Raw genomic sequence first — 144,179 nt, forward strand, 5'->3', positions numbered from 1 at the left:
TTTGGCTATCCTGTTCGGAATCAAGACAAGACATGGGCTCCACACGTTGCTTGTAGCTACTGTAAAAGATGTTTGGAAGGTAAGTAAATTTGATTTACTTAGTAAATTAAATTTAATAGACACATTGATTTTTGTTTCTATATTTTAGGTTGGTATCGAGGTGAGAGAAGGTCTTTGAAATTTGCCATACCAAGAATCTGGCGAGAACCAAAAGACCATATTAAAGACTGCTAATTTTGCATTGTGAATCCGAGTAAAAGACGTAGAGGTAAAAATGCAAAACCTATTGAATATCCTGATCTTGAATCTTCTGCTCCAGTCGCACATGATTTGACACGACCAATACCTGTGCCACCGAAAAAACTATCGCAGAAAAGTGGCTCATCCTTCATATAAAAGTAATTCCGATAAAGAGTTTTTACCGACACCAGACCAACGAAAACATCACTTCATCACTACAGAAGATTGAAATGATTTAGGTAGAGATTTAAATTGACCAAAAAGTAAAGCAGAGGTTTTAGGCTCTCGCTGAAAACAGTGGAATTTGCTTGATGATGTTAATATTACGGATCAGCGGACTAGACATGAAATATTCTCAACATTTTTCACAAAAGAAGATGGACTTTGTTTTTGTAATGACATAAAAGGTATGTTTGAAATTGGAATACCTTGTGTTCCTAACGAATGGCGTTTATTCATCGACAGCTCAACAAAAAGCTTGAAAGCTGTTTTATTACACAACGGAAATAAATTTCCATCTGTTCCAATTGCTCACTCAGTACACCTCAAAGAGAATTATGAAAGTGTCAAAATTTTGCTCGAATTTGTAAAATATCGCGAGTATAACTGGCAGCTGATTGGCGATTTTAAAATGGTGGCATTTTTAATGGGACTTCAAAGTGGATATACAAAGTATCCGTGTTATTTGTGCTTATGGGACAGTAGAGCGGATACTAAGCATTATACTCAACGGTCGTGGCCTGTAAGAACAGAACTTTGTGTCGGGAAAGGAAACGTAAAATTTGAGCCAATTGTTGAAGCGGAAAAAGTGTTAATGGCGCCTCTGCACATTAAGTTAGTGTTGATGAAAGAATTTGTTAAAAAACTGGATCAAACCTCAGAAGCTTTTGAGTACTTGTGAAAATTGTTTCCGAAGTTATCAGAAGCAAAGGTTAAAGCTGGGGTTTTTGTTGGTCCGCAAATCAGACAAATTTTCGCCGATGAAAAATTTCCATCGTACTCAGAAAGCGAGTTGGAACAGATTTAAAGCAGTCGTTTCTGGATTTTTAGGAAATAACAAAGCTAAAAACTACGAAAAGCTCGTTGAAAATATGCTGAAAAAGTTTAAGGCGATGGGCTGCAGGATGTCATTGAAAGTACATATGCTGCACGATCATTTAGATCAATTCAAAAACAACATGGGAGCGTATTCAGAAGAGCAAGGAGAACGTTTTCATCAGGACATTATGAGCTTTGAACAATATAATGAAAACATGATGGGAGACTATATTTGGGGTTTATTGAGGGATAGTACCTATGAACATAAAAGAAAAGGTAAAGGTTTACACTTTTAAATTATTTTCTACTTTTTTGTAATAATAAATTTGTTAATAGTAAAAATTAATAAAAATGATAAAAATGTTTATTGGAATAGTTTCATTCTTAAATAAAAATTAGAATCATAGATTTTGAAAAATATCGTTCAAGCTGTTTCTTAAACAGGAAAGCAAACTTTTTCATGCCAAATATATTTTTTCGTCTAATAACGACCTAAAGAATTGAAATTTAATGCTTTGAAGTCAAAGTCAAATTTTTAACATACTTATTTGTTAAATGCGAATGAGTGAGCCAGTTAATAAAGGTGAGTAAAATTTCAGAACCAGTGCTTCGATAGTTCACAAACATCCATACCTGGCTTAACAATAAGTATATCTTTAATGTCTAGATCAATTTAAAAACCAATTCTGTTGTACAATAAAATGAGCTATATGATTTGTGGAATTTGACACTATTTCGAAGATATTGAAAGATGAATTAAACATGGAAAATACAGGACACCCGTCATACGTATAAGTTAACCAGTTCGGAAGTAGTTACCTTCTCTGCACGGGTTGTCATTGTACATATATATATATTACTAGGGATCAAAATAAGAAACTTTGCCGAAGGAACCATACCTCTAAAACGAATTCTGATGTCCCCCAATTTGGGTCGAACTTTTTAGTTTCTTTTCCATAACTCACTTAAATTAATTTTTTCATTTACATATGTTCTGACTAAATAAATTTCTTAAGAGAAAAAATAGATATTATTATAAATAAATAATAAATATTATTATAAATAAATAAAAATAAAGAAAAAACATAGCCATTTAGCTGATTTTTTCATGTAAAGGCCAAAAATGGTGATATTATATTTTGAAATTGGGGGACATCAGAATTCGTTTTAGAGGTTTGGTCCTTCGGCAAAGTTTCTTATTTTGATCCCTAGACTACGATTTTCACAGAGCAATGAGCGATTTTTAAATCGACCTGCCCTAATATATATATATATATATATATGTACGATATTTATATTTATATATATGTATATATAATTGTCGCATACACCCATTTTGGATGTTTGGCCGAGCTCCTCCTCCTATTTGTGGTGTGCGTCTTGATGTTGTTCCACAAATGGAAGGACCTACAATTTCAAGCCGACTCCGAACGACAGATATTTTTTATGAGGAGCTTTTTCTTGGCAGAAATACACTAGGAGTTTTGCCATTGCCTGATGAGGGGCGTCCGCTGTTAGAAAAAAACGTTTTCTTTATTTTGATCTTCCACCGATATTCGAACCTACGTTCTCTTTGAATTCCGAAAAGTAGTCACGCACCAACCCATTTGGCTACGGCAGCTGTACACATACTCGTGTGTAAAAATGCTTAATATCATTGAATGTTACTTCGTAATTTTGAACTCACGGAAACATGGGCTTATGCAGCACGTGCTACACTTTTACTGAAGGCAAACAGCTGTTCCATTCCAATGTTATTGAAACTCGTATACATTTTTGGATATGCCTGCTCTTTGCACAACCACTCTTCGCTTTGGGTTTCTCTTTCAAGCTGACACAATACTGCAATTGCGCATACGCTACATTTTGGCCTCTCTGAAATCTCCCTTGAGCTTTGGCAGAAGTGCATATGCATGCGTGTGTGTAATTCCTCATACATATTTATGTATACCAGGGTGGTTCTTAGAATAACAAAGTTACGATTTGTTTAGTTTTGTGCAACTAAATCATTTACTAGATGAATAGCTGGAGGTAAATAGTAATAAGTAAAACATTTTTATGAACCAATAAGCGCACAGTTCTATTTGCGGTTATGAAGTATAATATGTAGTTACGGATGAAACCAGTACTTCGAAGTCTTCTGAAAACAATTAACATGTACATATATACTCGTACATATCGCACCCTAAATACAAAAGGGTCACAACTCAAAATTTACTTCTGCTCAAATATGAACGAGACGTTATCAATAAAACGGTCCGCGGATAACATATGGCAAAAATAAATTTTTTGTTTTTTGGTAGGACTGTTATAAGCTTACATGGCAAATTTCAGCGTGATATTTCACATAGTTTGTTTTCTGTGCTACTGTAAACAAGTCAAGCTCGAGTGTGGACAATTTTGAGTTGTGCCCCTTTTGTATTTAGGGTGCGATATATCAATACATATAATACCTATCAATGAAAAACTTTGCTTACCGCTTGATAGAAAAAAATAATCACTTTCGGTGTTTTGTTTTGAAAACTTTTACACAGAAAATCTACAACTTCAAATTGTTTTCCTTTTAGCTCTATAATTGTATACAAATATTTAAAATTCACAATTTTCCGTACCCAATCAAAAAAATTTGAGCCGACTGGCAGCATACAAGACACTAAAACTCCAATGACATTTCCTCCATTCCATTCAATTGAAATTTGTGTCTATTTGTAACAACCGCAGTTGGCGCAAGAACTGAAGCCAAGCGGCCATCGCCGACTTCGACAATTCGTGGCATTTCTATCGGAATACATTGAAATCCAGCCCTTAAATTCCTCTCATGTTACTATTAGTTTTCTTCAAAACTCTTAATTAGAGCTTAATTACTAAAAAATATTCGTGCAGAAATCGAATCTGCTCGGTGCTTGTTTTCGATATGAATAAACATATGCTCCTTTTAGGTGTTACATAAAAAGTTAAATGGTCCTTTTCAAACCGTTCAAGAATTCTGTGGGATTCTGTAGGGTTTTGATTTTTACACATATAAAAATAATGATAGCCCTAATTTACATACATATGTATGTACATATATGAAAGTGACATCAGCTGAAACAAGTTTGTGAAAAATTTGGCAGCAGTTTACATGTGAGAATGAGAAGAGAAAGCGAGAGCTTTAAAAAAAATAGCTTTCTGTTGTGGCTGCTCTTAAAATTATTGTTTCCTTTGCCTCTGTGTGATGCGGCAGCGTATTCTTCTTTGGGGGAATTATGGGACTCTTGAGGTTTGACTAATCAAAATTCCTTACACCTGGGATATACAGCTACTAACAACACGAAGCACCAGCATCAGCTATGTGGCATGAAGGCACCTACATATGTACATATATTTACAACTATAAGTAAAAATAAATGTACATAAGCTCTTAGAAACACACATACCCAGTCAGCAAAGAAAATAAATTTTATCATAACCGTTTTTATTGTGCACGAGTTTGCATAAGAAATAATTGTTTGCATATATACACTTACGCTTTTAGATTCCATTTTTGAACATGACGCTTGACAAAGGTGGTAAAAAAGTAGGCGGCACTAGTACACTATTTTCCTGTGGGGGCATTTCTACGATTCCCCCGAATTTAGTAAGTTTTTATAAATGATTTTAGTGTTGGAGTCTGCTTGCATATTTTGTAAGTTTACAACAATTTTAAAATATTTTGCTTTAGTTCTGGACCTGATCGTTTTTAAGGTCTGAGAAATGATGAAAGAAAATATTTTGTGCTCAATCTTATTAAAAGCAAACGTTAATAAAATAATACTCCTGAAATAACTAACAGACCTATGCAGTTGGGAAAATATAGAATATTTTCAAAAGAATTAAGGTGAGTAGTATTAAAGGGATAGTCCACGGTAGCGGTAGAAAAAGTAACCATATATGATACTTCAATACTTCTAAAAGAGGTTCTTTATGCACATGTCGAAAGCTGATTAAATTATTTTGTTCAAAGTGTAATAAAATAAAATGATATGGCGGGTGACAATGGTCGACGAAGCCTTTTTTACTGAAAGGCACGCAGCCAGACTACCTCCTCTTTCAAACATGGCTATTATACGTTTTATAATATAGTATAAAGTAATAATGGCGGCCGCCGTAGCCGAATGGGTTGGTGCGTGATTACCATTCGGAATTCACAAAGAGGTCGTTGGTTCGAATCTCGGTGGAAGCAAAATTAATAAAAACATTATTCTAATAGCGGTCGCCTCTCGGCAGGCAATGGTAAACCTCTGAGTGTATTTCTGTCATGAAAAAGCTCCTCATAAAAATATCTGCCGTTCGGAGTCGGCTTGAAACTGTAGGTCCCTCCATTTGTGGAACAACATCAAGACGCACACCACAAATAGGAGGAGGAGCTCGGCCAAACACCTAACAGAAGTGTACGCGCCCATTATTTATTTTTTTTTTTTATAAAGTAATAACATATGTTTAAAATGTTTTTTTTAAACTTCTGGCAATTATTTTTTGGTGAGCGATTTTCCCGCAGTGGATCTAGAAGAGTGTTTTGTAGATTACGGTTCGAATTTTGAGCGCCTGGTTATATAATAATTAACTTGAAATAAAATAGAATGCTATCGAAAGTTTTACGAAGATACCAAAAACAAAATATTTCAAAGCTTAAAGACCGATATTTCGCGGTATTAATTGAAATCTGTAATTATAGAACTGTGTTCTCATTTATTTTCTAATGGATTGTTTTTTATTGTAAAGCAGAAAAAATAATTGTTTTGTTTTAAGGGGTTATTTCGTCGATTTATTTTTTTTTTTTTGCTTATTAATTTCTACAACTTCTCAGGAATACTATCCAAAATTTTCAAGTCGATCCGAATAATAAATTCGGATACACAGCCATTGGAATGTGTGCGCTTCAAGCCACTTTTATTGTTAATCAAAACTTTAAACGCGTTTTTCTCGGAACTGTGTTTTCAAAGTCGGTTGTCAAATGTTCTCGAAAACTACTCAACCGATCTTGATGAAATTTTACACAGGTGTTCGAAATACAATTTACTCGTGCTTGAACGAAGGATTTTGTTTTTTTTTTTTTCAATTACAACTATTAAGAAAAGAAAAAATGTCAAGCAAATTTGACTGAAATTTTCATTTTTTTGCAAAAATGTATACCAAAATTCCAATTTTTACTTTTTTTCTTTCTTTTCCGGGCTATAAGGTGACGAATACACAATGGGCGTGTTCACGGACATTGAGGGGGCTTTTGATAATGCCTCCTTCGGCTCAATATGTTCTTCTGCCGAACGACACGGAGTTAATCAAACCATTGTAAAATGGATATATTCCATGCTCTCTGAGAGGCTTTTAACCCTGGTGAGAACAGTGACGAACTAATCACCGTCAAGGCCAAGCAAGGATGTCCCCAAGGGAGTGTTCTTTCTCCGTTGCTGTGGTGCTTGGTCGTAGACTCTCTACTAGCGGAGATGCAGGAACTCGGTTTTCATGGCCAAACATATGCGGACGATGTATGTGCGCTAACATCGGATAAGTCCCTAAGCAGGCTTTGCACGAAAGTGGAGAGGATTCCGGACAAAATCGATGACTAGTGTATGAGACAAGGTCTTTCCGTTAATCCGAACAAAACAACCATAGTCTTGTTTACGAGAAAACGGAAATTGGATGAACTCAGTCTTCCAACACTGAAAGATGTGACACTTGGTATATCCGATGAAGTTGAATATGTAGGAGTAATCTTGGATAAGAAGCTGTTGCTGAAGCTGAATCGCGCATTGAAGATTTTTCAACAATGCCGCAGAGCCTTTGCTAAAACCTGGGGTCTGAAACCTGCTGTGGAAAATGTTTGACATACTCATCAGTCCCAGTCCCGCGCAGGATTTTCTCGCGCGACTGATCTCTCTAAATTTCAGGTAACCTTTCCGGGAAAATTGAGCAACAAAATAGCTCCTTATATGTCGATACCATAAGAATACAACCTGAATTGTTATTCCCCTGCTAGAAATATTTTCTGTTAATCTGAGAACCAGCGTTAACACTAATCATGACACGTGATGCGACGGTCTTTAGAAAGTTCGAGAAAAAGATTTAGCGAAAGATATTTGCATCTTTGTACATTGGGGACGGCAAATATCACAGACCATGGAACAGTGAGACGAGAACAAGTATAAGGTGCATCGCATTAAGATTCAGCGGCTCCGCTGGCTAAGTCATGTTGCACGAGTTGACTCAAATGTACTGAAATTTCGTCGATGCGATTCCCGAGAGTGGTGGCAGAGGAAGGCTTCCACAGCGTATGAGACCTCCCTTCACTTGTCATTAGTAATTGACACCATTTAGCTCATAGAAGAAACGACTGGCGCGCTTTGTGGAACACGTCAAAACTGCTTAGGCGGTTATTTCGCCAATAACAAAGATGTAAAATTAAAAACAAAAATCATATTTTTAATATTGGTGGCTTATAGGGGCTTTGTCGAGGTTCAGATGGAAATAAATCTTTGATAAAAAATAATAATAATATAATTTGGAATATGAAGAACGAGAAAAGGGCAAAAACAGTTTTCAAAACCATTGAACTGGGTTAAAAAGCTGGCGTAGTTCCTCAAATGGAGGCACCTACAGGGACCGACTCCGAACGACAGATATTTTTATGAGGAGGTTTTTCATGGCAGAAATACACTCGGAGGTTCGCCATTGCCTACCGAGAGGCGACCGCTATTAGAAAAAAATGTTTATCCATTTTGGTATTTCACCGAGATTCAAACCTACGTTCTCTCTGAATTTCGAATGGTGGCCGGAGGCCGCCGTAACCGAATGGTTTGGCGTTACTATATATCAGGTCAGTCCATAAGTTCGTGAGTTTTTTAAAGGTAGTTTACAAATTAATAAAAAAGATGTTTAAAGTATTTATTAATCAATAATATATTTTCCTTCATTATTTATGTACAATGTCTTCCCAACGTTTAGGCAAACTTTTAATTCCCTGCTCCCTGCCCACGTCGCAGTTAATTAACTATTCTTGCAACGCTTTTCATTACAACTTGCAAGAATGAAAGAACAAATTTATGAGGGAAAACAATTTGAAGATAAAATTTCATAAATAATGAATTTCATGCGATTAGAGCAGACCGATTTCCGATTTCTTCAAACTACCTAAATCACTTTGTGACTCTGTTTTTTTATTATTGTATATTTTATATTATTGCATTAAATAAAAAAATAACAATTTACAACAAAAACGTATATTTACTTTAATATTTTCCTCTGTGGCCTTTATGAAGTAAATCAAAAATTATCACTCGTCGAGGCAGAGTAAGTTTTAATCTACCGCTACTATCGAAAGAAGAGGATTTTTAGCCACCACTTTTTTGGTCTTTAACAAATAAGACGAAGTGTACTATTTTTAAGAAGTACGATGCCACAAGAGCGGTTGAATGGGACAGCATATCTTTATATCTATAGAGACCCAACCTCCCACCGGGGAAAGAATTGCTGAAAACTAGCTAAGAGTCGAAATTAAACTAGTTTAAATTAAATTTTTTTGCATGCTATTAAATGTCCTTACGCTGGATGCGCGCCAGCTCTATACCGAAAACCATTTCGCAAGAAATAAGGCACGATTGGTGCGTTTTATGCTTGGTAGAAAACCTGTGGATTGTGTTAGTTCCAGTAATAACCATTTTTGTTTTGTTGGCATTTCGGAATAGATGATTTTTTGGAAAACAATGAAGTAACATTGAAATCTACAAAACATATTATGCTCTCCGGTCACGCCGTATACATCTCGTCTCTTAAAACAACAGAATTATAGTATAGCTGGTAAATGACTATAGAATTATTTACGTGTATTAGAAATTAAAATTTCAGAAAGAAATCTGGTCAGAGACATGGTGGTCTACTAAATATCTAACATTTCCTCTTTCAGTGTTGCCAGCAAATACATGAAGTTTGTCTAATGCCAAAGAAAATATTTTAACATTTTAATAAGTTTTCTTTTATAGAATTTTTATTTTCTTATTGCAGATACGTTAAATGATGTCGCAACAGTTATACGATCAGTTTCTCCAGTATTAAAAACTGACAATCATGAAAATAATGAAATTGCTCCGTCAAATTCAATAGATGACGCTGTAGAAGCGGAGGATAATGAAGAAATTGATGAAGGTGGACAATTTATTGATGATGATGATGAAGAAGAAGATGAGGAGGATTTAACAAGTTTGGATAGTTTCTTTTCCGGTAAGTTAACTTGCCTAGAATATCAATCAATATTCAACAATATGTTGCTAAATAGTGTGTACGAGTATTTCAGTCTATTTATATCAAATGTTTCCTAACTTAACTCACGACGCCTTTTAATGAGTTTAAATACTAGTATTAAATTAAAGGATGGTCTTTACAACAACTAAAATATTTTATTGTAGCTTCATTCATCGCAGCTAATAACAAAACCCAAATAATAAGAAATCGTTAATATGAAATAAAATGCATGCATTACAACTGACTAATAAGATTGCAGTGTTTCAAAAGAAATTGCCGTTGTGGAAAATAAAAGTAGAAGAATTTGTGAAAGCACTGACCTTTTCTTGTTTTGAAAGGCTTCCTTAAAAGAAACCTGTTCAAGGTCAGAACTCTGTTACGTACGCATTTTGTTAAATATTTTCTTTTCTTTGAGAAGGGCGTCTCAAAAATATTAATTTTTTTAAAGGACTCACAGCCCAAAAAATAATTATAGCCCCTGATTTATAGAATTAAATAATTTGAAAATTGACGATTTCACGTAATTTTAAAAATGTGTCTCTTCAGTGCATAGTGGCATTCTTGATGTTCAGTATGGTGGACGACTTTTTATTTTAAAGTTGTTGGGATTCGTTTAAAGTAAGATTTTTAGAATACGATTTGAATGAATGCAATAAACTGTAAAATAAGCAAAAAGCATATATATGACATACATATATAGACAATTTTAGATCTTTCATTTTGAATTTTGCAAAATTGACTTCTAGTTCTAACGAGTTCCAAGTTAATCGATGAATTACAGAAAATCGTAATTCAAAGAAAAATGTCTCACTATACCTATACTCAGTGTTTTAATTTTAAAAATTACAGTTTCGCTATTATATTTTTTTAGTAATCAAATGAGAATAAACTGGAAAAAGCTACAAAAACAACACAGGAATAAATTGCACAAGGGTAACGCACAAGCAAAGCGATTCTGTCAAATTCAATGACAGCGGAATAGCAGTACGAGACGGCCGCTACCTTCGTATTCTTTACGTTGTGATTATTTCCTAAATGTAATCAAAAAGATCATAGATGACGGTATTTACATGCATTTGTATGGGAATATGTGGCACATGTGCCACATTTATAATTCATTTTTAAGTATCGCAGGTATATATTTTTAATTTCTTACCTTTTTCATTGGTTTTGGCAGAAGTAAATTTCCGTCTACAACGTTCAACTGGTAACCTAGGTTGCTAGATTTTCCAGATAATGATGGCCTTTTTTTACAATTTTTTCTATGAATTTTGGAATTGAGCTTTCAAACAACTCCGACATTTTCAAATTTGTTAATACGCATTTACAGTATTACCACAAGGAGTTCTCAAAAAGTTCCCAAATCAGAAAAAAATTACCCAATGACATAACAACTTATTTATATTCACTCTGCGGTTAACAAAAGTTTCAAAAGTATCATAATTTAACAGTACATTTCGAAATCATTTACAAAATAAACTTGGAAAAATTTTAATTTTTGTTAAAATAACTTAAAAACAATGTTGAATAATGTTAATTATAGATAAATAAAGTATTTGCATTTGTTGGTTTTTGGCTTTGGTTTATTAAACAATGAAAAAATATCAATGGAAACATTGTGTAGATACAATAAAAACACAAATACATACAAACCGTCGAAGCTTTTCGCCTCCTTGTAGACAAAGAGCACAATCTCTCTTCTCTGTGAGTCGCAGGCAATATTGGTTTGTTTAAAAATAATTCCATAGCCAAACGAGTAGTGAATTGAGAAATAAAGGCTGGATCGTTCATACGATTTTCGATGTTTGCAAGCACCAATGTGTTCGATAAAGTCGTCTTGCATCACTTTTTATGAGTCGATCAACTTCCTTGCGAATGCAAAACGTTGCCAATGCCATGACATCCAACATGTTGCAAAAGAAGGCAAAGGTCCATCGACTGTTGGTCGTTTTGATGCGAAATGTGTGCTCATTCGATCCATGTAATTGACGCCATATTTGTGTGCATTACAATAAATAATGGGAGATGGTTTTTTTGCTTCGCCTTCACAATCTTGGGTATAATGAACGGTGAAAAGAAAATCAAACACTGTAACAAGGTTTTCATGAAAAACAAACAATGACGAAAATATTGGACGAAAATTTTTCTTCTTGCCACGTGCTTTCACGACAAATATGAGTCTCCAAAGCCGAAGAAAGTCGGTTATAATAATAAACACTCATAATTCTTCTACGTGATCTTGTGTTGTGAACGAACTCCACTTCATCGCCCTTATAATGCTTTATTTTGCGGGTAAATTACTTTTTCTTTGGCACTAATGTGTTAAGTGTTCAACGCTTATTTGCTGACTGACTGAGAAATAGAAGAGACGCAGAATATACAGGGCCGTCAAGGTAAATCCGGAATGTTGAACTTAAAAACAAAACTATTGGATATTTAATCAAAAATAATTTTATTTGCACTTAACTTTGTATAATATATACAGCCAGTACACAAAAAAGGACAAAGAAATTACACAAAAACCAGTTTATATGTGTGCAATATAGATGTACCATGAAAAAGTAGAAAAAAACACAGTAGTCTAATGCATCATGTTTCTAAGAATTTGTATACGCCAGACCCAAAGTGCCCAAGCGAAGATGTAACTTTTTCAGTCCTTTTTTTCGTCCTGTTCGAGCTTACTTTTTAAATGATTATATCCATAAATCGATAGAAGATTAAATGCCAGGAAGCTACCTGGAACTAAAGTCTTTAGTATACTAGAAATAAGTAAAATTCACCTTGAGTCGAAAAAGGTCAGACCAGACCCGGGTGCCCAATGGAAGGTTACTGTTATGTACAATATTTGCACCTTTTTTATTCTTATATTTTCGCTCAAGTAGTATTTTTTTTTTTGTTCTAAAATAATGAATGTACGAGCACAGTATGTTAAGAATGATTTTTGACATAGAAAATAAAATCAATTTTTCGACTTCAATAGCAAAAAACAGTACTCTTAATTTGAGTAGTGTGTGTACGTATGCATCTTTGAAGTATGTATATGTATAAGTAAATTAATGTGCACTTTCAAAACTAAGGGTAAGAAATATGTTAAATTTGTGTAGTTACACACAATTAAATAAAACTCAGTGTTTTGGTTTTGAAGCGGCTCAAAGGTCAGTTACTGGAAATGGTGTCCTGTAATTAATGACGCAAAGTCCGACTTCTAAATTATATACTAGAATTAAATTGAAATACTTTCAATTTTGCGATTTACCTCTTTTTATTCATAAATGGAATATAACATAACTTTGTTCCATTAAGGACAAAATTTTTTGAAGGTTTCGTTCTACATATCTATGTTGGAAAATGTCGGAAAATTATTAAATTATTTCGCAACTTTATTACAATAAATTACCCATGGCCCATTGACCAACAATAAATTCTAATATAGCCCAACGAGGTGGACATATATCTGGAAATAAATTCATAGAGCAGCTAACACACGGATCATTTTAACTCTCGATATGTACACTTAAATATGTACATGTGTATGCGTGTGAATGGGGATCTCATATTGGATAAAAACTTGTGGTAGGTCCAGCCGTTGACATCGAAAACTGATGAAAAAATCAATAAACCGAAATAAAAGTTGATCAATAACCTCAAATTAAGCATCAGAGAGCTGTAATATTGCGTATGGATTCGTTCAGGACAATGTAGCTAATGATTTGGATTCGCCAAAGGTCTTGAATTTCATGCAATAAGAGGACCGCTTTGATATTGCCAAATATATGATTTCCAAGGCTAAGTCCGACCGCATCATTACTGGAGACGAGACACGAGTTTATGAGTACGGCACGAAATCCAGACATCAGGCGAGTGAGGGGTGAGCTCCGAATGAACCAAGACGATGCTCACGGTTTTAATGGATTACAATGGTCAGACAGTTAATGAGGACTATAATTTGGGAGTTATAAGACATTTACATGAAGCAATTAACCAAAATATAAATGATTTGTAGGAAAGCAACCCGTGGATTTTGCACCATAATAACGCATCGTCGCACATGGACATGAACGAAACGAATATCATTCAGAAGCCATCGAATTCACCTGATACGGCTCCCTGCGATTGTTTCTGTTTGATCCAGTCAAAAATCTATTACGGTTAACCCCTTCGGCGTTTTAGCAGCCAAAAGGAAGTAATGGAAAAATCGAAGACGACTCTGGTGGCTATACCGACCTAGAGTTCCAGAAATTCTTCGAGAGCTAGATTAAACGCTGGCACAATTGCGCTGCAGTTGATGGGGAGTACTTTGAAGGCGGTAATACTCGTATATCTTTTGAGAAAGAAACTTGTATTTTGAATTTTCTGAATATATTCCAGGAACTTTTGGATCAAGGTGTTATATTTAATAACATATTTTACAAATTATTAAATTTTGCTAATGTTGATTACGTTTATTAATACGGGTTCGAAGTTCTCTACTACATCTTATTATAACAGTGAACAGTAATACCATTGTGGTAGCGCTTGTTTGATAGTAGAAAATGTTTCGCCTTGTTCTCATTCACCTATTCGCTTCTTTATGCCGTTAAAATATGCCGAAACTAACGGTAGATTTTTTAAGACCAATAAGCAATTTATTTTTGCATCTCTATCACCATTTCTAATATTAGAATAAAGATGTCACACCATCTTCTTGAACAGACTAAAATCTCGCTTGGTATCAAAGAGAGGAGTCAATTCCATCGCTCACGATACGGGAATCAGATTTTCTCTGCTGCCACCATTCAAAAGGGATGAAGAATTGTTACTTTCATATTTAAGTATACTCTGGACAACATTCACCACGTCGCAGTTTTTATTATTACAACGTGGAACATTTCTGTATAGGTATTCTCAGACGCAAACAGTGTGCGATAACGCACAAAAGGGCACCATTAATGTTAAAATTAACATATTAAACCATACTTCCCAGATTTCCTCTTTTACAATTAGTATATCGCATTCCTGTATTTTTTTGTCGCATTTTGTCGTACAGCATAAAATCTATTGGACTTTGTAAATATAAAAAAAAGAGTAACAAGTATTATTTGTAGCATCAAAACTTAATACAATACATTACATACAAATTTGAAAAGTGGGGATAAAATAGCGTGTACAGGAAATGTGAGCGTGTTATGAGTCAGACAGCATAATTTGGTTTTCTATCAAATTCAAATTGATGGTGTGGTATCTCAAATACACTTCACATCAATTCACGAAGGTGGCCGATTATGAAAACATCTATTTTGTTCTTGGCGAATTTGGCAATTGTGTGATGCCAGTACACAAAATGAAGAAACCTTTGAGTGCAAATGTATGAGTTGGAGATGTACATATGTGTGCATGACTTCTTCTATAATCTTGGCTTTCCCCTTACTTTCGCTTGTTCTTATTCTTCTTTTCCTTTGTTTATTTTTTTGTACTGGCATCACGACCGTTGAGAAGGCACAATCTTGTACTCTATCATTTTTTACACGTCAATTAACTGTTAAAAATTGAAAAATCGAATAACTCGATAAAATTGAATATCTGATTAAAAAATCGTCTTATACGGTAATTGCTGGTCATTGCTGTTAAATCGGCTGCCGCATTTTACCAGTTTCCGTGGATTAAATTTATTAAAAAATTTAGAATACAAAACCTGGTTAAATACTAACAAATTTATTTTCAACTGCAAAATAAAATTTAATTTTTTATTCACGGCTTTCCCTGCAGGGGTGCGCACATTAATATGTGTTAGATTTGTACATAAGTATGTGTGGGATGTGTGGTATGTGTGTATGAAAACATTTGGGTTAAGAATTTATAAGTTACTGTAGAAGTAAAATGAATTTAGCATATACGTAAAAAAATTACTGTAGAGGGTGGTATATACAACTGACCACGACACTCTAGAGTACACTATACCTGTACCATGGGAGTCGTTCGTTTTGCTTGGCATCCTAACTGCATTTTAAAATCCCTAAACAGTAATTCACACCTACTCGTACAACATCCAGCCGCAAGCAAGCATCATCAATGGTTGATGTCATAACAAAGTTTGAAGCAATGAAATGTAAGTATGTAAATACATATGTATATATATATACAAACAAGCACTTGCATACATACGTATATACTTGCTTTGAATTGGCTTATGTTTGTAAAAACGTTGCTAAATAGTATGCCATAATCATATTAACATTCTTACGAGAAAAAAATGACAGAATATCAGGAGTGAAAAAGTCAATGATTAAGAAAATGAAAGTTATCATTCTTCTGAAGCTTTTTCTTTTGATACAAAATGCTTTAGCAAATCATTATTCAACTAACTTTTTCTGTAGTTACGAGGCTGATTCTTTAAACTGTTGTTTTTTTTATTTCACGCATACATATGTATTTATGTACATACTATTTACTTGTTATCAGCATTAATGCACATCGTTCCTCTATTCTTAAAAGGCTCAATGTGAATCTTTCATTATGCGCAAACAGTGAAGTCTTCTTTTGTCAGTTCTTCTTTTTTAAAAAAAATTTTAATGGTATAAAAATAACCTTTTTTTAACAATTTGAAGGAAAAATTTGTTTGTTTACGTAAGTGGTTCAAAAGATATAGTGAATCAAAATGGCATTACAAAAAAATTCTTGCAATTTTTCTCTGGCGGCTGCCGTAGCCGAATGAGTTGGTGCATGATTACCACTCGGAATTCAGAGAGAACCTAGGTTCAAATCTTGGGGAAGTGCCGAAATTAAGAAAAAGTTTTTTCTAATAGCGGTCGCCCCTCGGCAGGCAACGGCAAACCTTCAAGTGTATTTCTGCCAAGAAAAAGCTCCTCATAAAAATATCTGCCGGTCGGAGTCGGCTTGAAACTGTAGATCCCTCTATTTGCGGAACAGCATCAAGACGCACACCACAAATAGGACGAGGAGCTCGGCCAAACACCCACAAGCGACCCAAATTGGGGGACATCAGAATTCGCTTTAGAGGTATGGTTCCTTCTGCAAAGTTTCTTATTTTGATCCCTAGAATACGATTTTCGCAGAGCAATGAGTGATTTTTAAATCGACCCGCCCTAATCTACATGCTATACTATATTTTGAATTTTATAAAATAGGCTTAATACTTTTATTGTACAAATCGAGGATCAAAGAGCAGTAGTAATAAATAATTTTATTAATAATAAAATGGAAACAAATGCTCACATATTCCGTCAGCTCAATAGTTATTTCCTGAGAGTGAGATAGTGGTTCACGTGGGTTTTTTCTTATCATTCCCGATATTTTCCTGTAATTTCTTTGATTCAACAAACGCTTTTCTCATTTATGAGTACTTCTTAGATTTTAAGCACTAAGAAGATTCAAATGAAATGCATTTACAACCAGCAACTTCGAAACGCTTCTCAGATGACTCTAAAATACTCCAGTTTTCAAAACTATTATTTCGTTTAGTTTTGCGGTACCTTTTCGAATTTTGGGTACTTTATAAAAGGCTTCAGTAATTTAATATCTCGTTTTTTAGTTTTCTCTTAGGAAATAACCCAATATGAGTACTAAAAATAAAAGGTCCATGTTTGACCCTGTAACTATAGCAATTGCATAAAATTCTATAGCGGAAAATTTATTGTACAACCAAGAAATGATTTGCGTGTCAAGTCGCCACAGTCCTTGAAATTTGAGGGAAAATGTCGAAACCTTATAAATAAAAAGTATGTATTATATCTAACCAAAACAAGAATTAAATTTTTGTATATGCTTACTTAAAAATTGCATCTTTTAAAACTTTGAAGATCCGTGGATCCGTAGATAACACATGGGCTGAAAAGTTCCGAGCCTAACATATAGATTGCACTAGTTCTATTGCATTCACCTCTTTTTCAGTTAGTTCTAAACTTGAAAACACAGCTACTAACATTTCATGGTATTCTCTTTATTAATTCCTGAGTTATTGTGCTAAGTGTGACTCTACTTTTGTTATTTTCAAAACAATGGATCAAAAAGAATTTCGTGTTTTTATTTTACACTGCTTCTTGATGGAAAAAAAATACCGTTCAAGCGAAGCAATGGCTTGAAAAGTGTTATGGGGACTCCGCTCTATCAGAAACAAGAATAAAACGACGGGTTGCTGGTTTTAAACGTAGTCGTGGAGACTCCGATGGTGCACAACGCAGTGAACGTCCAAAGGAGACGGTAACACCAGAAAACATGAAACAGCAAAAAAATCCACAAAATCGTTTTGAATGATCGAAAAGTGAAGTTGCGTGATTTAGCTGCCATCGTAAAGTTATCAAAAGAATGCATTGGCTTTATATTGCATGAGCTCTATATTGCAGCTCTGTTCAAAGTGGGTGTCGCGTTTACTCACTTCCAATACAACGCACTGTGTCACAAGTCAATCAAAACAATGACAGAACTACGTGAATTGAACTTCGAATTGCTCCCACATCCACCATATTCGCCAGATTTACCCCCTAATGTATTCATGTATTTACTCATATACATATATTATAGAATCGCTGGATCTTTATTCGCTGCGCTATGGCTATGCCGTCGTAAAACTCATACAGCTCATCGTTCAATCGCCGTTGCCAACGTGCAAAGGTCCAAAAATCTTACGCAGAATCTTTCTCTCGAACACTCCAAGCGTCGCTTCATCGGATGTTGTCATCGTCCAAGCTTCTGCGCCATACCTTAGGACGGGCATGATGAGAGTCTTGTAGAGTGTTAGTTTTGTTCGTCGAGAGTGGACTTTACTGCTCAGTTGCCTACTTAGTCCAAAGTAGCATTTGTTGGCAAGAGAGACTCTTCGTTGGATTTCAAGGCTGACTTTTTTATCGGTGTTAATGCTGGTTCCTGAATAAACGAAGTCTTTTACAACCTCGAAATCTTAGTGTCAACGTGACCAAACCCATTCGCTTTGCCTTTTTATTCAGTTTGGAAAATACAGAAATTCAAATTCAAATTTGAAAAGGTGGAGCCAAGGAGCATCAGGAGATTTGATGGCTTCTAAAACACTCAGGCTAAAAAGCCCATAGCAGTTAAAACTCTAAAAAGGGGGTAGATAGTCAAGGAGGGAAGGAGAAAAGTATCAGAGAAAGAGATAGGAAAGAATAGAGACAGAGATATAGATAGTTAGTCATGTAAGAATTTTCCAGATTCTTTCACAAATCTGTGAATATCCTCCAGTTTTAGAGAAGGAATAGTACTCATTCTCATGACATCGGAGCCCAAAACTCGTAGCCGTACTCTAGCAAAGGTAGGACACTCACAGAGAAAGTGCTCAGTGATATCCGCTTCCTCCAAGCATGACAGGCACATTGGGTCCTCAATGATTCCAATGGTGGATTCCAATGGTGGACCCCATGGGTTGTGTCCTGTAATGATACCGACCATCAACCGAACGTCTTTCTTTCTAAGTTTTAGTAGAAAGTTTGACAGTTTTCTGTTCGGATTTGTAACAAAATACTTTGCAGTTCTGCAGCGTTCTGGACCGGACCATCGCTCTTTATGTAGATTGCCTACATCATCGCTGATCCAATTCATGATTCCTGCGGAACTGATTCCGATTATTGGCTCTGGCCCTTGTGGGGGAACCGCTGATCCACGTTTGGCCAATTCATCGGCAATTTCGTTTCCTTGAACACCGGAGTGTCCTGGAACCCATATAAGTACAAGCCTGTTTTCTCTTGCAACAGAATTAAGCTTCTTCTTACATTTTTGAACAATCTTCGAGGTTTTCTTCGCGTTCTCCAGGGCCTTCAGTGCAGCCTGACTGTCACTGAAAACTCCAATCTGTTTGCCGCTCCATCTCCTCTCGATTATCCATTCGACTACTTTCAGGATGGCTTAAATTTCCTTTTAGAAAACAGTTGCCATTTTCCCCATAGCATAGTGATACTTATTACTATAGTTTAAGTACCATCCGGCTACAGATTTTATTTCAATTTTGGACCCATCGGTAAAGAAAATAACCGTCAAACCTCCCTGGATGCATTCTGGATTGCTCCATTGCTCACGTAATGGAAATCTGACATCAAATTACCTTGCAAATGAAACTTTGGGTATCAGGTCGTCTTTAAATGACAAAAACAGTGAATACTGCTCAGATAACAACTTAAAGATTTCTCTGTGTCACGAAGTTCCGTCTTCTTGCCAGAAACCATATTTATGGAGTGTACACATTGCTTTTGCCTCTTGAACTAACAGCCCGGTTGCTAAGGTCGATGATGTTAATATTATCGGAATACGCCAACAATTGTACACTCTTATAAAAATTTGTGCCTGAGCGATTCAGTTGTGCAGCTCGCACGATCCTTTCCAATATCAGCTTAAAGAAGTCACATGACAGCCTGTCACCCTCTCTGAAACCTCGTTTGTTATCAAACGGCTCGGAGAGGTGAAGAACTTTATATACTAAACGAACGAAATGCACAACAAACTAAATGCTAACTTAATCGTATATGCCCCCGATGATTTATTAATGAAATTTATGTACGTACATTCCTACTACAAAATTGCAGGTTTAAACAGACATTCTAATTCTCCCATTCTTATTTATTAGATCTTCTTTGTGATGCATACTTGATTCTCTACCGTCTCTGTTGTTTCACAGTTTGTTTAATTTTACAACTGCGACGGACATTCCTTTGTTAAATACATTTTTCGATAACAGGAAAAGGAAATAGAAAAGCTACCATAGTTTCTTCACGCATCTTGGACCAGTATGGCTTTTACATTTATATGCATTGCAGCACATATTCATGTGCGCATATGTAAATATATATCAATGTGTATATTTTACATATGTTGGTGTGTAGATGTATTTCAAATAATAAAGCTAAGATAAACTAAAAGAAAAGAGTTTGAGCTCAGCCATCCTTATGCATCTATGTTATGTATGTAACTTATATGAGTGAGTAACACAGCTTCCTTAAATAGCTGGCAATTAATTACATATTTGTCTTACAAGACAAACAGTTAAAACTCGAAATTTAATTTGTTCTAACCAACCATCTCCTTCTTCCATTGTCACAAGGCAGGGCATGCATTAATCCATTACAGCAAAACGGCCAGCGGAACTCTTAAGCTTATATCTCTGCATGCTCGTTAGAAAATTGGCGTAATACCACATTTGACGAAACATATAAATTACTTGCTCTAAATGTCTACAAATATACAAAAGCACATAAATACATACAAATATACTTGTACATTTGCATGTGTGAAAAGTTTTAGCATGGAACACCGGATGGGACCAATAATAAATAACTACTGAAAGGCTAAAATACATATACGTTTGCCCGCTCTCAGATTTTGTAACAATTATTTCGCGTCTTGGGCATTTCTGCTTCCTTTTGAATGTCTTCGTGGCCGTTACCTTTTCGCCCAGCAGCCTCTGCTGTTTAATTTTTTGTCAGAAAAAGCGACCGTAACATTATAAGTACATTGACATGTTTTAGTGTATAACGATATAATTTCGGCTATGTCCCTCCCCCCTTCCATACGCTGTTGTTAAGTCTTAACAAACATCTTAAAGATTTTATCTTTTTCTTGTAAATCACAGAAGTAAGTATAATAAAAAAATAAACAGTAGCGCCGACTCGCGGCTTTCTCAGTCATTTGATTTCTTCATTTTTAGCTGATTACACTTTAAACATGAATGGGTTCACGCTTTTTAAAAACAATAAAGCACTTTATGTGCCTGGAAATGGTTTGCGACAGCAAATGTCAGATTTTACCGTACGTTGCCGCTAGTGCAAGCTTTCAAGATGATCATGGCTAGTAACCTGCTTTCCACACATGAAATCGGTACGTGTATTTCCTAAAAGAGCAGTACTACTTTTACTAAGACCTCCAGCGGTCACAAGTTTTTCATTTTTGACATTCCGCATGTGCTTAAATGCACACATTCAAATGTAATGCTTGTGTGCTTGTAGGTTAAGAGAATTTTAAGGAAGTACTGATCAAATGGTTGTTGTACATAAGGTTTCTGCGTTTTACGAGTACTGTACACTTACAATGGCTAAAATTCTTGCACACATTTAATATATTACTATAGTATAATGGCTTGTATTTAATTCTATCAAATTAGGAGTGGTATAAGTACAGTTATATTGAATAAAATATTCATTCAGACGTTAACAAGTTACAAATCTTCTTTAGCAAATTTGTATGGTTTTAATTTTATCCTTTTATTTTAAGGCCTGCGTGTCGAGATTTTAACTGGCGACGGGGTCTTAAAAAAATTGAAATCAACGCAACGTATTATTTTAATCGAATTTTCATTAGTTATAATAACTTTAATACATGACATCCTATTAAAAAGCAGCCCTTAAAATCACATTACTTGAATGAAAAAATTAAAAAATTCGTGTTGGCGTGAGCTTCAAGGAATGTTCTGTCTAAGCTCATTTTGTTGTCAAAACGGTTCTGTGCTAATACTCGTATGTGAAAAGTAGTTTACGAAAGTTCTTTTAAAATTTTTGTTTTTATTTGGAAAGTTAATTTTGACTTGCTGGGGTTACACTAGAAATATTTAGTTTTTATGAAAAGGGCTGTCAAACAACTTGACTGCTCCCGTGCGACAATTTTCGCCAACGGGCTTAATTACGACTTTTCTGTCTGAAATCCTTCATGACTGTGATTCTATATATTTTTTAATTTAAATTTGGTATAGTTTAATTTCTAACTGAGTTATATAGTGATAACACTCGCTTAGTTAATTTAATTTTTTTTATACTGGTTTGTTTTTTTAGAAATAAAATAGTGAATAAAAACTCTTTGGCGTAATCATTTACATTTTTACAACAAATTATGGCTAATAAATAAAAAACGTTCGATAACGCAGCCGACATTTAATTTAAAAGAGTACTGCTGGAAAATGTTTCCTGTCGAAATATGAACAACTGCAAATATCTTGTAATATTAAAAAACTTAAATGTGATATTTTATTTTATTATTAAAAAACTTAAATGGAATACTTTTCCAATTTCTATCTGTTTCTTATTTATTTTCAACTTATTTTTTGGATTAACTCCACACTTTAATATTTAGATTCCATATTTCAACAAATTCCGACATTCCCATGCGCCGAACATTCATATAGAGATTAAATTGAAAAACTCGGTTCCGACATTCTCATGCGCCGAACATTCCCATGCGCTGAACATTCAATTCATATAGAGAATAAATTGAAAAGCTCGGTTCTACAAACTTTTACGTAGGTTCGAATCCCCGTGCATGAAACACCAAAATGAAAAAAAAACGGGCAATGGCAAACCTCAGAATGTAATTCCATTTCCCGTTAGTAGTCGGCTTCAAACTGTAGGTCCCTCCATTTGAGGAACAATGTAAAGACGCACGCTACAAGTAGGAGGAGGTTCTCGGCCAAACACCTAACAGACGTGTACGCGCCAATTATTTATTTTTTATTTATTTTTACGTTAAGGTTAATATACGTTAAGTTAAAGCTTAATACAAATAATTTGTTCACAACTGTTTCTATAAAAAAAAAAAAAAGCCTGATAGACATAAAATTATTTCTTCTCTAGAAGGTAAAACCAAAATATTATATGGACATTTCCATCAACCCGACTTATGGTATATTCTATCTAAGTAATGGATTTTGTTTATTTACATTAAGGTTCAAAATAATATATTACAAAAAATTGAAAGAAGACAATGTTTAAAGGTAACTTCAGCAGAATACACGGAAACTGATGAAGTTAGATATTTTTACATAGTATTCAAACTGTTAGGTTGTGTTTGGTTGAAATTTCACTTTAATAGATGCGCAAAAGTATGTAAATATATATGTGTATGTGCAATTCTTTTTCACTCAGTAACTGCAATAGAATTGCATTGCCGGCATATTATTCTGAGATTGGCACGAAAACCTAACAACTTTTTTCATTTTTCTTTGTTTAGGCATTTGCTTTTTTGCTGTTGTATATAGTTTTTCCCGTGCTATTACCCAAACCCGTTGAGGCTCATGGACAAGACAGTTGAAAACAAAAAAGGAAAGTTGAGAAAAGCGTGAAAACTCATAAATAATATTCATGTTAGCGCTTTGCTGTGGTCGACGCCGTTGCCTTACGTAGTTACCGGGCGAATTTCCAAAATGCAAAAGCAGTCTCAGGTGTAAGATTTTTGACATCAGCAACCAGGAGTTACCTGAACAATGTCTCCTACACCGAAGAACAAACCAAGTTATTATCAACTCAATGTAACACCGCGCCCACCGCAAACAGTGGCATAACCCTTCTCAGTAGACAAATTGAACAAACTCCAAAAAAGTAACTCAATGATAAATGAAAAAAAATAGCATAAAGTACTGAGCAGCAGACGAAAATTGTAGCATGCTAGAAATATGTGCAAATGCATTAAATGATGTCACACTTTAAATAGATTAGTTTAGATTATTAAATAGACTATTGACTAGTCATTACAAATATTCCAAAATTTAATTTAGTATTTAGCTTTTATTAAAAAATGTCCAAAAGAGATAAAAACAAATTGAAATATTCAGTAAGAAAGTTAAATGAATATTAAGCAGCGTTTTAGCTGTTTTATACAGCCAGCTAGTCATTACGACTGTTAGAACAGTGGAGGTAATACATATCGGCTTTCAGTGAATTTGAAGGAATGTCCTATTAAATTGACTTATGGCGATTCCGTATCACCCTACTTTTTCGTAGTCGATTCTAAGATAAGTGCAATTCGGCGAAAAAAGTATGTGTACGATTATGCCATACTCAACGAAGGCAAAGAAGGCTTATTTTCTCCTTTGAGAAACTCCGTCAGGAAAGTTGGTTGCGCTGAAAAATTGTTAATGTTAGAAATACGAGAGCCAGATATGAGAACATTTTTTGTAATGGCTAATCGGAAAAGTTGTCTTCTTTTAACACAAATTTATAATACTTAAATGCCCTACTGTAGTATTCGACATCGTAATCCGAACATGAGGTGTTGTTAACAACAAGAGAAGAACGTACCCATGTCGAAGATTTTATGGTAGATGTCGCTCACTCATAAGCCGACGCAATGGTAACAACTTTCCGTTAAAAGATAAGTGGAAGAAATTGTTAGTATTTTTCTTGTTTTTAATTGCAGTTTAAAAAATACCTCAGGATGAATCGGGAAAGTGTAAACTATTTAATAAAAAAATATTCAAACAGCTGTTTTACTTGAAAAGAACATGCAAAGGTGGTAGAGTGAGTTCTCTACTAAAATTCAAATTTTAATATTTTTGTGTCATATGCTGCTTTGTTAAATAAAGCACAACAACAATATGTCGCTTTCTGGTATACATAAACTTTTCAACCAAGTCTTAAATTTTATGGTTGATATTATCTGGGGTTTTGTACGGGTATCCACGTCTGCGCTTGAAATTTTTATGAAGCAATAAAGGCATGGTTTTATATGCGCTTATGAAATAATTGTGGATGAAATCAGTGCCTCCAAATTTTATAATGTAGTTTTTAAATTTTCAATTTGATATCGTGCCACACACTTTCAGAATTCTCATTTTATTTTTCCTTCTTATTTGAATATAAATTCCTAAATATAAATTCCTTAAAAACGAACTGTTTTCGTTAGTTATTTTCTGGCAGCTCGATATTTCGTCCATCTGCCGTTTATGTGCCTAGCGATAGGTAGTGCTGCCAAGTGCGACGGCAAGGAAGTAATGAGCGGTGATTGCGTCGATTTTTTTTGTACATCACCAACACAATCTCAGTTTTTTCGTAAACATACCGCAGTCACATCTATGTGACATCAGCAGCACCCGTGTTACGAGGCGTCCTGCTTGAACAAAAAAGTGGATATTCCAAAATCCGCTATGGCAAATTCTACTGCTTCTAGCTAAAACGCGACCAGAGCTGATTTATTGTGAAAAGCCTATTTTTGTAACCCTTACGCTTTTTAAAAATTTTAGCACAATTTAGGTTTGGTATTCCAAAGATTGCATGGAGATACTACGATACCACCAAGGTGGACATTCACAAAGCACATGTTCTGAGCTTTCTATGTCCATTTCGCAAAAGCGGCAGGCGTTGTTCTCAGATAGACCAATATTATTTAGATGATACCTCAGGCGGCAGCGACCTATAAGATATCTTTTTAAAAGACGCAGATATTCCTTGGTTGGGACTTAGAAATAGTTTGGCTTGACGCTGACCGGCACAGTTTAGCCAGTGTCCAGCAAATTTCCTTTCTTCCCATTTCCTAAGGAGTTCATTAATGTGGCTTTTTGTGAGTCCACAGAAAGGCTCAGGACCAGTAAGTTGCATATTTGCTCCTTGTTTTGCAAGGTCATCAGCCATTTCATTTCCCTCATGTCTTTCATGTCCCGGAATCCAGCCTAGTGTTACTATGTTGAGGTTTCCTAACGTGTTGTGAAGGTTTAGGCAATCATTCACCAATTTGGAGGTGATAGTTGTTGATAGAAGGGCTTTTAGAGCCGCTTGGTTATCTGAAAGTAAGTAGATGTGAGTACCTCTCATTTTCCTGCTAAGGCATTCTCTCACACATATTTCAATGGCATGTATTTCTGCCTGGAATATTGTTGGGTAGAGTCCCATCGGAATCGATTGAATTTAGGCCCATTGATACCTGCCTCTGTTCTACCATTTTCCAATTTGGCCCCATCAGTAAACCACAGCTGAGAGCCAGGCTTGAAAGTGATAGAATTAGTTCTCCAGTCTGTGCGTTCATTAATTAGAACTTGGAAGTTCCTGAAGAGTATTGGTTTGAGTGATAGTATATCATCCCTATGAAGAAAGGGACTATGTAGGAAGTCTTTTAAGATCTTTAAATGTCCTTTCATATCCCCACTTTTAAGTTCAGATATACGTTTTAATCTTAAGGCACTCGAGCGAGCTTCCCTTTCAATCAAGATTGGAAGCGGTGGTATGTTCCGTAGCACACCCAATGCATCAGTAGGACATGTTTTTATAGCCCCTGTAATACCAACAAATATCAGGCGATGCAGTTTGTTTAATTCGTTTACTGCTTTTCTTTGCTTGACCTTGGGTCACCATGCTAAGGATGCATAAGTGACTATGGGTTTCACAACTGTGGTGAATGTTCAGAAGGTCATTCTTGGGTTTAGTCCCCATGTCTTACCAAAAAGCCTTGTGCAGGCAAAGAATGCCCCTGCTTTTGAAGTAACTCTCTCAATATGGGAATTCCACGTAAACGTTTTGTCAAGACTGACGCCAAGATAGTTCGCTTCTGTCGAGAGTTGAAGTGTTGTTGCATTAAGGATCGGACATTTGAGATTTATGTTCCTTCTCCTAGTAAACAGTAAAAGTGCTTTTTTGGATGGGTTAATGGAAAGCCCTTTTTCGGTGCACCATTTGTTTATTATTGTAAGGGCTTGCTGCATGCGGTCCGAAATGGTTTTCTCATGCCAGCCTAATACATAAACTACTAGGTCATCAGCATAACCCTGAGTGTGACAACCTAGGTTTTCAGTTTGTGGAGAAGTTCATCTATGACTAGAGTCCACAAAAGAGGAGAGAGTACGCCTCCTTGGGGGCAACCCCTTGTGGCTTTGATAGATTTGATTGTTCCTCCTAGTTCGGTGCTGATCGTCCTAGATTTCAACATGAATATTATCCATCTAGTGATGGGTTCAGGTACCGCCTTTAGATATAGGGCATTATAGATTGCCTCATAGGAAGTGTTATCAAAAGCTCCTGATATGTCAATAAATGCACATAGAGCTATCTGTTTGGACTCAATAGCCTTTTCAATAACTGTTACCAGGCTGTGTATTGCAGTCTCAGTGAATTTTCCCTGTTGATAGGCAAATTGAAGTCGATGCAGTGGGAAATTAGCTAAATTGTTTTCCCTAATATACTGATCAACTATCTTTTCCATTGTTTTAAGGAAAAATGAGCTGAGACTAATTGGTCTGTATAATTTGGGCAATTGTTCGGGTTTTTTCCCAACCTATGGAATAAAATTAACCTCAGCCTATTTTGTTGGTAAATATCCTAGCAGTAAGCTTGCTTTGTATAGTCTGGGAATTAGCTGTAAAAGACAGGGGAATATCCCATCAGGTCCAGGAGATTTGTATGGGCTGAATGTTGATATCGCCCATTGTACCCGCTTTTCATGGAATAGCTTGTTTGCTAGTTATAGTTCTCAGAACTCGCAGATGTAGTAGTTTCTGCCGGCACAGAGATCTCGTCTAGCACAATTGATCCAGGGAAGTGAGTATCCAGCAGAAGTTGACTGGTTTCCTCTGGATTCCTTGTGTAGCTTCCATCTGGCTTTTTCAGGGTACTAATGCCGTTTGAGTGATTTTTTAGTAGGACTTTTTGGATACGAATAGCATTCGGAAGACTACAAATCTTTTCACAATGATTCCACCAAGTAGCCCTTTTAGATTTCCTCAATTCTTTGTTGTAGTTGGTTAGGGCTGTTGAGTAGGAGGACCAATCCCCCGTTACTTTAGCTCTATTCCATAAAGTTCTTGTTTCTTTACGCAGGTCGGAAAGTGTACTATTCCACCAAGGAACATTTCTTTGTGGCTTTTTCACTTTTACTGGACAACTTTCGTGAAACGCAGATGTTATGTTTGAGTGTAGTTCATTCGATTCGAACTCAACCTCTGATACAGGGTGGCTGATGAAAGCCGCTACCAAAAAAAAATTGAATAACTTTTTTTCTTTTTAAGTTATCTGTTCCATTTTTGTTTTAATTTGCAGATTGATCTTTAAAATTTATTAAAATGGATAAATGGGACACGCAAACAAGAATTTGGATAGTCCGCCGCTATCACGCACTGGAGTCCGTAGTTTTGGTACAGAGAGAGTACAGGCGGATGTTTGGCGGCGATCCCCCGAGCAGATGGACCATAATGAGACTGGTGAATAATTTTGCTGAGCAAGGAACAGTCGCAAGAAGGCCTTATCATCGAAACCCACCAGTTCGGACGGAGGAAACGATCGCTGCTGTAGCTGCAGCTATACAAAGCAATCCAAGGGTTTCAACAAGAAGCTTATCTGCTCAACTTGGTGCCAGCCGACAGTCTTTGCAAACAATAATGCACACAGATTTAGACTTATTTCCCTACAAAATTCAAATGGTTAACAAACTGAATGCAGCAGACTTGCCGATTCGCTTGGAATTTTGCCAGAAAATCCTGCAAATGGTGGAAGAAGACCAAAACATGTTAAACTGCCTTTTCATGTCTGATGAGGCCCATTTCGATTTAAACGGCAATGTGAACAAACAAAATTATCCAATATGGAGTACTTCTAACCCACAGATACTCCACGAGACGGAATTGCATCCTCTTCGCGTGACAGTGTGGTGTGCGGTTTCTTCACGCTGTATTGTCGGGCCTTATTTTTTTGAAGAAATTGGTCACACCGTTACGGTTACTGGAGACCGTTATTTGAAAATGCTGAAAGAATTTTTCTATCCAGAACTACGCCGAAAGAGAATTCCTTTCAACTCTGTGTGGTTTCAACAAGATGGGGCAACGTCTCACATAGCCCAGACTGTTATGACAGAGTTGCGACGAAAATTTCCCAATAAACTGATTTCAAGAAACTCCGAATTTCGTTGGCCCCCCAGGTCGCCTGACCTTACTGCACCTGACTTTTTCATGTGCGGTTTATGTAAACAAGAAGTTTATAAAACAAAGTCAACAAATTTGGATGAACTAAAACAATCCATTCGGGCAACAATTGCGGCTATTCCTGTCGCAACTCTCAAAGCAGCAATCTGACACATGCCAATTTGACACTTCGGACAAAGCGAGAGAGTAATGCCAAGGACTTCTCGCCTGATTGCATTAATGAAAGTCGGTTCGTTGCCTCGCTTTAGGATGGATATAAGAAGTAGAAATTGAAGAAGGTACTCACCTCTTGGATTTATGTTTGTGCTCCCCCACGCTGTGTGGTGCGCATTTGCATCACAGCAGAGGATCCACCGGAAATGTTTTTGTTGACGGTATTCCACCAGCGCTATAACCTCCCTTGTTGGAGCAGTAACCTCATCTCCTGGAAGGTAAGCGGAGGCAAGTACTACCTCATGCTCACCTTTGCTCGTTGGCACTTTTACCCAAATCGCCACCAGGTCTTCTGTAATAAACTGTGAAATTGGGATACAGGTTAGTTGATTATTTATTATCAACACCGCTCTGGGGCGGTCTTTGTTAGCGGCATATATCAACTTACCGTTTACGCTCTGGAGTCCCAGAATGACTCCTTTACGTACCGATGGTTCTTGAATGAAAGCTACATCCAAGAGTTCTTGGTTAAATCTCCTCGTAAGCACGTCCGAGGCTGCTTTTGCGTGAGGGAGCAACTGACTTTATCGTTCCTCCGAGCTTTTTTGTTTCACCGAAGGTTCAGAATCCTTTTCGGTAACCTTGGGTGGATCAATCGGGCCTTTAGATTTTGGCCGAAGTTGGGTTTTACCGATCCCGTAGTTCAGCCAATTGTGGAAGGTTTTTATGACCTCTGCGGAGATTGGGTCGATAGCAACAGTAATTTCCACCACAGTACCCTTGCGCACTCTGTTGAGCACCCGCCAGTCATTCGTGTTGAGGCCCTCATTTTGGCCATCAAGGAGTCTAATAATATCGTCAGTTGAGGTGCTGTCCAGTTCTGGAAAGTGACCAACGAAGATTTGTGGGCGCCGTATATCTGCCTCCTGTACAATCTTCAGCTGTGCATCTTTCCACGGCTTCAGCTTAGGAACTGCTTCCTTTAGCCAATTAGCCGTATCATCGCAGCCGCATGAGATTACTAATATATGTATCCTAGGCGAAAGGTGCAGCTATTAAATTTGGGCTTTGCAGCACCAGTCTGCTTTTTCCTTATAGCTTTGGCCTGGTGCTGCTGGAGCGTTGTCGCTTCAGATCAGCTGGTTTTTCAGCAAGCTCTCTTGCCTCGTCAATGCTGTGACCCTTTCTCAGGAAGTACCTTAGACGCTTTCTGGCGGCACCACACAGCCGCATCTTGTTTTCATCCTTTCTTCCTGAGTCACGAGTGGGAGAAGCTAGTAGTTCCTCCTCTTCCTCTGGCGATATTGCAGAAGCTTTGCCATCTGGCTCCAGGTCCATGTCGTCAACTTCCATATCCTTGATTTCGCTGACAGTTGGAGGGCATTGGTTGCCCTTAGCTGCCTGCGATGTTGTTGGTAGTTCGGCACTGTTTACCGAAAGGTCATTATCTACCTGTTTTATATTAGGCACTCCTGCCCTTTTTAATAAATTCATGTTTGACTCTGCTATGTGGTCCTACGAGTAAAGGGGAAGGGTAAGGTCGAGCCACGACAGTGCCCCGGTATCGCGGTAAGGCTAATTACAACCAGAGGGCGCCCGATATCTGGAGGTCACCGTTATAAGACACACTTACGTAGTGCCATTCATCCTATAGCCACGGTTCGAATTACACCTGGGACTATGGGCTTTTTCGAGTTTTGCCTCTCTAGATCCGCTATTTTTAGTTAAAAGCAGGGGCACCTCGTGCAGGAGTGGCATTCTACCACAATGGTCGGTCTTTAGGCTACTGGCACAACTGCCATACGCCTCTGTGTGCATTGCCCCAAGAAGCAATGTACATTTCACCCCCAAGTTGTATAACAACTGTGATAGTATGCGTCGTAATAGACTTTATGTATTGTAAATATAATAAAATCCCTAGATACGTCTTGATAATTTGCCAAAGTTTATATTAGTACTCGTATTAGTATTTAGCAATTCCGATATCTCATAGGTCGACTTCAGTTTTCCAAATCCTCGCGCTTACGTATCTTAGTCCCATTAAAATATAGTTGTTTCGTGACTGAACACTAAACACTTTACCCCTAAAAAACCAACATTTTTCCTCCTCTAGACTTTACCTTGTATTTTATTTTCTCGCAATTAGGTATATTATATGTATTCCATTATATATCATATATGTATAAAATTGGCGCATACACCCTTTTTGGGTGTTTGGCCGAGCTCCTCCTCCTATTTGTGGTGTGCGTCTTGATGTTGTTACACAAATGGAGGGACCTACAATATCAAGCCGACTACGAACGGCAGTCATTTTTATGATGAGCTTTTTCATGGCAGAAATACACTCGGAGGTTTGCCATTGCCTACCGGAGGGCGACCGCTATTAGAAAATTGTTTTTCTTAATTTTAGTGTTTCACCGATATTCGAACCTACGTTCTCTCTGTGAATTCCACCGTACTGTTACAACAATAAACAATAAAGGCAATGCAACTAAATATTAACATTATCATTAAACTGAAATATTAATATAATTCGCCTTTATTTTTGCTATAATGGTCTAAAATTGAAATAATCCAAAATACTGATTGCAAATAACCCAATTAGTTTGCATAGAAAAACTACGCTTTAGGTTGTTATACAGAAAACAAGTATAAACATAAAATTGCAGACTTTGCGAAAACAAACCGTGTATCAATATATCGAGAAACATCCTGCAAATTGAATAAAACAAACGAAATTGAATAAAAATTAACTTTTCTTACAAACTTTTAAAAAATATATGAAAAGCTATCATATGCAGAAGTCGGTACAACTGACAAATAGCGATTGATTTGTTCATGTGCCGTATGTAATACAAGCATGTCGAAACCTACGAGCAGTACTCCGGTTGTTGTGATAGAGTGCGGTTCCTTACATATATGTAACGCACGGTTCCACTTGCGATACATATCTCCCCACAAATTTTGTTTCGTGTGATTTTTTTACTTGCTCAGGTACCCTCTTAGCGTATAAGGGCGTGAAATTGCTTGCGTCTGTTGTGGACAACGACATAAGTGAAAATAAAAACTATACCACTTGATTTGGGCTTTTCACAATTAGAAAAGGAAGCAATGCTGATGAATGTGATGGTGAACGACGAAAAGACAGTCAAGTATCTGCTGTCATCAAACGAACAAAAATTTCACACTTTCTTTATGGAATATTTCGTATAATTAATACTCTACAAGTTGTTCAGTTCGAAATACTTCATTATAGAGTTTTTCAGGCGCCAAAATTCCTGAGATTCTCTTTCTTCTTCTTGATTGGTACGTTAACCGCTTACGCGATTTCGGCCGAGTTTAACAAAGTGCGCCAGTCGTTTCTTTCTCGTGCTAACCGGCGCCAGTTTGAAACACCAAATGAAGCCAAGTCCTTCCCCACCTGATCTTTCCGACGCAGAGGGGCCTTCCTCTTCCTCTGCTACTACCAGCTGGTACCGCATCGAATACTTTCAGAGCCGGAGCGATTATGCCAAAATCCCGCAACCAAAATTTCCTGCTAATTGGCATGAAAAAATGTTCACAACTTTCTACGGGGCGTTGCACTCTAACGTTACCAGCTCGCCTAAATACCGGGTAATAGGTATAGTAACAATACATGATAACAAAATGGTAGTAAAACAAAAACCAGAAGCCCGGTAACGTGCATAATAATCCTGAAAAAGGATGAAATCAGCTTTAAGCAGGATATATACTCGCAGACTTATTTTTACTAAATGCCATATGTGACATATGGTCGCATCGGGTATCATGGGTCTTCACAACTAATTGTAAGTATGCATGTATGAATTTAAACGTTTTAATTTTTATGCTAGTTATTACGACAAGTCTGAATATTTATATTATCATACTTACATACACTTCAACGTAGAAGGTCGTACTAGCAACTATAATAAATTTTGGCGCGTTTTTATTGAAGCCTTTAGGATCGATAACAGAGAATGGAAGACAAAAATTATAAAAAAAACAGTTAGAGTATTTCCAAAAATTAAAAATTAAAAATAAATGCAAATCTTAAAATGAAAAGAGCTCAATGATCCAGGACTTCACGATCACAGCATAATTTTGTTTAAATAACATGTTACAAAAGTTAACTGACTACCAAAAAAGTTATTTGGTACGAAAATATTGGAAATTATACGATCAAATCCTGATATTTTTTGTGGATGGAAAATATTAGTTTGGAAAAAAATGGATGTAGTGATCGATATCTCTAGAAATATCGATCAACTAATTTAAAGTTGTTATTCAACAAACATTGGCTTTATTAGAAACGAAGTTCCCAGGATGCATTACCACACGAAACAAGAAGGTTTAATGTCTGCCGAGATCATCCGATTTGATACTAGTGAGCTCCTTCTCTGGATCTTCGTGAAAAGTATGGTCTTTGCTAATAATCCGGAGACGATTCCAGAACTGCAAAACGAAATTATACGCATTTTAAATTATATAAAGCCTTATTGAATCACCCTGCACTACACACAAGTAAATTCATGGGTACATCATGCACAATTACGATTAAAAGCTTGGTTTGAAGTATAAACATTGTTACTAAAAGTGGCGCACTTGAAGTTACTTGAAAAAACTTTGATGAGACCGGATTTAAATTTAAACTTACACCGGTTTCATTTAGCAAGTAATACATATTTACTTACATATATATTCGTATCTGTATACTGGTTTTAGCAAAAGCAAAGAAATTGCTTTAATTCTGAGCTACATACCTATTCTACTAAGCCAACTTGCTTGTAAATTCTGAGACGTGCTTACAAGAAATGTTAAAAATGAAATACATGCTGGTACAGTATTTTTTTCTTTTGTAACTCCTAGTCGTCGAGTTTTAATTTTATCACTTTTTAGAATGACGACCTTTCGGTCACAGAGTTCGTGAACGCGGCACGCGTTTTACGTTGTGACAAAAAATCCAGTTTTCGCGGCTTTTAACTCTAGAGCTATTCAACATTTGATTACACATGGAAAAAACAAACCATGAACAGATTAACATAACTATTACTTCACCTATATAAAGACATTCCGTTAAAGCTTTTTAATTAAGTAAACAGTATATCTATGTAAAGGATGATCAATTTAGAAGGGATTTTAAATTAAAATTAAACAACGAAAATTTGAATTGATTGGGCAACCTTGTGTATAGAACCATTCATGACAGTGATTTTTTAAACACACAGGTAATCTACGCATCTGCGCTGTCATTCGGCCATCCGTAAACACCAATTTTGAATGACTTGCTGGAGGACTTCGCTCGGTATCTCGTGATTAACTTTAGTAATGTTGGCTTCCATTGTCTCAATCGAAGATGGTTGATCCACAAAGCATTCTGACTTTACATACCCCCACAAATAAAATACCAGAGGTGTGATATCACACGATCTTAGTCGCCAATCCACTGGTTCGAGACGAGAGATAAATTCCGCAGTAAATCCATTTTTTCACGGGCTGCATGGCAATTAGCGCCATCTTGTAAACACCAGGTATTCTGGAGATTACGGGCTTCAATTGAATCGTGTATTATGGCGCGATAGCGTTCGCCATTCACTGTTACATTGGTGCCAGCCTCGTCTTTGAAATAATATGGACCGATGATTCCTCCAGCCCATAGGTCGAACCAAACGGTTGTTTTCAATTGATGTACTTGAATGGCTTCGGATTGCACTTCAGCCGAATACGGTAATTAGCCGGGTCTACGGCAAAACTCCAATTTACAGCCGCAATATTCGTTTTACTTCGGACTGTAAGTGATGTAATCGGTCGAGTATCATCCAATGAATTAAAAATTATTCTGAATTTCGCCGATGGTTTGCCAAATAGTGCATTCGGTAGGACAGTTATGATAACCCTTTATGTATTATATACATATACATACATATATAAGTGTAATATAATTTACTAACAACTTTCAAATAATTCACCTCTCTGAAATCATTTAATTCAGCTTAATCTTTTGAATTTGCGTTTTTTCGTGAATATTTTTTCATTTGGAATTTTCTAGCCGGCCCTATTTGTATGAGGATTTTTAGTAAATGCTGCGTTGAAAGAAAGCAACGAATACCATAATTCAGTCACGATTTTTCCCCTTGTGTCTTGTAAGCGTATCGGTTGGTAAGATGCCGGTTCACCAGGACTTTTGTTGCTAAGGTTTGTATTTTCCACCTCTTTGGAAAAGTGCCTTCGTTAATGTTTTCACCCTATCAGTAGCATGGAGAAGCGTCGTACACTTCTCTTGGATCTTCTACTAGCAATTTCGTCTTACTTTCGACGGAACCAGCTATGAGTTCAAACTGCTCAGTTATGTATTTAAGGATTTCGCTATCAAGCTTCTTGTCCTTCCACTTTGTGCATGAGCTTCACATCTGTAAATATAACACATGGATGTTCACATATTTTATTTCAAAAAAAGATTTTGACACACGAAAGGAAGCTGATTTCATTAGTTATCAAATCATTCTTAAGTGCGACGAAAATAAAAACTTATATAATGAAATACGCTCTTCTAGAAGGAATGATAAACTATTTTGCCCGTCCTGTCCTAGACTTCTATGAGGGCACGCAAAAGAGTTTTGGTCCATGGGATTTTGATGTAGTACCTAGTTTCGCTAGGTAGTCAGCCAGGTCGTTACCGTCATAACCTTCATGCCTAGATGCCCAGTCCAGGAAACCAATGTTCCTTCTTCACAGGAGCCGATTGTTTGAATAAATGCTTGAATTTTATTGGGTACGGAACTCTTTGACCATTGAAGCTCATTAAATATTATTACCATTAGAGAAATAAACTGAGTAAAATGTGAACAGTAAAACTGAACTATATAAAACTACTTTTTTATTTGATTCTACTCAATCGCGAACTTTTGACCCTTTTCAACACAATCATATGCATTTACATACAAGTATGTACGTACATACTTATCTCCTTATTTGCACATGGAAACGTGTATATAAGTATATAATGCCAAGTTATGATATCTTTGTTATGTTCTTTTAATTAAAGTATACCTTAACATACCGTATTTTATTTTCTAGTTTCCTTTATTATTTTGGACGTGCGTTCACGTTATTTGTGCATCTACTTACTTACATTTTTGGTGGTCGTAAAAAATAGATTGCCTTGCATCTGGTTAGCGGTAATACACACGTCCAAAGGTTCATGAATACTCATATTTATTTATCTTGAAACGTGAACGCATAATTCCATAGTGGGGAAACCTACTACTATTTTTACTGCGGAACACGAGTATGCATTTCGGGAAACATAAAAATATTAGCGTTTTTTTTTATTATTGTATAAGTATACAGTAACACAGTACCTGATATTTATAAATATTTAATGAATATATTGTAAGTACGTGCATCTCTGGGCCATAGTAGATATCAAATAATAGATAGTAGAGATACAAATTGAGAAAAAAAACTATCTGTTAAAACGAAATAATTTTTTGAGTAAAGAAATCAAAGTTTTGAATCATGAACCAGCAAATTAAACTTTTCGACTATCATTTTTGAATATGGAAATTTGAAGAAAGTGACAAGTACTTTTTATAAATCAATATTTAATAAATATAATTTCTTGTTTCTCGATTAATATTTGGGATATGTTTAAGGGAGATGTACCTATTATTTACCTCGCCCGTTTTCTTCGGCAAATTGCGTTATGAATGCCTTCTACACGTGTGTGAAATGTTTGGCCTTATTTGGGACGCGGGAGCTTCTTCAGTACAAAGGAGCTTCTACCTCTTGTTGAGCATAGCTTCACACTCAGCCCAAAGCGGTAGCTTATCATAGTCAAGTTGTACCTATTATTTTAATACATATAAAAAAAAAAACTAAATATACTTTTATGGAGACCTAGCACAACTTATGGCTATAGAAAAACTAAACAAAATGCTATAGGAGAAATTTCCAATACACCCCCAAAATCTCATTTTATGGCCATAAAACCGTTTTTCAGTAGGTTGATGTGAAGAATCATTCCTAACTTCGGCAATTTCCATCCGATTTCAAATTTGTTTTTTTAGTTCGAAAGAACAAAAACAAGCCTTTTTGACAGAGTGTTGACAATTTTTCTGAAATGACAACTGACGAGACTGTAGACGGAAGTATTTGGAATTTTTTTATTTTTTCTATATTTTTTCAACTTTGACATCATTTTTACGATATTATACGATATTGAGGATAGTACACTACTGTTATAGTAAATTTAATTTTGCTTCGAATGAGCTATATTGGAATGTAATTGAATTCAAATTAATAGAGTTGTGTGAGTTTTAAGATTTTTTTTTTTTTTTTACTAATTTGGTATGTAGGCATCGAAGCATGAAAATGATAACAAGTGTCATTATAAACACATAATATTTATTGGAGTATTGTGCAGTGCAGCACTGAGCGGTATGGTACGGTGCAGTACACAACGGAACTGGTTCCAAACTTAAAAATGCATTGGAAACGGCCCTTTGGAGTTTAGTATGGTACGGTACATTTGTCATTCTCTTCATCAGTTTTGAATACTTCTCTGTATGAAATTCGATCATCATCATTCATCTGAAGTCGTCATCAACTAAATTCCATTGTTTAAATCGAGAAGCGAGCGTTTCAGATTGTCTTCCCGATAGAAGTAAATCATGAGAAAGATCCTGAAAATCTGAATTTGATACAATGTGTCGTTCTGAAGACTTAGAACCAGGCGGAAAGTACTCTTCATCATCAGGTTTATTGTTATCAGTTTGATCATCATCAGCAATGAGTTGAACTTCCTTCAGTTCCTGCAGTTGAGTCAATCATATCGTCCAAGACTAGGGGGTTCTTAACATTTGCAGCATCAGCATACTTTATGTGCTTTCGAGCTTTATAATGATGACCGTTTACGTCCGTTTTATAAAAATAACAATCATCTGGTTTATGATAAGGCTGATGATGCCACATCATCGGAAAATATTGAGAAATTCGACTTTTCTGGCAACGTTTTGATCTATATCTCTTGAATTTCAATGAAACAAACAATAAAACTTTGATGTTTTAATAAGGTTAAATTATAATGACAAACTTCTTTTGTTAATCAATGTACAGTGTGAACTTTGGTACACTTGGGAGCTTTTCCATATTTCTATTGAAAAAAAAGTGTGCTATAATATGTCAGATATTTTCGTAAGTTCTAACCACTTCTGTTGTATGCAGTACAGTATACTCTTATCACATCAAAACACGTCCTTATTCCCATTTAGCGTAAGTTATACCTACATACCAAATTAGTAAAGAAAAAAAAAATCTTAAAACTCACACAACTCTATTAATTTGAATTCTGACTGTAATTGAATTCAAATTAATATAGCTCATTCGACGCAAAATTAAATTTACTATAACAGTAGTGTACTATCCTCAATATCGTATAATATCGTAAAAATGATGTCAAAGTTGAAAAAATATAGAAAAAATAAAAAAATTCCAAATACTTCCGTCTACAGTCTCGTCAGTTGTCATTTCAGAAAAATTGTCAACACTCTGTCAAAAAGGCTTGTTTTTGTTCTTTCGAACTAAAAAAACAAATTCGAAATCGGATGGAAATTGGCGAAGTTAGGAGTGATTCTTCACATCAACCTACTGAAAAACGGTTTTATGGCCATAAAATGAGATTTTGGGGGTGTATTGGAAATTTCTCCTATACTATTTTTCTTAGTTTTACTATACCTACAAGTTGTTCTAGGTCTCCATAAAAGTATAAAATCACTGTCGCACAGTGTTATATATACTTTAAATATAGTATACATTACATATCTGTACACCTATCGTCATGTCACCATGTTTCGATAATCAACGATTTTCTTCTCACCAAAAGTGCTAAAATGTCTTCAATGGCCGAAAAATCCACAAATAATATCTGTGAGAATCTGTGGTCTAAAAACGAAAACGAAAGGGTGGCTGAATATCCCCCACAAAATCCCAAATCAAAAAAATAGCTCTTGGGCAAAGCAGTGAGAAGCCATGAATATGAGCAAACACAGTTCCACAATTGCAATGAATACAAGAAAGCAAGAAATCAATAATACATTTTTTGTATAAATCTTTTCTTTGTAAGCTACACGTGCTTACAATAAGGTATCTAGTCATTTTATTTGTATGTGACTGGTTATATTTATTTGTCCGAAAAAACTTTTTCGTTTATTTAATATTTTGTTTTGATTTTATTTAACGATTTTACGTCTAATGTCGTACTCTTTATTCGCTAACTCTAACGTACCCTTGTTTCATTTTCTCAAAGTATGATATACGTGTATGTCATTTATGTATATGTACATATATACCTATGTATGAATATTTGTATATGCGCCTATATCTATAGACGTATGTACACATGGATATGCTCACACATATAACAAAGTAACAAAAAAATAGATGCAAAAAATTGTTTTTTTTTTTATTCATTTCGAATTTGCGTATGTATGTAATCTTTGATTTAAAAAAGAACAGAACTTTTTGAAATACATACATAGACGTTTTGCCAGCTGCGACTTCCCTCTGGCAAATCAGGCGGACAGTAGCAAAACAGCGGCACTAATAACAGCGACAACGGACGATGACAGCAATAACAGAAGCAGTAACGGAGGCAGCAATTGAGACACCGGACAGTGGTAGAGGTGAGGACGACGACCGAAGGTAAGTATATATATAATTGGCGCGTACACCCTATTTGGGTGTTTAGGCGAGCTCCTCCTCCTATTTGTGGCGTGCGTCTTGATGTTGTTACACAAATGGAGGGACCTACAATTTCAAGCCGACTCTGAACGGCAGATATTTTTATGAGGAGCTTTTTCATGGCAGAAATACACTCGGAGGTTTGCCATTGCCTGCCGAGGGGCGACCGCTATTAGAAAAACGTTTTTCTTAATTTTGCTGTTTCACCGATATTCGAACCAACGTTCTCTCTGTGAATTCCGAATGGTAATCACGCACCAACCCATTCAGTTACGGCGGCCGCCTAAATTGCGTCATCGCAGTCAAGGAATCACATAGGAGAGATGTATAATTTAAGAGGGAAAAGTGCACAAAAATTCTATCAAAAAGTATTGCGTTTACAGAAAGCTTAAAAACTGAGACCAAAGAGAAGCCTGCTGAATGATGAAATCTGCAGAGATCAGAGAGAGAAACCTAAAACAACGAGCATCATTTATGTATCATATGTTCCGCTACCCGCTATACCTTACTGAGAATATCAAAAGCGGCTGAACTACGAGTATTAATGTACGGGGACGGCCGCCGAAGGTAAGTAGCGGTAGTAGTATTCTGTACTTGTGTCAGTAGTAGTATTCTGTACTTGTGTTTTGTTTTTTGTGAACTGCACTTTTTTTATTATTATCTGCATTTGTTTTGGAACTGAGCCTTTATTGAGCGGTTAACTATAATTTTAGGTGTTTACTTGCTTTGAAACTATTCTGGCTCAAAACTTGTTTGCACCACTGTCATCGCATTTGAAGACAAGAATCGAGTGGCGAACCTGCTGGCTGTCTATGTATTATGATTTCATTTTCATGATGTCAGACGCATTGTTAATGCTATACATAAGGGTTTGCGAATTTTGACTGCAACATCTTATTTATATCCACATTTCAATCACTGAAAACATACATTCCGTCTACCGATCTTTGTTCAACTTTTATTATAGTGCCTATGCCAGAGACTAGCTGTTTTGTGTTTAGTAAAGTTATTCGCAGCATACTTTGTGCCAAGAAATCATAAGGGCCTTTCCTGGAACTTCCATAAATCACCCTTTAATTGAAAGATAATAAGAAACTCCTCTTTAACTATTTAAATATTTATATTTCCCAAAAGACCTTGATGTATTTGTGTTGTGTTGAAAATGCAGAATTGCTAAACCATGAAGAAGCAGAGCAATTTAAATAAATATTATCTCCATGAAAAAATATCGATTGAACTACAATGTCAAAAAATAAGCCTTTATAAGTGTTAACAGTTAAGTTTTAGATTGGGCTCACGTGTTTTAACTGCACTGATGAGGTTGAAGAGGTTAAGAGTCAGCACGAAATCACGGTTAGTCAGCACTTAATAAGATTTTTTTTTTTTGGATTTTTTGCGAAGGCATTCTATTTTCTTCGCCCTTCGTCATCATCTAAATTATTTCTTCATGCGTAAATACACCAATAGCTCGTTGCAGAGCTGTTCTCTCTGTATTCCACCTCTCGCATTTGAAGAAGCTGTGTACTCAGTATCTTCATAAATGCAATTTGGTAGGTTCACCTTTCAAATCGCCACAAATACTTGCGAAATGAGCCAAGCCATTCTTTCTTTCTACCCACTTTTTTAAATCAGGTATTAGTCTCCCTGTATTTCCGTATAGAAGAATCGAGTTCGTCGTGACCATTAAAAGTTTTCGCTTGCTCTGAGCTGGACCTCCATTGTTTGCAATGAGTTTACTTAACATGCCACTTACTTTGGCAGCTCTTGTGGCAGCATGAGTTATGTGCGCCCAGTAAGTTAATCTTGCGTCTAATTCCATTACTAGGTATTTGACCACTCTTTTTGTCGATAAAGTGGAACCGAGTACTTCAATTCTACTTCTAATAGGTGTTTTGGGTAGTTATTTCAACTGCAATGTCGTCTGCGTAGCCAACTAGATCCACATCCTCAGACATCTCTTTTCGAAGAATTTCATCGTAGCTTATATTCCAAAGTTCAGGTCCGAGTATTGATCCTTGGGCCGCGCCTGCTGTTAATTGTTTTATCTGACATCCTTCGCGGGTTTCCTATAAGAATCCGCGATTGCTTAGATAGTTGCAAATAATTTTCAATAGATTATTCGGGATCTTGAATTTTGTCTTTAAGGCTTCAATTACGTCGTCCCATCTTAAACTGTTGAAATCATTTCTAATCTCCAGTGTGGCTAGTAATACTAAACGTTTGGAGTATTGATCATCTGCCTGATCATGTTCTACGCTAAGTATTACGTCTTGGATGGTGCCTAAGGTAGATCTGTTAGCTCTAAAACCGTGCTGCCTGTCAAACCACCATTGTTCTCTACTGCTTCGCTTAGTCTTTACTTTATCAGTTTTTCAAAGAATTTTCCTGCGTTATCTATTACACATAGTGGTCTATAAGCGCAGTGTTGCCAATTTAGCGACTTTGTCGCTGGAATTGACGACTTTTGCTTGAGCTTTGGCGACAAAAAAAAAGTTTTGACAGCAAAAATAATTTTGCGACTTATCTGGCGACTTTTGGAGAGCAAATCAAAACCGTTTTAGATAATAGATATTTTCTGTCAACTTGATTACCCGTGAATGCCCTTTACCTTCCATACTCTAGAGTAACAATTTACTGATTATAGATAAAATAACGCACTGCCTATTGGTGTGTTATCGTCGATAAATTATCGATCTATAATTGAAATTTTAAATTTATAAATTAATATTTTTCCATAAAAATTTAGGATGACAGTCTTTAATGGACACTTAATAAAATAAAAAAAAATCCGTTTCACAAATTCCTTCATTTTCCCCCTAAAAAAAATCACTTATTTCTTCTTAAAGCGTAGCTTTTTTATGCCACTTTTTCTTTACTATGCTTAAATATATTTTATAAATCCATTTCAAGACTTTAATTAATAATAATATAGTAAATTGTTGTATGATTCGCCTGGTTTTATTATAAAAGCGTAATAGTTAATATTATTAATTTTATAAATTTTCAAATTTCCATTTGAATCCAGTACTGGATCAACTTCGTAAATAACTTTTTCAACATTTCTTGAATCACTCATGCTTTCCAATGATATTTTAAAGAGACAAATGTTTTTCGGACACAAATTAACAAAGCGTTAGAAAATTTAGTAGATTTGAGCCCTTGATTTTGAAAGTCGACTAAGTCATATTTTCCTTGTTTCGAGATAATTAGAGTTTTGCGTTTTAAAGGATTAAAAAATATTTTTGCACTATGGAAAATGATTTTTCGACAGTAAAGTAGTGCCAACAAACAAGAATTTATTATGGTTGTGAAATTTATAACCATTTTTAACTGGATATGTGCTTTTGAAAGGTTGCAAATGACTTAGTCGACTTTCAAAATTAACAGAATGACTTTATAAATGACTTATTCCAAGGAAACATTTTTATTAGTAATTAACATTTTATTCAAACTCATTTCATTGTAACAAAGTAAATTATTTGTTAATACATATTTAGGGAAGTAAAGTGTTTGTGAAAAATTGGTGGGATATAGGGTAGTAAATCCATCATATCTTTATGTTTTTTTTTTGTTATTGGTATAATAATAGGACTATGAATAAGTTCCTTGCGGTTTTACAACAGATGGCGTAACTTGATTATTATTCCATCGATCCACATTTCCAAACATTCATTGGAGAGCTACTGTCGTAAGGCACAAACGTCAGTATAAGTTTTTTATTTGAAGCGTAAACAACAATATTTTTACCACACTTGAAAATGTCGAATTTCGTGCCAAATAATGTGTTTTTGCGGGGAATTTTTTAATATGAAGAAAAAAGCAGCCGAAAGTCATCGTATCTTGGTGGAAGTTTATGGTGAGCATGCTCTAGCTGAGCGAACGTGCCAGAAGTGGTTTGCACGCTTTAAAAGTGGTGATTTTGGCTTGGAAGACGAAGAACGCGAGGATGCGCCGCCAAAGTTCATGGATACCGAATTGGAGGAATTGCTCGATCAAGATCCGGCTCAAACGCAAGAAGAGGTTGCAAAAACTTTGGGAGTTGATCAATCAACCATTTCCAAACGTTTAAAAGCCATGGGAATGATCCGAAAGGTAGGCCATTGGGTGCCGTATGAATTGAAGCCAAGAGACGTTGAACGCCGTTTTATGGCATGCGAACAACTGCTTCAACGGCACAAAAGAAAGGGTTTTTTGCATCGAATTGTGACTGGCGATGAAAAGTGGGTCCATTACGACAATCCAAAACGTCGGGCAACGTATGGATACCCTGGCCATGCTTCAACATCGACGTCGGCGCAGAATATTCATGGCCTGAAGGTTATGCTGTGTATCTGGTGGGACCAGCTGGGTGTTGTGTATTATGAGCTACTGAAACCGAATGAAACGATTATGGGGGATGTCTACCGACGACAATTGATGCGTTTGAGCCGAGCACTACGAGAAAAACGGCCGCAATACGCCGATAGACACGACAAAGTTATTTTGCAACATGACAATGCTCGGCCACATGTTGCACAAGTGGTCAAAACATACTTAGAAACGCTCAAATGGGATGTCCTACCCCACCCGCCGTATAGTCCAGACCTTGCGCCATCCGATTACTATCTCTTCCGATCGATGCAACATGGCCTGTCTGACCAGCACTTCCGTAATTACGATGAAGTCAAAAAATGGATCGATTCGTGGATTGCGGCAAAACCGACCGAATTTTTCACAAAGGGAATCCGTGAATTGCCAGAAAGATGGGAAAAAGTAGTAGTAAGCGATGGACAATACTTTGAATATTAAATTTGTAACCATTTTACGTCAATAAAGTTTCAAATTTCGAAAAAAAACCGCACGAACTTAGTCATAGTCCTATTAGATGTGTACAATGGAAGCAAATCAATATTTTTGTATATTTTAGGTCTTCCTATTTTAGGTGAGAGGTCTAATATTTTGAATTCGGAATTGTCATCTAAGGAAGTTTTATAAAACATCTTATATGGAAATTTTTTTAGAAATCTGATCCATTGAATTTTTAGCCAAGACACATCTTCTCCATTGGTGTTTTTCTTTCTATTATTCGTTGAATCTTTTAGTTGTTTTGTCGAAATGAAATTTTTCTGAGCCATTTGTACCACCAAAAATGGGTTTTTTTTTACATACTTCTATTAAATTATAATAATGCTCAGGTATGTATAAATAATTCGATTTTTTAATTTTAGTTTCTATCATACCAAAACCGGGATCATTTGGCAAAAAAGAATGGCCGGATACCATAAATTTATACATTTTTCGGATATCTAAGTCAGCACTTAAATACTTTCGACCTGAAGTGTGATGTGATCTCGTGTAATGGCTCTCACATGCTGGAAAACTCAGAATATGTTCTCGTACCACTTTAATTTTATCTTCATCTGTTTTTCTAGATGAACCAAGCATTTTGCCACGTAAATCCATTCCAGGTGATTTGGCATTTAAGGCACCGTTTAATCTTCCGTAAGATATTTTAAAAGTATCAAAAAAAAAAGTTCTACAAATGGAAACTTCTGAATACCGTAAATTTATATGATACTTATAACTACATTTTCTCATATATCCTTCTTCATTTCTGAGTCGTCTTTGCTTTATTGATAGTTTTCGAATCAAACCGTACAGAAACAAATTCTGTTTTTCAAAACTTGCTAATTTCCAAAAAAAAACAAAATTTGCTTTCCTATCTTCATATCCAATTGCATTTATACATTGTTTGGAACAACGGCAATCTTTATGTTCGAAAAGTTTACCACTCACAAGCTTAGACTTTTTTGTTTCATATTCCTCTCCACTATTTCTCTTCATTTTTCTTATATTTTGTGCATAATTAAGTTGATTTCGGCTCCTCTTTCTTGATTTCATGTTGATTTCTTCCATTTGTAGGGGTTCCGAATTCACTTTAACAGTATCAGTTGATTCATCTGAAGACGATATTGCTCTTATTCGTTTCCATTTCTTGGGAGCATTACTTAAATTTCTTCGCAGTACAATGTCTACAATTAACTATAAATAGTACGTTTTTACATTTAAATGATTACTTGATCATACCTGAATCGTTATCTGAAGGCATTACAAAATTATTATTTATTTTCCATTTATTTCTCAACGAACTGACTTAGTCGACTATCAAAATGAACAGTTTCCGTATTTTGTTTAACAACCAAAAAATACACTCAATTTTACAAGTTAATTTTCATGGCATACTGCTAATCTAATTAGGATTAGATAACAAGTAGCTGATAAACTCGATTTTTAAAAATTTTGACTTAGTCGACTTTCAAAATCAAGGGCCCATTTATCGAATCATAATAAAAAAAACAGTATTTCAGGAGATTGAAATTAACTTCTGTTGATCTCAAATTTCAGTAGAGTTGGTATTACTGGTTTAATTATTATTCATTTAAAAATTTTAAGTCCGCAGCTGGCCTCTTGTGCACCTCTCAGAATGAAATTTAGGATCCGCCCCTGATGAAGTTAGCGACTTTTGATATTGGCCCTAGCGACTCAGATTTATTGGCGTTGGCAACACTGTATAAGCGGTCTTCCTTTCCCTTACGAATTAGTACTAATTTTTGTTTTTTCCATATTTCTGGAAAAATTGCTTCTTATAGGCATGCGTTGTACATGTTGAGTAGCAAAATGGCACGTTCAATTGCCAACACTCTCGTTTTTGCTTTGGCTTATAGCTTGCCTCAGTTTTTTTGTACTTCTCTTTGTATTTTTCGGATTCCGTTATCGCTGGACCCAATCTTCTGGCGCTAGTATACTCTCTACGCTTGTGTATGCAGATCTCTCTGAGTTCTGCGATCTCGTGTGTCCACCAGTATACAGCATTTCTTTTTTTGATCATAACTATTTTAGGCACAGATGCGTTGCATCCTTTCGTTATGCATCGCGTTGTTGCCGTAACTAGTGTTTTTGCTGTTCTATCCATACAGATCGTCGTTTTGACGTCTCAAGAATATAAGGTATGAATGAACTTTAATGTAATGCAATGAAACATTTCTTTGTTAACCAAAAGTCATACATTATTATATATTGTTTTTGGACTTTTTCTGCTTATGGATTAAGTCTTTAAAATTATACAGCTGAATTTTCACCATTTTACATGTTTTTAGCCGATTTTTTTTTTTTTTTTGCTGAGATGGGTGAGGCTATGAATAAGAATGGTTAGAATGAAAAACTTTGCCGTATTCATACGTACATAAGTATATCTTAATCAAATGTGAGCTAATAAACGAATACAAAATAATACATATAATATATTATGAAAGAAATATATCCAAATTTTTCATTAAACGCATTAAAATAGGGGGTACCGATAACAATTAAATGATTATAAAATTTGTCTAAACCAAATTCTTTCGTGATTCGAAAGGTTACCTTTTGGTGTTTTATTGATTGATTGATTGATTGCATTAATTAGGCTCAGTTTCTTTTCATCAACCTTTTTTTGCTAATGAATAAATGTAAAAGAAAGTAACTGGCCTAAACGAACAGGACAAACATTAAAATGTGAGATCAATATCTGACCGTGGTACCCCTCGACTCTTTAATGATGTTGTGGCGACACTATGAATTGTCAACTAAAATTCCTTTTCTTTTTCTAACCTTTGAAATTATATTTTTTAACTGGGTTCCTTTTTTGCTGACTTCAGCGAATATTTGAATAGGGGTAAAGTAAATTAAGTTAAATCAATTTGAAATTATTTAAAAGGTTGCTGTTATATGTTCGTGATTGGATTGGATTGTAAAAATGGTGGACTTATTTTATTACGTTGCACAGTTTAAGATTTTGCAAATTTAGGGGAACTTAGTTCAGCTGCAGCTTAACAGATGTTGACTTGAAATTCGGTACGTAGCTTTTACTTTTCATACGAAGATTAAATTCTGAAATGAGAAACAAAATAGTACAAGAACTACTCCTCCTTCTCATAAAGATACTTTTTGTTCTAATTTTAAGACTCTTTTAAATATATCTTCAGAAATATACAAATTAAAGAGGTACATTTTTTTTATTAAAGATTAAAAAAAAATTGTATGAAGTTGAAAGGAAAAGTTATTTATTGTTTTTTTCAGGGTTGCACATGGAAAAAATAAAGACCATCGAGTTTACATAAAGAGTAAACGTCGACGACTTGCAAATTTAATCAAATTAAACGGAATCGAAGCTTTATTTAAAAGGTCCAACAAATAAATGATCCCCGCGTAAACTGTGTATGCACCCATGAATGGTCGGATGAAATAAGCGATGAGTGCAAAAACGCAGGAAACACTCTTTAAAAATCAATGAATTCTGGTATTCCACTCCTATATAAACATGCCTTAGGTTTATCACATTACAACATTTGTAAAATCACAGAGTTTTATTTATATCATAGCTATATCCATTCTTTACCTCTTTGTTTTTACGAGTATTATTTTTACTTTAAGTTTTACAAGATGTTTGAACCTTTATTTATATTATATTTTTTTTTAGTATATAAAATTAAAATCGCATGTCTACAGCTCAATATCCATTTTTATTAATTTTAAAAACTATGTTCATATGCAATTATGTATTTATATATTAATTTGAGAAAAAAGAATGGTCCTAGGTGATGCTACGACTACTAACCTGCCGGTCAACTTCGATTATTTCTATGATTTTATCGACATTTTCTTTAACATCAGATTCGAGAATTCGAAAAAATTTCAATTTTTTTTTTTGCAAAATAAAAAATTTTCAACAACTTTTTTGTAATTATTTCTACATGAAGTCGCTCGTGCAAGTAATGACGATAATTTTGAACCCCGAATCATTAAAATCGGTTCATTTTTCACTAAGTTATGAGCATTTAAAAAAAATGTCTTATATAAATTTAAAAAAATCGATTTTGAGCCGAAAAACAAAATTGCCGATAAATCTTGAAAAAAAATTTTTTCGGGTGAACAAAAAAATACGTGTCTCACTATTTTGACCAGAGAGCAACATATTTGAGTTACATCGAAATCGAAGAACATGACCCGAATAACCCGGTTGAATTGAAATGGAAAGCATCAATATATATATCAAACTCAGCTGGTAACAAACTTTGTTAAGCTATTCTTTACAACTTTATCAGACCTCTCACCCTGGTAACTCGTTAAAATTTTGTTCGGCTAATCAGAAATTTTACAAAAATTGAAAAACTCGATAGAAGTTAACAAATAACAACTTGAGGGGATGGGTGTGAAAACCCCTATTAATTAACTGACGTCCGACAAGGCTATATTTTCCTTGCCTATAATCAAATTTATTTCTGCTCAACTTTTCAGTGATTCGCGGTTTTCAAGATCTGCCTTTAGTCTTACTGTTGATGTTGCCACAAAATCAATCAACGTATGTTTGCTTTTTCTACTTTCTACAAATTGGTGCAATCAGGCACGTGCTAAATTGCGGTTTCACTACAAAACTCGTGCACCTGTTAGACAGTTTAAAAATATTACTAATATTACCCTGTATTCATGCCTTACAGTTTTAAATATTTTCCATCTGCTTAACACTAATTTGCGGTTAACTACATCCCTCTTACATCTGATTACACAGGAAGAGAGCTGAATTTTAAATAACATCAAATTCATACCGTAATTAAAATTACCTTTTATCTGAAGAATAAAGTTTCGTTTCGTGATTGCCAATAGTCAACTTACGTGTGTTACTCCAGTACTTTAGTCAAATTGGCGGTAAGTGCTACTAAGTGTATATGTATGTTTTGGTCAAGTAACTTCTTCGCATTATTGGATTATTTTTGACGGTCTTTTAGGCATTTGGATATGTGTATATGTATATTGGAACACTCAAAACGCGTAGTATAGAAATACGAGTATATAATAATTCGATTTATTGCAAAAGGAAACCATATCGAGTTAAAAAACAAGCAGTAATCATGGTAAGTTTATATCTAACGCTACCTATAGTACTTATAACTGCACTCATACGAGTATAATGAACAGGTTTACACTCGTATGCACATCGTATTTGCTCATTTAATTCACCTACATACTAGAAATGAATCCCCTACTTGTACTCGTACGTTTGCAAGTAGGCAATGACAAATAGCAATAAAAAGTCAACAATTGTTGTGATAGCAGACGTGTAGGAGTGGGCATAGCTCGCCTAGGTGGACTTTTAACTGACTGACACTGACATGGATCTGAGCTTTATATTTATATTCACGACTAGTCAGCGTCAAACTCACATTTGCAACTGTGCACATATACTTGTACAGCGAGTATTTTACTTGTGCAGGATGTTTCACTTAAGCAGAGTTTTCATAAAACCGTTTGTATGTAGCAGAAGAAATGCAAGAGAAATAAAGTGACTGTTGACAGACTCAGCATACCCAGCATACCTCGTGACCACATCACATACTCCTGTTCACGAAGATATGAATGCCACTGATAGCGAACATGTTGAGTGACACATGTGATCGGATACTCACCAAAATGGTTTGGACATGGTTGGTGGCTGTCATTGGGGTGTCAAGGTATGGGTAGAGAACATTTTTATTATTTATCAATTATGCACAAGCTACCTCGTTCACTGGTATTTACATATGCACAAAAAATTTGCTTTTAGTCGACCTTTCGTTCCATTTACCAATGTTTTAACCTGTCGCCAGTATTTTCTGCAGTGCTAGTGTCATTTTTAAAACATACGGCACAACAATACACACAAAAATATCAACAAAAACAGCAAAAGTCAGGGAAAGATAATGGAATTCAGGGTGAGTTCAACAACAGTAGATGTTAATTCATGGCTAAAAAGCTGAAGGTAGTTCGGCTACACATATTCTTACATTGTGCGAATACATCTAGTTGCTTACAATGTAAAAGAGAATACAATAGACAGGTGAGTTATATAAGTATTAAATGGTGAATAACTACGCTTGTTGTCAGGATGAAGAGGCAAATAATTCTCTTCGGTGAGGTGACACTTTTAGCCGCGCATTAAAAATTCAAAAACGGTAGCTGATGTCTGATGGGTGACACACTAAGTGACTGTTCTGAAATTAATGGCCGGTGCTTGGTTTTGCGGTAGGGATGTGGTAATTTGCTTTGATTTTATTTAGACATATGAAAGTTGCAGGATGGAAAGTAAAAAGTTTTTACGTGGAGGATTGGGAAGTAATGATAATATTCGAAGAAAATTCTAAATTTGGTTCCAACTTTGAACCGCTGTCACAATATGTCACTCAAGCATAATTAAAATTAGGAAAAATTGTAACATTGACATGATTTCCAGCAAAAAATTTCGACATAGAAGTTGAAAGCTTATACTAATTTTTGAATATAACAATTACACTCCAAGTCGACGCTATTAGCTCATATATTTTCTAGATTACACTTTATAATTGGTTTTAATTATCTGGGATTGCTGTTAAAATTTGATTATGAAGGAGGAAAACACTTAAAAATTCTTGTAGTAATTGTAATTCTAAAAATTTTGAACTATTTCTTTCTGTATAGTATTGTTAACAGTATTTAAAAATAAAAATAAATAATTGGCGCGTACACTTCTGTTAGGTGTTTGGCCGAGCTCCTCCTCCTGTTTTTGGTGTGCGTCTTGATGTTGTTCCACAAATGGAGGGACCTACAGTTTCAAGTCGACTCCGAACGGCAGATATTTTTATGAAGAGCTTTTTCATGGCAGAAATACACTCGGAGGTTTGCCATTGCCTGCCGAGGGGCGACCGCTATTCGAAAAATGTTTTTATTAATTTTGCTTTCACCGAGATTCGAACCAACGACCTCTCTGTGAATTCCGAATGGTAATCACGCACCAACCCATTCGGCTACGGCGGCCGCCTTAACAGTATTTTACCACTTTGAAATATAGTATTGGTGCTTTTGGGTGTACAGTTACTTTTGCACAACTCATGTGTGAGATGTGGTAACTAAACCACGTGGAGCTTTGGCAGAAATATAAAGAACTTTAGTGGTGTCACTCCGACTTATTCGGTTTAAGGATCCAGTGAAGTATGTAGTGTCAGCCCACCGGCAGGTGCGGCTGCAAACAGATGTCTGTCTTCGAGCATGCGACTCGCTTTGACAATATGTACTTGAAGTGTAAGTCCCATTGAATGACATTATTGGATTGGTTAGAGGACGTAAACTACTTTCCATTGACAGAACAGGCAAAGCGTTGGGTGAGACCCCTAGTTTTGGTAAGGACTATGCCAAATGTTTTAAGGACTTTGATGCGAGATCCTCACCTGTGATCGAACCTTAATTGGGAAGAAGTCTTTGCTAGTGCATGCTCTTGTACGAACACGGGTTGGCATCACCTAGGAGGTAAAATGAATGGGATAAGGCAAGGAGATCACGGGCGATCGGTGACCGATTTGTAGTAGAGGAGAAACTTCACCACTAAGTACTTTCGTTCATTCCGGTGGACGAGCGTCTCGCCACAATACATATCAAAGCAAGGCTCTTCAACATCTAACTCATTTTGGACTACGCCTCGATAGACGAGAACTACGATACGGATAAAGCTCTCTTATATAAGCACTGGCCCTGCAGCGACGTTAAAATCGAGCCTGACTACTTCAATGCTAGGGTGGGGAGGAAGCGAATTTTAGTCCCAAAGTCGAAAAATTCAGCCTACAGAACGAAATAACTGCTAACAAGCTGAGGCTGACCGACAATTCGAGTACCCAACATTAACTTGATCGACTTGGGCAGCCCATATGGACGAGGGCGAACATCGCAGACGATGTAATGATGAGCATTACCGCGACATAGACAGAGCGCAGCGAGTGGCTCCGCTGACTATGTTTAGGCACAATGCTCTAAAAAATAAATGCAATAAGCGTTTCATTACCACTACTGTTTCAATGTTAGTTAAAGCACGGATTTCATTATCACTGAATATTTAGTGATTGTGAAACAAAAATTAACTGTCATTAAACTTTTAGTAATAGTGAAAAAAATTGCGCTACCACTAAATATTAGTCACAACGAAAATCTTTAGTGATAATTAAAATTTTTCAATAGCGTAATACTGTTTCTTGAAGAATAAAAGAAATAAACCATAATTTTGAGTAGAAGCTTCAATTATACCTGAGCAGAAAGAGGAAAATATAATTAATTTTTATTTGCTTTTTTATAAAACCAATTTTTCTAAATTACCGTCAGTGAGATTTTGCTTTGTCAATCGATTGACGCTCCCGGCAAAGAGAAAAGGTCTTTCCACTACCGCAAAGGTGTGTTATATTTTAAAAACATTTTGTTTTATAAAATGAAAGCGGTGCAAACCATCAATGCTTTATCACCGTCATTCAAGTACATAGTTATATACTATAAATTATATAGTATTTTCATCTAAAAAAGGATGGTGTTAACAAAAATTTCGCAGGTTGGTTTCTTTTAATCGAATGCCTGTGAACTCCTCATCGAATTCATGAAATGGTGTATCTGCACTTATGGAAGGCTGCAATTATTTACTACTGGTTGTCTTTTAAACTTCAGCTCATATTCTTTAACTTTATCTTGGACATCATCTACAGTGTGTGTCTCAGCAAAATTTCGAAAGAAATTTTAAGTTTTCAGAAGCTAAACGTCGCATTTTTATTTTAATTAGGAAATATAAATTCAAATATATTTAGTTAAAGACCATGTTTCACAGAAAATTTAGTGAAAGTGGAAAGAAAAATTAACTATCTAACTAGCTTAGTGATAATGCAATTTTTTTCACTGACTAAATTTTCAGTAATAATGGATTTTGCATTTTAACTAACACTGAATAGACACTGGTAGTGCAATTTAGTAGTAGTTCAAAAAAGCCCAACCCTGCTGCTGACTAGGTCATGTCGTACGAATGAATACAAACATTTTAGCTCTGAGAGTATTCAATGAGATAACTCAAGAAGTTAAATAGTAGCCTTTCACACTAATTGCTTTACAGAAACTTTCAGTATAATTTCAGAAAAGATGCATTTGAATGTTTTCTTCATCTTTTTTATATTAATTACTTTTTTCAATTATGTAGAATATTGCCTATAAATTGTTTCAACAAAAGGACTTATATTTATTCATATATTCCTTTAATAATCTGAAAAATTCAGCATTTCTTACAGACTATGAAAAACAGATTAATGGTACAAAAGTCAATCAAATAAGTTCAAATTATAATACAAGAACCATGGGTATGTCACAAGCGTATCTGTGGTCTAGGTGGTACGTCGAGGGGACAAATACTTCATTGCGAGGGAAATGGGAGACCGTGAGCATGTATTATCGTGACAAGGTTGATCGAATACGCGATGTTAAAAGAGCTACGCTCCAGATATATCGTTGTTGTAAAAATCAAGTACTGAAAGAGTGGGAACAGCGTCGAAGCTATCATAGTTTTGACCTACCTATGGAAGAATCCAATAATCTTGGGCCCCCAATTAGGCTGTAATGCAAATTCGCAAAAAACTTTATGGGGAAGCAGCGGGTTGCATTTGCAGAGGTCTCAAGTTACTGGATTTTATAATGTCAACGGATTTGGTCATTCAAAACACTGGTAACAAACCAACTTTTGTGACCAAAAGGAAGATGACGAATTTTGGAAGAGGACTCTCTTTCTGATCATTGTCTTTACGAATTTCGACTGGGAATTGATAGGGAAGGTACTTTAATCAATTGCTTTGAGGAACTGTGCCCCCGCTCAGGCAAAGTAGACAAGGGGAAGCGGTTCCTTGGTTGAACACTGAACTGTGTGCGTTTCGGGTACGGCCCAAAAAACTTCTTAAGAAGGCCTTAACAACCAAACAGAAGAGGACTGGACCAATCATCGACTTACACATAGAGAATATAAGAAAAAAGTATGGAAAGTCAAACTTTAATTCTATAGAAATTTCTGCAGTAACGTCGAAGAAATGAGGGCAACAGTGAGTTTTTGTAAGGTCCTTCACCTAGACCACTCAGTAAGGCTGAATACCATTCGAAAACACGATGGTTCATACACAATTTCCAAATCGAAAACGTTTAATGCTCTACTCGAAACCCACTTTCCGGGTAGTAGAACTCTCTCTGAAGTAGACAGTGACATGAACAATAACGGTAGGGACGGTGGAAGCTCTAGTTACAGCTGGTATATTGCTAATCAGATAGTGACAAAGGAATCATTAAGCTTTTCCTTTTGAAAACTTTAAGTCTTCTGGTCCTGACGGAATATATCCAGCAATGCTTAAGAAAAGAAGAGGCAGGCTGATTGAGGCCCTGAAAAGGATCTTCACAGCCTGTCTTGCACTTGGTCATATATCATCCCAATGGCGACACATAAGAGTAGTATTTATTCTGAAACCAGGAAAAGATGACTATTCCCTAGCAAAAAGTCGTAGACTCTATACTAACAGATAAATCCCTAAGAAGGCGTTGCGCAAAATTGATGACTGGTGCATGAGACAAGGTCTTTCCGTCAATTCGAACTAAACCACCATAGTCTCGTTTACGAGAAAACGAAAATTGGATGGGCTTAGTTTTCCAGCACTGAAAGGTGCCACACTTCGTCTTTCCTATAAAGTCTTGGATAAGAAACTGACTTGGGGGGCACACGTTTCACTGAAGGTGAATCGCGCATTAAGGATTTTTCGGCAATGGCGCAGAGCCTTTGCTAAAACCTGGGGTATAAAACCTGCTGTGGTTCTATGGATACACACAACTCCTATCAGACCAATCATCACTTATGCCTCTGTGATTAGGTGACGATGGATCATTTTTATGCCCACACGTTAGGAAATATACAGACTGCAAAGAAGTGTATGTTTATACATCACGGGTGCCATGAGTACAACTTGCGGCGATGCTCTAAATGCTATGCTTGATTTGCTCCGCTCCCCTTGTATCTTAAGAAACAACAGGAAGCAATAAAAGCAATGTGTAGACTCCATAAATATGGTTTCTGGCAAGAATACGGCACTTCGGGACACAGAGAAATCTTTAAGTTGCTATCTGAGCGGTTATCACTGTTTTTGTCACCTAAAGACGATCTGATACCCAATGTTTCATTTGCAAGGTAATTTGATGTCAGATTTCCATTACGTGAGCAATGGAGCAATCCAGAATGCATTCAGGGAGGTTTGATGGATATTTTCTTTACTGATGGGTTCAAGAATGAAATAAAATCTGAAGCCGGATGGTACTTAAATGATAGTAATAAGTATGTATTACTATGCTCTGGGGAAAATAGCAACTGTTTTCCAAAAGGAAATTTATGCCATCCTGAAAGTAGCCGAATGGATAATCGAGAGGAGATGGAGCGGCAAACAGATTGGAGTTTTCAGTGGCAGTCAGGCTGCACTGAAGGCCCTGGAGAACGCGAAGCAAACCTCCAAGATTGTTCAAGAATGTAAGAAGAAGCTTAATTCTGTCGCAAGACAAAACAGGCTTGTACTTATATGGGTTCCAGGGCACTCCGGTGTTCAAGGAAACGAAATTGCCGATGAATTGGCCAACCGCGGATCAGCGGTTCCCCACAAGGCCAATAATCGGAATGAGTTCCGCAGGAATCATGAATTGGATCAGCGATTATGTAGGCAATCTACATAAAGAGCGATGGTTCGGTCCGGAACGCTGCAGAACTGCAAAGTGTTTTGTAACAAATCCGAACAGAAAACTGTCAAACTTTCTACTAAGACTTGGAAGGAAAGACGTTCGGTTGATGGTCGATATCATTACAGGGGTTCATGGGGTCAGCATATGACCACATTGGAATCATTGAGGACCCAATGTTCCTGTCTTGCTTGGAGGAGACGGATAACATTCAGCACTTTCTCAGTGAGTGTCCAGCATTTGCTAGAGCAAGGCTACGAATTTTGGTTTCTGGTCTCGCGAGAATGAGTAATATTCCTTCTCTAAAATTGGAGGATATTCACAGATTTGTCAAAGAATCTGGAAAATTCTCACAGGGCCAACTACCTTTATCTCTGTCTCTATTCTTTCCTTTCTCTTTCTCTGATGCTTTTCTCCTTTCCTCCTTGACTATCTATCTACCCTTTTTCCAGAGCTCTAAATACAATACGCTTTTTAGCCTGAGTGGTTTAAGAGGCACCAAGTCTCTTGGTGCTCCTTAGTACGACCTTTTCAAAATTTCAATTTCGATTCAGTCTGTAAGTAACTTCTTAAAAGTAGATTTCGGGTAAGAAAATTAAATTCTAAGGAAGAAGAATAAGCATTAAAATGAACTAGGGTCCTCCCAAAAGGAGCATTCATTACATAAAAAGTTGTAGCAATACCCACAAAAACAATTCATTACAAAGAAAAATGAGTGAGGGCACATTGAATTGCGTTTTATTGAGCAGATACGGGCAACCTATTGATTCCGCACAATTACTCGTATCAAAAACAAAACACATCGACAACAAAACATGCCTGGACTCAAGAGTAAGCAACGAGGGCAAAAGGACGGAATGGGATCAACGAATTTCATCGCGCGAAAAGCAAAGAGCACAAACGCTCTAGTAGCAAAATGATTTGTATATTAAATGTTGCACAAATAAAACAGAAGTTCCATTGCAGTTTTACTTCCCAGGCTTCACCGACCCTTTTTAATTCGAAACAACTATTATTAGCTTACATGAATTTGTTCTCTTCTACTCACTTCTAAATCACGACATGTACGATGATCACGATTTTTAAGGAAGCAAAGTGGTCAAAAGTATTGTATCATATTTAGCGATTGTCTTCTTCTCTAGGAATTACGTGTCCATCATCTTAGCCTGCCTTCTCTCATTTTCTACGAGATTGGGTCAATTTTCATATCTTCTCGTATCTTGATGTTTTTCACTGTGACGACTTCCGTTATTCCTCTTGCCTAGCGAAGCATTTTCATTTGCGACACGAATATATCTGGTTGTGGTTAGCTTGCGTTGCCCAACATTCTGACCCGTGCAGCATTACTGGTCTCACGCAGGCTATGTACACCTTTCCCTTAATCGCATTTTCCTGTCACATAAGATGCCCGTCAACCTGTTCCGTACTTAAATGGAAAATATGGAGTTAAAAGTTATACGAGTATCTTATTGCCCTGTTTTTTTTTCCTTATGTTCAATACCTCTTTGTTTGTATCTTCTATAGATCTGTAGATGTTAAGTAAAGTTAAAACAATAAATCTCTTAATCACTGAAAAGGAAGCAACTGTCATATGAAAAGTTGCACCCATCTGCAAGAATCGATATACCTTTAGGTATGAATGTTGTAGACCTATGCTCTGTAATTATATCGAAAAAATGAGGAAGCTTAATATTCAGTTAAATATGGTATGCAGTCGAATTACCTTTACCACATTTTAATTTCAGCTTCAAAATTTTCAGTGGATCCAAGGACGTCGTTTGGTCATTTTGTATTCAAAGCATGTACAGTTTTATTTAAGTTCAATTGTTCCCTCGCATATACAAATAAGGGGAAGTATCGCCAATAAACTCCATCTTCACTAGTCGAATATGCTAACCATATGTAGTAGGCCGGGTCGCCATTATAATTGAAATTTCATATTGCGTTTGGTCGAAGGCGAAAATTTAAAAGTAGTGTCCGATGTTCACAGATGTTCATATTTCTAGTTTCGCTGAGTTTTCTGCGACGCAAATTTTTCACATTATTAAACGGAACCTAGAAGAACATGAATATGTAAATTCGACCGCAGGAAATGTAAAACTTGATTTGTAGGACGTTGAAGGCTGTGAAATCACCGGCATTTTGAAAACAATGATTGTCGACATTTTTTAAAACATACAGAGGCGACCATTTTTGGCCTTAATCAAACACAACACATTATATACCGGGGGACTGCGGGACTCGATGACAAGAGAACAAGTTCATCTACTTACTCTGAGATCAGGTGCAATATTGGTACTCGATACTCGTCCAATGAATTTTCGGATGTCACTAAAGTTTGCGCAACTTCGGTAGCCTATAGCATTTTTCGTTTTAACAAAATCTGTTTTTTTACAAAATGCTTTCGGAACGCAGTACTTTCATTTTGGTGATTTACAAATAATACATTAGCCCGTAACTTAATATGTCGATTTAACTCACGCACCCTGAAAATACACCTTTTTCCCCCAAATACAACAATTAGTTTTATTTGTAAATGATTCTGAGCATGCAAAATGTTGAAAGAAGCAGTTTGACCTTTTCGAAAGCTGTGAAAAACGTTTAAATTCAAACCAAAGGTTTAGTTTAGTTTATTATTAAATATTATCGGTTTGCGCAACTAACTAATCGATAAAAAATGTTCTCGAAATTGTGCACATGCCTTTCGGAACCCCCAAAGCCCCTACTTGCGTTTGCCTCTGGTAGGTATAAGCATATACAGGTATTGTATATATATTTCTTGATGAAATCGAAAGACTTAAGAGAGCAACATGCATATAATTATTTCGCCAAGCGTGAATATACGAATACTCGTATAGGTTCACCGTAACCACACCACTGCGACAAATGTGCATGTATCTATCAAGGCAAACAAAGAGGGCATATGTTTTGCTAGCGCGCAGGCCTCGCTCCACCTCTAACAAAAAGAAATAGAAAAAAGCGTTAACCAATCATTTTCAGTATATAACAAGGCAAAATTTTCGCTCACCAATCAACAGTGAGCACAGTTCGCTGTGATTCCGATTACAGTTGCTTTAGTTGAATTGTTATGTGTTAATTATTTTCATCATGTGTCTAGACGTAAGTATAAACGTTGTATTTGTACTTTAAGTTTTCTCTTGATTGAAATGTAGATTATAATTTACTAACTGAATTTGAACGCTATACCAACAAAAATTATTATTTTTTCTAATTTCATGTACTTTCACATGTGGGCAGTATGAAAATACCGTTTTCCCTTGATTACCACTATTCTAATTAAAAAAAAATGTACATACAAAGTCAATATCAGGCAATCCTATATAATCATATAAACAAGTAACTTCGTATACACGATTTTTTAAAGTTGTGGAATACGCCTTCTGATTTAACGTACCATACGTCGCAGGTTTTTTACACGCGTTTTTTTTTTTTGACCGTTTTCCAAGGATCGTATCTACTTTGTCAAAACAGAGTTGCGTATAAATGCAAGTTTACTAACAAACATTTGAAAACACACACATCTCGTTCTGCCAAATCGAGAAGCAACTATGGAGAAACGTTGTGCAGTTGCTAAAATCTCTGAATGGCAAATTTTTACCCACAAAATTGCCAATAGTGTATATGAACCTCGTTTGAACTACATTTTCTCCCCGCGAGTAATTTCTTCATGTTAGGGACCCAAATCGGGTGAATACGAGGGGTGCGGCAGCAGTTTATAATGCAATTCATGCAGCTTGGCGGCGACAACTCCGGATGAATGTGTTGGTGCGTTATCATGGTGAAACAACACCGTCTTTTTCGCCAAATGCGGTCGCGTCTCCTTCAATTTTTTGTGAAAGCGGTACTATAATTCACTGTGGACATCCCAAAAAATTTTCGCCATGATCTTTTTGAACTATGCGACTGTCTTCGCCTTTTTTGGAGCAGATTCACCGGGAGAAGTGCATTGTTTTGATTGTTGCTTAGTTTCTGGTGTGTAATGACGAATCCAGTCTTCAGAAACGGTGACAGCTCGATGCATAAATTCCTTCGGATCTCGTTTAAATTGCTCCAAACACCGATTCGAAGTTAACAGCCGCATCCGCTTGAGCAATCGCGGCAACCAACTCGGCGACAATTTGTTCATCGCTAACTTATCATGTAAAATATTAATTGCCGTTCCGGTCGACATAGCTATGGCATCTATTACTTCGCGCACTTTCGTTCGTCGATGAGCGAGAATTATGTCGTTGACTTTTTGAATGATTTCCTCGGTAACCACGTCTGCCCGGCGTCCTGATCGCTCCTCATCAAAAACGAATGTTCGCACACGTTTAAATTCGTTGAACCAATATCTTCATGTGGTCACAGATGGCGAAGCGTCTCTTTGCTTTTATCTCCTCGCATTTTCATCGGTGTGTGGTTACCAATCGGAAGTGCATTGGTTCGAAACCCCGGGCAAAAACACCAATTCACACACATGTACTCGGCAGACAATGGCAAACCTCTCAGAGAATTTCTGTCATAAAAAGCTCCTCATAAAAATCCATCTGCCGCTCAGAGTGAACGTAATTATATTATATTTTGTTGTATCTATATTCATGTACAATCCGAGAACAAATGAATGACATAGGTTTGTTTGATGATATCCATTAGTTTTCCTCAGTTACATTTTAGTTTATAGGCTTTTATAAATGCAATACATGGGTTTTATATGGAAGAAAATTCTCAACATCATAGCAGAAATACTATACACTCGGTGGTTTGTCATTGCCAACCAAGGGGCGAACACTATTGGAAACATCCTTTTCTATCAATTGGTGGTTGATGTACTTATATTTATGTATAAATCTAAAAAAATAAAAAACAATAAATTCGAGAAAATTGGAGCAAGTATTATTTTATAGTCTATGAATTTTTAACAGAATTTTTATTAAAAACCTTGTACTTGCAGCTTTAGTAGACGTATTTGTGTTGCATTGAAAGAAGCAGCATCAGACTCAGGTTTCTAAGGATGTTTTAGAATGTATATGTATGTATTTATGTAGAATTCAGTAAAATCGACCATTTCATTGAAGGACACACGGTTGTTAACACGCCAAGTGAAAATCAAAATTAATGACCTTTCTAGAGATACGATCAAATAGTGAAGACAGACGATCAAATAGAGGAAACAGACAGAGGGCATGCTGACAATCTGGTGACAGTTTATTTGTATACGTACGATGAAAAATGGTTTGTATTTGAAGGGCTACACAAACAACAATGATGTATTCGGAACGAATAAAAAAACTACTTTAATTTTTATTACTGATACTTCTTTACGAATTTAGGAGCTTTCTTAATGTGTAACATATTATTTATTAAAACTAATGCATGAAAAGTTTCCTTCGTTACTTTTGAATGATAAGCTGCAAACATCTTCCCACCGTCGTCTATTAAAATAAACGGAGTTCATTAGTGAGGAGATTGCCACAAAGTTTACAAGTTCGTCACGCTTAATTCATGATATAGGATTGCTCGAATTTCAATATTACTTCACGCATACATACAAAATAGATTTTGCGTACGAATGTAAAATATATGGAAACGCGTCAAAGCGAAAATACAGACAAAGCGAAACAAAACTTTGCAACCATGGACGCTAGAAAATATCGTTGGTGTAATCGTGATGACGTGCTAAGTCACAACCTCTAAATATCTATGAAAATTAACGAAAATCTAAGTATTGGCTAACAACGTAAAGTAAACTTGACACATTGTACAGCAAAATTCATATTAATTCGTCTTTAGATACACCATCGATACTTTAATTTCATTCTTCAACTGAAATGAGATAAAATAATTCGACGTGCCCTTCAGTTTTCTGATAATACCGTGGCTCCTTCCCTTTTTTGTAGAGAAACAGCAACTTGTTTTTTTTGTGTTAAATTTAAAATTGTTACTGATGACAGATCGAAAAAATTAAATTGAAAACCACACTTTTGTCAAGGGATTAAAGCATTCGCTTTGAATTGTAAAAAATGCCGTTCATGTTATTACAACGAAAAACATTTTAGATATTTTAACTTAAAAGAAATAAAAGTAAAGAAGAACATCAACCAAACATTAATGCATACAAATGTAAATAGTATTCACTTTCGTGAAATTGCGTGAGTTAGCTGACATCGTAAAGAAACAAAAGAACATGTTGGCTTTATATTGCATCAAGGCGAATTGAGTTCTGAAGGTGGCGCTACTTAAAAACAGTTTCTTTACTCTGACGTCAGCTCCCTTCGCAATACAAAACAAACGAACAAAAGTATGAGAAATCACATGTTTGTCAATATTCAGTGAATGGCTTGGTAATATTGTGATTTGTGAGATTAAAACTAAACAAACTAATGCACGTTAAATTGTTAAAGCGGAAGACGCCATGGCTGCGTATAATTGTTAGTGCTTGGTTATTTCCATTGCTTTCGGCTACTTTTCCTCTTCACAAACAAGGACTCTTACGATACGGCGAACTCGGAAGCCGCAATCTCTTTCTTTATCATTTCTGATATTGCATGAGAAACCTCTGTTCAAAGTGGATGCCGCGTTTGCTCACTTCCAAAACCACGCACTGTGTCACAAGTCAACCAAAACAATGTCAAAACTACGTGAATTGAACCTCGAATTGCCCCCGCATCCACCGTATTCACCAGATTTGGCTCCCAGCGAGTGCTGGCTGTTGATGAATTAAGCAAATTTTGAACAAAAAGAATAGTGTTTTCTTTGTTAGGCCCGCGACTTTTCAGTCCATGTGTAACATATAAATATATGTAAACACACATATTTTTTTTATTTACGGACAACCAAATGACTTAATGAGCGACATTATATATGTATATATATATATATATATATTTTTTTTTTTTACTTCTGAAAGTTTTTATAATTTTGTCACCTATAAAGTTATTCGCCATAGCCGAATGGGTTGGTCCGTGACTACGATTCGGAATTCGAAAAGGGAACGTAGGTTCGAATCTCGGTGATACTCCAAAATTAAGAAAAACATTTTTCTAATAGCGGTCGCCCCTCGGCAGGCAATGGCAAAGTGTATTTCGGCCAAGAAAAAGCTCCTCATAAAAATAGCTGGCGTTCGGAGTCGGCTTGAAACTGTAGGCCCCTCCATTTGTGGAACAACATCAAGACGCACACCACAAATATGAGGAGGAGCTCGGCCAAACACCCAAAAAGGGTGTACGCGCCAATGATATATATATATATTATATAAAGATAAGCGCGACGTGTTTCATAGATATATTACTGCTAATTTATGTATTTAAGCCTTTACAAAATGATGAGATTATATAAGAATTTATGTAAGTTGAAGATGGCTCTTGGTTCCAACTTGGAACCTTAGGATACATATGTATATGTATCTGTATATAAATTGAAAACTCACTTGAATTGTAAAAGTTGAATCAATATTAGTACTAAAGTAATACTTTGAAAAGGCCCTTAGTTGGTCTTTTTTTAACATCTGTAAATGGATTATCGAAATAGAGTTGCTTATAAAATTATGCCATCATTTAAAAACTGCAGCATTGGCAGGTACAGGAGCAACAACTTGGTGAGCCAAAATCTTATCACAATTAACAATATTAAGATCCGGACTTGATGGTGTTCACTCCCGAACTTTAAAGTTCGGGATCCTTAGCCAGTCTTGTTTCTTGCAAAGGCATTTCCTCTTTAACAAAGGGCAAAAATAAATCTTATAAGGTTCCTATATATTTTACCTTGTTAGGCTCGCAAACAACGATGTACGAGTCAGAGTATTCACCCCAAGGAATAGCTGCCCAGACAATAACGTTATCTCCACCTTCTCTTGCTTGTCTTGCTTTGTTTGAAATTGCGTGTTTGTAGGATACGTTGCATTTTCTCGAATTATCTAGAAGTTGGAATGTGCTTTCGTCTGACCATTGATTATGATTTCAAGTGATTTCTGGAACTTTTCTTATCAGATCATGTTGCGAATTCGAAGTCGACTTCACTGGTCAAGGCAAAAATTGTTTGTTATTCATAATCACTCCTCAAATCATGACTATGAGGCACAATATGGTGAATAATTTTTTAAATTTAAATAAACTGCCATCAAATTAATTTATTCCATATTAAAAAAAAAAAACAAGAAAAAAAACAAATATATAAAATCAAATTCGAAAACCCAACATCCGTATTCATATATTTCTTATCCAAATAGACCTTTTAGTCCATTTGTGGCGTATGTCTTGGTTGTTCCACAAATGGAGGGACCTATAGTTTTAATCCCACTCCGCATGGCAGATATTTTTATGAGGAGCTTTTGCATGGAAGAAATATACTCGGAAGTTTGCCATTGACTGTCGGGGAGCGACCGCTATTAGGAATCTTTCTCCATCATTTTAGTTGCACGACCTATCAAAAATAGCGGTTCATCACTAAAATCTAAAAAAAATTAACCAATAATCGAAATTTTTGGAGACTTTTTTAACTATAATCCACATTAAGGCTACCGTTTAGAGATTTTTGGCGATGCAGTTTTAGCGACGGTGAATGGGGACTGGCTGCGGAACGTTTGACTGACTGTTTTGATTCACTGTTCCCGTTTCGTCGCATACTTGTATGGTATGTTTTACACATATCTTATTTACTGCAAGTTCTGTTTGTGCAGTGCCACATTTGGAGTTAGATATCGACCTATTATCACTTCAACAAGAACAAAACTTACCAAAAATCCTTTCATACCAAAGAGTGCCTAGAGTAATTTTCGACCCATATCCTTTCAATTTTGGATTAACTCTCCCCTGATTATGTTCAAGGAATACAGCTGATTTATTAAATTTCTAAATTCACTATTGGTACAAAGGATTATATAAATTCTGATTCTGGCATCTTAAAGTTGTATTCTTCCGAATGATATACAGGGGCATACGGCTTTAACTTCGCGAAACCATTGTTTTTCTTTTTGCTTTTTTTCAGATGGAAGACTACAACTACAAGAATTCATGGAAGGCTACAACTTAACTCTAGAAATGAAGAGACATGTAGTTATCGTTGCTATATGTGAAAATCACACCGATTTAGAAATCGCTAATTTTCTTAAGCGCGCCTGTTCATTCGTTCATAAGGTTCGACGTGAATCCATGATGGCCCACCGAGGGAGCTTAATGTTTTTTGAGGGTCTTATCCGTCGGGTTCTTAGGTACATTTTGCGCAGGAGACAGTTTATATCGGAGCAAACACGAAAAGAGCGGCTATGATCAAATACCTTCAACAAAATTAAACACCCCGAAGCACCTAAGAACACAACTAATGGAGATTTTATTGAATCGTCATTAAATTGTATGCAAAAGAAAAGCTAATTAGGTTTACTCTCAAGTTGTCCACAAGTACAGTAAGCACCCTATACTTATTGGAAAAAAATGACAATATAAAAATCTTGGTGATATCTATTTTGGACTTGAACTTTTGTGCAAGGCTGTGCATATGGCAGTATTATATGTATTTTGCTTAACACTTTGAGAACGTAAAATTGTGAGTTTAAAAGTAACACCACTTTGATTTTTTATATATAGATATGTGTGTGCATACATATGCATATACATGTCCATATATACATGTATTTATATACACATATTCATATATAAATACACATACACTATGAATGTATGAACTCGATGCGTTTAATCATCAGCTAATAAAACTGTGAACCCAATCGGTGTTGTTCTCTCTTTCTTTTACTTATTTACATAGCACTTGCAATCAATGGGGAGCATTCACGAATGAACACACCAATAATATCGTATATGCCAATGCAAGAACGAACAATGTGAGTGCACGAAGTGACGGTGTTAGATATTCAACGATGTAAAAAAGAAAACGCTATCGCCGACTGCCGACGACTGCTATTAACGAGTGTGGGCGCTAGCGCCATTTAACAGTGTCTGCCACTCATATTCCGCCCCTGCATCCTATTTGTATTCGTTCACCCTTCTTATTAGTACGTCGTGGAATCGTGTGCGCTATCGCGCCCTGCCAGTACGAGCAACTACTGAGCCGCTGTGGTGCCGCCACATTTGTGAATTCCGGTTCTCGTCGGATTCGTTAGTAGCAAGAGTGCCAACAAGTTTTTTCGTCTTCCTTTAGTTTCTCTACAGCGCAGAGGTAGAGGTGTTTGTTGTTGGTGTAATTATGCTCCCAATCCCAGTGCGCTGTCGAGTGTGGCAAAGCTGTAACGCCACCAACTCATCAGTTGTTGGCTAACGCTCGTGTACAACGGTTGAGTTTTAGTGATAGTTCTTATTCTCGTTTATCTTTTATTTTAATCTAAATAAATATATATCCGCACATCTATTAAGCACGTAACGGGTTTTTGAAATTTAAATTTCCTTAATATAAGCTGAAAGAAAAATGAATTCAATTATAGTGTCTTTTGGTCCATGAATCTAATAGTGGCCCCACTCTCTGCCTTTTGTGGGTATCCTTACATGCAATCAATATCTACATACGTAATAGAGTACTATATACATACATATATAGAGAGTATAAAACACCTACATAACTTCAAATGCCCTTTGCTTAGTAGATATTTAAAACCATAGTGCAGCCGATTTCAGTCTAGTTTTGGTGCTGATGAAATTAAGACGTTCAAGCTTAAAAAAAAATATATACAAAAAATTATTCAACTCATTAAAATAATACAAAAAAATGTGAATAAAAAGTGCATACAACTCAATTATCATAATACTGAAAAAGTGTTCATATGTGGTCGATATAATGGCGGTGAAAATGCTTTACCGTGGACCAAGTACAAGACTTGAAAATTTAATAGAAAAAATTCAGGCCACTAAAGAAATCGGGACTGAAGGTAAGTTTCTATTAAACCTATGTAAAGAAAATAAAAATGAAAAATTCACGGCTATATGTTCTAAACAGTGTTGCCATGATGAGAGCTTATCTACCTAAATAAAAATGGTTTACTCAAGTTTCACAATTTATTTCTTAAATGTAGTTGTGCAATAAAAAATGATATAACGGGCTAAAAAGGTTATAACATATTCAATGAGACAAAACAACAGCAACTTAAAGAAAGCAATACATAAAAGGAAAACTTTATATTTCGTGGCATATGTTTTGTGGCCGCCTAATCCACTACGTTCGCTTTATTCCTGAGGAACCACGATTTTGGTGTCCTGGCATAGAGGGTCAATGTCAGGAATGTCGTGTTTGAAAATCCAATTTAGTGGCATGCATTTCCTATTTGGCATGTGGCAACATTATGGATTCCATTGTGTTATTGTAAGCATATTGGTCTATTATATTTTAGCGGCCCTAGCAGCGGGAAATCATCCCAAGGCCATAACATGTTTGACTGCCTTAACACAGTACCGATTTTGAAGACGTTTACTTCGTACTCATCGGATCTGGCACTTCATGAAACTGACAAAGTTTCTTCAATTAAAAGATAATTAAATAAATATTTTAAAATGTGTTGGTGAAATCTCTAGTTTCGATTTCTTGTAATAAGACGCTTTTGAAAATAAAAATTGATTTGTAAGAGAAAAAATATTTAAGTGTTCCAGTTGCATAGTTACTAAACTCTCAAACGATTTGACTGTTAATAAAAATACATATGCACATAAATCAAGCTTTCTTACCATTCATGAATATTTGCCGAAGTTGTAAAGCGTTATCCTATACCATCAAACTTCCGTTTATATCATTTGTTAAGAAACATTTAGGATACGGTGAAGTTATTAGGAAATCATGTAATCAGCAAGCTGTTAATATAATTGGGCGTGCTCAAACATTTTTCTTAAGTTCACTCTTCAATCTTCAAACTAATATATCCAGTACCATTCTATTACACAGGTCTGCAAAAAAAGAAGCTACATAACCTCAAAAATGGACAAAAACAGCGTTTTTTGCACTTTTAAGTTAGTATATCTCAAAATCCTGACGTGATAGAGCAAATTAAACCCCGGATTCGGATTCTACGTAAAAAATTACTTCGAAAATGACCCTACACTTTCCTAGGACAAAACGTTGCAGACCTGTGTTATTCTCGCCTCTTACATACAGTTCATAAATGGAGTCATTTATTGACCCTACTTGTTGGAGAGGATTCGATTTAATTTCGAAATTTCACCAGTTTCTATTGGGATAGTTTTGACCCTAGACCCTTAACCATCGTCTATTCGACGAGTGCGCTTCCGAAAACTCGTTGTCGCTTTTCGATATAGAACCTTACTAAAAACGTTAAGAAACAAATATAAATTGTTAAAAAATATAAATTAACTATTTTATTTTATAGAATCAATATTTAATATTAAATTATTTGTAATACATAGTTCTGGCTAATTGTTACAATCTGTAAGGATTGAAATTCATAGAGTAATTACATAAGTAAACAAATAAATTCCTAAATAAATAAATAGAAGTACACCAACTCTTTTTTTACATGATTTTAAAATAGCACAGTCCAATATCGAATTTGTTTAAAGGGAATTTTCGTTCTCCTGTGAATTACAAAAAACGTTATCTTCTATACTATAAAGGTGAATGTCTGTACGTTGTCCGCGCATCACTACGAAACGGCAACACCAAATGACGTAAAAATTTTTATACATTCATATTTTCACTCAATGAAGGTTATAGGCATGGAACTCCATTTCCACAGCCCCCAGGCCGCGCCATCACTCTCATTCGTCACTAATAATCGAATATTTGCTTAAATTTAATCTAAAAAATCTTAGTTTTTCCTATTTCCCACTATTTATAGCACACTCTAGACTTCATAAACCGCATAAGATGTTCAACTATGACCCAAATGCAAAGTTCAAAAACGGTTTGAGATAGAAAATTAAAGAAAATATTTTCGCGTGATATTTTTGACTGGTTGTTATGATTTTATTCGACGAGGCATAGCAACGGATGCCGGGTATTGTAAAATTATGGTTATTAATAAAAAATTATTTTCTATGAAATTATTGTTTGTAATTCTTTTATATACCTTTACAGTAGCACAGAAAACAAACTATGTGACATATCACGCTGAAATTTGCCATGTAAGCTTATAACAGTCCTACCAAAAAACAAAAAATTTATTTTTGCCATATGTCATCCGCGGACCATTTTATTGATAACGTCTCGTTCATATTTGAGTAGAAGGTACATATCCTAAATCCCTTAAAACTACCCCTACGCGAGCGAGGCCGCGGGTTAAAGCTAGTTCTAAATAAAACATAATTCCTAAAAAATTTCATTACGAAGTAAAGAATTTTCTTGTAATATAAATTTATTCATATACTCCTTGAAACGATCCACATTTTAGATCTAGCGTTCATTGAAATTGCAACATCACTCTATTTGTAGCTGGATATCAAGAATTGTATAAGCAACTTGACCAACCAAAACAAAAAAATTTGGGTAAGAACGAAAAAACCGGCAGAGGCCGTTAAGGGGGGAGCCTTGTTTATAAGGTCAAAAACATCCATTTTTTTTTTCGTTTTAAGCGATTCCTAATATATTTCAGAATATTCACACAAAGTTACAGAGCCTAATTCTCAATATTTCCGTAGATACAAAGCCAAAGGTAGGCGAGCGTTAGGTAGTTACGCAGTGACCGGGCAGCTATAGCACAACCTTTATCTTGAAAAAAACTAATGAACCTTTTGAAATGAATCATAGCTTGTTCCCTTCAGTATTAAATTCTCTTCTATTTGAACTAACAAAATAGATGAAAAAAATTTTTCAAGATTTTTATACCAAGTTGAAGTGAATTTTTTTTTTATAGAAAGGCATTTTTTTTTAAACCTCCAAAAATTTGAAATTTTGGAATTTCTCTCATCTAGAATAAAAAATCATGATAATTAGAAATCCATTTGAATTTTTTGCTTTAGATAATAATTACGAGCTGTATCTTGTACGCCAGTTGGAAACTCCAGCGTTGCAGCGCTCTACTAATTTCTATGTTAAACATTTTTTTCAACTTATTTTAACCAGTACAAACATTTTTTATACTTTTTAAATGTTCATTAAAAGATAGAAAAAACTTTGCAGTGCTAAATTAATTTTTTCCTTATAAAAAAAATCGCAAAGAGATGAAATTTTTAGACCTCATAAACCAGGCTCCCCCCTTAACAAAAAACATGCACGCTTGCCATCAAGAAGCAATGAATAGTAGCGAAACTGATTTTTATTCCTAAATTAAATTTAATGTTTTATATGTTGTTTGTATGAACTTATGTATTCCTATTACCTCATTTTACAATATGGTTTATGTATTTTTGAGAAAATATTTGAAGTTACATCATGATTTTTCAAAGTGGTGAAACATATTCGATATTTTACCATAGTCACATTATATTTTACACGATTTTCCAAAGAACATAGAGCGGTGTAGACAGGTGTGCATCAGGATTTTTTCCGAAGGATGGTTTTATATAAAAGCCTCTAATCCAATAATAATTAGTCATTAAACAAAAAAAGTTGTTTAGTAAAATCAAATTAAATCCAAATCAGAATGGAACAAACGAAGACATTTAGTAGCATGAAGAAAAAACTACGTGTATATTTTAATTTCAACTCGTCGCTTGTTTTCAACAAACTAAAATTCTTTCTACCGTGGGAATTTGAGTCTAGATACAAATACAGCTCAATCAAAAATATTTCCGGGGATTTATTTTTTGTCGAGAAAAAATCTTAAAATTCAAAACTCCCGGGGAAAAGATGTTTCCCCTAAATTTCCATTGTTTTCCAAATAATAGCAGATGAAGAAACTTTAAAAATGCATATTCACGATAAAGCAATCTTCGTGGGTACTAAAAACAAATTTTATATACATATATTTTCCATCTTTAGAGGTTTGATAAGGACTGCAGACTAAATAAAGTTGATTTTCAATATATGTTAGAGGGGCTTAGAATGCATATGCAGCTAATCGCAAAACTTAGTTTTACTAAGTGGACAACAAAAGAGGATCGGAAAATATGTCGACGTTTCTTTGGCCCAATCCACTCTCAATAAAGTCTGAGTTCAGGTGGATGCGATATTTGAAACACATTTATGCCCGAAGATAAATGTAAGTAAAGCCGAAGAAAACAGCAAAATTTGCTGTGCGTTACATAGTTGTTATAGTAAAGCGTTCTCAATCACAAGCGAAGAAGTAGTAACAGGCGCAGCGATAGCGCAGAAGATATGGCTTTGGCCGCACCAAAAGTATATGAAACAGAATTGAAAGTAGGTACTGTATATAATCAGCTGCCTAATTGTAACCCAATTTTCTAAAACATCAAATAATTGTAATAAAAACATCCTCACAAGTTATTGAACTAAAATTATTGTTTTTTTGTATTACACTGTTTCAATACTAAATAATAAAATTCTTTCAGAAAAAAATATTACTAAATCATTCATTGTCTTATTACTAATACTATTTATAAAGATTAGGAGGATGGTTCCATGTGTAGAAGTCCACGCAAGTGGGGAAAGTTACTGATCGCCATTCACTTGGGAGTGGCCAGGACGATTCTTCTACATATGGTTCAAGCAGCTCACAACGGCCGGGATTAGCCCACGTATCCTCTGGTTAGCTTCCGAACACCCGTTCGGGAGTGAGCTAAAGTGAGAAGGCGAAGCATCCCAGCATAGCTGGTTGTGCGCTGGGTTTGGGACCCGCCACTTAAAAAGCCCCCCCAATGAAAACAGCAACAAAGCCTCGGATGAGAACTTCCAACACTGATGACGACCCCTGCAAACGAAATAAGGAATACGATTTGAGGGCATGCACCTGGAATGTCCGGTCCCTTAATGGGGAAGGTGCCTCTGCCCGGCTGGTTGATGTCCTCGTGAGAGTAAAGGCTGACATCACTGCCATCCAAGAGATGCGATGGACGGGGCAAGGTAAGAAAAACATAGGACCTTGCGACGTCTACTACAGCTGCCATGTAAAGGAGCGCAAATTCGGTGTCGGATTTGTTGTGGGAGAGAGACTTCGTCGCCAAGTACTGTCGTTCACTCCGGTGGACGAGCGTCTCGCAACAATCCGCATCAAAGCGCGATTTTTTAACATCTCGCTAATTTGCGCCCACGCCCCGACGGAAGAGAAGGACGATGCGACCAAGGATTCTTTCTATGAGCGCTTGGAACGTTCCTATGAGCGCTGCCCCCGCCACGACATAAAAATCGTGCTTGGCGACTTCAACGCCAGGGTGGGCAAGGAGGGAATTTTTGGTCCCACAGTCGGAAAATTCAGCCTGCACAACGAAACATCCGGTAACGGACAGAGGCTGATCGACTTCGCCGGGGCCCGAAACATGGTAGTCTGTAGCACCAGATTCCAGCATAAGAAGATTCACCAAGCTACCTGGCTGTCTCCAGATCGAAAAACGCGAAACCAGATCGATCATGTTGTGATAGATGGAAGACACGCTTCTAGTGTATTAGATGTACGTACGATCCGAGGACCCAACATTGACTCGGATCATTACCTTGTTGCAGCCAAACTGCGCACACGCCTCTGTGCAGCAAAAAACGTACATCTACCTACGCAAAGAATGTTCGACATCGAAAAGCTGCAATCACAACAGACAGCCAGAAGATTCGCCACTCGACTCTCACTCCTGCTCTCGGAGAGCACTGCCCAACACACCGGCATGCGCGAGCAATGGAGCAACATTTCTCGTTCCCTACGTACCGCCGCCGAAGAAGAAATCGGATTCCGGCGAGCCCGAAAAAACAATTGGTACGACGAGGAATGTCATGCTGCCGCCGAAAGAAAAGATGCCGCCTATAGAGCCACGCTGCGATCGGGCGCAACGCGAGCCATGTGGGATCGCTACAGAGAGCTAAAAAAGGAAGAGAGACGTATTATCCGACAGAAGAAACGAGAGGCCGAAATACGTGAGTGCGAGGAGCTTGAGATGCTGGCCAATAGGAACAACGCCCGAAAATTTTACCAGAAAGTTCGGCGGTTTACAGAAGGTTTTAAGACCGGGGCGTTGTCCTGTAAGAACAAAGACGGCGATCTGGTGACTGACGTTCAGAGCAATCTTAAATTATGGAGGGAACACTTCTCGAACCTGTTAAACGGTGACAGCTGCGCATGTCATAGAGAATGTGAAGATCCCGATACCCCAATCGTTGACGACGGAATTTTCGTGCCGTTACCCGACCATGACGAGGTGAGAATAGCAATATCACGGCTAAAGAACAACAAAGCCGCGGGCGCCGACGGACTGCCGGCTGAGCTATTCAAACATGGCGGCGAGGAGCTGGTAAGGTGCATGCATCAGCTCCTATGCAGAATATGGTCGGATGAAAGCATGCCTGCCGATTGGAATTTAAGTGTGCTCTGCCCAATCCATAAGAAGGGCGATCCTGCAATTTGTGCCAATTACCGCGGGATTAGTCTTCTAAATATCGCCTATAAGGTTCTAGCGAGCGTATTGTGTGAAAGGTTGAAGCCCACCGTCAACCAACTGATTGGACCTTATCAGTGCGGTTTTAGACCTGGAAAGTCCACCATCGACCAAATATTTACAATACGCCAAATCTTGGAAAAGACCCATGAAAGGAGAATCGACACACACCATCTTTTCGTCGACTTCAAAGCTGCATTCGACAGTACGGAAAGGAGTCACCTGTATGCCGCTATGTCTGAATTTGGTATCCCCGCAAAACTAATACGGCTTTGCAAGATGACGTTGCTCAACACCAGCAGCGCCGTCAGAATTGGGAAGGACCTCTCCGAGCCGTTTGATACCAAACGAGGTTTCAGACAGGGTGACTCGCTGTCGTGTGACTTCTTTAACCTGATGTTGGAGAGCATCGTACGAGCCGCAGAACTTAATCGCTCAGGCACAATTTTTTATAAGAGCGTACAATTGCTGGCGTATGCCGATGATATTGACATCATCGGCCTTAACAACCGCGCTGTTAGTTCTGCCTTCTCCAAACTGGATAAAGAGGCAAAGCGAATGGGTTTGGTGGTGAACGAGGACAAAACGAAGTACCTCCTGTCTTCAAACAAACAGTCGGCGCACTCGCGTATCGGCACCCACGTCACTGTTGACAGTTATAATTTTGAGGTTGTAAAAGACTTCGTGTATTTAGGAACCAGCATTAACACCGATAACAATGTCAGCCTTGAAATCCAACGTAGAATCTCTCTTGCCAACAAGTGCTACTTTGGACTAAGTAGGCAATTGAGCAGTAAAGTCCTCTCTCGACGAACAAAATTAACACTCTACAAGACTCTCATCATGCCCGTCCTAACGTATGGCGCAGAAGCTTGGACGATGACAACATCCGATGAAGCGACGCTTGGAGTGTTCGAGAGAAAGATTCTGCGTAAGATTTTTGGACCTTTGCACGTTGGCAACGGCGAATATCGTAGACGATGGAACGATGAGCTGTATGAGCTTTACGACGACATAGACATAGCGCAGCGAATAAAGATCCAGCGGCTTCGTTGGCTGGGTCATGTCGTCCGAATGGATACAAACGCTCCGGCTTTGAAAGTATTCGATGCGGTACCAGCTGGTGGTAGCAGAGGAAGAGGAAGGCCTCCTCTGCGTTGGAAAGATCAGGTGGAGAAGGACTTGGCTTCACTTGGTGTGTCCAATTGGCGCCGGTTAGCACGAGAAAGAAACGACTGGCGCGCTTTGTTAATCTCGGCCAAAATCGCGTAAGCAGTTATCGCGCCAATTAAGAAGAAGATTTATAAAGATTAAGCACATTTTGGTTGCTTAGTCACCTGTTAACCTTCCTATTGCTACCTTCCTCTCACGATTCCAGCATTTTTGTTCATCTTGTTGACTTTTAAATTTAAAGAAATATTTAACCTTATTATTTATTATTTATTCCTTGGAAAACTTCAAATTCTCACATTTCTGTGCCCCTCACACTTTACATACATACTTTTGCATACTTTCCCCAAAAACCCAATTAACATATTTCGAAGTTCGCTTGTAATAAGAGAAAAAGAAAATGGAAACAATTCCTTAGTAATTTTTATCCATAATAGGAGGAAAGGGATCGTTACAACTTTGATCCCCAATGTGACTTCTTAAAAACACCCCCTCTCACTTTTCAGAGTCTTGACGACTAAAAATTATTTCTGATAGTGATTTAGTTATGTTCTAAGAAAAGTGGTTTCTAAAAAATACCATTCATTACCTCGATGGTAGTTGTATAGGGTAGGCCATGTAAAATTTGCTTTTTGAATCGGCTATAAAAAAAGAACTAATAAATATTTTTTCAAACTTTTTTTTTATTTTGAAGATCGAACATTGTCATTTATGAATGAAAAATAATATCGTTCAAATGACTGCCACGACTGGCTTTACAGTAGGCCATTCGATCAACTCCAATTTCATGAATGGCAACTTCAATTTCGTGTTTTAAAGCATCAATCGTCTCTGGATGGTTCGCATAGCATTTGTCCTTAACGGCTCCCCACAAAAAATAGTCCAACGGGCTTAAATCACAGCTCCGAGGCTCGAGTGTAACTTTGGTAGTGTGACAAGTTGCACCGTCCTGTTGAAACCAAATGTCGTCCATGTCATCCTCTTCAAGTTTTGGAAACAAAAACTCGTTGAGCATGTCACGGTAATGCTTGCCATTTACTGTAACCGCGGAAGAACAAGAAGACTCACCACTTTGGAAATAGGTTTTCAATATTTCCCAATTTTGTTCAAGCCTATAGCGTCCCATTTCGTAAATGTCAAACTTTTAAGTAAATTATGAACACATTTGGCATGTCATTTGTGTTACCATTCTCAAAAAAATAGGTGATTCAAAAAGCAAGCGCTTTATGGCACACCCTGTATATTAAAATTAAAGGAAAATGTTAAGATAAAAATATGTTTTGATTGTAATCTGTTATTTGTTTTATTTAATAATTTATATGACTACGAATTTTCTAAAATCGCATAAAATCAAAACAACGAGCTATAATTAACTTAAAACCGCATAAAAAAGTTTCCAGAAATTAAAAGAAATAGGCTGCTTCATAAATTACATTCTGTCCAAAAAGTACTAGGAATTGTTCAATAAAACGCAAAATAATTGTTTAATTATCAAGATTTATTTTGTCGCCAACGATTAGTCCAGTCATCAAAGCAACTTTTAAACGCGTTTGAAGAGATCTTCTTCATCTTCTTCAGAGAATTCTCCTTAATGGCCTAATGAGTTTTCTTTCCACAAATTGGACCGTTTCCTATGCACATTCTCTCTCAAACGTCGCATAACTTCCAAATAATATTCTTTATTTACCGTAGAAACATTTGGAACGAATTCCGAACACCATGATAATTAAAGAAAACGAGTAGCATGACTTTCACTTTTGACCGACTTTGTCGTGGTTACTTGGGTTTCGGCTCATATGGATAGCGCCATTCAGCCGTCTGTTGACTGGTTTGCATGTCAAACTCATACATCCACGTCCCATCACCTGTTATGATGCGCTGGATAAACGTTGGGTCCGAATTCACTTGCTCAAGCATGTCTTCAACCACCTTCTTCCCATGAATTTTTCGAAAAAAATTCAACTCTCTTGGAACGAGTGGAACAGCCACGCGTCTCATGCCTAATTGATGGTATAAAATATTGCGAATTGATTCGTGAGACACGCTAAGGTCTCGAGATACCTCCCTCAAACTTAAATGAGTGTTCGCGAGTGATGGCACCATTTCCTTGACTTTGTCGACGTTTTCCGCCGTTGTAGACGTTGATGGATGACCAGATCGGGGCAATTGTTCCATGACTTCTCGGCCCTCTGCAAAAGTCTTATACCACTCGTATACCCGTGTTTTTGATAAAGCACACTTGCCATAGGCTCTCTGCTACATTTTCAACGATTCGGCACACGAAATCCCGTTCAAACACACAAAATTTCATACAAATTCTTTGTTCGATAATTTTATCCATAGTGAAAATCGCAGAGCACACCTGCGGTTAAATGCCAAAAACAAGTTAATGAACAGATAACCCTCTACAACAGTTCTTCCAACATTCCAGCAAAAAAAATTAGTCACATGTGTAACGCGCGCTTTTCAAATGAACAGTTCCCGATATTTTTTTGACAAAACGTACTACTTCGAATGTCTGAAAGAAATTCATATAAAAGCTTAAAATATTTAAACTTGTATTCAATCTTAATTCATTTTTTTATTGAAAAGTAATGTATGTATATAGTTCTACATATTTTAATCATTATCGCTATCTGGTACTAGTTTGCACCGTTTTCTAAGTGGTTCAAAATCATCTTCATCATCAGAAGAGACTGTCTCTGAAATATGTATTTGGATTTTTACAAACTTCATTCTCGTTCCGTGCAGCTCTTTCTTTTCTGACAATGTAATAGATAATTAAACTTTGTGATTGTCCAAGAAATTTTCGTTTAAAATACTAACTGCACAACTTAGTTTTCATCTTGCCACACCAAGGGCAGGCTAAGGTAGAAAATATCTATTTGTATAAGGTTTCTGTAAGTGAAGTAGTTTTTGAAACGATCATCGGAGCAATCAAAAACCTAACAGTATACATGCCTATATGCTATCAATTTGAGTGGTTACTCAGACTGATTTTAGTAAATTTAAGTGCTTTCTATAACACCTAAGTCAAAGACAGCGATTAAAGAAGTTATTGTAATGTAACTAAGTATAGGCCAAGTTAAGTCTTAAATAATAGCTAACACAGCACCACATATAACAGGTTGGTCAAAACATTAAATTAATTTACGAAAATTAAATCTACACTAAGTTTTAGGGCTAGTAATATTTTCTTAATACAAAAAATAGATCTGAGTTAAGAAATAGAAAAAGTAACAATTGGGCTCCTCATACCAAGTTCGGTAACATTGGAATTCGGTATCCGGTGAACGTTTTATGGTAAATGCAAACCAAGATACATTCAACGAAATAGAAGTTATTTCGACCTGTTTCTCTCTTAAACTGCGACTGAAATGTTAATTCTCAAACCTTTGCAATTTTTAACTTAACATTTTATTTATTTCAATTTCAAACTGTGAGCTGCACGACTGATTTTAACTAATAAAATGAAAAGGAATTTCGAACGGTGCAATAACCAGGACAATAATATTGAGCGTTGTTTAAAGCCTTAAATGTCAAGTCAAGCGACAACGATGGGCCAATAGCTGCGGTATTTCAATGGGAAATTCTTCGCGCGGATTTTTTATACGAAAAAAATGAGAAAATCTCCTCCTCTACGTGGATAGGCAAAATTTCAAAAGATGGTCTATAAAACCAAAACCAGAACTCCATTTGAATATAAAAAAATTGAAGAAATTTTTAATAAATTTAATGGAAAGGAAAATTCGAAGTGCAAAAACTTAATAGCTAAATTGATGAAGCTAAGTTCAGAAGGTTTTTGTTCAAAATGTCGAAAAGTCTTAAGAATGAAATATTTGAATAAAAAATTAAATGTTCATAAACGTTGGGGGAATAAAAATTATAAAATTTCTAAAATAGTTTTATAAATGAATATGTTTCACTTTCGTTAGTATGTAATTTTCTTTTAAAAGGTATGCATTTCCTTATATTATACATACACACCGCATTACATATACTTTTTACTATACTTATACATACATACATTAAAACGAAAATACAATAACTATTAAAATGAATCCGAATTCAAGACAATTTTAAATAACTTAATATCCACGATATTATACTTTTATTTCAAACGACATTGAGTTTTTGCAAAAAGGGTTTACAATTTTCTGACCTAAAAGTCAGGTATGAGAGATTTCGATTGGGTTGTCATTTCCCTTGTTTTGAAGTGCCTTGGTCTGAACGCACTTATTTTTCTCTCTTTTGTGAACGTAACAAATCAGCGTAATCTGGTAGTTTTAATAAGTGAAAAACAAATAGATATACATATGAAATGAAAGTCACTCCAAAACAACCGATACAAAGCGAAATATCTCTAACTTTATCAGGCTCGTCGCCTTGGTAATACCGAATTGGGAAACTTTAGCGAGTTTGATCTAATGACCCTAATATAAACTACATTAAAATTCGTTAAATGGTAAACCCAGTGGCGGCGCTAGAGCAAATGTGTGCGTCGGCGACATCAACTTCGCGAGGCCTCTTACTTCGCAGTGAAAAAAAAACCGTAAAATTAAGTGAGCCAAATTATAAAATAATTTATGAGTATAACGAGTTTTATTGTTAATAAGATGATGACAAAAAATAATTACACACAGAAATTAAAATAGTCGAACTTATCGGCTTTTAGTCTCACTGAATTTTTTCAGGATTGTGTGGTAGTTAAGTCTAGCCGGTATTTCAGCTTCGATTGTTAGAACTGATAACGCGGATAGTCTATCTTGGCTCATTGTGCTTCTCAAATAGGTTTTTATCAATTTCAACTTTAAGAAGCTTTTCTCAGCGGAAGCTGTGCTGACCGGAACTGTGAGCATGATTCTAATTGTAATATAAACATTTGGATATATTTCATCTAAATTATTTTCTAAAATGTATTGGATGAGTTGTTTCGCGTCGTAGATAGAGTCTAGTGAATTAGTTTTTAAAAGCTGAAGTTCTTCATATAGTTCGAAAGGCTGTATGTCACTGTTTTCGCCTTCCAGAAGTCTTGTACCTAAATCAGTACAATGTTTGAGAATATCCTCTTTTGGCATAGATTCCAAATAAATATTGATATCATAAATAAAACCAAATTGCTCAAAATATTCATTGAGCGCTGTAAATCGACATTCGGTATCGACTATTATAGCATTTACCATTGTGCTAAAATAATTAACTCTGAACTGCATTTCAGGAGATTCAACTGGTTCATCAGTATGTTCGTAACTAAGCATTCGTTTTTTCCTGGCTATTCTTTTCCCCTTAAATTGAGACTGAACTTCATAAGTACTTTTCTCCACAAATAATCTAGCTTCTGTTACGCTTTTTTCAAATCCTGTATTTCGGAATTCTTGAATCCAGCTACAAAATGAACGTAAAGTATCAATAGCGACTTGCAAGTTGGCTTGAACCGATTGCCATAGTTTACTTATATTGTTTACACGTAGCAAAACCTCATACCACACCTTCAATGCAACAATAAACTCATTTAACGTTTCCTTTAGGACTGCTTCATTAGAGTTTCGGAATCATCAGTTTTATTTTTGAGTTCATTCACACATTCGATGACATCATCAAATTGTAAAAATATTGCTTTTACTGCTCCGATTCTACTCTCCCATCTCGTTTCACACAGAGTTTGTAAAGTCAATTTTAATTTACTTTTTACTATTTATCTCCCAACGCTTGCTTGACTTTGAAAACAGCACATAGATTTTATTGATAAAGCCGAAAAATGTTTTGGCTGTCGTTAAGGAGTTAGCTGCATCTATCAAAAGTAAATTCCAACTGTGCCATCCGCATGGTGTAAAGAATGCTCTTGGATTTATATTGAGTATTCTAGTTCTGATACCTTTGTTAATTCCGACCATATTGGCGCTATTATCATATCCCTGTCCTCGACAGTTTGCATCTAGACCATTTCTTTCCAGATCTTGTAATATTGATTTTGTTAAATACTCTCCTGTTGTTTCTGCGACGTGAATAAACCCAATGAAATGTTCTTCTTCAGCTCCAGTTGACAAATTGCAAAATCTTAATATTATTGACATTTGTTCAACACGGCTTACGTCCCTGGTACAATCGAGCAAGACGGCGTAGTATTTTACTTGTTTAACCTTGTGTATAATTTCGTTAATAACTAATTTAGACATTAAAGTAACTAATTCATTTTGGATGTCGTAGCTCAGATAATGTTGATTAGGTTGCTTAGGTTGAACTTGTATCCACTAGAACTGTGCATAAGAACGTCGGGGTGATGACTTTACAATATAATAAAAAGAAACTTTGCGCTTGCGACTCTGCAAGTTGCCGTATGAAGAAAATTACTCTCACAGACAAATGAAATATAGATAAATAAACTAAACAACACGGGGATTCCCCGTCCAGAGTCTCGAGCGTTTTCACATTACCCGATAATACGATATTGGTATCGGGCGCTCATAATGAAGAGCACACACACACATAATGTGTGTGCTAAATTAAGATCTTTTGCACGTATAACTAAATAAATAATAAATGCCACACACATTACTTATAAACATTTTCACCCAATACAGATATCGTGTCGGGCAGTGTGTGTGAGAACGCTCATTAGGGCGAAGCCAGGATGATTGGCGAAACGAAATTAAATAGGTAACTCGTTTTTCTGCGAGGCCCCCTCAGGCGCGAGGCCGTCGGCGGTGGCCTAGTACAACATATTCAAATCCTAGATAAAAAAAATTAACAATAAAATTAAAATTCTTAAGAATGCAATCGGAACTTTTGACGTCTACCACAATTTTATGTAAAGAAGATCTGTTCCGATAGCTGCGCTGCTCGTTTTAATATCTTATCCCAAAAAAAATCGGAGATTATATTGCCTCGCCATGAAATTAATTAGGCAGCTTACCAACGCCGAAGCTGTCTGTTGCTTAAAACCCTATCACTTCTCTCTCATTTTCTAAACAAGACTGTGACGTTACACTTATTGAATCTAAATAAAATAAATTTGGAACTTTTTCCAATTTCTCTAAACATAATTGAAAATAATTAAAAGTCTAGTCAATGGTATAAAAACAAGCAGCTTATATTTAGTTGATTTGAATTTCGTAATTGCACTAGTCGTTACTTCAAGTGATGATGACGGAGAGGCCTTGGTGTGACAATGCCGACAATAGTAGATTAAGCTACAACTAGTGAAGCTAATTTGTATTTTAAATGTCGCTACAAACAATTACATCCTTCTTAAGCGATTCAAACACACGCACCGAACTTATGAAAATTGCGAATGATTTACTCCATATTGCATATGGTTACGAACATGTGTGCATAGGAATATGTAAATATACGATATAAGTACATCGATATGCACGGTTTCATTTGGGTTGTGTATTTTTGTACATACATATGTATACACGTTCTGCGAGTATAAGTGAATGATTATATAGATATGTGTGCTTGTTTTGTATTTTTTAATTTAACTGCTCTATGGTTTTAATGAGTGATTCAGATATGTTGACACGGGTGCATCTGCTATAAAAATTATCTCCTCATATGCTGTTTAATTAAATTTCTTATACGCACATATGTATATACCAACATATCTTCATATTTTCAGACATATGTAGATGCGTTTGTGTGTTTAATTAAATTAATTCTACGATGGTTCTCCCGCTTGATCGGTTGAAATTAGATTTCCTGTGCTTTTGGCGCCTTTCATCAAAAGCGTAACAATTAACGCTATGTTAGTTAATAAGGATGTGCGGGACACCCACGCTACATTCACGCAATTAGTCGCGCGGTCAGTTCAGTTACTAAAAGCGTTTTCGGGCTAATTAGGCTGACGAAGTTATTAAAGTACACTAAGTGCTCAAATATTTTTGCGTCTTTGTAAATATTCTGGCGAGAATAATAAGGAAAAGTATTTGCGCATCGCTCCCGCATTCGTGCATCGATTTTGTATAAATAGATCTTTATAGAATTTTACGAAGAGTGAAACAATTCTGTTATTTTGACAATTATATCGTCCCCTTAGTGCGGAGTCACACTGTGCGTTTTCACCGGAGCGGTTGAAATGCATGCGTTTTCACCGCATCGGATCGACCGGTCACACTGTACGGTCAGTCAGCGTCAATCTGCGTCAGTCTGCTGCATTCTGTAAGCGCAACAAGATGTCCTGGAAAATTTTGAGAAAAAAAATAATTGCAATTTCGCTATTGGAAGCGGAAGGATTATTGAGAGAGCCAGTGAATCGCCAACACTCGGTCCATCCATTCTTTTCTCATCGTGAATCAACTGAGAAATTTCGACGGTTTTTCGAAAATATTCGCCAACTTCTATCCACGCTTTTTCTCTTGCATTCTTATCACTATATTCTTTTGCACTTTTATCCCAAAGGGCCGGCTTTTCTTGAATGCAAGTTATAAATTTATCCGTATCGAATATGATTGCAAAACGCTGCGTTTGAACTGCACAGTGTGACGGTATTCGTAAGAATACTTGTGTCGTCGATGTCTTCCGGTCTTGCGGTCAAGCCGGATCGCCGCAGCAAGTTGCGGCAACCGTCCGGTAGGTGCGGCGACAACGCATAGTGTGACAACTGTCATACAAACGCGTACGTCATTGCCATCCTTTCGCGCCGGAGCGTTTTCAACGCTCCGGTGAAAACGCACAGTGTGACTCCGCACTTAGTATTAAAATAGCCTATAAATTTTTTGATGTTTTGAGAAAATGAATTTCAAACTTTTTGTCGAAAGCATGATTCAATTATTAAAGGTTTGCTCACTAGTGACATTCGATTTTTGACACTCCCTTACAAAAGGTTGTATGTTAAGAAGGTGAATAAAGTGGAAAATATTAAATCCTTTTTGGTAAAAATGGTAGCAAAAAAGTATTTTCCTACTTAAATTGAAAGAAACTGCTAACGGTTTAAAAAATAAATTTTAATTGATATTTAGATGTAAATAATGGTACAAATAGAAGTTATTGGCCTAATATACGCCAAGTCTAGTATTAAATCAAGAAATTATTTCACTTAATACAATATTTTATTTTTTGAACTAATTTTTAAATTTAAAACCGATCGGGAGGTAGCGAAGTTTCGCCAATATGTAACTTTTTTGTTAAAAATAAATAAATAATTGGCTCGTACAATTCTGTTAAGTGTTTAGCCGAGATCCTCCTCCTATTTGTAACACGCGTCTTGATGTTATTCCATAAATGGAAAGACCTACAGTTTTATGTGGAGCTTTTTCATGCTGGTACTGTGCTTTGCTAAGCCTTCTCTGGACACTTCATCCATCCATGGGAAGGTGGGCTCATTGGAAACAAGTTCCGTCAATCCCATCAATTGCGTCGCGACTATCTAATTATTCTTCCTGTCGTAACTCTTTGGGAAATGCTAGCTTTTTGCAAAGCATGAACTCTGTCTAAATCACCACATCATAAGAAATAAAGCTTTGTAAATTCTCCACTCATCGATCTCGGATTGTCTCAATTACTCTATCATGTCCTGACTTAAGCGGTATGTATTTCATGTCATACTACCATAGCCCTGAATATACCGTTGAAAACTCTTTAGCGATTTATTGCTCGTAAGTAAACCATTTCTACAAATTTTACTTTTCCCCCACTTTTACTCAAAATTTTTAAAGCCAGCAACCCAGTGTCTTGCTAAGGGAGCCGATTTGTCAAGAGAGAACGAGAAAGCTGCTTACTGAGCAAACCTTTTATCATTGAATCATGGTCGAAAGTAGCTCTCACTCAAATCTCGTTATGTCTGTAAATATTTATTATTTTTTGACTGACGTTTTGACCCACTTTGTGGAACTAGAATTTGACAAAATTTTGACCACATGTAAAATCGACGATGGAGAATCCAAAAATTCAATAAAAAAATAATAGCCTATGATACTAAGGGGACGATATACATATGTGACATATACACTGCGATGCACAAATAAAAATAAATAATTTTTCGTCGATCGATTCCCATAAATAATCAACGCTTTGGGAATTTTTATTCAGTTGGATTAACGTCCAGGGAAGAAGAGAGCAATACCAAAGGGCTAATGCCGGACGACCTCAACCACGACGTAGTCTCACGGTTGGAATGCGTTACAGTGTTATATAGTATATTAGTCTGAGAAACAAAAAATAACATTATTTTCTCGGTAGATGGCTGTAGTAGCCGAATAAGTTGGTGCGTGACTACCATTCGGGAGTGCGTAGGTTCGAATCTCTGTGCATGAAAGAGCAGAATTATAGAAAACGTGGTTTCTAATTGCAGTCGCCCCTCGGCAGTTAATGGCAAACCTTCAAGTGTATTTCTGCCATAAAAAAGCTCCTCATGAAAAAAAGCATTTGCGGTTCGGAGTCGGTTTAACACCGTAGGTCCATTTGTCGAACAACAAGGCGCACGTCACAAATAGGAGGAGGTGCTCGGGCAAACACCTAACAGAAGGTACGCGGCAATTATTTATTTTTTAGATGGATGTAGGGATTGATGTTTCGTACATTTTACAGTTTTTCTTTGATAAATGCGAAAATCCAAGCCAGGCCGCTAAAATTGTGAATGGTGGTTATAGTGGCGATACTGTAACAGTCAATTATGTGCAATTTTGTCGATAATGTCTATAAAATCACAGAAATAATCGAATTTGACCGGCAAAAATAATGGATTTCTTTTTCTCCAAACTTATATTACTGAAAATTAAGTATTATTTTGACGCCTCCCCTCACTAATACAGATACAAAATCCCTTCAAGAATCCGTGTTTATTCTACAAAGCATTATGGGCATGGCAATTGCTATTCATCCAATAAAAAACAGATGAAAAGTAGTTCTTTATACAGACCATCACCATACGAGTCCAACTCGTTACGACCGTCAATATCAAATTTCTTCTCGATCAGAAATATTACTTATAAATACAATACATTCAAAAATTTTATTAAATTCACCTTTACTATACCTTCTTTCAATCGGTTTGTGTGTTTACTCGGGCAAACTCCGCCCAGGCTTGCTTATTTCGAGGCAGTAATCTTGGCGTCTTTCTCAGTTTCTCTAAAAATTTTTGGGCCACTCTTTGGGGAGAAAAAAACTATATTGTCCAAGTATAACAAAGGTTATCACGTTAATGCAGACGCAAATATGTGGTCACAGCGAAATTATGAACACTCATTTATTTGTAGTTACGACAAGGCGGTGCCAAGTTTTAAACGCGCATCAAGTGATATATGTTTCCACGGCATGTAATTCACTCTCCTATTCGTAATTAATTTCCCAAAATTTTAAGAGCGAATTGTCTAATTTGTAAGTAATTCAGTTTCAGTTATCTGACGAATTACGAACAAATTATTGTCTTCCCAAAACGCAAGAGAACCCAACTAACAAGCAAGGATAACAAATGTTGAATAATAACCAGAAAGTGTTATATTATATTATAATAATTAAAGCAAAACAAGATATTGTTAAAAAATTAATATGTGAAGGATATTGTTGAACACCTCGGATTGTGGAGGAGATCAAATTTTCCTCCGAGGAGCTGCTTTTCTAATATATGACTCCGGTAACCATGCAACTAATTGCTATTCTCGCAGAAAAAAATGGAACAAATAAATTAATACAATATTTTCTATAAAACAAAGTAAAAACATTATTATAACTTACTTATTATTACTTACTTTTTAATAATAAAAAGTAGAGAACAAGAACAAGAAGAAGAGCTGTGTGTGCAAAGTGAACTAGGAATGCGGTGTGGAAACAGGATACTTCACGACTTCAGTGCCTAGGAATAAAACAATGAAATTTAAAACTAAGGTCGGTGTAATTGCCCCAATATTGGTCGAACACCAGAGCTATCGCCAGACTTGAATGTTATTGAGAACCTGTGGTCGGTTCTAGATAAGGAGATTAAAAAAATTAAATTCGAAACCAATTTGACTTATAAAAGGCGTTAAAAGAGCAAGTTAGTGGAATCGGTTTTAAAGAGTATCTAAGCTCTTATTGACAAAAGGGATACCCTACAAAATATTAATTCACTACTACGTTAAGGAATCATTTTGGCTGTGTGTTGCCTTTTTAGCTTGTGTTGTGTTTTTTGAACTACTTGTATACAGTATATTGCGAATCTGATTTTTTTTCTTTGTAGCTTAAGTATTATATAATATATTAGGCCTCTTCTTTTCGCCAAGCGTTAGCAAGTGACGAATACATAAAGCAACTTGTATAAATGAACATATACATATTGGCAACACTAGAATAGAGTTGCCTTAACATACATGTAAAGAGGTGGCATCACTGTTCGTCGTTGGGATCAGAAGTCGTTAAGTCGCCGAAGTAGAGAGAAGTCGTTAAGTCGCAGAAGTAGAGAAAAGTCGTGAAGTAACGTGGTCTACATTATAATTCGAGAAACATTGTTAAATACCTTCAATAAACATCATAATTCAATAAACATTGTTAAATACCTTCAATAAACATTATAATTCAACAAACATTGTTAAATACCTTCAATAAACATTGTTACATGGGGGCTCAACCTTTGAACACTCTAAAAAAGATGCTATAATGTGTTATAGTGAACTATGTTTCTAAGATCTGGAAAAGAAGTAAATGCAGTAGAAGTTGAACGAGAAAAATCAACGGGAATTGAAAACGAAGAAATAACTCAAGCTAAGAGTGAACACATTAATATCGAAATGGCGTTAAATAACCAAAACTCAGGCGGTATAGAAGGAGAAGGCTTAAATGTTGAACTTTTACGTATGTTGACAGAAAAGCTTTGCAGCGATTCAAGAAGTTCAGTTTCGATTGAGAGCTTCGCAAAAATTGTCCCCGATTACGATGGAGTAAGTATACCTGTAAAGTTGTGGTTAAAGAATTTCGAGGACAATGCAGCAGCATACGAGCTAAACGAAAAACAGAAATATGTAAACGCAAGAAACAAAATGGAAGGTACAGCAAAACTATTCCTAGAGACGGTTACAGTATCAAATTATAATGATTTACGCGAAGCGCTTATATCTGAATTTGACAAAAAGCTTAGTAGTGCTGAAGTTCACCAACAACTTAGGGATAGAAGAATAAAAGATTCGGAGAACATTCATGAGTATATTCTAAACATGCGAAAAGTGGCAGCAATGGGAAGCGTAGAAGAAGCATCAGTTATCCGGTACATCATCGAAGGGTTAAAAATGCGGAACGAGTTGAAAATTCTTCTGTTAAATTCAAAAACGTACAAAGAGTTACTGGAACAATATGAAATTATCGAAACGATGAACAGCAGCAAAGAACGCACCGTAAGCAGCGAAAGGAAGTTTGGTAGCGGCACAGCGGCAGCAACTGCGCGTAGGCATAACACGCAAGCATGGGAAACAAATAGAATGAATGAACGTAAGCAGCACTGCTATAACTGTGGATCGACTAGACATGTGAGATCAGAGTGTAGAGAGGAAACGAAATGTTTCAAATGCAATGGAAATGGTCACATTGCGAAAAACTGCGCAAAACAAAACGTCAACTTAGTTTCAAAGAGGTTGAAGCAAATGAGAATAGGTGGGAACAGTGTGAATTGTCTTGTGGATACTGGTGCAGATGTCACGCTCATGCGGTATAGCACTTACAAAAGATTATTTCAGCAATATCCTCTAAAAGCAAACAGCATAAAGTTATATGGTTTAGGTAACAAAAATACAGACGTTCGAGGCATGTTTTCTAGTACTATTGAAGTAGATGGCGTGAAAACCGAGCATACAATCCTAGTGGTAGACGACAATAACATAATGTTCGATGCACTAATTGGATTCGACCTAATAGAAAAATTCACGTTGACGGTGAATGCGACCGGGTATACATTTACAGAGAAAGGCGTAGACACGAGTATAGCAGCAGTTTTTAATGTTCAAGGCGTGGACGAAATTGATGTGCCGCATAAATACAAGAATATAGTAAATCAAATGGTAATGAACTATTCGCCAAACAATGCAACTGAAAAATGCCCTGTACATTTGAAAATTATTCCCAGTAATGATAAAATATGTTTTAAAGAAAACCCCAGTCGATTGTCGGCAATGGAAAACGCGGTGGTAAAGCAGCAAATTGAAGATTGGTTACAAGAGGGTATTATTCAGGAGTCTGTTTCCGATGTAGTAAGCAAAGTAGTATTGGCGAAAAAAAAAGATGGCACGTTCAGAATGTGCATTGATTATCGAAAATTGAATTGTCTCGTTTTAAAAGATCGCTTTCCAGTTCCAATTGTAGAAGAGGTTTTAGAAAAAATGCAAAATGCCAAATTCTTCACGGTTATGGACCTCAAGAATGGCTTTTTTCACGTGCCGGTAGAAGAAAATAGCAAAAAATACACAGCGTTCATAACAAAGCAGGGCGTATTTGAGTTTAATAAAGCACCTTTTGGATTTTGCAATTCGCCAGCTGTTTTTGTGCGCTTTCTGAACATAATCTTTCAGGGCTTGCGCAACGAGGGTATAATGGAGTTGTATGTAGACGATATAGTTGTGTTTGGACAAACAGCAGAAGCGTGTCTAACAAATGTGCAAAGGGTTTTGCAGCGTGCACAATTGTACGGTTTAGAGATCAAGTGGTCCAAGTGCCAATTTTTACAAAATCGCATAAATTTTCTTGGTCATACCATACAGGATGGCAAAGTCTGGCCTGGCCATGAAAAATTGAAGGCAGTAAAAAATTTTCCTATACCAAACAACTTAAGAAGTGTACAAGCTTTTCTTGGTTTGACAGGTTATTTTAGGAAGTTCGTCCAAGATTATGCGTTGATAGCGAAGCCGTTGACTCAGCTTCTTAAAAAAGATACAGAATTCAAGATTGCCCACGAAGAACTGGCAGCAGTAGCTATGTTGAAAGCAATATTGGTAGAAGAGCCGGTCCTAAAGATTTTTAAGCAAACGGCAAAGACTCAGCTTCACGTTGATGCTTCTAAATATGGTTTTGGCGGTGTACTCTTACAGCTACAGGACGGTAAGTGGCATCCAGTGTATTATTGGAGCAGAAAGACTACACCACACGAAGAAAAGTTGCACAGCTATGTTTTAGAAGTAAAAGCTGCTTATTTGGCAACAAAAAGACTGCGACATTACTTACTAGGTATTCAGTTCGTTTTAGTCACCGATTGCTCAGCGTTCAAGCAGACGACAACGAAAAAAGACGTTCCACGCGAAGTTGCTCAATGGTTAATGTATTTGCAAGATTTCAATTTTAAAACCGAACACCGAACTGGGAACAGGATGAAGCACGTGGACTCGCTAAGTCGCTATCCAGTTTTTGTTGTTACATCTGAAATTCGAGCACGAATGGTAAAAGCCCAACAAAGCGATGAACATTTGAAAGCTGTAGCAGAAATTCTAAAAGAGAAAGCGTATGGAAATTTTGTTATTAAAGATGAATTGATCTACAAACAATTAAGTGGGCGTGATGTTTTAGCGGTGCCAAAGAGAATGGAGAAAGAAATTATTGATAAAGCGCATGGTGTCGGGCATATGGGTGTGCAGAAAACTAAGCACGCAATTGAACAAGACTACTTTATCCCACATTTAGAACATAAGGTCAGACAACATATTGCTAATTGTATCGAGTGTATATTACATAATCGTAAAATGGGGAAGCAAGATGATTTTTTGCATATCATAAATAAAGGCGATGCACCATTGTGTACAATTCATATTGATCATCTAGGCCCATTAGATACAACAGCGAAATGTTACAAATATATTTTTGCCTTGATTGATGGTTTTACCAAGTTCACTTGGTTATTTGCAACAAAGTCGACAGACGCCGAAGACGCAGTGAAACATTTGACCACGTGGGTGGATATTTTTGGCAGCCCACAAAGGATTATAAGCGATAAGGGCCCAGCATTCACTTCAAAATTATTTAAAGAATTTTGCGCTGCACGTAATATTGAGCATGTTGAGACAACCACTGGCGTTCCAAGAGGCAATGGACAAATCGAAAGAGTAAATCGAGTTATCCTCTCAGTTTTATCAAAGCTGTCAGCAACGGAACCAAGCAAATGGTACAAGTACATAGGACAGGTGCAGAGAGCAATTAACTCACACGTTCATTCGGCAACTAAGTACACACCGTTCGAAGTACTCTTTGGAGTAAAAATACGAAGCGAGACACGGCCGGACGTGGTAAGAGCGATTGAAGAAGAAATTTTAACTGTATTTGCAGATGAGCGGCAGAAGGTTAGGATGGAAGCGAAAGAAGCTATTCAGAAGGCACAAGCAGTATATAAGAAGAACTTTGACAAAAGACGAAAACCTCATACTGGGTACCAAAAGTTTGATTTGGTAGCGATTAGACAGACACAATTTGTGGCGGGCAAGAAGTTGAGCAGCAAATTTATAGGTCCGTATAAAATTATAGAAGTTAAACAGAATGGCAGATACAAGGTCGAAAAGGCAGCAGATTTCGAGGGACCAGGACAAACATCTACAAGTGCAGACAACATGAAGCTGTGGAAATACATAGAAGACGCACAACTTTTATCATCCGGGTCAGATGATGATCAGGATGACCGAGTGTAAAGAGGTGGCATCACTGTTCGTCGTTGGGATCAGAAGTCGTTAAGTCGCCGAAGTAGAGAGAAGTCGTTAAGTCGCAGAAGTAGAGAAAAGTCGTGAAGTAACGTGGTCTACATTATAATTCGAGAAACATTGTTAAATACCTTCAATAAACATCATAATTCAATAAACATTGTTAAATACCTTCAATAAACATTATAATTCAACAAACATTGTTAAATACCTTCAATAAACATTGTTACATACATGTGTTTGTAACATAGTGTTTAAGGTACTTGACCACCTTGGAAAGCTAAAAAGTACAACATATTCAATAATTTTTTTTTCATGTTCTGTATAATATATTAAAATAAATTTTTTTTTTAATTTTCATTTAGAGCTTATATAATACAAAAAAAAATTGATTTATTAAAATTTCTTTTTTTAACATATATCCAGGAGGCGCCAAAGTCGAGGCCTGAAGAAAATCATGTCTTGCGGCGGACAGTTAATCTTAGAAATGGTAATTCTAAAACAAAAGAGAGAAACAAAATTTTCAAAAGGAAGGTTCCTTGCGTGAGAATTTACCACAAACTGACAAAAAAAAAAAAAAAAATGGCGGATGTTTGAAAAAAAGTTAAGAAGACACCCCTGTTTTTCACAATGTTATGCTTAAAAAGCAATACTTTATTAACTTTTTTTTTGCAAAATGTGGTAAATTGGCATACAAAACATCTTAACAAATAAAACAAGACCAAAATCATTAAAATCGGCTAAGCAGTTTCGGAGATAAAGTGTCCGCCATTCGAAAAAAAGTAATTTCTGGAAAAACGCGTTTAAAGTTAAAACTTGCTATTTTCTTTCCGCTGAGTCAGCAAGTAATGAGTGCAGGATGCGCCTGCACATTTTCACTGATTTCACTTTGTTAGAATTCGAATTTAAAAAAACAGTTTCAGGTGATGATTTTTAAAAGTATAAGGATTGAAAAAATGTAAAAAAAAAAATTTAATTTTTTGAAACTTATAAGGTGGTCAAGTACCTTAATGAAGTATAACTATACTCGCTTGCGGCGAATCTTACTAGATAACTTTTTAGTTGCTTTCGCATGCAAATTTTTCGTCAAGTTAGTCGAGCAGAGAAGTGACGTATAGAAGAGGCCTATTATATGTTCCCATAACCTCATTAACAGGTTTTGGTTGTGAGCCACTGGATATCACTAGATAGTACTCGCGGCTTCGCTTACGTATGAAATGAAGTATTTTAAATAAAATACTTACCTGCTTTCAATTTTTAAGAGGAAAGGCACACAATTTCTGTTTTTCGTTGACATTTTTTATTGTAATGTAGGTATGTAGATCATGATTCAATTAGAAGGTTAGGTATGTAATGGCAAGGGCGTTTTGACAGTCCCTTATTTTAAGGTCCCACTTACGAAGGATGTGAAAGAGGGAAAAATGTTTTCCCCTTCGTTGCTAAGGGCGTGAAAAAGTGCATGAAGTAGTTAATTATACTGTAATAAAAATTAAACATATTGGTTAAAACGAAACAACAGAAAAATTATCGTTTTCTCTTAATGCAAATTTAGTATTTATTTAAAACTTTTTTGATACATATCAAAGAACATAAAAAGCACGATATTATTATATACTATATATGTACATGTTTTAAGTTAGTTTGTAGTTATATAACAAATTTGCAATTAACTGGATTGCTTCCGGATGTGAGTGAACTGCTATAAGTTCACAAAGTTTCTATTTAGATTTGGTATGAGCCAAAAGTCGACAAAACTCCTGATAGTTGTCGTGATAAGTGAGCGAGGAGTATTTTCATTATAATAAAAAAACATGGCGGGTTATAAAAATAAGCTTATATCAGGATTGTCGAGTATACCTTTTACGGCTTACAGCAAATTTGTAGGAAATTTCTTAAAAGAGAACGGCACACATAATTCATTTATGAAATTCATAATATCGGTTTAATATTTTACATCCGACTTCGGCTACGGGGGGTTAATATAGAAATAGTAATGGATATTACAAAAACAAACAGTTTTCTAAAACTTGTTTTGCGAGGCAGGAAAGAGCGTAAATTGGCAAACCCTTGAATTTGATACAGATTTGGCTGTCATGTTATGGGAATATGCTCCTCGTTGTTGTATAGTTGATTTTGAGTTGTTGTGTAGTTCATCTTGAGAATCTAATTTCGCAATAGATTTGTGTCTATTTTATGAGAAAGAACAAAAAATAGTCGTAACAAAGGAATATAATGGGTTAAATTAACCATAAAATTCTATAATACTATAAGTCACTTAATACACCAAAGCTCAGGATATACTTAAACGACAGGAATGAGATAAAATAGAAAATATAATTTCGTATTTCGTACATAACAATAAATGTATGTTACATACCCGTATGTTACCGTAAAGACATTGCGGAAGCAGAAGTTCAGTCGATTTCTAACCATAATAAAACATTTGGAGTTAGAAAAGTTGAAATGCCTTTCTTTGCAACAAAATTACAAATTTACTAGTTTATAGTGTAAATTTTGTCTATCCTAACATACTTGGAACAACATTAAGACGCACACCACAAATAGGAGGAGGAGCTCGGCCAAACACCCAAACAGGGTGTACGCGCCAATTATATATACATACAAATAGTATATATATAATATTGGTAACAGTTAAGCAAACGTATTTATACGGTCTAAAACTAATAAATCGAAAAATTTCACATATTGATAATTTAATCCAATAGGGTGGGCCATGTAAAATTTGCTTTTTGAATCGGCTATAAAAAAAACACTAATCAATATTTTTTCAAACTTTTTTTTTTATTTTGAAGATTGAACATTGTCATTTATGAATAAAAAATAATATCGTTCAAATGACTGCCACGACTGGCTTTACAGTAGGCCATTCGATCAACCCAATTTTTTGGCACATTTTTGATTGTTTGGGCTCCAATTTCATGAATGGCAACTTCGATTTCGTGTTTTAAAGCATCAATCGTCTCTGGATGGTTCGCATAGCATTTGTCCTTATTGGCTCCCCACAAAAAATAGTCCAACGGGCTTAAATCACAGCTCTGAGGCGGCCAATTGGTATCGGAATTTCGGCTGATTTTTCGGTTTTCAAAAACGGTAGCCAAAAGTTCGAGTGTAACTTTGGCAGTGTGACAAATTGCACCGTCCTGTTGAAACCAAATGTCGTCCATGTCATCCTCTTCAATTTTTGGAAACAAAAACTCGCCATTTACTGTAACCGCGGAAGAAGAAGAAAACTCACCGCTTTGAAAATAGGTTTTCAATATTTCCCAATTTTATTCAAGCGTATAGTGTCCCATTTCGTAATTGTCAAACCTTTCAGTAAATTATGAACACATTTGACATGTCATTTGTGTTACCATTCTCAAAAAAATAGGTGGTTCAAAAAGCAAACGCTATATGGCCCACCCTGTAGTAATTGCGATTGTTTGTAAATTTACGTTGATCAATGCAACGCGTCGCGGTAATGAGCCGCAGCGGAAACATGCAGAAAGTGGGTGCACTTGCTCGTGTACATGTCGGAACGCTGCACTTATTCGGGCAGAAAACAAAAACCTGTAAACAAGTCTTAATAAATGTTAACAAGTCTTAACAAATATATCACTACAACTTACTTGTAATTGTAGATGTTTGTAATTGTAGATGTAAAGCGCGAGCACTGCTCGTGTAGGGTTTTTTTTTTTTTTTTTTGTTTTATAAAGGAGATTGAAATCAAAATGTCATAAACATCTCAAAGTTGCCGTCACACCAATGGTATGTGGGGCACGCTCCCACTAATACTATAACAATCCTCCACCTCGGCTAATTCTGCCCTGGGACCTCAAAAGCATAACCTCTGGGTAGAGCCGCGTTTATGTCCGAAGACACAGCAGGTACCTGCGTCCAGGTTTCTCTCCTATAGGCATATGAAAGCTATATACCGTCGATAGTCCCAATTACTCCCACTGTGCTTATAGGTGGTTCCAAAGTGAAGGGGACATCGGAAAACTTCCAGTAATGTTATCTTAACTCACTACCGTCTTGTCTTCTGTACGATACTGTATTGAGTGTTTCACTCAAACGTCTGTGCTTGTGGTCGGTTCGTAAGAAACTGTCCACCTCCTCTGTTGCTGAAACGCTTTGCGTTCCAAATCAATATGCAGGTTGCGCACATATCTCGTATGAAGGTGCTGGAGGTCGGTTGATGCCCCAGGGCTTGCCCCAGGATAGCTCGTTCCTCTCTAAAACGGTCGCAATAAAATATGACGTGTTCAGCGTTTTCGTCAGTATTCGGGCAGTTTGGACTGAAAGGGCTGTCTGTCAGCTTAAAACGGTGCAGGAAACATTTCATCTGCCAAGAGGTTTAGAGGTATCTTTCTAGCTATTACGCAGATTGCATCATCAGACACCGTTCTATATGCACAAGCTACACGCAGGGTGTCTTGCCTGTATGTCTGGGTGACTTCCCGTAGATTAGACTTTTTCGTCCCCGCCCAGATAGGTGCTGCATAAAGAATTATAGAGCCAGCAAACAATGACAGTAGTCGTCTGCGATTACCCTAGGGCCCTCCTATATTGGGGAGCAGTCGCGTCAGGGCACCATTGACAGAACTTACATTTATTAAATGCTGCCTGAAACAAAAACTTGTGTCGATCCAGACCCCAAGATATTTGATCGCCTTTTTCGAGATAATACGGTGTCTATCTATGTTCAGTTCAAACGACTTTCGCCCTCCAGCACTTATTAGAACTGCTTCGGTTTTGTGACCGGCTAAATCTAACTTAGCCTCGTTAAGCCATCGCTGCACTTTTCCTTTAAGTTTCTTATCAACTACCACCAGGGCAATATCATCGGCGTTTGGCGGAAGCTTCACCTTCAGGACTGCATCGTACGTGATGTTCCACAAAGTTGGTCCCAGCATTGATCCTTTTGGTACACCAGCGGAGACCTTTCAGTTTCATATCGCAGAATGCGGTCACTTAGATAACTGCTGATAATGCGGACAAAGGTCAGTTTGCCGAGTTAAAAGCATTTCTAACATCTAGGGTGATCACAGCACAGAACTTTCTTGGCGATCTTCCCGCACTTATAGCCCTGAGTGCTATTTCCACCACCGCTCTTATTGCATCCACCGTAAATCTAGCTTTCCGGAAGCCGAATTGGTTGTCTGAGAGACCTGCAGAACCTTCCAGATGCTCTTGAAGTCGTTCGCAGATAATGCGTTCCAGTACCTTTCCCACTGTGTCCAGCAGGCTTAAGATACTTTAATAAAATCAGTTGCATGTAGATTGGGTTGTTTACCCGGTTTAACCAGGAGAACCCGACGTTGTATTTTCCATCTCGCTGGGAACTTTCCTTCGGTAAGGCATGCCGTGTTTAGGTCTGAAAACATTTCTGGAGTTACCGTATTGCTTCTTTTAACTCTATATTGGGAATCCCGTCAGGTCCGGGGGCTTTGCTATCCTTTATCCTCGTTAAGGTCCTAAGAACTTCTTCTTCTGTAACTTGTGGAACCATTGCTTCCTGCTTCCTGTAGGGGAAAGAGTACTGAAACTATTTTTTTCATTAGCACCGAACAGGCTGTGGCGCTCTTGGCCCTTTAATTTTGCTCATAACTACCCAAGGATCGTTGTCGGCTTGCTCTCGCAGCTCCTTAAAGCACCGATTTTTGCGTTTTTAAGCCACTATTTTCGGCATTTATATTCCTCCTGAAGTTCATCATAGTTTGTACGACCTCGCGCTCTTTGAGCTTTTCTTCTAGCAGAGTTACTGTCCTTACGTAGTTTAGCTATTTCATCTGTCCACCCATATGCAGGCTTTCGGTTTCCCCGGTATCTAGATCTTGGCATTGTTGCAACGCAAGCTCTTTCTAATCGCACGGCTATTTCTTCTGTCATCTCCTCTGCTGATTTGCGGGAGATGTAGGTGTCTTCCATATTTTGTCTAGAAGCCTCTGCGTTAAAATCTTTTTGCTTCCATCTTTTCTTGACTGTCTTAGATGCAGTCCTCGGCATTACAGTGCGTACGTCCATTACAATGGTCAGGTGGTCGCTTTGAGTATAAATTGACTCGTCCAATTTCCATTTTGTGCGATTCGCTGTGGTACGATCAGCAAATGCTAGGTCAATTATAGAGCGCCCTCTAGTGCAATCAAACGTATATACCCCCGGAGTGTTGATCAATACGAGGTCCATTGCTGCTACTGTTTCTTCTACAATTTTCCCACTTGCGTTTGTATACGTGCTGTCCCAACCTCTGGACCATGCGTTGAAGGCAACCGCATTTAGAATAGGTCGCTTACCCCTAAATTCTAGCTCTAGTACCGCCATCATCGAAGTAAAGTTTTCAATTGTCCATCTTGGAGGTGCGTAACAGCTCTCAAAGAGAATTTCGTCCAACTTCATCCACTTGAACCATTTACAAGGTGTGGACATGCTGATCTGAGGAAAGTATTCGAGGCTTTGAAAGTATTCGATGCGGTACCAGCTGGTGGTAGCAGAGGAAGAGGAAGGCCTCTTCTGCGTTGAAAAGATCAGGTGGAGAAGGACTTGGCTTCACTTGGTGTGTCCAATTGGCGCCGGTTAGCAAACAATTGGCGCGCTTTGTTACACTCGGCCAAAATCGCCTAAGCGGTTATCGCGCCAATTAAGAAGAAGAAAGTCCTGTCATCTGCGACCTAGACCAAATTCCAACAAGTAGATTTTATTGATTAAATCTAAATTTCAAGAATATACGTTTACCATACGATATAGATATTTTGTGGAATCGAGTGCTTGAACCTCGCTCAAGTTTTCAAGCAAATGCTATTAAGCTCAATAGATGCCACCATAAAGAACTATACTTTTGGAGAAATGCGACACTGGATATACTGAATTGAATGGCAAATATCCTTGCCCTGCCAAATTCAGCTGAGCTTCCGAATCACGTTGAAGATCCATTTTAATTTTGATAATGGGAACAATTTAAAAAATGGGGATAATAAGCCTTCTGGTGTCCTGAATCTTATGATGAATCATGTGACGTACGTGTACAAATCGATATCCATCTAAGTTGGTCAATGAAACTCTTGTAGCAATGAAAATTGGGGGATATACGCTGGAAATTCTAGTCCACCGAGAAACATCTCGCTGTACATTCGGAAAATGATATAGATTTATCAGAGAGTATAATTAGTACTATTGTTCCAAAGTAGTAATAACACAACGCTGGCCGAGGTATGCCCAATGTGTCATTCCAAGAAAATACAAAATTGGATTGCCATTATTTTAACAATTGCTTTCGAATTCTCGAGAACGATTGGAAACTCATAGAGAGCGTTTCAGTGAAGACATTTTAAGGCAAGCACGCCTAGAGTTGGGTATTTCCCGAGAAAATCCCAATCTCGAGAATCGGGATTTCCCGAAATAACGAAAATTTCAATTCTCGAGATGCGGGATTTCCCGAAAATAATTTTTGAGATTTCTCGAGAATTCTCGAAAATTCGGGAAAAATTCCAAAAAATTAAAAAAAAAAATCTAAAACCAGTGTAAGAGCAATGAATTTCATAAAATATTATTTTTATTTATTTTTATTAAAGTATAAATTACATAAAAAAATATTTGAAAATATTACTATTTCAATTATTGCAAACAAAAAAGTGAAACAAAAATAATTACAAAAAAATTCAAAACAAAAATAATTCAAGATTATACATATTAAAATAGGGGAAAAAAGTGATTGTAAACATTATTTCCCAAAATGGTGTTTTAAAAAACACAGACTGTCAATGGCTTCGTCTGACAATCGCGTACGCTTTTTGGACACAAAATTACCCGCTGTAGAAAAATTCCTCTCATTTTGAGTCGATGTTGGCTTAACAGTGTTAAAAGCCCCGATCAGTCTTTCAACATTTTGTGTTTTCTCTCCAGTTTTTTCATATAGTTTTAGCTCGTTTCTAAGCGACGAAAACATCTGGTTCGCCGCATGTTGCGCAATGTCTGCTTTCGGTTTTGAGCATTGCTGAACGTATTTTTCAAGCTGTTTCGCCATATCTTCTTCATCGACGTTGTTGGTTGCAAATACGTCATCATCGTCAGAACTAGACACTGCTTGGTCTTCTTGAATGCTCGTAGAAAATAGACGAACCAACTAGCTTTCGGCTTCTTTTATCAATTCTGTTTTAGAACAGGTGTGGAAAAATTCAGATTTGTCACTAGAGCTGTTAACTGGATCGTGTAAATATTTAAAGGCCGATAACAAACGGCTAGATCTACGAGCTGTTAAGTTTTTTTTTAGGCTGGATAAGAATTCATTGCCCAATTCGGTGTGCTGATTCTCCAATTTTGTGAACAAAAATTTGAGAATATAATCCGCAGCAAGTAAGTTCACATTTTGGCGACTAAGTGCTTCTACAGCAACACGTATAGGTTTAAGAGCATTTATGATATCCTCGAAATACTTTTCTTCTGCGTCAGTAGTGGCCATAAAATTTAAATTAAGAGTGTCGAGCGCCTTACGAACATGCGTGCTGATGCAAATGTATCTGGCCAGCATAGTTTCAACAGCAAGAAAAGCTCTTTCTTCTCGACCTCTTTAACATAATCGTGCAAGATGGCATTCCGTACAGGCGAGTTCTTGAATTTCAAAACTATCTTGCGAACCTTTTTTACGATTTCAAATGCAGACTTTATAGTGACCGTCTTGTCAGCAACAAATACGATATTGTCGTCCTCGTCATCGGAAGTGTTTTCCGCATTAATGTCGGAAAATGAAGTACTGGCTGCATTGTTTTCATTTTCATCGGAGCCTCTATCATCCGAATCGTCTCCATCGCTTACGTCACTATCGTATATCCTGTTTGCGACTTTTCGTTTCTGGTACATTACCTCCAAATGTATGCCGTGATTGTAGCAAATCTGTTGATGCGCTGGTGATAGTCTCCCAAATTTGATCATGACACTGGCACCATCACTTGTAATAGCCACGATGTCGGACTGTAGTTTTATATTGAAGTCTTAAAGCTTTGCATTTACGAGCTCATATACTTTTTCAGCGGGACATGATTCCTGAATGCGAACCAGGCCAAGGTTGTCAGATTGTCCATCGTCATAATATATATGGATGTTCATGTAACGTCGGTTTCGTACGATTAACTTACGCTGTGCAGATTTAAAATTTTCAATTTTGATCTTCAAATCGCTTTTTATTTTCGTGCAGTACTTCATAACCAAACCCAGAACAGCTTTGTGACACTTTGGAAGATGAAATCCTAAGCGGCTGATACTATTACGAATGAACTCACTTTTTGTTATCGCGTTTATTGGAATTCCATCTTTTGCAGCCAATTTTGCAACAATTTGTTCAAGCGATTCAGGCGAGGAAGAAGTGTTGAAAAAGTTGTGAAGAGTTCGGGTCTTCTTGGCTGGTGGCTGTTCTTTTAGAGCCTCATGTTCCCTTCGCTTCATGTTGCGTATCCTCTCATTTGACGGTGAAGTCCAGATGTTGACGATGACTTGCATTTAATGATTTTATTGCATTTCAAACATGTTGCTTCGTCGTCAAATCGCTTGAAAAGCTGCCACACTTGGTCGTATTCGTATTCTGAACTCATGATTTTTAATGCTAAAAATTCAAAATTTGTTTTAAATTTTGTTTTTTAAAGGAAGTAACTTACCGGTACTCACAGACAACGATACGTCGATTCAAAACTTAAAAAGAAGTAATATTTGGACCACAAAATATTTTATTATACGGTGTATAATTTATACTTAATCAGGTACCACAAAATGAAATTTTCAAAGCATTTCTAATTGCTTAACTGCTGCTACATATAAGAAACACATAAAACTAAACTTCATTAGCTTGATGTTACAGTGCTTTCCCTCGACATAGCATAGCAACGCATCTAGCATTTACTCTGTAGTCACCCTAAAACAAAAAAAAAACAAACAAACAAACAAATGGAACAGTTATACTGTTGTGGCTTTTCGCATAGCAATTGAAACTATGGTGTGAATTGTATGTGATTCTGCGAAACAGTATGTAGTGTGCGATTCTTTGTAACATAATGGCCGTTACAGTTTGGTGTTTCCAGGTATTAATCATATGTATGTGTATTCTTTTACTTTTGAAAGAATTGTTTTTTCTCTTAATATTTGACAACAAAAATTAAAAAAAAATGGATTTCTCGAGAAATCTTGAAACATTCTCGAGATTCGGGATTTCCCGAAATGCTAAAAATTTCAATTCTCGAGATTCGGGATGGAAAAATATTGAGAATTTCTCGAGAATTCCCGTCGGGAAATTCCCGAAACCCAACTCTAAGCACGCCCAACCGATCCAAATCAGGAATATTGTGATGGACTCTGATTTTCTGATAATTGTCAAATTTGAAAGAACAGAATAAAGGATTTGCGCTTTTATATAGAGGGTGCGCTCTTCGCTTCGCCGAGCGTTAGCAATGGGCGAATTTCTAAAGCAACTGGTATAAATAAACATATCTTGGCAGCGCTGGAATAGAGCCGCCAAAAATTATATTTGTGAAAATAGTGAGTTATACCAGCTTTATAGGGCATACTGGCACTCCCTAGCGATTGTTGCTTTCACATGCAAATTTTCCGTTAAGTGAGCAGAGGCGCCTATAATAAAGAAATGCGCCTTGTTTTATTAAATCGTTTAAAGTTCAAAATTTCCTCATACGATGCAATGCACCCGCAAATGCAATAAAAATATTCTAAGATAGTTAAGTGAAACACTGTAATGAATTTAGGAATTCGTCCCTTCATATTACGATTTGTATATAGAGAAATTTGTAATTCAACGGCAGAGCGGAAAACTTACACACTTTAGGTCAAGATGTTACTGCGATCAAAGTTATTAACCACCAGAATTTTGCAAAGACACATGGTTTACAATGAAAAAAAATAAGTTAGCAAAGCCTTAGAAGCTGTAATTGAACCTTTCAAAGAGTAAAACAAACTTATTATTTTAATTCAACTCTGCTTTAGAATTGAAATTACATGAATATGTTTTTTTTTTTTCTTTGTATTTAACGAGACCTCTGTGAGAATCCGTTGCTTCAGATCTAGTTCGCATCTGTGAGTTTGGAACCATCATTCATTCCTACAAGTGAATTGATTGAAATTTCTGAGCAAAATAAAATTGGTCAGTTAGCCAATGTTAGAGCGAGTAAAGAGTTTTTAGTAATAAATTTGACTAAACTTACTAGCACTCTATATTTATTTTGAATTATTTGGCAGTGAGTTTCGTTTAGGTCCTTTTTGAATATTTTAAGAAATCTTTTTATATTTATAGATATGTACTCAACGCACACCTCCTCAAATTACTCACCTTCTATATCAGATGGCACCTTAACGCCAAACTCTTTACAACACCAAGAACAAACAACGTCACACAACCCGCATGTACAAAGGACGCAATATTGCCCGCAGCCAAATGGTAGCAAAGTTGGGAATATTGACGAAAGTGAAGTGGAGGGTAATGGAGATGTCAAAACGTCAGTGAAAAACTCAACAAATATACTCGAATCTACGAAGCTAGAAGAAGACGGTGCCAACTTGGAATTGCAACACAAACGACAGACTCGCATTCATCGTCAGCACCTTTACCACCATGGAGAGTATCACAGCTCGAAAATCGTTACAAAAGTGCGGAAAATCGAAAGAGTTGCTGCAAAGTTTGATAAGTTGACAGGTGATGGCATTAACGGTAGCGGTGCTGATGGGTCTTATCAGTGTCAGTTCTGTGATAAATCATTTCCGCGGCTTGGTTATTTAAAAAAGCACGAACAGGTGAGTCAAGAAAGGGAGAATGGTGGTTAAAATTAGAATATTTAATTATTTAATTATTATTATTAACTTAATTAAATAATTGTTATTGTTAAAAACACTTTAATTGGGAGAATGTGGGATTGTTAGGTAATTTTTTATTATTAAGAGCAATAAATATTGTATACATACAAAGAAATTAAAAAACAAAACAAATATATTTGCTTTTTTCAATATTATTAAGATAAATTTAGACTAAGCCTCTATATTTTATATAAATATACTCATATTATATTATATATGCTTATACTTAGATCGTACCGAAAAAAAATTTCGCCGTGCATTCTGAGTTCAAAGTATTTTTGTAAAGTAATTTCGAAAAAAAATTTGTTTGGTCGCCTTTTTACATTTTTCGCCATATCTTCGGCATTCATTGTCGGACCTTAGAGTATGTTATATGGATATTTTTGTGTACTAACCCACCAGTTATCGCAGTTCCTACCTCCCTAATGTCAGTAAATTGAAGCTTGCCAAACATCATTAAACTTTTCCTGAAAATTAAGAAAAATAATTTATTGTCGAATTTAGGAGTCGAATTTCGACATTCTTCCACATATTTTCGGCATTTACAATCCATATTTTTTTCTACGTTCGGCAAAATAAAAGCAACAAGAATGTCTCACAATTACCCTGCAAAAGCCTTTGAGTGGCCAAGTAGAGTAACGATGGTCTCTCCTTCCTCGTAAATGGACTCACAAAGACATATCTTCGATTGCGAACTGCGATTGCTTTAGCTTTTTTCACTGTCGACTTTAACACTTTCGTTGTCGAAAGGTACTTTATTTCTGCTCGGCAGAAAATCCCTCTGGCCTATTCAAATGGAACCCGTAATTTTTTAATTTTGAAAGAGTTTGACGCAAATCCCGCATGGTAAGGTCAAACTCCTTTGAAGATATTATAATGTCATCTAAATATACGAGCATTAGGATATGTGGGATAACCCTAGCACCCTAGCGCTGAGCAAATGGTGTCGCCCTGCGTAGGTAAAAATTCCTGCCGCAAACTTGCTGAAAGGCACGTGGACTTAGGGCTGACACCCCCATTTCATGTAATAAACAATAAGTCATGACACCTTCACAAAAGCCTCGGATAAGGTACAACCCCATCTATAGACGACCCACGCAACGTTTAAAGGACAACAATGTAAAATTCGGTTCATGGAATGTACGCACTATGTTGCAACCTGGAAAAATGGCAGAAATTCCTGACTAAATAATGCGATACAGTTTTGATGTGGTAGCTTTGCAAGAAATTCGATGGAAAAATTTCGGAGAAATACCAAAGCGAGACTATTCGTTGTTTTTTAGCGGAAGCAAAAAAAAAAAACAGAGCAAACGGAGTTGGTTTTTATGTCAGCAAGAAAATAAGAAAGAGTCTGATTTTCTTTCAGCCCGTAACTGATAGACTATGTATCCTTAAATTGAAAGGCAATTCCAAGCGGTGACAATAATTTCAATATACGCTCAAACTGAAGCTGCAAAAAATGAAGAAAAAGGTGCCTTTTACGATTTGCTTTCTAAAGAGTGCAATAAAATTGCTGGCTCCAGTATGTTAATATTACTGGGCGACTTTAACGCTAAAATTGGCTAGGAAGAGTTTGTGAAAGAGGTCTCTGGGATGCACTCTCTACACAATTCTACTAGTGATAATGTCCAATACTTACTAAGCTTTGCAACTGAAAATAACTTATGGATCAGCAGTACTTCTTTCCAACACAGGCGCATCCACAAACAAACGTGAAAAATCCATGGAAGCCGAAAAGCTAACCAGATAGATCATGTGCTGGTAGACAGGAGGCATGCTACCTCAGTACTTGACGTTCGTTCACTCCGAGGAGCTTGCTGCGACTCTGACCATTATTTGATAAAAATTAGATTAAGGCAGCGTTTGGCAGTTGTTGCGTCTAAAAATAACTTCAAGAGAGAAAAATATGAGTTAGAAAAGCTTTATTCAGATAAAGAAATTAAAATCAGCTTCCAATCTACGTTGAGTGCGCAATTGGATGAACTTAGTCCAAATCATGCTGTAGGGGAATGGAAAGCGGTAGCAAAGAACATATCTAGCTCGGCCAAGGAGGTGCTTGGCTACTTACCGAAACAATCCAAAAAAGAATGGTTTGATGATGAATGTAAAGAGCTTATTAGCGCCAAAAATGAAAGCTGGCGCAACTTTATAACGAGCGGCACCCGCAGAGCGCGAGCGGAATATGTTTCAAAAAGATCGGCAGCTAGAAAAGTTATAAATAAAAAGAAAAAAGGATCCATCAAAAATAAAATTAAGGAAATAGAATTAAATGCAAAGTGTAACGTGGCTCAGTTTTATCGGAAAATTAAAAACCAAACGACATTATTTCAGCCTAGAATAACTATTTGCTCATCTAAAAATGGTGATATATTACAAACTGACCAAGAAATCTTAGAAAGATGTTGACAACATTTTAACAATCTTCTAAATAATAAGCATCAAGAAGAGCATTCACCTTGGGGGTCTATAGCTACAGCTGAAAACATCATCCCTTCGATGACGAAATTATCGTGGCCCTTAAAAAGCTTCGAAATGGAAAGGCAAGCGGCGAAGACTCTATAGCGGCTGAACTCCTGAAAGAAGGTGGTGAGGAGTTACATAAGTGCCTCCACCATTTAATAATAGACGTATGGGAAAAGGAATCCATAGCATTTGATTGGCTAGGATGCATAATCTTCCCAGTACACAAAAAAGGTGATAAGAGAGTATGCGATTATTATCGTGGTATCTCACTGCTTAACACGGCCTACAAGCTCTTTACAAATGTTGTCTATGAACGAATCCACAAATATTCTGAAAGAATAATTGAAGACTACCAATGCGGATTTCGTAGAGGCAAGTCTACAACCGACCAATGTTTTGTTCTTAGCCAAATGTTTGAAAAACTCTATGAATACGGGCTAGATGATCACTGTCTGTTCATTGATCTCAAACAAGCCTTCGACAGTATTAAAAGAGATAGGATCCAGCACATATTGCTTATTCTTGGAATACCTGCCAAACTAATAAGGCTCGTTGGCGCAACGCTCACAAATACACAAGCAAAAGTGATCATTCAAGGGAAGCTCACATAGTCGTTCCCTATTGAAACAGGTGTAAAACATGGTGATGCCTTATCAACAGTCATATTCAATTTGATGCTGCACTGGTACCTTGATAACTAAAACAACCCAAATATGTGCTTATGCAGATGACATCGCTATTCTCTCAAGAAATAGGAATGACTCAAAGTAAATTTTCTTAAAAATTAACAAAATCGCGAACGATATTGGCCTTTTTGTAAACGAGGGCAAAACCAAATATCTATTGAAATCGAGGCGGCCTGCACAGATGCCAAATTTCTATATGGGCCCCTATACTTTTGAAGCAGTGCAGCATTTTAAGTAACTAGGAGTTATGTTCGCATGTAGCGGTGATTTAACTTCCGCCGTCAGGGATCGCATCAACGCCGGCAACAAAGCGTATTACGCCCACCTTAACTTGTTCAAGCCCCGACTTTTGTCTAAAGCTACAAAGTTCACTATGTACAAGACTCTTATTCGACCAATCCTAACGTATGGTTGTGAGGTATGGACTCTTAAGGTTGATGATTGTGCTCAGATTGCTCGCATGGAAAGAAAAATGTTAAGAAAGATCTTTGGCCCAGTAAAAGTGGATGATGGTACCTATAGAATCCGATTGAACTCTGAACTGAACGATCTAACTCAGAACGAGACAGCTGTGCGTTTTGTTAAAGCGCAGCGCATAAGATGGCTAGGTCATGTGATCTGTATGCCTGTTGACTGTACCGTCAAGAAAGCCTTGACAGGAAAGCTAATGGGCGGGAAGGCCAAAGGCAGACCGAGGAACCGTTGGATAGACGCAGTGGAACACGATCTTAAGAAGCTGGGAATACGTAACTACGAGGCAACAGCTCAGGATAGACCGCTTTGGAGCAGCCTTTTGGTGGAAGCTTTGACGCACCCCGCGTTGTAACGCTATGAAAGAAGAAGAAGAGGATATGTGGGAACCCAGAGCAAAATTAATAGATGAAAAATTGGAAAGTGTCTGTGGTGGATATAAAATAAGTCGCTTTTGCACCGGTATTGGATATGTGTTCGGCTTTTAGTTTATTTTTCATAGCTGGTGAAATGCGATATGTCTGAAATGAAATGGGTGCGATTATTATTATTATTATTAGAAGGCCATTACGCACTGCGACCAGAGCTGATCTATTGTGAAAGACCTATTTTGTAACCCTAAAGTTTTAGGCTTTTTAGAAATTTTAGCACAGTTTTGGGTTTGTTGTTCCAAAGATTGCATGGAGATACTACGATACCACCAAGGTGGTGAAGTCTTTGTCTGCCCAACGCAGGACATTCACAAAGCACATGTTTTGAGCTTTCTATGTCCATTTCGCAAAAGCGGCAGACATTGGTCTCGGATAGACCAATATTATTTAGATGGTACCTCAGGCTGCAGTGACCTGTAAGGTATCCGGTTAAAAGACGCAGATCTACTCTGTTTAGTAAGAGAAGTTTGTCAGATATTCCTTTGTTGGGACTTAGGAATAGTTTGGCTTGACGCTGACCGGCACAGTTTAGCCAATGTGCGGCAAGTTTTCTTTCTTCCCATTTCCTAAGGAATTCATTAATGTGGCCTTTTGTCAGTCCACAGAAAGGCTCAGGACCAGTAAGTTGTTGTAGTGTTACTATGTTGAGGTTTCCTAACGTGTTTAGGAGGTTTAAGCAATCATTTACCAATTTAGAGGTGATAGTTGTTGATAGAAGGGCTTTTAGAGCCGCTTGGCTATCTGAAAGTATGTAGATGTGAGTACCTCTCATTCTCCTTCTAAGGCATTCTCTCACACATATTTCAATGGCATGTATTTCTGCCTGGAATATTGTTGGGTAGGATCCCATTGGAATCGATTTTTTGAATTTGGGCCCATTGATTCCTGCCCCTGTTCTACGATTTTCCAATTTGGACCCATCAGTAAACCATAGCTGGGAGCCAGGTTTGAAAGTGATAGAGTTAGTTCTCCAGTCTGTTCGTTCATTGATTATAACTTGGAAGTTCCTGAAGAGTATTGGTTTGGGTGATAGTATATCATCCCTATGAAGAATGGGACTATGTAGGAAGTCTTCTAAGATCTTTAAATGTCCTTTCATATCCCCACTTTTAAGTTCAGATATACCTTTCAGTCTTAAGGCACTCGAGCGAGCTTCCCTTTCAATTAGAATTGGAAGCGGTGGTATGTTCAGGAGCACACCCAATGCATCCGTGGGACATGTTTTCATAGCCCCTGTAATACCAACACATACCAGGCGATGCAGTTTGTTTAATGGGTGCGATTGTTCTTAGCGTTTGCCAATCAAAATATCTACAATTTGCTGTCGAGCCACTCTTGCTTGTTTAATTTCTACCATATCTTCCTGAAGTTTAATATGTTTCTCCTTAAGTTTTTCATATAGTTGACAACTCGCAACACTAGTCCTAGCGGCATCATCAAAATACGTTGCACCTTTCAAACCATGCTTGTCGTAGGTTGGCATATTCCTACCGATAACGATGGTTTTAACAGTGTTCAAATGAAGTTGTTCTGGGCTATTTAAAGGGCATTTCGTATTGCAATTCGGACAGTTTTATCTATAATATCCTGGTATGCCGCGACCACATCAGTTAAACGAAGTTTCTTTAATTTTCTTCTTGGCTTCTATTTTCATAAAACAGTTTTCAGAAGAATGATTATTCCTTCCGCAGTAAGAACAAAGTACAGCCATTTTGATCGTTGATTCAGTGGATTCCTTAACATCTTTATTTTAGCAATATTTCTGCCTCTCGAGCTTTGTCAATGGCCTGCTGAATGTTGTAACACGAGGAAACTTCACACGAATTTTTAAAAGCAATTGAGAAAATATTATGTCTATTATTTTTTTCTTTTTGTATTGTCTTCCATCTCCACTTTCTTGAGTTCTATTTAGAGCCTTGGGCTTTATCTTCATGAAAGTCAAATATATTATTTAAAGTTCATAATGGTTGAGTTCTGGGGACAGGATCAGAACTTATGCAGACATCATAAAGTGATCCTATAAGTATTCAACGAAACCACTCAAAACAGTTTTAGTGCCACTGTGCCGAGGATACATCAACAGCGCAGGTCAATATTGTTTGACGTTTTTATTGAGCAATACCAACAACGAGGCTAGATTTGACAAAAAAATGTTAGCAGCAACAACAAGATTGTAATAATCGGGTCTCTTCGCTCGTACCTACATCACAACAACTGCATCTTTCTGACGAATTTATGCATACAAGTATAGCATAAATTGTAATATTTGTGCTTCCTGATTTAACCATTAGCCGCAAGAGCCAAAATAATGTCTACAAGCGTCGGAATGATTTTTCGCAAAAAGAAAATTTGTTATTACTTCGAAAACAATTTTTCATTTTAACACATGGGCTGAAAAATCTCGGGCCTAACAAAGAAAACACGATTTTTTTTGTTCAAAATTCATCAACGTAATTTTCATCAAGAACAACGCAATTATTCCAGCACCTCTCTAACATTTCAATACCACTTTTGTCTCAAAACAGACCTCAGTTTTAGCGATAAGCCCTTCATCCGAGCTAAATTTCTTACGGGCGATCACTTTTTTAGGTCTGCGAACAGCCAGTAGTCGCTGGCAGCCAAATCTGGCGAATATGGTGATGTGGGAGCAACTCGAAGTTCAATTCACGTAGTTCTGCCATTGTTTTGATTGACTTGTGACACAGTGCGTTGCCTTGAAAGCGAGTAAACGCGGCACCCACTTTGAACAGAGCTGCAACATAGAACTCATGCAGTATAAAGCCAATACATTCTTTTGATAACTTTACGATGTCAGCTAACTCACGCAGCTTCACTTTTCGATCATTCAAAACGATTTTGTTGATTTGTTTGATGTTTTCTGGTGTTACCGCCTCATTTGGAGTCCACTGTGAATTCGTATTAAAATTAAGTGTGAAATTTTAAAAATTTGTAATGGAGTTCTGTTTATATTTTCTTTCACGTTTTTATTGGTTGGAACATTTTTGATGGGCTTTGAAACGTAAAATTGTTTAATAATATTTTTGAGTTGTAGTAGATTCAGCAAAGATTCTATTTCGCTTGCCACTCTTAGAAAACGACACAGTTCATCCGATAAAATTCGTTAACATTTTTTCTACAGAAGACAATATGTTCTGGAAGCCATAAATGACTACTTTAAGAGTTAAACTACGATTTTCCCAGTACTACGTATGTATGTACTAACTGCCACACTGTGGAACAAAGTCGCATGAAAATGAAAAAAATGGTCCAGTTTATTTAGCAATCCATCACGAAGGAGCAGTGTGAACATGGTTGGAAAATATTAGAAAATACTTTTACCAATACAACTAACGTGTAGAAGAAAACGTATATACAACAATTTATGACCGGTGCATTCTTATTGGGGGCTTGAACGATTGAATTCATACAAAGGCTAATAGCCTATTTGTTTACCAGCATACGAGTATATGAAAACTATTTAAAATGCATGCACAGTGAGTCAAAAAAGTATTGGCACACTCGAAAAATCAAAGTCTCAGTACTATAACTTTTCTTCTAATGAAAGTAAACAAAATAGAAAACGGTATTTTCTAAATGTATTTATTTTTTACGTATCTGAACAAAAACAATTCATTTCGACTTTGGTTTACAAAATAAAAATAAAAAAATAAATAAAATAAATAAGGCACAAATTCACATCAAAAAAGTATTTGCACAGCTAGCGTAATCAGCTTGCTCCATTGAAACTGTAGCGCGCTAATACTTTGTGGGTCCTCCGTGTGTGTGTCAATACTTTTTTGACTGTATTTGACTATAGGACGTCTTCAAAGGTGGGCACATCTCGTGAAAAAGCAAACATAGTTCTAAACACCTTGCCGCATCATTTTCCAGAGAATATAAAATAGTAAAAACACAATATCAGAAACCTGGAAGAAGGTGTGAGTTATATATACCTACAATTGTATGCGCATAAAGCGACGTAAATATCTGAGCTCAAAAGTTACAAAGAATTTTTGAGTGGAGTTAACAGCAATACGGCTACTAGGCTTAAATGAAATCGGTTAAACAGTTACTGAGAGACACTATTTCATCATAAGTGACCTTAACCCTTAGTTACTCAAAAACTCAGTTATTGCATTTTTCAAAAGTAGTGTTAATTGGAAGGCTGGTGTAGTTTTGATTTGACGTCAACCATTTTCATTAGCAGACTTGCCTGGAAAAAATCTAAAATCTAAATATTATATGTATCTATGATAAAAAATAAAAGAATCATATTGTATATAGTACATCTGATAAGCATTTACAAATGTATTTTAAAGCCTTTTTCATTTACTCGGAGATAACAAGTAATGTTGAATAGTCAAATACGAGTAGATCACACAATATTATTGCGCCGTGTTTTGTTGATATTCATAACGAGAGTAACTAAAGAAAGGAGATTAAAACTTTTTTAAATCAAAGGGCATATTTTTATAATTCAAGAAATTAATCCGTTTTCCATCCATTCCAAGTTAATCCATATTTCACATTGTAGAGTACACCATTTTCAAAAATTGCCAGTTTTCTTTTTATAAGAATTCGAATGAGTGAACTGTTGCCACTTTAAATTATTAGGTGAAATCTCTTTAATACGGCAAACGAAATGCTAAGTTTTGACGAATGATAGTGTAGCTGTACGTAACTAGCAAAGTGTAACCTCATACGTTTGTAACAGCAAATATTAAATGGCACGCTTTGCAATTCGGCCTACATATAAAAGCACAAATGTACTCGTATGTATTCGTATACAAGTAGATGCACACAAGCATAAGGAAAAGAAGTTGGTAGTAGCAGCCATAATGGTCATCTTGATACTGTGACCGTATGGGTGACCTTTAGTCATAGCTTCTTGGCGTATATCTTGTTGAAAAGGTTATATCATCATTCTTATATATATTTAGCCGATCTCTTCGGTTACTATGTTGATGGCATACAATAAGATTCAGCGGCAAATGTTGGAATTGTTCCCAAATCGTTCGCTTTTTATTATGCGACTAAATATGCTTATACGGTCAACCATGTGTTCTTTTGGCATTCCGCTTTGCTCTTTCAAATGCTCGGGTGAGATGTTAACCAATCCGTGGTGCCACAGTTATTGTGCAAAGCCAGCAGTCAAGTGTGCGAGATTCTTATCATTTTAAAATTTTTGCACTGTCAAGTTTTGATGTGTCGCATCTGTTATTGCTTGTTTGCTTTTACTAGCCGACGGCACCTCCGTTGCTACTACCATTTGTCTGGACGATATTGCAGGTATTTATATTCATGTGTTGATGATTTGGTGAGCAGTTTAAAAAACCATAACCAACGCGATAACTTGTTTATATGGTGCAATATTCGCTATGAATCTGCATACAAATTGGCTGATTTTGTAGTTTGTAAGGCGTCCTCAGTGTCAGCGTCGGCTGGGCTCATCACACTTCAAAGCAAAAACACCGCTTAGAATGGCTAAACTTATGATTCACCATATACATATATCAATGTTAAAACTCAAGCTGAGTTGCATACTGAAATATTTCTTTAAATATGTATATTTGTAAATTTGTGCATACGAGTGCATATGTGAATATGTATATTAGGGTGCCTTGTGCTCAATACATTGTATACAAGTTTAGTTATTTCAGCAACCATCCATTATTTCGTGTTATTTTGGCAAAGAAATTTGGCAAAAGTAGTATGCCTTTGTTTTCTTAATTTTAAAATCGAAATCATTAAAACAAGCGCTCAGTTTAAATTTGTTGAAATGATTAAAACAGAAAAACGTAAATACCTAAATATTTTTTAATGAAACTGGTATTCTTAATTTTACTTTTGTTACAGAGCCATGCCGAGCATTTACCTTTTAAGTGTGATTATTGTGCTCGACTCTTTAAGCACAAGAGATCGAGAGATCGTCATACTAAACTACACACTGGGGATCGCCGATACCGCTGTCCACATTGTGAGGCAGCATTTTCTCGAAGGTAAAACATGTATTTATATTCTTTTATCTTTCAAATTGCGGGCTTACCGCAACTCAATGTTAATATTTAACAAATCGCATTTATTCAATAATAGCAATTATCAAGCTTTATATCAATGAGCAAATCTAGCAATTCTAAGGTATACTAATTTTTAAAACTTCGATTTTAGCGATCATCTCAAAATTCACATGAAAACACACGACAATCAGAAACCATTCCAATGTACGATATGCAATCGCGGATACAATACCGCTGCTGCGTTAACCTCACATATGCAAAACCATAAAAAACAAGCAGCTATTCTAGCAGCAGGAGGAAATCCTCAAGCACTTAATTACAGTCCACGTTCTACTGGATCTGTTTCCAGTAGCGGAAGTTTTCACAAGAGGCGCTATGCCACGACATTGGCTCACACTGATGCTAAGCCAACCCGACTAGATTATCCAAAGCGACCACGAACTGTGAATCTTCTTTCCTGTAACTACTGCTCCAAATCCGAGTTCAACTCGATTGAACAACTCAATGTACATATTCACACAAAGCATGACAAAGAAGTGTTTTCCTCGCAAAAAACACAGCCAATGGCCGCTCTTGGGGCCGCAGTTGCTGAACCAAATCCATTCCAGTTGAGATGTGAGTACTGTACTATGCAATTTGGAAATCTACCTGCGTTATTTCAGCATATACGTCTCGCACATGTCGATCGTTTGGCGAGCCCAAACTCGTACTTCGAACATTTCAACCGTTTAGCTGCATCAGGGACTTTTAGTCCTCGCTTAGTGAGTGAAAAACCCACTTTGAGGGAAGAAAATACTACAAAGGAAAGTAATATTAAGGCAGAACAAAATTTACCATGCTCGGAAAACGCCAATGAGGAAAAACAAGAGGAAGAGCCCACTGACCTTAGCAAAAATAAACGCCGTTCAACAACCCCCGTTTCTCTGCAGGAGGAATCTCTTCAGCCTGACATGTTTTTCTGCAATCAATGCAATGCAGGTCTGCCAGATTTTGAAAAGTTCCGTAGTCATTTAAAAACGCATATAACGCAAGGTTTAAATCTTATTTGCCACCACTGCGGTTTGGCGTTACGGGAACAATCGGAGCACGAGCGGCATGTAATCTCACATTATTTAATCTCTAATTCAGAATATATTTGTGCAAGCCCTAAATGCGACAAATCGTATGCAAAACCTGAGGAGCTTCAAAACCATATGTTGGATCAGCACGCAATCCCTATGTTCAAGTGTGGTGTATGCTCTGAATTATTCGAGTCCAAAATAGCTATTCAGATGCACTTCGCTTGTGCACATTCCGTTGAAACTAAATTATTGCGATGTTCAGTCTGTATGGAATTATTCCAATCTGAGAGAGAGTTCAATACGCACGTAAAAACACGCCATCCAGGACTTAATGGACCAGTACCCAATTCACTTCAATGTTTGTTTTGTCGAACTGTATGCGGTAATGATTTGGAAATGCATTTTCATCTCGCCGCACATGCTCGCCAATTCCAATGCCCCTCGTGTCCAGAAACTTTTCATGTGGAGTTTCTATTGGATCGACATATGCAACACCATCATACTGGCAATAATCGAGCGGCATTATCTTCAAAGGTATCCCTTGAGGAAGCTTCAATACCATCTAATATGCCGAATCAAATGAACCCTCTTTATGTGAATGCCTTACTTAGCAAAGCTCCCCAGATGCCGATTACTTCGCAAAACAACAACTCTAGTGTTCTTGATTACAATATAGCTTTTGCAGCTCATCTCAATAAAAGCCTTTTCCCTGGTTCCACGGCATCAGCAACTCCATTCACAGACGACAAATTTTATAATGCATTGCAGGTAGATACAGGAGCCGTGAAACACCCTGGGCTCATGTATGGCCTCAGCCAGCGCTATTTCGATACAAGTCGAACACTAATTGAGATGTATACGCAGCAACGAATAGATAAACCAATAGTGGAAAGCTATTTCAATAGTCCGAAGCCGCAATCCGTTACACAGCATTTAAAATCTCAACCAGATTTACATGAAAATCGACCGCCAGCGGAATCGTCAAATCCAACTTCGGTTGGAATAAACTCTTCCATGGGTTATAGCTGTGATATTTGCGAACGCAATGATTTTCGATCTGAAAGTGAGGTGAACTCACATCGTAAAATCGTCCATAACATGAAAACTGGAGTGAGTTTGCGATGCGCCTACTGCTCGGGGAACTTTAAGTCACGTAGCGAATTGGAACATCATATGAAAACGTGTCACAATTCAACTGGAAAACATAAATGTCTGATTTGTGATGAAATTTTTCCCTCGTCAGCTATATTGGCAGAACACAAACTACAACACTCAAAGGTTGGTCAATCTGGCAAATGTTCACACTGCAGTAAGCCCTTGGACGGCGCTTCAGCTTTCAAAGCACATCTTAATGACCATAACAATGAGAGCCAACTTCCAATGCAATGTATTTGCTGTCGACAATCACTTCATTCCGATTTTGAAATCGGTTTACATGCACAGTAAGAATATAATAAAGTTTACTTTTAAATACATTATATACATATATATAAATAGATTATACAGTACTTATTGCATATAAGAAAGTCAAAAATATCATGGAAAACAAATAAAACATTACTTATATACGCAGGTCACATCCGCAATCAAAACTTTTTTATTCACAGTTGAACTGTTATAGAATCGATTACAATGTAATACAAAAAAATATTTTACTGTAAACATTGTTTTCTTAAAGCGCTTTTCTTATATACAGTATGTCTAATAGAAACGTGGCTGTCATAACATAGAATTTGACCAATTCGATTCTCACAAACTGTATTATGTGCACTTACAATACAATTACAAAAAAATATATAGTCAAAACCATTAGCTATACGTATGTCTTCACATCTTCGAGTCATAATTTGTGTTAATTCCGGCACAAGTTTTGAAGGTTAGTCGGCTCCAAATCAGCCGAATTTAACTCGATAACTGTTTGGCAGCGTATAATTGCTCTTCTTTGAGTTTTTACTTACTACTGCACAAACATTTTCCGATTACTTCGATGCTCCGAATACTCGTACTCTTTCCTTCTTATCTCCCCTGTGATTAAAAAGCGCGATTTTCCATACAAAATTTCTCTCCCAAAATCTGAGATTATAAAATAATCCTAGATAATAACGATACTTATTGACATACAACCCTGTGTTTTCTGAGTTATCGATAATTATTATTACTAATGTAGGGAGAAACATCAAAATAAAAACTAAATGAAATGTATGCCGATAAAGAAAACAGGTCTTTAACAAAATTCTAATAAAATGTTTGTTAAATATTATTAATTAGCTATTCCTTCTCCTTATATTTTCTTCATATCATTAACAATAATTAAGGGGTTACATGGGTTTCGTCGGGTAAAAAAAGACCTATTTTCAATATTTTTTTTTTTCTTTGTAAAAAATTATTTATTTAATTCAAACTTTTTTCTGTCTTATAAATACACATTTACAGAATAATTTCTGAAATTTTCAAAAAAAAAAATTAAAACTCCTCCATTGTGACGTCATTTCCGGTGACCCCTCGAAAAAAGGTGCGTCCGCGTTGTCAGCATAACTCCTGACAGGCTCATCAAAAATGGAAAAATAAAAATAAGTGCTTTAGTTAAGACCATAAACTCGAGCTTGAACGAAGGAAAGAAAAGAAAAGTAAAAATTGGAATTTTGGCAGACATTTTTCCAAAAAAATGAAAATTTCTGTTAAATTTGCTTGACATTTTGTTTTTTTAAATAGTTGTAATTGAAAAAAAAAAATCCTTCGTTCAAGCACGAGTAAATTGTATTTCGAACAACTATGTAAAATTTCATCAAGATCGGTTGAGTAGTTTTCGAAAACATTTGACAACCGACTTTGAGAGCACAGTTTCGAGAAAAATGCATTTAAAGTTTGAGTAACAATAAAAGTGGCTTGAACGCACACATTCCAAAGACTGTATCTCCGAATTTATCGACTTGAAAACTTAGGATAATATTCCTGAGATGTTGTAGAAATTAGTAAGCAAAAAAAAAAAAAAATCGATTTTTTGAACCAACGAACTTGGGTTTCGTTCCCCTTAAAGAAACCAAAAACATCGAAGTATTCCACCAAAATAATTTCTATGAAGAAAAACCTCGCAAAGCGGTATTGACAGCTGATTGTAGATTTTGCAGGTAATCTGCCAGATGTGAACGGGTAGATCAATTTGGTGGATATATAGGTGATTAATGCATATGTGAACGTATTATTAGATAAATCTATGTTTGTTGTGATAGATAAGCGGCGATTAAATCTCTTGATGGGGTTGTCACTAATTCCAACATTCTAATTTGATTTGATGACATGCCACTGCCTCCCAGGTCGACATGCTCAAGGATTAAATGTACCTCATTTTGTCAATTGCAGAAGCTGCAAAAATGAGCAGGAGGAAGAGTTTGTCAGACATCTTCTCTATTACTATCCCGTATCGCGTGACACCAGGTTAAGACACTTTGGCTCATCATTCTTGAATGATACTGATGACACAAATAATCGGCCAAATCCTTTTTCGGAGAAGAAGTCCCGAAAATGAAACTTCTATACGTAAACATCCTCGAATAGTGTATTTGGATACATTAACACCACATTTCCTTACAATTGCTTCAGCTTCACGCAACAATAAGTTCGTCTTTGTCACAAACAAATCAATGATCTCCTGATCTTGGTTTGGAGAGATATATTTGGACCTCGTCCGAGGAAATCATCAACGTTTTAAGCTTCTATTTATCGTCGCACCTACTTATTTATGAACGTCTTCCACTTCTTCAAAAGTTTTGCTGCAGATGCACGTGACATTTTTGGAATTTTAGGATTTGTACATAAGAACACTGCTTCAAATTGTTTTTCATATGCCGAACTCAATTTGTAGAAGCAACGTACGCCTTCTAAATTTTTCATAAAGCTAACAAATTTTTAAAACTGAACTGTAAGCTTGAATTTTGCCGGTCACGCTTCTATTAGAAAGACTGTACATTTGCTTTTATGTAGCTATTATATTGCATACAACTTTCTTATATACAACAAGCACTGTATACACAAATTATTTTACATTTTCCAGATTCCATACCAAATCCTCCAACAATCCAGAAAGTGTGTGTGCTCTTTGCTTAGAACCCATACCAAATCCCATGAATGGCGAAGCTAAAGTTTGTGAAAAGTGCTGCCGAAAGCATAAACTTGGCCCTAAATTTAAAACTCAACGTTTACGTAGCGAAATTTTTGAGCGTGACTCAGAGATTTGTCGAAGCGCATTGAAAACCGAAAATCGCTGCAATATCTGCAAATTAATGCTGCCACACACACAAAAACTACAAGAGCATTTGGTAGAGCACACTTTTGCCGGTTGTGAGGAACGGGGTTTCAATTGCTACATATGCTCCGCCGTATTCACAGCCCCAACTGGCCTACTATCCCATATGCATGAGCATGGACTGCAGTCTCGCCCTTACGACTGTAACATTTGCACCGATAAATTCTTCTTCCGCGCTGAATTGGAACATCACCTGCTAGCCCATGAAATCCAAGATCCGATAGAATTACGAAATATATTAAGCAGTAACGACAAGTTCTCGTTACCAAGAGAGAGTGATAATTCCGAGCCCTATTTAACAGAAGTTAAAAAGGAAATACTTCTTCCCGATGATAAAGCGACAACAGGTGAAGAGGATGAGTACATTGAAATTGAAAATGTATCCGATGCGAATCAGATTTATAATCAGACACAGCAATCTTACATCACCCATAAGGAAAGAATACAATTGGAAGACTCGAAGCAACTATCACCACATTGAAACTAAAAACAAAATTAACCTACGTTATAAAACTATATTCGTATGCGCACTTATTTATGTTTGTTATCCTTTATACATATTTACATCATAGCTAATTATTTATAAACATACACACACATATGTAAATATATGCATTTTTCTTTCCTCTCGGAAATTTATCAAGTAAGTTTTACACACATTAGGGTGCTCCATACATTTGGAAATATAAAATATTGATCCCTAGGTACTATTTAATAATACATATTACGTTAGAAAATCGTGATGCATTACACCTTTTTTATAAAAAAGACGATCTACTATAGTTAATTAAAATCTTTAGCATTCCGTTTATGGTATATACATACATATACATATGCATATGGTTCTGCTATATTAAAAAATAATACAAAATAAAAACAAATAATTCCCATATGATGAGTACATAATTATAAAACTTTCTTCAAGAACAGATAATGAAAACATATAAAAATGAATGTTTTTGGAAAGTTATATTAATTAAATTTTCATTTTTTCATAATTTTTTAATGAATAATGTAAGCAAAAGCGTTAAGTTGCGATACATACATTCTGTGTAACAAATATAGCACATAACCAAAATCCTTAAATAAAGCACACAAAAAATGTATTCATCAAATTTTATTTTATCGCTGTAAAGTTGACCGCGTCGAGTGTAAAACAATTACTACTAACTCCTAACCCAATCCTTCATTTTTTGTTTACTTTTACCAACCGACTCATATCGCCTTCTCCGAAATGGTAATTTTACAATGCAGTGACCTGGTCGACTCCTTTTGTTGAGTGTTTTGGTAATTTGAATGAAGTAAGAAATCCCCAATTTCACAGCGCCAATTAATGGGTTATCATTGCAAGCTTAATGCGATTTGCTTTTGGAAATATTTATGTTTATATTGAATTGCCCTTTTTCAAATAGGAATGGTATTATAAAACAAAACAGTAAAACAAAGTAAGAGGCGAATTTCATTTGTGGATATTTACATTTTCTTTAGTTATACCTTTTCTCATTTAATAAAAATCAAATGGGAATTCATTTCATTGTTTCAGAATGTTTTAATAGCCTGTGCAAAAATGTTCATCATTAGAGTTCGTCTGCCCAATTTCGACACATGAATACTATTCAAGGGTTAAGCGGTTAGCTTATAGTACGTTACATAGGAACATGCTTAAAAAAATGTTATGTATGTACATATACAATATATAATATGAATGGGTGCTAGAGAAGCACTTTTATAATTTTATTTCATATATGAATGGTCATACAAAGTAACTTGCGTTAATCTTCTAAAATTATTTTATTTCGTAGTGCTTTTAGGCATTCGCCGAATATGCTGATTTGTGGCTCGATTAAAAACATACACACATATACATGTTAAGAGTTCTGTGCTATGCTAATTCCACGCGCCGTAAGTTATTGTTCACTTCTGAGGATAACTTTTTAATAAAAAATACCATTTTATTATAAACGTGTTTCATTGGGGCATAAATTAAAATTGCAATTACATAAATATAATAAAAATGAATGAAATATAAATACTATATATACTATGTATGTAGATATAAATAATCAAAAATAAGAATCTTGCATTTGGCCGTAGCGAAAATTCAGAAAAAGCGGAGTGATAAGAGGAAAAGTGTAGATCAATTTCAGACGTAAAAATGAGTAAGAGATTTCACTTTCTTACTTGTTCACATGGGCACCTATAATTCCAAACACACTCAGAGTAATTTTTTCCCAAGATACAGTTTCGGCAAGTAACAGCTATACTAAATAATTAATTAAATAATCTCTTGTTAAATTTTTTAATAACTTAGTTTATGAGAAAATGCGTTCTGCTGGCGCTTTGTTATGAGGTAAGTTTAATAACGCTTCTACAAATTTCTTTAAGTCGGGGTAGATATGAAAAATCTGCTAAATTTATTTCATGTGGCTTACCTTCCTATTTGTCGCTTTAAATACGTTTTTTTCATGCCGCTCCGTGACTAGGGTCTCGAGATAGAGACCAAAACGTGGACCCTAGAATGTGTTTGTACAATATGGATATCAAATGAAAGCTGTTGGTGAATGCTTTAGTACAGAGTATTTTTCATGCCGCTCCGTGACTGGGGTCTCGAGATATAGGTCAAAACGTGGACTCGGGTAACCTTTGGTTGTGTATGTACAATATGGGTATCAAATGAAAGCTGTTGATAAGTGCTTTAATACGGGGTAATTTTCATACCTATTGATGACTAGGGTCTCAAAATATATGCCAAAACGTGGACCCGCCGTGTCTTTGCACCGAATTAAACCAAACTTACGCACATTGTTAAGGAGGTATTGAAAATGGGTTTCGTAAAGTTTGGTTGTAATTCGGAGCACTGGCAACGGGTACAGCGTTCTTTTGAACCAACCATAATGTCGCTTACTTTTTTAACGCTTGGGGCGGAACTGAACTGTTAAATTGATAGTGTGAGTTAGTGCTTGTCCCCTTTGAAGACATTTTCATTTTCATTTTAATTTCTAACTATATATGTATATATATTTCTATACGAGGTGTGTTCCAAAAGTACTGCGAATTTTGAGTTTTTTCAAAAATTATTTATTTATTCATTAATATTATATCTAGTTTGCCCCTTCAAAGTAATTCCCATGAGATATTATGCACTTGTGCCAACGCTTTTTTCAGTCTTCGAAGCACTTAAAAAAATAATTTTTTTTTATCTTGTTCAACTCCTCCTTCGATGCCGTCTTTATCTCGCCAATCGCAGCGTAGCGTCATCCTTTCATGGGCCTCTTCAGTTTCGGGAAGAAGAAAAATTCACAGGGGTCCAGATCTGGGGAATACGATGGCTGTGGCATCATTAGTGTGTTATTTTTAGCCAAAAAGTAGCTCATAAGCAACGATGTGTGAGCAGGGGTGTTATCTTGATGCAACAGCCAATTTTTGTTCTTCCACAAATCCGGGCGTTTCTGGCAGATTGCTTCGCGCAAATCGCGCATAACTTGCAGGTAATATTCCTTATTGACCGTTTTATCCTGTGGCAAGAACTCATGATGCACAACGCCCCTGAAATCGAAGAAATCGGTAAGTAAAACTTTTATATTCGACCGAACTTGGCGCGCTTTTTTCGGTCTTGGTTCGTGCGGCAGCTTCCATTGAGATGATTGAACTTTGGTTTCCACGTCATAACCATAAACCCACGGCCCTCTGGAGCAAATTTGGGTCGTCGCGGGCAGAGTCCAACATCTCATTAGCAATGTTCATGCGATCCTGTTTTTGGTCGAAAATGAGCAGTTTTGGTACGAATTTTGTGGCGACCAATCTCATGCTCAAATCATTAAAAAAACTCAAATGGCACGAACCAATCGATATGTCCTTAGCAACTTCTCTAACGGTGATGCGACGATTGGCCAATACGATTTTCTTCACTTCATCAATTTTTTCGTCTGTTGTTGAAGTGCTCCGGCGTCCGGCACGCTATTCGTCGTTCACATCTTCTCGGCCTTCTGAGAACATTTTGTACCACCGATAAACGTTGCTTTGGCCTAAAGTAGCTTCTCCGTATGACACAGTCAACATTCGGAATGCATCGCGCTTAATTTCGTTTTTCACACAAAATTTGATTTTGAATTTGGTTCTTTGATCCATCTTTTTGAATAGGTAAAAATCGAAGACGAGATGAAACACGTGCAAGCAAAGCAGCTGTCAACAATTAACTGAACATTGAAAATGGCAGAACTCGGCGGCATGAGTGAGAGACATAAGTACCAACATATCGCTACAAAAAACTCGAAATTCGAATATACGTAACCTGCGAAAATTCAAAATTCGCGATACTTTTTGAACACACCTCGTATATAGATGTATACAGTTTATACAATTGGCTCTTACAGTCTTCATTGGGTGTTTGGCCGAGCTCCTCCTCCTATTTGTGGTGTTCTTCTTGATGTTTTCCCACAAATGGTAGGTCCGTACAGTTTTAATCCGACTCCGAACGGCAGATGATTTTTATGAGGAGTTTTTTCATGGTAGAAATACACTCGGAGGTTTGCCTGCCGAGGGGCGACCGCTATCAGAAAAAACTTTTTCTATCATTTTGTGTTGCATGGACGGAGATTCGAACCTGTGCGCTTCGTAATGATAGTCACGCATCAATCCATTCGGTTATGGCGGCCGCCAATTTAGCTATATTAGCATTTAAAAGGCGTAACAGTTCTGAATCTACAAGTTCTTATATTCTTAAACTGGTCTACACATAATTTGTTTGTTCTAAAACGAAATATGCATCTTTCGTCGGAGACCTTATCATGCCTGAGTTGAACAGATCCAAAAAGTTTTCATTGGCTTTGCTCTATGTTTTCTTCGTTTTCATGACCCCATTCTCCCATACTATTCTAGATGTTTGCTTATCAATTTCAAATCTCTGGGGGTTCGGCGATTTGTTTTGTCTTTATCTTTCGTCTAAAACTACTTCTGTTGCTTAAACAAGTACCTACATTTTGTAACGAAATGTGAATGCACTAATTATTAATTTAGAATAAAATTTTATGTTCATTTAGATATCTATATAGTATGATATATTTTCCGTAATTTTTATAAATTACCCTAGTCAGTTATGTAATAATTCAACTCCAAAAATTATACTGTAGTAAACTGTTATACAAGATGTCACCTTACAGTTATATCCCTAATATATGTAAAGGGTGTTTTTTTAGAGGTTAGGTTTTCAAGATGAAATAAAACGTATATAATTTAATGTTATGGCCAAGAATTTAGCTTTATTATAAAGATAAGGGTTTGCCATTATGTTTTGAAAATGATTTCGGGCAAGTGGCCGCCGCGGCTGGCTCGAATAAATTCCAGCCGAGAGGCCCAATTTTCGACCACTTTTTGCAGCAATTGGGGCCGTATGTCAGCAATAACGCGCCGAATATTCTCTTCCAAGACGTCAATCGTCTCGGGCTTATCTGCGTAGACAAGCGACTTCACATAGCCCCACAAGAAATAGTCCAGCGGTGTTATATCGCACGATCTTGGAGGCCACGCCACAGGTCCACGGCGCGAGATAATGCGTTCACCAAAAGTTTCCTTCAATAAATCGATTGTTGCGTTGGCTGTATGGCATGTAGCGCCGTCTTGTTGGAACCAAAGGTCGTCCACATCAACATCGTCCAATTCAGGCACGAAAAAGTCATTAATCATGGCTCTATAGCGCTCTCCATTGACTGTAACATTATGGCCGGCTTCATTTTTAAAGAAATATGGACCAATGATTTCTTCTGCCCATAGAGCACACCAAACAGTGACTTTTTGAGGATGTAACGGCGTCTCAGCAATGGCTTGTGGATTATGTTCACTCCAAATGCGACAATTTTGCTTATTGACATACCCATTCAACCAAAAGTGAGCTTCATCGCTGAACAAAATTTTCTTGTGATGCGTCGCGCGAACCGAACCATTATTTTCGTAATAAATTTGCACGATTTGCATACGTTGTTCAGGTGTAAGTCTATTCATTATGAAATGGCAAACCAGACTGAGCATAAATCAAGTGACAGCTGTCAAAAAGACCATCTACGAAAAAAGTAGTGCCAACTTGAAAACCTAACCTCTAAAAAAAACACCCTTTATATATTTATGTTTAAGTACAGCTTGTATGTACATATATTATATGTATATGTGTACGAAAACATAGAAAATAATATAATATAAAGATCGGTGACGATAGCTACCACCAACGTTGACCTGAAGATATGACAATAAATCAAAAGATGTTTACGAGCTTCCAAGCGTGTTGTTATGTATTACCTTAACTGCCATTGCTTGCGCTGTTACTTAATTTGAAAACCGGTGGTAATTTTCGAGATTGTGAGTATCATCATTAATCTGCATTGCACTGAGTTACAATATCGTGAGGTAATTATTGGCTTCTGAGAAGAATCTTAGTGAAATAATTTTTAGAAGTGACATACTACTTATATATTTAGTGCAGAAATTTTAAAGGATATTTGCTTCCATAGAATTGGAGGCTTAATAATTGATGTAATTAAATCGAGCACCTGTTGCTAACCTTCATCCTTTTAATTGATTGATGCTCAATACTAATTGTTTTTGTTATTTTCTTTTATTTTCGAATAGCATAAGTTAATCAATGGAATTACTTAAATACCAGAAAGTGGATTGTTATTAAGGTGAGCAGTTTTAAACAGAATCTGCAAGCTGTTATATAAATGAGCACATCAAGTCTTAAGTATGGCGCAGTTGTGTAGATGACTGAAACAGTTTTTGTTGTTTGCTCTTATAAGGGCTTGCACTGAAACACTTGCACTCTTGTGAAAGCTGTCTGAATCTTGTCAAACTATCTTCGCTTTTTAATCGTGAGTAGATGTTGGAAGTTACACGAAATTAAAAAATCCCACGAACCTTTTAAATGACCCAGTAAAGGTCATAAATTTCATTTCAATAAACATAAAAAAAAACTTAGACTTAGATTCGACTTTTTTTAGTTAATCACACCTTGTCTTGCAATGAGACTCCGCTTTACTCCAAAAACCTGTTACTGAATGACGATAAATATTAAGGAATCCAGAAATGAAAAAAAATGGCTCATTGATAATATACAGACACAGTTGTCAAAGGAGCATTTGCCCTGTTTTCCATAACACTCAGCATGGTAAGCGCTTTCTGTTTTGTAACTCAGAAGCGTATTTAAATATACTATTGAAAACTACAAGCGGCGGTTGATCTACGCATTTGCAACAGATTTTCAACAGATCCAAAAGTCACAGCATATTTCAAAATAATCGGAAGATATATGTATAAGAAACACAATCTTACAAAAGGTACTGTGCAACTAATACGGTAATTTTCTGGAAACATTTTATTCTAAGCTTAGCTTTTCCAATACCATAAATATTTCAATAATTTTTTATAGAGAAGGTTGAGGAACCAGAAGTCGCTTTTAGGTAGGTGATAGTAAATATCAGCACCGAATCCTTGGCGCCGCTGAAGAAGGCTGGAGGGGTAGTAAATTACGGCTTCATTAAGGTCACTCTGCGTGTATATTCTAAAGATGCGGGCACCGCCGCGGACGCTAATACCTTAAGGAGGCATCAGCGGGTCCCTTGCTAGAAGATTATTACTCCTCTGATTTGCAAAGGCTGACAGGAGTCAAAAGTATATACGAAGAGCCCGACGAACTAGAATCCGATGAGGACGAGGGCGATATTACGATAGTAGAGATAGACTTCAAAGCCTGATGGGTATTAAATGTTCGCAGATTAATATCCACCATTCTAAACCGACCTCTAGGGGTTTACTGTACTGCTTGGCAAATCGCGGAGATGATGTTACTCTCACGCAAGAGAGGACTGAGAACGGCAGCTCAACAATTCTAATTATGGGTTAGCGTCTGCTTATCTCGCTCCTGATCATGTTGAATTACCGCGAAAAATTTGTAAACAAAGGATTAATGATTTTAAGTAGGACTGATTGTGAGATACGATGTTAACGCTGACCCCTCCTTGTGTGGAAGTAGCTATATAGATGAAAGGGGTGAATTACGTGCAGAATTTATCCTAGGTACTAGGTTACTCATTTGTAACATAGGTGAGCAACCGGCTTTTATCACTAGAGATGTTATCTACACCATAACAGATTGCTGGAGAGTTGGTAAAGAGAACTTGTTCTTAGATCATAAGTATATTTATTTTAATCTTTTAAACTCCCTATCAGCTCCGATTTTTCCGAGAAATATTAGGAAGACCAATTGGATCTTGTACAGGATAAACCTTTATGAAATCACTTGATGAGGCGCCTATGTAAAGGGTAGATACAAGCACCAGTCGCAATCAAGTAGTAGAAAAACTCACCAGGAAAACAAATGCCACCTTGGTGGTCGCAAGAATTAAATACGCTTAGGGAAGGTTTTAAGAGATTGTTTAACCAGGCTAAAGGAATTGGTCTGCTAGACGATTGAGAACGTCATAAATATAGCCACAGAATCTATAAAAGTGCTCTTAACAGAACAAAATGTAGTTCGTGTCGAAATATTTGTAGCTCAATTGATGGGACTCAGTTTATGAAACTTCTAGGCTCAGGAAAGTATTCGTCCCGACTCCCATGTCCCCAGGTTCTGAAAAAAGGTCGGACGGTTCATGGACCATAACTAGTAGGGAATCTCTGGATCTCATATGAGATACTCACATTCCTGGTAGTTCAGGCATCCCCACTGGATCTGCCACTCCAGAGTTACATTAGAACGGGAAGTACAATAATGAACATTATAATACAAATTTTGACGAAATCGTCTCTGAAACCAAGACCCGATGGGTGGTTACTAGTTTCAAACCTTATAAGTCACCTGTCACCGACGGTCTTGCTCCAGTAGAGATTCAGCGAATGCTTGTGTCAATTAGAATACTAGTACGTAACCTGCTAGTTAGTCGAAAACTCATTTCCAAATTAGGTGCTTCTTGCACCACTCACACTCTTTTCATAGGAACTCCTATGGAACCTGGAACCAGACCGCTCTTAATAAGATGTCTAGGTGATGATGTCCCTCGGAAAACATAATAAGTGCTGTTCTCGAGGAAATACAAAATTCCACAAAATGTAAAGTCAACAGCAAATTGTGTAAAGCTAGAAATAGCACATAGCGCTAAATATTTAAGTGTAATTCTCGACAAGAAACTAAATTGGAATATGAATGTAGAGGACAGAGTAAGAAAACTTGCTGTAGCTCGATTGCAAAAAGGCCATAGTACGCAGGTGGGGTCTTTCTCCGAAAAACACTCACTGGCTGTATAGGAAAGTTATCAGACCTATCCTCCTTGACGAGATTATAGTCTTGTGGACGGTTGGTCTTTTCTTTTTACCACTCCTAGACTTGGTAGGAAAACAGAATGCTGCTCGGCTTGCCGCAACTAATCAATGGCGCGATTTAGATATTGGGCTATCGACCATAACACTCGGTCTGAATACACCCAATCCTGTTGAATGAACCATACTTTAAAGGTTATTTAGTACTATTTAGTTTATACGTCCAGCTACACGCGAGTGTGTTGACAATTTACCAGGTCGGAAAAACCGCTTACGGCTCTCTACTAATGCCTCAAAGGTTCACGAAAGTTGGCTTTGGTATCTACTGTAAGAAGCCAAAAGTAAGCGTTTCGGCTCGACTTCCTAATCACTGAGGTAGCTGTCCGGTTAGGCTAAATGTGACTACCTTTAGAGAAATCTATATTTAGCCAAGCGGCGATTAAATCTATTTCTCGCAAATTCCGGGCATCTCTTAACGAGCATAGTGACATACCAGGGAACTGTAATATAGAAAAATTAGCTAGAGAGGGCACTAGCACTTGCCTCCATCTTGGTATGGAGATTGTAGATATACTCCCCTCAACCTACAAGCTGTGTGGTGCAAGTAGCATTGAGCTAGCTCTCAGCCACCACGAGATGGATTAATAGTCCGACATGAAATGCTCCAAAAAAAAATTTGGCCAACATGAAGCGTCAGGCGCTCAAATGCGCTACTTAATAGGTCAAGGGAAAACATATCTACATATGTTAACGGCTTTGATCACAGGCCACTAGCTTCTAGGTCGACATCGCAAACATTGAATGTACCTCATTTCCACTGTTGCAGAAGCTGCAAAAATGAGCATGAGGAAGGTCTGTCATATAGCATGCCACCAGGTTTAGATACTTCAGCTCATCGTTCTTGAATGATACTGATACTTTAGGATTAAAAAAAAAATGGTTTAACGAGGAGTATCAGAGAAACTGTTACTGTGTATCACAATAGATCGGCAACGATCTGAGTAAGTTGGTTTTGAGACCGACTCCTACTTCTACCTACATACCTACCTACCATGCTCGCGTGTACAATTATGTAATTTATGCACAATAAAGTTTAATGGCATACCTTAAAACAAGGTCAAATAAGTTGGAAAACAATTAGAGTATTTTTAACAATTAGAGTAAACTGTTGTTATACTAAACATAAAAAATCTCTATGATATACTTGCACTTGAATATACGAGTATGTAGCTGCACCCAAATACCCTAATTTGAAAGTATTCTAATAAAATACTTAAGTATGAGGTGTGTCCAAAAAGTATCGCGAATTTTGTGTTTTTTCAAAATTTTTTTATTTATTCATTAAGGGGGTAGTATGGTATTTTTTTTTTCATTTTTTTTTTTTTTTTTTTTTAATTAATCTATAACATCTTAAGATTATTGTGTGAAAGTTTGAAGTGCATTGGAGTAAAATTGACAAAGACACAAAGGATTAAGTATCTACCTCTCCAACCGGATTTCACGCTGCCGAAATCTTTAAACGCTTTTTTCTCACACTTGCCTTTTTTACGGTCGGTGTCCACTGTAGATTCATATCTACTGCACCGATTCTTTTTAAATTTGGTTTTTTTGTTTCTTTACTTTATTCACGAGGTAATGACGTCAAGTTTTTTTTTTTTTAATTTTGTCATATTTTAAAACAACAAAGTTTTCAAGTTTTTTTTATGAAAAATCGGTGTTTTGACTTCAAAGCGCTTTAAAAAATTAAAAAAAAAAAAAAAAAAAAAATTCGACGTTGTTACCTGCGAAACTTTATTAGCTGATGAAATCAATTTGGTTTTTTGATTTTAGTTGATCCAGTAATGAGTTCTGAGGGACACCGCAATAAAACGTTTTTATGAGACGTCCGCGAAGATTCGCTGCCACCAACTCATTTCTTCATAAAAATCAATGAAAATTTCACACAATATTCTTTAAATATGACTTTATAATGAAGTAATTTTAAAATTTTGAATAAATCAACTGTGTCGACAAAAAAAGTTTCGAAAAATATGCTTGTTTTACACCGAACTGACCATACTACCCCCTTAATATCTAATTTGTCCCCTTCAAAGTAATACCCATGAGATTTTATGCACTTGTGCCAATGTATTTTTCCATCTTCGAAGCACTTAAAAAAATTATTTTTTTTTATCTTGTTCAACTCCTCCTTCGATGCCGTCCTTATCTCGACAATCGTAGCGTAGCGTCATCCTTTCATGGGCCTCTTCAGTTTCGGGAAAAAGAAAAAGTCACAGGGGGCCAGATCTGGGGAATACGGAGGCTGTGGCATCATTAGTGTGTTATCTTTTAGCCAAAAAGTTGCTCATAAGCAACGATGTGTGAGCAGGGGCGTTATCTTGATGCAAGAGCCAATTTTTGTTCTTCCACAAATCGGGGCGTTTCTGACAGATTGTTTCGCGCAAATCGCGCATAACTTGCAGGTAATATTCCTTATTGACCGTTTTATCCTGTGGCAAGAACTCATGATGCACAACGCCCCTGAAATCGAAGAAACGGTAAGTAAAACTTTTATATTCGACCGAACTTGGCGCGCTTTTTTCGGTCTTGGTTCGTGCGGCAGCTTCCATTGAGATGATTTAACTTTGGTTTCCACGTCATAACCATAAACCCACGATTAGTCATCAGTTATGACCCTCTGGAGCAAATTTGGTTCGTCGCGGGCAGAGTCCAACATCTCATTAGCAATGTTCATGGTCGAAATTGAGCAGTTTTGGTACGAATTTTGTGGCGACCAATCTCATGCCCAAATCATTAAAAAAAATCGAATGGCACGAGCCAATCGATATGTTCTTAGCAACTTCTCTAACGATGATTCGACGATTGACCAATACGATTTTCTTCACTTCATCAATTTTTTCGTCTGTTGTTGAAGTGCTTGGGCGTCCGGCACGCTATTCGTCGTTCACATCTTCTCGGCCTTCTGAGAACATTTTGTACCACCGATAAACGTTGCTTTGGTCTAAAGTAGCTTCTTCGTATGACACAGTCAACATTCGGAATGCATCGCGCTTAATTTCGTTTTTCACACAAAATTTGATTTTGAATTTGGTTCTTTGATCCATCTTTTTGAATAGGTAAAAATCGAAGACGAGAGGAAACACGTGCAAGCAAAGCAGCTGTCGACAATTAACTGAACATTTAAAATGGCAGAACTCGTCGGCATGAGTGAGAGACATAAGTACCAACATATCGCCACAAAAAAATTGAAATTCGAATATACGTAACCTGCGAAAATTCAAAATTCGCGATACTTTTTGAACACACCTCGTACTTGATTGCAAGTAGGCTATTTGCAAATACTTTTCGCTCTGTATTTGCTACCACAAAGTAAATACCTTCTATAGTAGTTTTGCTGTTGACCGATTTTTTAGTTATTGCTCTGCAATCGTTTACTAGGCGATTGTAGAGCTTTCTTAAATTATAAACTGAAAATAACCAATGAGAATCATGTGGTTCCGCGCTCACCGTTGCACCTTTCAGGGACGAAAAATACCGTCTAATAAGGCGAACGCTTATGTCAATAAAAATATTTGCAACTAAGTGGTCACAAACAGAGTCAGCACTTCGTTTATTTAATATTAAACTGCATGATTATATGTTTAGGTACAAACATATATATGTGCATGTGTGTGTATATATATTTTCCTAGAAATTTTCTTTAATCCCACTTACGAAAACTATTGTTTCTTAGCTAAATACATATGAATGTGTGTAACTGTGTACACATATTTAATACATATTTATGTATACTACGCATTTTACAGTATAAAACTCGCGCATCTAAAACAGCCCTCTCAGAAAATTTGTACAAAATCTCTTGCTATTCACAATCAGTTATCCCGCTTGTTTCCAGAATATCAGTCTACTATACGTAAGTAACGAATTTCGAAAACTGAAATAACGGGTGAGTTTTTGGCTATTATCTTTTTAAACAGTTGGTTTAAACAGCTGACGCACGTTTCGTGTTTTGTTTCACTGTCAAACATCTTTAGTTTGGTCTATAATTTAATCTTACAAACGAACAACGCTTGCAAATCATTGAATTCTATTATAAAAATGCGTGTTCTGTTAAGAAAGTTTATCGTGCGCTTGTTCCATTTTTTGGTCAGTTTAATCGACCCACTGAAGTGGCTATTCGGGCTATTGTGACTAAATTTAGAGCCAAATTTACATTATTGGGCATCAAACCACCAACACGCTTACGTAGAGTGCCAACTGAAGAAAATATCGCAGCTGTATCGGCCAGTGTTAATGATGACCATCAATTATCGATTCGTCGCCGTTCGCAGCAATTGGGCCTCTGTTACTCAACAACGTGGAAAATTTTGCGAAAGGATTTAGGTGTGAAGCCTTTCAAAATACAGCTGGTGCAAGAATTGAAGCCGAACGACCTACCGCAACGCAGAATTTTTGGTGAATGGGCTCTTGGAAAGTTGGCCGAAGATCCACCTTTTTATAGAAAAATTGTGTTCAGCGACGAAGCTCATTTTTGGATCAATGGGTACGTAAATAAGCAGAATTATCGATTTTGGAGTGAAGATCAGCCAGAAGAATTGCAAGAGCTACCAATGTACCCAGAAAAGGTCACAGTTTGGTGCGGTTTATGGGCTGGAGGTATCATTGGACCGTACTTCTTCAAAGATGCTGCGAATCGTAACTTAACTATGAATGGTGAGCGCTACCGTGAAATGAAATCCTACTTTGTTTTGCCCAAAATGCAAGAGCTCGACTTGCATGACATGTGGTTTCAGCAAGACGGTGCCACATTCCACACAGCACGCGTAACAATGGACTTGTTGAGAGGCGAGTTCGATGAACATTTTATTTCACGTTCGGGGCCTGTCAATTGGCCACCCTGATCGTGCGATATAACTCCTTTAGATTATTTTTTGTGGGGCTATGTTAAAGCTCATGTCTATTCAGACAAGCCTGCTTCAATTAATGCATTGGAAGACAACATTAAAGCATTTATATGTGGGATACCGGCCGAAACATTCGAAAGAGTATGCCAAAATTGGACTAAGCGGATGGACTATTTGAAGCGCAGTCGCAGTCAACATTTGCATGAAATAATCTTCAAACATTAAATTATATGGACTGTACTATCGATTTAAATAAAAATTTAATGCATTTTTCTGAATTTTACGTGTGTTTTTTTTTTAACTTTCCTATAGCTCTTAAAAAACCACCCTTTAGTAACTGCTTTTCGAAGCAATATTTTTTGTTTCTGAAAATTGGCTTTCCAAATATTATATTTGCTACATAGTGCATGAATGGCACGAATTGCAGTGACTCAACAACAAAATGCAAGGGAAAAAATATTTGCAGTCTTTTAAAAATATGCAAAAGCGTTGGTATTATGTTATTACAACTTTGCGCGCTGCAAAGCATATAATGTCGTATAGGATTTTTCTATTTCATGCTTGAAATGCAGAACTTACAGCACTGTCTCCTTGTTATTTCTTGTGAACCAATGTGCGTAATTATGTTTTTGAGTCATTTTTTGGCTGAATTAAAAGAATAATTTTGAGTGTTGGAAGTCTTTACTTAACCTCTACGTACCTATTGTCTGTTTGTATACTGCAGCTATTTAATTCACAAATGTCAAATATGATTGACGTACGACGCCATTTGCAAAAATTATAAATTTTCCAATTGATTAATGAAAGTGATTAATTTTGCGCCACCTTGTATAAAAATAAAGTCGAGAAAGCAAAAAAAGTTGCTATTAACAGTTGCTATTACTTTGTTATAAGACAGAATCCAAGAGGAGCCGTTAATAATTTGAATAAAACCCGACAGACCGCCTGATCATATCTACTGATGATAGTATTTTTGGTCTAGTCCGTAATAAATGTGCACGCTTCTTATCAAGGAGTTATGAATAGTTGCAAACAATTTTTTTTCTAAGTTTCAGTTTGAATTTGTATATGTTTTGTACTCATTAATTGAATTTTAGGCTAATTAGGTTAAGGTAGTTATCATCCTCTAATTAATAGTCGTTGTTCGCATTTCAAACAATATGGAAATTTCTTACTTTCTTGTGATCTGTGCAGGATAGGATTTTGCTTAACCCTTGGTTACATTACAAGCAACGTGCTGCAATAGTTGTACAATGCTTTATGAAAATCTGACTAAAACTCTCCGAAAATTGCAAGTGGTGTACAGAGCGAGTGCTTGTGTAAAACACGCGCGTTTGAATGGGCAAAGTGGTTCAAGGAGAGCCGTGAATCGTGAAACTCATCTCTCGTGAGTTATGAGGTAAGCATTTATTCGCGTGCTTTCCACTTTCTATTTGACTTTCATTTTGTTGAGCTTTTATTTGATATTCTTTGTTTTGCGTAAGCCATATTTACAGCTTCACACATACTTGTGAATTTTGCTTTTTTTCACCTGTTAAGATGTTTTTAAGGAGTAAAAAAGGAAACATGGGAATCTCTTCACCTTATTAGACATTTAATTTGCTCCAATTTCTTACTGGCACGCATATATAAAATTCACGTACGTTCTCCTAATCGCATAGTGAAAAGACACCGCACAGCACCAATACGATCGATTATGAAAAATCGAAACCCCATGCGCATGCACCTCTATACATCCAAACATGCCACATAGATGTACATAGGAATGTACATACATACGTAGTTGTCACAGCAGTTGATGATGCTACTGTTTCATCCATTATTGTAGCAGGTTTGGTGATGTGGATATCGCCCGGTATGCGGTATGCAGGTAATTCCAAATATTTGCGCTCAGTTGGCGGGTTTTTGCTAGTACTCGGCGGTAGTTGCCTTTTGTTGTCAATAACAACGTTTCGAGGTTATAGCGGCAAAATGTAACTTTACTTGTCGGTAAGTGCGAATTTTCTTGTTGGCATAACATGCCTTTGGATTTGTTGTTGCCGGCTTACCTGTAATGTGCGGATATATGGATTATTATGGGATCATTACGGCGAAAACTGGCTTGTAGGGACTACCCATTTTTGTCAACCACTTGTAGTTCAATAATTGACAATCATGGGCGATCAATAGTTAATAACATCAAAGTAAGAATAAAATGTAATGAATATTATTACAAATGTTTCCCTGACCATTACAATATTTTAGTGCTCAATTTAGGTTATCGCATCGATATACAACAAAGGAAGTTTTATCATCCAGCTGGACGATTCAATTTTTCCTAACATTTTTTGTTTTGTTTGTTTGCTTTTTATATTGTTAAGGAGCCTGCCGTCAAAATCACGAAAAATAAAGTAACTCTTTTGACCTTATTCAAATAGCCTAGTTTTTCTCAGCCTACTTTTAATGAGCATTGTTTAATGATTCATAATAATATCGGTATTATTCGATGGTTTTCGAACGCTAATTCAGCAGTGAAAGCACTATTCGATTTAGGCAACACTTTTATAACTATCAACGTGAATTCTACACAATATTTTAATTACTTCCATGAACACAAGGAAATCTCGACGCCGAAAAGTTGAAATGACATTTTACAGTGAGCCTCACCTAACGAAAACGACGCGCACGAGTAATGGATCCACATTTCTCAGTCCCAGCGTATCGCTGCCGAAGAAAAAATTCGATTTTGGAGGGTCTGAAAAATAACTGGTACTACGAAGAATGCGACAAAAACCAAGAAAGGTGTGCTGAAAACTGAATTCATTTAAGATGATGGCACTAGAGCAGCTGATAGCGTATCTTGAAAATAGTATCATTCGAAAATGGTTTCACATGAAAATCAAGTACACACAAATCTGAATCCTTGTTGTCTCGAAAATATCAAAGAAATTGTTTGCAAAGCTTCTGGGATGCATCGCACTGGTGTCTAAATCAAGAGTGAGAAAATACAAGATTGCGCCTTCCCAACGACCGTGACATTTGTACAGGAAATAAACAAGCAAAAGAAGGGAGAGAATAAGCGAAAGTAGAAATCCAAGAATGAAAGAATAAATCGTGAAAGCACACATTTTCTATACTAATGATACTCAATTGTAAAATTCCCCAAGAATAAACAGAAGCGGTTTTCCGAAGGTCTCCACTTTATACGAGTATTCTCTACATCGTAGTGGTGCTTCGCTTAAACTTCTATTTCACGTTTTCGAACTCAAGAGCAAGAACACCACGCTGTAGAACTAAATCGATCTGAAACCCTCTTTAAATAGCATATATTATAATTTGTTAAATATTTTTGGACATAAATTATAAAAATACTTACAGCGCACCACCCTAGCAGCATAACAAACATACTATATGCTTAGTGGCATAAGCAAACATGTGTACTGATACTGCTCAACGGATAATGGCTTTAAGCAGAATTAATGCGCTATTAGATTATATGTATAATATTAACTCTTTAAAAATGTATTATCATACGATTAAGAAATTGGTTTTGTATGTGAATACATATGCATATAAAGGACAGTTGAGACCGAAGGATGGGTTAGGTTATGGTGGTAGTCGGTCTATATGACCAACTCACTTAGTCTTCACAGGTCCATTGAGATACCACTGTGCGACATGGGAACATTTTATATATAATATCTTCATGAAACCATTTTGCGGCTCTTATGAAGCGCAGGATTGGTATAATCCCCATGCCAGACAGTTCTGTAAGACAATTAAAAAAGTTTTTACCTAGATAACTTGGCTATCCGAGAATACATTTATAGTTTTTTGTTACAGCATGCGTATTTATTACGTAGCCACTTCTTTATAGATAGAACTTCTGCCTGAAGACGCTACAGTAGTCTGGTAGTCGAACGGATAGTTCCAGTTCTAATTCATTCGAAAATACTCCATAGCCAACCTTATCGTCTAGCTTGGAACCATGGCCTTGGTTTATGCCACTCTCTTCTTGACGGTATACTTATCTTGAAGAGCTTGTTGAAAGAAAATCTTCTATTGCAAGCAACACAAATATTACGAGCCTCACAAAAACAATTTCCTCCTACTCAAATTGGTGGTAATGTACGAATAATGTACTGATGTCGATCGTGGTCGTACAGATAACCGAAATGTGTTAGCGGTTGTTGTTGAAATAGAAGACTCCGACTTCTATATATTAACTGGCAAATAAAATGGTACCCTCAAGCAGCTTTACACACATAATCAGTTCGTAATTTGTAAAGAAAAGTTACTTTCCACAGATGAGATTTCTTTTCAAGAAATGTCGCTGAGAGAAGCAGCTACAGCTAATTCGAGAAGCGGGGGACAATTCTGTAGACGCTGTCATTGCAAAAGGAAGTATTCTACAAATAAATGCAGTTGTAAAAGCAAGGGACTCTTGTGGTATTCAAAATGTCATAATAGTTTAAGTTGTTGCAATAAATAAGATTTGATTCACATTAGTAAGTTTTTTTTTTATTATTATTATTTTCTTTTCTCATGTAGAATGTACCGTGTATTTTAAATTCTTGGTCATTCCTTTCAGGAAGAGAGGCGAAAAAGTTACATTATTCTTGTGGCGTTTTATAGCGACTGAACTACGGAGAAGAAAACATAAATCTCCAACATGTTCAACATTCACCATTAGTGCATGGTGAATATCAACATTTACCGGTGTAAGTCAGAAATAAGTGTATTTAGCGAATATTTCGGATATATATACTTACTTCAAGCGACCATGTGAATGTTGACATTCACCGGCGAAAGTTGGCATTCTCCAGATTTCGGTGTTTCACTGTAACATACCTGTATACTTTAACTTTTTGAATTTAATTACAAATTTTGCATCATTTTAAAATGTAATTTACGAAATTTTTGACTAAAATTTCATGGTACTAATATATATAATAAGTATATGCCAATGACTCACAAGATCATTTTTCGTGGGTGTGAGATAGTTCATAGTTTTGATTTACACGTAGGGGCATTGCCTGAGGAAGCAAAATAAAAGGGTATTAGAAAAGATCGCCTGAGCTTTACAAATTTTACGAATTTATTGTTTCATTACTAATTCTATCTGAGCCAACTATATCAGTTGAAATACAAGCCGACAAAAAGAAAAATAATGCTTACAGCCAAATTCAAGAATACTTAGACGATGAAATTTTAACAGGCAATAAGATACTATCAACGAATTGTGGCCAAATTTGAAATTCAAAACGCTAATGACGATAGTGAATTCGATGAAGAATTACTGTTAATTCATTCAACTTACTTATTCCTGAGCAAAAATTTATTTTATTTATTTACTATCTATTTATTTTTTTGTTTGCTTAAAATAAGCAGTTGTTGTACACTTATACTCGTATACTCGTATTTGTGCCAGAGAGTATAATGCTGTTTACAATCGAATCAACAAAGTTTTATTAAGCTTAACACAGTTATATCAATAAATGAAGATGGAAGGATTTGGCATTACATGACGAAAAAAAACTATCTACGTGTTTTCTTGAACTCTATCACAGTCGCTTAGGCTGTATGTGCGCCATTATAAAATAGGGAACATAAGTTATGCAAAACTAATAATGAACATAAATATTTTTGAGGAACGAAATCATGATGTTTGAAGCGATTAAAGAAATTTTGACATTTTGAAACTAAACGTACCAAATGTACAAGTCCACGCAACCCATGTACCCCTCATTTTGCAGTGTGTTTTTTAATCATTGTGTAGCAGCAATTTTGACCTGTAAATTCAAACCATTTACTGCGTAATATGTGTGTATGTGTATGTATACGTACAAGCATATACTATTCACGTCCCTTCTGTTGTTCGCTTCTACTTCAGAGTACTTAAAGTTCTTTTGATTATCCAATGCGATATGAAATTTGATCTTCGCATAAGATAGCAAGAAAACAATACCGTCTTAGTACCTTTCTTATTACTCAGAATGCCCTAGCTTTTGTGATCGCTATCACATCCGCATCACTATGCTCAAATGCATTTTTTAATTTTTGCTTTTGTACTAATATATTGTGTTGTGATTTGTTTGTTGTGAATTACGATTAATTGTTCTGAATTATTTTATCAAATCAACAAAACCAATAAAACAGCATTTAGCATCTCCCAACATGTAACGCAATACTTTTCAATGTACGTAAATACGCAAATGTGATTAAAAAGGAGCTCGCATCATTGCCAAACAAAAAAATTATTTCACAAAGCAACAAATTGGTGCGAATTGTAGGCGGAGGTGCTATGTGTGTCAGCAACTTTTTAAATACCCGATTATGTGATTTCTTTGATTTCTTTTTTCTCCACATTGGGCATTTATTTCAAACTGAACAAACTTAAAGAGATTCCGCCGTCTATCCCTTCAATTGCTATATTGTAAATAAGAGCATCTGATGAGTTCTGACGCCACGGGACATAGAGTTTATGTTTACATTTATTGCTATATAAACGCTTCTTTATTTATGATACCTTCTTACAAGCCCACTTATGGGCAATTCACAAGTTCTTGTAAAATGTTATAAAGCACCGTTGTTGGAATATGAACTTGTTATGTAAACTCAATGCCAAGCCGAAATGAATCTATGATTCCTTCAGGAGCTCAAAAAGAGTTCTTCGCGAATTCGTCGACGACAGTATTAGTCAAAGGGTCCGTGTAGTTTCAGAAGAGTTTCGTACATCTTAGACTTAATACCGGAATGTATTAGAAATACCCAAATACATACGAGTATATTCAATCAGAGTGCAAGCGATGTGCGACTATAAGTTTCAAATATTGCATACCGATAGAGTAAATGGTTCAAAAATTTTTCAGTTTTCAAATATCTGGGACAATAATTAATTAAGTTCACGCTTGGTCGCTGTTGCTAGTGGCTATCGACTGCAACCATATTTTATTACGTCATTCAGACAAAATAATCGCTTCTATTAACAATAACAGTGGTTGACTGTAGTTAATGTTTCTACCGAAAATATCACCGATTAAGTTACCAAACATACGGGTTTGAACAACGTTACTCTACTGTGCCATAAATTGGTCAAACAAGACATTTCAATCTCAACCTTAAAGCATATAAATTTTATGCTGGGGGCACGAGAGCCTTTTTTTTAACTTGCTGAGCTCTAAAATATAGCTGATATGAATATGTGACTGATAGACCATTTTAGTTTTTTTTTTAATGACCAACAACAGCCTCTTCAAATGTAATTCATGGCTTAAAAGTGTACTTCGAGCATCTTTTAGTGCACAAATGGATTACGACATTTGCGTACTACAGGGTGGGCCATATAAGACCTTCTAATGTTAAGCACAAATAACTTTTTTATTTTTTGACATATTTATTTTTCTCTTTTTGTAGGTTGTAATTGAATTGTTGGAAATTTGTTATGCAACCATACTGTATAACACAACTCGTTAAAATTATCGAGTTTTTCTATTCTTGTCAACGATCAATTGTTTTAACGCAGCGTAAATATCGGCAACATTGCATGAAGCGCATTTCCATTTAAATGCTTATGGCAACAAACAAACCTGTAGATTGTGGGGCTCTGAAAATCCAAGGGCAAAACACAGCAATATCAGCTGCACCCATCTAAATGTACTGTTTGGTGCGGTGTTATGGCCACAAGAGTTATCGGTCCATATTTCTTCGAAAATGAGGATGAAACGCCGGAATCGATTTCAGGAGCTTCTTACAGAACATTGATTGAAAACATTTTGCTGCCAATGGCGGAGCAGTATCCTAATTTGTGGTTTCAACAAGATGGAGCAACTGCGCACTGCTAGGCAAACTATGGACCTGCTGCGTGAAATTTTTAGCGAACGTCTGATTTACAAAAATTCAGATTTCCCATGGCCACCTGCGCCCGACTTCTTTTTATGGGGATATTTAAAAGACAAGGTGTATCTTAATAAACGAAAATACTGAGTTTTTAACCAGAAACATTATGTGGTGTAATGGAAAACGCGTTAAAAAGAGCCAATCTTTGTATCGAGAAAAATGGTGGACATTTGTCTGATGTAATATTTCGTACATAATTTCCATAAAATATATTCAATGTATAAAAACAATTAACCAAAATAAATGATTATTGCAAAAGTTATTTGTGTTTAACTTTAGTAAGTCTTATTTGGCCCACCCTGTAGTTGAAAAATTTGATTTCTTTCTCTGTTGGGCTTTATAAGACGTATTATTTACCTCAATGATTCATAAGCATTTAAACTATGTGGTGTTTATTTCGAGACCGTCTAACCATATAGCCATAAGTACGTAAATTCTATAATTTACATTTTGATATATTGTCCATTTCCAACAATACTTTATACTAATTTATACTTCGAGGCAACCAAATTACCATAACTTTTATTTAATAAAACTTTCTGTCAAAATAAACTTTCTATCGTACAAGGAAATATTTAGTCAAGCAGAAAAAAACTATGTTCTCGGAATTTTTAATTAACCCTCAAAATCTGGAATTAGGGTCGATAAAGTGTAAAATACCGCTCTGGCTAGCATACGTACTCATTTTCGACGGTTTTTATATTTTGCGCCTTTGCAACACTACGATTGGAAAGCCAATCCTCGACGACAAATAATCCTCCCCCAAGACTATGCGAGCTCTGACATCTCGGCTCACACAAAAGAGTTTATGAGCACCCAAAAACTCAAATTAATCATCCATCTTACAGCCATAATTTGGCACCTCATGATTACTTTCTGTTCCCCAATACCAAAACTAAAATGCAAGGTGATCGTTTTTCAATGCCTGAAGAAGCTGTTAAGGCCTTCTGAGTAGCAAAAGTGCTTTGAAAGTGGTTCAAGCGAATGCAGAAGTGTATTGGCTTCCAAGGAGCATATTTTGAAAAACAATAAAGCCATTTTAAATATTATTTCACTGTTTTCATTGTTCGGCGCAAAATATACTTATATTATATGTGTTTAGCAGCTCAAATATTCACCATACATTTAAGGGGAATGCTGCTGGTGTGAAATTCCTTAGCTAGATATAAATCTGGGGATGTTTTTCCCAAATGACAAAAATACCGTCTATCCCCAACAAAAGTTTTAAAGAAAAAATATTTGTATTTTTTTCCAAAACACTTTCTTTGTAAAGAATGTATGATTTATCCTATTAAAAAATATTAATAAAAGTGTTAAAAAGAACTAAAGATATTTGACTTTAAAAACCCCTTACCAAAATTTCCAACATTGAATAAGTCTCAAAATTATTAACTTTTTCTTAAATTTTTCCAGTTTTAGAAAGAAACTGGCTTGCATATTTATCAAAGAAAAACTGTAAAATGTACCGAATTTCCTCTTTGTTGACTTCCATTGTGTACATCTTTACAATTATTTGAAGTACGAACTCTTGCTACTTTCAATTTACACGCAGCCCACGCGCCATCCCTTCTTGAACATCCTCTTCTTCTGCAGAATTAGATATTACATCACTTTTTCGATCTTATAGAAAACTTATCTTAATTTGTTTTTATGCTCTCAACACATTTTGCCATGGCTGGCATAAGTATGAACAAGAAAAGGGCGATGATATCGAAAATCACAGTGCCTCATCGTGCAATGTAAGAAATAGTTTTCCATATGCCGTAAACGTACATACTACATATATGTAGGTATTTTGTCATCCACACACCCTTGTGCACGCAACGATTTAGGGACCTTGTCAACTTTAGGCCCAGACTAACGTAGTCTGTTAGCCTTGTCAGCTTGTAATCCTTCGAGTACACATACAAAGTCGTTTTTGCTGGCAGCCTTTCTCAAGAAGACCACTTTGATCTGCCGGAAGAATTCCATCTATGCCTGGAGATTTGTTTACGAAGAACAACAAGGATACTTTACGTGTATTAAATTTTCCATCAGCTGTAGAAGTAACTAAATAAGTAACTAAAAATAAAAATTCGTTTTTATTGAACCAAACACAATTATTTGCCACCATACCCACACCTTTACTAAAAATCCACATGTCATTGAAAAATAACTATGCAGCCACAACGAATGGCTGGTATCGTTTCTAGGCTAGCGGAGTCATCAGACCGAATTTCTTCGAATATGATGCCGTAACGCTATTACGGTGAACGATGAACTTTATCCTGACATGATAACAAGCTTTTGATGGCCTGAATTAGATGGCATGGACTTGGGCAATATGATGGACTTGATTTTAACAAGATAGTGCCACTTACGTAGTTCATGAAACAATCATTGATTGGTCTTGTAGGAAACGAAGTTCCCAAGACGCATTATCTCACGAAACAACAAAGTTAAATGCCTGCCGAGATCTTGTGGTTTGAGTCATTTCTAAGGAGCTGCGTGAAAAGAATGGTCTAATCTAATAACCCCGAGACGATACCGGAGCTGAATAACGAAATCTTACGCGTTATAAATGATATGGGTAAGACTCCGTCAGAAAATATGAGATTTGCAAGTGGTCTTTCGATTTCTTTGAAACTTTGGGAAATATTAGTTCTAGGTAAGATACATTCGAGCCTAAAAGGATTTTGAAAAATTTTCAAAATTGAGCCATCTACGCCATGTTGAAAATCGGGACCGTGTTTTTTTCAAAAAATCGATATTTCTTGAACCGTTGGATGGATTTCAATGCAATTTACAGACAATATAGAAACAAATAAGTAGTTTAAATTAGTATTATGTTAAAAAAAAAATTTCGAAATTTTGACCAAAAAAAAGTCAAAAAAATTTTTTGAATCAATTTTTCGTTGATTTGGCCACTTTTTTAGATTTTCTGTTATACACGTAACGATTCCTTATGATTTTACCTTTATTTTGAAAAAAAAAATTTTATGGTGTCTATAATAGTTCTCGAGATATTGCGATTTTAATGGAAGCGCGCACGCACGGTTCGCGTACGAGT

The 144,179-nt window shown here is 36.4% G+C and overlaps 1 protein-coding gene across 1 annotated transcript; it reads left to right on the plus strand.

Moving 5' to 3' along the window:
- Window positions 1-9,300: 9,300 nt before the first annotated feature.
- LOC129245896 (zinc finger protein 423 homolog) lies at window positions 9,301-119,612 on the plus strand. The gene is made up of 5 exons (XM_054884332.1): window positions 9,301-9,510; window positions 103,060-103,556; window positions 113,524-113,666; window positions 113,836-116,187; window positions 118,797-119,612. The coding sequence occupies exons 2-5, from the start codon at window positions 103,062-103,064 to the stop codon at window positions 119,527-119,529; spliced, it is 3,723 nt and encodes a 1,240-aa protein (XP_054740307.1). The 5' UTR covers window positions 9,301-9,510; window positions 103,060-103,061; the 3' UTR covers window positions 119,530-119,612.
- The last annotated feature ends 24,567 nt before the right edge of the window (window positions 119,613-144,179 follow it).

The sequence above is a fragment of the Anastrepha obliqua genome, chromosome 4 (genome assembly GCF_027943255.1).
Source record: "Anastrepha obliqua isolate idAnaObli1 chromosome 4, idAnaObli1_1.0, whole genome shotgun sequence".
In the NCBI taxonomy this organism is placed as follows: domain Eukaryota; kingdom Metazoa; phylum Arthropoda; class Insecta; order Diptera; family Tephritidae; genus Anastrepha; species Anastrepha obliqua.

What these genes read in the sequence shown, in the direction of transcription:
- LOC129245896 (XM_054884332.1), top strand. Translation starts at nt 103,062, where the DNA reads ATGTACTCAACGCACACCTCCTCAAATTACTCACCTTCTATATCAGAT. An exon ending in GAGGCAGCATTTTCTCGAAG is followed by an intron (nt 113,667 to 113,835) that starts GTAAAACATGTA and finishes CTTCGATTTTAG; the next exon opens with CGATCATCTCAAAATTCACA. An exon ending in GAAATCGGTTTACATGCACA is followed by an intron (nt 116,188 to 118,796) that starts GTAAGAATATAA and finishes TACATTTTCCAG; the next exon opens with ATTCCATACCAAATCCTCCA.